Source organism: Phaethon aethereus, assembly GCF_964289735.1.
Source record: "Phaethon aethereus genome assembly, chromosome: W".
NCBI classification, from domain to species: Eukaryota; Metazoa; Chordata; class Aves; order Phaethontiformes; family Phaethontidae; genus Phaethon; species Phaethon aethereus.
In genome coordinates, this window is record NC_138581.1 from 831559 (window position 1) to 958656 (window position 127098).

A 127098-nucleotide genomic window follows, 5' to 3' on the forward strand; every position below is an offset into this window, starting at 1 on the left:
CCAGTACAGTGGGGTACCAGAAGCTAGAAGGCATTTTAAAAAAAAAAAAAAAAAAAAAAAACAAAATCAAAATCTTCTAAGTGCATAGTTTGAGAAACCTGAATCGGCCCAGGGTGCAGATATGTTTAACTTGAGCTGAAGCTCATGATTCCAATTTCCCCTTCTTTTTTGTTAAGGAAACTATTTTATTACATTTTTAATACAATCTGGGGGTTTTTAAGCTGGGAGAAGTAGAAGACTATAGCAATTACATATACACAGACATATAGTTTTGTGGACAACAGTTTATTACACAGTAAGAAACAGAATAACCTTTTATACAAATTAGAAAACTGTGACAAAGTATCAGCTAAATATTACAGTACTAGACCATATAATAAGCTATAATTTTTTATTTAAGTCAATTACACGGGATAATTAATGCACAGGTACATCTCGTTCATCAATAAATATTTCACTATTTAAAACCCTCCAAAGGAGAAAGTCAGAAACTCAAGCTCATTTGCAGATTACTTCAAGCATAACTGTGATTTTGGAAATAACTACATTAAAATCCATGTACAGATATCCACCTTTCAGCATAGATGAATTTGAAGATGAACAGACGTAGTTAATGATGCATTAACATTCCCATCTGAAACTGGTTATGACCACATACGCACGACGGATAAGCAGCGTGGAAGGTCCCCTATTCAAGGGTGATACTCTGGTCTAGTCTGAACACACCACAGCTACTGTTGTTCAGAGAATCTGAGGTTCTCAGAAAGAAGGAATTCCAGTTCAACGGTATCATCAGTGGTCTCTACTGGTACGTTACTCTTTTCCACCGTGGGCAAGTAATTCTGTACTTCATGTCTTGAAGCTAGTATCCTTGAAGTCCCATTGCATGAACATGTCTCTGCTTGTCTGATGCTGTCTGAGCAAATATGGTTTGGATGGCAGATTCCTGAACAGGAATTTGGTTGGCAGTGACTAGGGACATAGTATTTAGTTGCCACTGGACTTGATTCTATTTGATTATGAAAAAGATTATTAGCTGCACAACAGGTCTGGAGACAGTTACTATTTTTGAATCCATGATGAAGGCCTAATTTAGCAATAAGGGGCTTCCCAACATTAACTTCCTTCCTTTCATCCATTGTGTCTTCTATTCCTGGATACTCATAGTGCAAGCAAACAGTGAAGATCAAGTGTTCCTGCAAAAGAGGAAATGGAGGAGGGGGAAAAAAGAAACAAACAAAAAGTTATACTTCCTCCCCAAGTAGACAACATAGGAAACACTTAATGAGGCAGAGCCTACCACAGAAGGAGAGCTAAAGACATATTTTAGCTTTTGAGGAGCTGAAGACATATATTAGGCAAGACTTGTTTACTGAGGACCTCTTTTGGTTAATACTTGCTCACCTGGTAGTCTTTATTTCTAAAGTAACTTAGATTACACCAGCTGCCAAAGCATTGAAAAAGAGTTACCAAGTGATGTCCAGCACAGATGTTCATGACACAGAGATAACTTAACAGTGCCACAGTATGGTGAAGTGAGAACCTTTTGAAAACTGCATGCCCAAGAGCACAGGTTGGAACAGAAGGAGATGATATGTAACATTTTTATCTCCTACTAATGACTTTGTAAGATGCAGCTCTGCTTCAGATCACATTCTTATTGTACTACAGGGCATAGGAACATCCTCACAGTGTGCAACAGATGATCTTCACAAAAATAATCAACTTGTCCAAGTTCAGTACGGGCCTAGAAAACACAAGGTGCCTTGCACAACTGTATCAGGATTGCATATATGTTGATTCCATGGCTTTTATTTTTCAGCTAAGAAACTGAAGTCACTAACTTGTGATATTAGCCATTTTTTCCCTCCAAAGAACATGTTACTTAATATACAGACAATACACAGCTACCTCAATAGAACTGCAAAGCAACATGATTAATCTCAATTATCTGAACAAACTTGTGAGGAATAATATGTATTAACCCTTAGTTTTTGCAGTGAACTTAGCCTGGTGTAGAGGCAGTGTTTGGGAAGGTCCCTTGATACTAAATAGCTCCCAGTTTCCTCAGGAGTTCCTTTATTGGCCTCTTTAGGATCCACATCCAGGTCCTGTTTCAAGAAAGAAATGAGAGCTTAGTTGAAGGTACAGAATTTGTAGATCATAAAATAGTTATCAGTCTTTCTTTTAATCAAGTCAGCATTTTCTTCTTCTTAAAAGAAAAGAAAACACCAGTCGGACTGCTTGCAAAAGCTGCTGAAACCACTGTTAGCGACGGGCAGAAGGGGTTACATTTGAGTAGGTTACCCTCTTTTGCTGATGGTTCCTGTCAAACTTGCTGTGCTTGTTTCAGGGTTGCTCTTTTTTACCTAATGTGAAGTACGGTACTACAACACTAATTCTGTGGGCTAAAAATACATGTATTTATTATGCACATAACCACAAATATTTTATTCATAAAGCATCAGAAGTGTCCTGTTTGTTCCATCTAAAAAGGTTTTCTGCACCGTATCCTCTTTCATAGACATCAAAAAAGGTGTTCTGCCCCGAGGAGCTTTCCGTTTTACTCCTATCCGTCATTTTACTGTGATCAGCTGAGTAACATCAATGGAACTGGACAGGATCACCCAGGTGCAAAGAACTGTAAAATTAAAGCCTAAGAAACCTTGTTCTGCAAGGTGGGTGTGTCCTCAGCTCAGGTAGGAGCTACTGACATTTAACTTCATCAAATTAAATATAACAAATACTTGATACTAGATAATGAAAAACAAAGGAGACTTTGAAAAAGATGACCCTAGATTCATTTTAATGTTTTTTTATAAATACTAAAAATATGCATTAAAAAAAGAGTAAATGTGTCTGTACAGACACACACACGTAAACACTTGATTTCAACAGTTTAGAACCATTTTATTACAAAAGATGCAGTTTGACACGGAGAGACCAGACAGTTTTCAACTTCAGTGGAGGGAGATCACCGAGACGCTAACAGGAAGCACTTACGAGTGCGAAGTCTGTAACATAGGCTCTGCAAACTACTATTTCAGGTGGCTTCTTTACTATTCGTGTGTAGATTATCATGACATTGGAAAACTCTGCTGCAAACCCCAACTGAATCCGAACACCACATTTGAATTCAAGATACATACTTTCTGGAAGCTCTGCAAGTAAGCAACACATCATTACAGTCTAAATAAAACTTAGCATATGTATTTTCTATTTTTTTTTAATTCTGTTTTTAAATTCAAAAGTTTTGAAAAGGTATAAACCTCTTCCTCCTGCCCTCCCTCTACCTATCACTTAAATATTTACACTGAAGCAAACCAGGTTAGAAGCCAACAAGGCAGCAACACCGTTTGCTAGTATCACACAGCCACTGCCAGAGGGAGCTGGCTCAACTTCTGCTTCGCAGGTTTCTTTCCAATCTCTGTGCAACTAGCAAGGCAGGATTTACTGTAACTAGGGTATAGCTTACTGACCCAAGAATTTGTTTATGTATCTGTAATCAAACCACTAAGGTTAATATGGTATATATGCAAAATATAGGAGACACAGCTACAGCATTATAAGAACCTTTGAATTTGACAGCAGAACAAGTTGCAGGTTCATTTTTTCTCCTTTCACAGCCCATGCACACATTCACAAAGCCTAGCCTGCAGCATTTTTCTTCTTTATATTTTGGATCTTTCTCAATCTGTAGGAATATATCTGAAAGTGCTCAATGACATCATTCTGTGTCTGTATGCTTTGTACTGATTTTTCTACTCCCACTGGAAGTAGATTATTTAACATTATCGCAGACATACCTTTATACAAATATAAAGGTTATTCTCTTCTCAAATTCCAAACACATTCTCTTCTATGCATGGCTTAAAACAAATAAACCATAAGATAACATTATGTCTTTATAAATTTTATTTTGCATTTCATCATTTAACAAACAAGAATAAAGGGCTTGATTCCACAAATAAAAACCTATATCTGCAAAAGAGTCTGCCTACATGACTAGTTGTCTTAAAAATGCCACCACTAACCCTCTGCCCAATCTGTCAAAGAAATTTTAAAATGTACTCCCAACATAGTTAGATGAAAAAGATAAAAAGCTCTTAAACCCCACTGGCCTTAGAAGAAGTCTAGAAAGCCTGGAATTGATCTCACCCTTATTTTAGTTTTCTTAGTTGTATACATTGAAAACTCCTTTTCATCATGCACTTTTACTATAGAGTTCACCTGGCTATTTTAGGTGAGGACTTTAGAATGAGATTAATGATGCCTTAAGTGTCACTGTTAGTCATAAACAGACTACTGGGAGATTATCCCAGGAGGTAGACATCATATAAGTGTCCCCTACAGTGTTTGAGTGGTCTTAAATATACTTACTCAGGATGAATTCTGCATGTCATCTTGTTCATTATAATCTCATGTGGAGGTAAACCCCAACACAAAAACTTCCAAGATCTGAACATACTAATGAAATTTCAGATATGAACTTGAATTTCTTCTACTGCCATTCAATATCACAACCCATAGACTAGAGATTATTGAGGCATTACATCCTCTTATTTTTACCATCATGCCAGCAGGATCATCTAAAAGTAGACTGTACTATACCATGAGCTTTGGCCCACTGTAGGTTCCGTGCCAGAGACTCTGCAGAAGATACGGTTTGTTGAATGGGATCAGTTAATGCCCTTTTCTCAGACAAACTGCTGCGGATCTCCAAAGCTTGTTTGCCTTTGGTAAGGTGACACTTGCCCATATCTAGAAAATAAGATGCATATCATTTCTCTCAGAATCAATGCTGCTGAAATTCTAAGTACATCACTGCAATGCTGTCTGGTTGCTATGGTTATACCAGCATCAGCACTTCCATAAAAACTTGTAGTTTCAGAAGTATTCACTGCTTAGCTATTTACTCATTTAAGGCTAAAACAGCATGTCAGATGCCTGTAGAGAATCCTGGGGATTTTGCACGTGTCCTAGTCAACGTGCTCACCTGTTTTTCAAAACCAGTTCAAGCAATATCACAGCTCTGATTCAGTAAATTCCTAAAGTGACTGATTTCAAGAATGTGAATAATACCATTGGAAGAGACTTCTAAAGAATTGGAGGTCAGTGGAGTATTTTAGGGGTCGATAAAGGGGCCAATACTGTTTATTTAAAATCATCACTGATGAGCTGGGTGACAGAACAGAGTACACCTTCAGTAAGTCTGCAGATTAAAAACTGAGAGGAGTAGCTGATTGTGCTGGTTTCAGCCAGGATAGAATTAATTTTCTTCACAGAAGCCAGTGTGAGGCTGTGTTTTGGATTGGGGATGAGAAAATGTTGATAGCAACAGCTCAAAACATCGGTATGTTAAGTAGTCAAGGACAGTCCAGCTCCATGTGCTGGCCGGCCAGCGAGGAGGCTGGGGGTGTACGGGAAGCTGGAGGGGACACAGCCAGGACAGCTGACCCAGGCTGGCCAGAGGGATATTCCATACCATAGGGCGTCATGCTCAGTATACAAAGCTGGGGGGAATAAGGAGGAAGGGGTGGGGGGACGTTCAGAGTTATAGTGTCTGTCCTCCCAAGTCACCGTCACGCGTGATGGAGCCCTGCTTCCCTGGGGATGGCTGAACCCCTGCCTGCCCATGGGAAGTGGTGAATGAATTCCTGGTGTTGCTTTGCTTGTGCGTGCGGCTTTTGCTTTGCCTGTTACACTGTCTTTATCTCAACCCGTGAGGTTTCTCACTTTTATTCTTCCGATTCTCTCCCCTGTCCTGCTGTGGGGGAGTGAGCGAGTGGCTGCCTGGGGCTTAGTTTAGGGCTGGGGTTAAACCACAACACTGATACACCAGAGGGTCGTGATGCAATTCAGAGGGACCTGGACAGGCTATAGAATTGGGTAGAGAGGAATCTCATAATGTTCAACAATAGGAAACACCGAGTCCTGCACTTGGGCAGGAATAATCCCATGCAGCAATATAGAAAGGGGACCGACTCACTGGAAAGCAGCTTTGCAGAGAAAGAGGTTGGGGACCTGGTGGACACAGAATTACAGAATCATTAAGGTTGGAAAAGACCTTTAAGATCATCAAGTCCAACCATCAACCCAACACCACCATGCCCACTAAACCATATCCTGAAGTGCCACATCTACACGTTTTTTGAACACCTCCAGTGATGGTGACTCCACCACCTCCCTGGGCAGCCTGTTCCAATGCCTGACCACTCTCTCTGTGAAGAAATTTTTCCTAATATCCAATCTAAACCTCTCCTGGTGCAACTTGAGGCCATTTCCTCTCGTCCTATCGCTGGTTACTTGGGAGAAGAGACCAACCTCCACCTCACCACGACCACCTTTCAGGTAGTTGGGGAGAGCAATGAGGGCTCCCCTCAGCCTCCTCTTCTCCAGACTGAACACCCCCAGTTCCCTCAGCCACTCATCAGACTTGTGCTCCAGCCCCCTCACCAGCTCTGTTGCCCTTCTCTGGACACGCTCCAGCACCTCAACGTCCTTCTTAGAGTGAGGGGCCCAACACTGAACACAGGACTCAAGGTGCAGCCTCACCAGTGCCGAGTCCAGGGGAACGATCCCTGCCCTACTCCTGCTGGCCACACCATTGCTGATACAGGCCAGGATGCTGTTGGCCTCCTTGGCCACCTGGGCACACTGATGGCTCATGTTCAGCCGGCTGCCAACCAGCACCCCCAGGTCCCTTTCCGCCGGGCAGCTCTCCAGCCACTCCTGCCCAAGCCTGTAGCGTTGCCTGGGGTTGCTGTGACCCAAGTGCAGGACTTACTAAACCTCATACAGTTGACCTCAGCCCATGGATCCAGCCTGTCCAGATCCCTCTACAGAGCCCTCCTAAACACCAAGCTGACCATGAGCCAGCAATGCATTCTTGTGACAGAGGCAGCCAACAGGAACAGCACTGCCAGCAGATCAAGGGCGGTGATCTGACCGCTCTCGTCAGCACTGGTGAGGCCGCATCTGGAGTGTTGGGTCCAGTGCTGGGCTCACCAGTACAAGGATAACACATACATACTGGAGAGAGTGCAGCGAAGGGTCACAGAGATGAGGGGCCTGGAACACCTCTCACATGAGAGAAGTATAAGGGAACTGGAGCATCTGTTCTATAAGAAGTTGCTGAAAGAGCTGAGACTGTTTACACTGGAGAGAAGGTGGCCCAGGGGACTTCTTATCAACATATAAATAATTGATGAGGGAAAGTAAAATAAAAGTAAGAAACAACAAAAAAAAAAAGTAAGTTTTTACATTCTTTTTTGCAAGAAAGTAAAAAAAGAGCCTGACTCTTCTCAGTCAAGACCAGTGACAGTACAAGAAGAAGCAGATACAAACAGAAATAGAGAAAATTCCACTTAACCATAAGAAAACTTTTTACTCTAAGGGTGAGCAAACACTGGGACAGGTTGTGCAGGGAGACTGTGGAGTCTCCCATCCTTGGAGACATTCAAAACCCCCATGGACAAGGTCCTGAGCAACCAGCTTTAGTTTACTCTGCTTTGGGCAACAGGGTTGGACTTGACAATCTCCAGAGGTCCTTTCCAACTTCAACTATTCTGTGATTCAAACTTACTCCAATTTATTACGGTCTCCCTATATTTAGTTCAATCACATTTAAAGGTCACATAGTTTTATTGCATGCAGATAGTCAAAACCTATGGCCTGCAAAGAGAAAAAAATCCTGGAAAATTTCCATTTATGAGTTCATAAAAAACCACAACAATGAAAGCTATTTACATGGAACACTTCTAACATGAACACTCCTTTGGAACATTTTCAAGTGCACCAGTGTACTCACTAACACCCAATACCTAGTAATACTGACAACAACAGTTGTCACATTGCCTGACAAATCAATCTTTCTCTCCACTCTGAGTTCAAGAATGAGATAAGTAATAGGTCACACATCAGAACATCTACAGCATGTGACATTAACCTGCAGTACAGATGAAGCAATAAGTCAGTCGTATCTTATGGGACATTTAGGGAAGTGTAGTGAAAATGGCTGCTGGCAAAATTGTGACATGTTCTTATGGGGAAGCCACAAAGGTGGGGGGGAAGAGGAGAGAGAAATCTCAGAGAATTCTAATCCACTTAAGAACACCCAAAAGCAATGACAAAGGATGAGGGCAGGAAGAGGGTGAGAATATTTTCGGATATTTGTTCATTATAAAATTTGTAAAGTTCTTATGCAAGTTGGAAGACTGGTCTGTAACCATTACAAAATGCAAGTGGATATCTACTCCTACTAGTAGACACCAGCAGAACCTAATAGTTTCTACTCCTACTGTTGCTTTGAATAGGCTGACAATGGGAGAATGTGGGATAAAAACTGAAGACGTAGTATATAAATACATTACAGACACAGTATTGATGCTAGGATGAGTGGATTACAGGGTTCTCTTTTCACAAAACAGTTTCAGAATGTCCCAGAAAGCAAGAAAGGTGAAGAAAAGGGAAAATATTGGGGCTTGCTTCAAAACAAAGAGTTTCAGGAACAATGGCTTAATGAATTTGGACCTAAATACAGCAGCTGGTGAGCATGCAGCAGGAAGAGCATTATTAAGGCTTCTGCCAGGCTTTGAAGAAACACGGCTATAGCCAGCTCTAGTTTCTACCACTGAGAGGACAGCAAGTCCTCAAATTCTTCCTTTGTATTTAGGTAACGGCAAAATTCAGTAGTGCTGTAAGCAAATAAAAAGTACAAATCTTAACGCAAGGAGCACTCTGCTTGACTGCACCTGGCAAAAGAAAAAAAAAACCAAACACATTGCCCCATGGGGGGTGTGTGTGTGTGGGGGAAATCAACTTCAGCCCTAGGCCTTGGAATAATCATTTTAGTTTTACCATTTACATTTTAGTTTTACCATTTACAGATCCTATTTCTTCAGGATAATTCTGAGATCTTCTGAAATTTTATTTAACTTTTCACATAAACTTCATGAAAAGTTTAATGGATACGACTGAAAATACAGAATGATAAGTTTGTTTTATGGCATCTAGTCAAGCAGCACACCACCTATAAGCAAAAAGACCAGGAATACATACCAAACAAGCAAATGGTAACCAAGAACCACCACATTTCAATTTATATTCTGGGGCTATGCTGTATTCCTTTTGCCATCAATTTGACATAAATTCCATGCTTACATTTCAGCTAGTCAGCCCACGGTATCTTCCCTGTCCTCAGTATGAGCACTGACAGAAGCTTTGTCACTTTAATCTTTGCATCTCATTTCCACCAGTCTGACTCATTGACAGCAAAACTTTACTGTGCATTTAGGATCCTCTTGGATTTTTTCTGCTTTTTGGATCCCTGTCGAAAGACAGACTGGGCAAAATTTTGAGATCTGCAGTTGCACCAAGTACACACCAAGAAACCACAGCAGAACCTGGCTGATTACGTACATTACCTACAAATAACAGAATCTTACACAGACAGCTCTTTGTTAATGGCTGTATCTATTCTTTTATCTTTTGAGCAAATGGTTGCACAGAAACAATACATTTTCCCTCAACAGTTTTCACTTTAGCACTTCTCCCATCAATTATAACAGACAATTACTGAACCAGGCATATTAGAACAGTGGATTGCCCTTTATAGTGCACTTACACCCTTTGATAGAGAGCAAGTAATTAATCACCACTACAGCACTCTGAGATAGGTAGGACTCAGGTCACCTGTTTAAATGAACGTGGAAATGACTGGACTACCACTAGCAGCTGACACCACAAGACAGAAGAGTAATTTTTGTGGATGGACAATTCAAAGCTCCATGCAGAAAGACACTCAAAACACATAAAGTTCACTAAAAAGGAGAATATAAATTGATCACTATTAAAGAAGCTCAAATCCCTTTATAATATCATGATCTTTGTCAATGTGCTGCCCAGTAGCACCTGCTTCTTTGATAAAAGCTGCTATTTTAACAAAATGCACCACGAAAGCCTAGTGTAACGCATTCGCCATGAGAAGAATTACATTTCAGCAAAGAAGCTTTTAGTAATGCAGGCTGAGAAGACTGTTAGTGCAGTAAGCTGGAGTTTACCTTCTGCAACCTCATCAAGCAGTACAGTAATCTTCTTGTCTTCTAACAAACGGTCCTTCAAAAACTTCATGAAGATTCCATTGGCTAACCCCAACTGCTGAATTTCAAAAGCTTCTGCTCCTTGGCACCTATGAGATCATCAGCATCAGACAAGGAAAAAACACTGAAACATCTGCATGATTAAGATCAACATGAGGACAAAAGGAGTAAAGTTATGTTGGGAATGGAGGAAAGAAACCCAAAAATTTGAAAACTAGGTTGTGTCTAAGGCCAACCTGCTCATCATGTTCGTTTGCAAGCAACTCATCCTGGAAAGACTTCACTCACAATCAAGCCACAGACCAGAGCTGATGTCAAACTGTTTATGAGAGGAGCTTAAATTTCTCATAGAAGACTTTATTAAAGCTCTTGACTACTTCTATTCAACAGCTTTTGCACTTGACTTGAAAACTTATAGAAAGAGGTTATTCAGCTTTCCGCATAAGTAACTTTTTCAAATAGATCAACTGCAGTTGTAATTTTATTCTTTACATCTAGAATAAGAAACACAGAGGCCAATCTATATGCCACTCCTCCAATAATTCATTAATTTATGCTTCTAACATTTTCTTCTAGAAATTTAACTTGCATTAACAGAGGAGACACATGACTGAAGAGCGTACAGCATGTAGGTTATAATTCATCAACTGCTCCACAGTACTTAACCTTCTGTACAAGCTCACAGTGCAGCAAGTACCATTAGAACACACAGGACACAACAGCCCCTTCCCCATCAGCACAAAGAAACAGAACATTGTGTCTGAGGGTAAAATTTGCTCTTCTCTGTGGTTTTTTCACCTCTAATAGATAATACTTAGATGAGTAGAGCACACCTACAAGCAACCATTAAAAAGAGATCAGGAACACTGTCCAGCAGTCTCTGGTTTGCTGAATGCAGTTCTCCCACTGGAGTTACCCTATATCTGAATGGGAGCGTTACATACTGGGAATCATTACAAATGCATTTCCACAGTCAGTTAAGACTGTGGAATGATTCAAAGTAAAACAGATAGTATGAGGACACAGATATGGATATAAATTACTAGTCCTTTAACACCACAGTTACTATTTTTTTGTAAAAGATTAGCTATACAATCTCAGTGGTCACTTTTGGCTTCAAGACTTCTGTGGCATAGCAGGAGAAAAATTTCCTTACGTTGCGTATCCAAAAACAATGTTGGCGGTAACCTTCAGAGCATCTAAGATAAGAACTGTGTCATCATATTCATTTCTGCAATAAATGGAAACACAAAAAAGTAAAAATAGTAATTTGAGAAGTAATAATGGTTACAAACTCTACAGTTGTTCAAAATACCAAACAAGCACAGTTCAGATTTTTTTCTCTCCTACAGTTCTGGAATGAATCCTGACTGCTGACAGACAAAAATCAGCATCATCAACACTCTTCACGAAGACAATGTAAAGATGCGGTCAGGTATCATACATTACTCAGATGAGGGCATGCTATATTAACCAATGCAGTGTTTGGCTACAATCTCTTCAGAAATGATTGCTGATAACTAGCCATTTTAGGTTATAACAAAAACTGTAAGATTCACCCCCCCTCCCCAAACATGGTGTCTGCATAGTTGACATGAGGCTTACATAGCAGTATTTTCTATTTGGACAGCAGATTGTGAAGCTGAATTGGGTCACTGGCATTTCGTTAGCAGTGAAGTTTAGAGGCTCTACAAACACTAAAGCACTAGTAATTTTCTGTTATGAAACATTCCTTAGAGACCAATTTTCAGAAGTGCTGACTGAAGAGCTGATTTCAAGTGCAAGTTTAATCGGGCATAGTAGTCTCTTAGCATGGACAGAAAATAGCACTTTGTTTAGAAAAATCCAATTACTAGTTGATTTTTAAGCTCTAAGTAAAGATATAACATCCCCCACATAAAAGCAGTCCACAAAATCCATGCCTCCTAAGAGTTGTAAAATAAGCACTTCACTTGAGCCCTTCTGTCAAATTAACATGCCTTCGATCTTATGAATTCTCCTTCGTCTCTTTAACGAAGGAGATGGTTAATGATGCAAGGGGAAAGGGTCATTTTTCTTCTTTAAAATGCCCAATTTCACTTCTATCCAGTAAGACTGATGCTTTATAACTTTTAAACAACAATAAAAAAAGAAGAACTAAATGTCATTCAAATCAAGAGGCAAGTCTCCACCCATGGAAACAGAAAGTCTAATCACCAGCTTCACATTTCCATCCAAGGCCAAAGGCAAAACAAGTCTGTGAATGAATCCTATTTTTTAAAAGCACTCAAGTGCAGGCTGTGAATTGTCAGAACCATGAACTTTCAAGTACAGTGAATTTTCAGCGTAGACTAAAGATTTCTCCTCAGGCTGAAGTCCAGCTTTCTCTCAAGATCCCTCGCTATTCTCTGGGTGTCTGTTTGGTTTTATTTGTTCATTTCTAAAATAGGCTCAGTTTTAATCTGTTGCTGCAGTGAATAAACTGAACTTCACAATTGGTTCCCAAAACTACAGTCATTATACTCTCTCCCTCTATCGTGAGGCAAAAACATCCCTCAAACATTTAATGCCAGTTCTCTCTATTAATGAATTATGAGACTATACCTTTTCCGACACATATCCAGTAGGAATACATTAAGTCCCGTCTCTTTTTCCTGCATTAGTTTGAGGATGTTCTGCACACACAGACAGTTTGCAGATCGGTAGGGATTTGGAGCATCAATAGGAACCATGAAACTGTTGCCATAGTTTTCGTAGCCGTGGCCAGCATAGTATAACAAACCTGAGATTTCAAAATATATGTGACTGAAAACACAGTTCAAGAGTACATCAGAACGTTTCTGTAAATGTTAGCATGGTCAAAAACCTCATGCACTATGTCCACCCTATGTGTCTGTGGGAGATTAAGATCATTCAAGCTACTACAAGCAGGTTTTTTTAACATCGATATGCCTTTGTTAGTACAGGAAGGAAGGGGAGGCGGGGTGGGGGAACCATGTTAACATCAACTTCTCAGTACACAGGCACAACAAATTAAAAAAAAAATTTTAAATCACTCATGGAATAGAATCAATTAGATATCTGCATCAAACATACAAAGTTAAATACTCTTAAAATGCTTTAAGTAGAGCTATGACCTCTAACAGAACTAATGTGTTATGTATGATATATAACTCCCAGATATGAATAAGGAAATATGCCACCTGTAAAACATCTTCTCCACATGTGCATTTACAAAGCTTTGTGTAGCAGCGACTCAGTGCAGATTTTATAGATGGAAAAAAAATACACTGAACAGTTTGGATGGATTTTTTTCTTTTGTTTTTAAATGAAAGATGCTGTCATCTTAAAAAAAAATTCTTTTTTTTCCTACTTACCATTAATCATTGGCAATTCTTAAAAGTACTTTTACTAGAAAAAAAATCAGAGAAAAACCTTGCTTGCCCTATGAGAGCATTTTGCAAGTATTTAGTTTTACTGTTCCCTTCGTACAGTCAGTTTCTCCATTTGTTTTTGTCTTTTTTATAGGAAGGAATAAGAAATATTTTTACATTTAGAAGTGGGAAAAAAAAAAAATTTAATCCATGATCATGTTTGGTAGGACTCCAGAGCACATTCCCACTACCAACAACTCATTTATAGTTGATTGCATCTACATCTAGAGTCAGAGATTCATGGCTCTTGTGGGTCTACTAAACAAACAAATTATTTGCGTGCCTACCTAGACACAGAAGATTATCCTACAATCATCTCCCTCGTGCCAATACACAACAGTCTACAATATTTTAAGATATAAAATCTTCAATAAAACATGCAATAGTTTTGTATAAAGAAAACATACCATGGAATTAAAAAAGCTTTTCTTAACCCTGAAAAAGGGAACTGCAACCTAGGGCTTACCTTCTACTTATATGAATAAAAATGTCAAATATTGAAGTCATATAAATTTGCAGTAAAATTAGATGATCTTAGCAATAATAACATCCACTGCCGTAAAATGCAGTTACCAGAAACTTGTTCAATTAAATGGGGTTTTCCAGTACTGTTTTCAGGGATCTAGGGCAAATTCCATCTTCTAAAAATAATTTTTATTTATCTATACAAAACAGTCTATGGGTCAGATCTTCAGTGAGTATATAGGGCTGCAGCTGAATAAAAGCCAGAGATATGACAATTTATGCCAACTGGAGATACGGCCTTCTTATGTCATTATTCTTACTAAAAATAGCTGTGAAATTTATGTCACTACACAACTCGAATATTCAGAAAAAACAAAATAAGCCTTACCCTAACATTTAAGTCAGCTTGTATAGGTTGGTGTGCTAGACGTTTTTACCTTGTCATTACAGATAGCTAATGAAATGAAAATACTTCTCTCACACAGCCCTGTGCTTTTTGTAAAGGAATACCAAGATACAACTATAGCCCTTCAAAGCAAGCCTTCGGTTCTCTTGTGGGCTCCCAGAAGTCATTAACAACTATGCCAAGACCTTGCAAACTGCTCCATTCAATCAACAGCGCTGAATTGCTTTTTATGGGAAACAGCGTAGTCCAGATTAGCAGCCGGGAGCGCATACAAAGTAAACTCCAGGATGCAAGGTTTCATTAAACAAGGAGCCTAGTGGTTGTGCATCTGCCAGTCTTGGAAAACTGGCAACAGCTTTATTCAATTAAAAGTTACGATTTCTAAAGGGCATAGAATTTAAAGCGTATGACTAAAAACCTACAGAAATAAAAGTACTGTTGGGCTATTGGAAGATTCCAATGGTTACGTGAGACCAGGTAGTTTCAAGAGAATGCATGACTCCATGTCAGGTCCTACGTTAAAGGAAAGTCTTAAATTTGATTTCCACGAGTCTGGCTCTGAACCTAAATCAAGGTTGTATTTGAGATTATATGTATCTGAGTGTATGTTAGAGAAGTAATTGGACTGAAGGAAACCAGTTTCTTTAATGTAAAACATGATTTATCAGAGTATTTCCTCAATGAATATAAGTATTTCAAAAATAAGCTACATTTTTTTTTTAGATCCTTGAGCAGATGACTGTGCTATGCTTATCTGATGAGTATCTGCAACAGTTAATATGTTGAGCTCAAGATCAGAAATAAACCTCTGCATACCCGAAGCAGAGTTAAGTATGTTTGGAGGACCTCATTAGACACTTTGACACAACAATTTTAAGTAGGCTCAAGTTCCTCATAGACGTCAGCATTTAAGTGATATCTGCATCTCTCTATTTCTCTCACTCTCTCTCTCTTTTTTTTTTTTTAAGAAAGCAGCCTAACTATTTTTAGCTTTTAAAACATATTGGTCTATGCTTTTACCCTTTGTGGAATACAATATTAATTGCACCCTACATTTAGAACAACCTATAGTAAGACATTAGAGGAGGCAATCGTCATCACTTTGTTTACTCCTCCGCCTCGTAAGGAACAGTATCTGAAATGCCACTTTCCTGGCAGTAAGCAAGAATTACACAGTGTCGTATTATGCATCATGAATACATGTAACAAGGACTAAACAGAAGTAGCCACTATGCCTCTTCTATTTGGAGCAACATCCACTAAAAATGCAATAAATCATTATTTATTTGTGCACTGACACCATCTTTTGTATGCTTTAAGCCATTAATAGCCACTATCCAGAAAGAAAAAAGTAACCATTTAAATTGAAGCAGTTATTGCCAAACACTTGTGAAAGAAAGCTCTGCTTGCCTTTCAGAAATATCAGCTTACTGGAAAAACACAACTGCAAAAATATGTCTTATAAGAGCCTTCATATGGTGCTGGTGAGAAACTTATTAAAGCCTTTCAGTACTTTATTACCTAAACTCATGTCAACAATATAGAAAAAAATTGAGAAGGCACAAGAATCTAAAAGCTCACTTAAATGTATAAGCACATGTATTTCCCAGGGAACAAAAAAAGAAAACTGCTATCAGAAAGTCTACTGAACTTTACTGCCATGATTGGTCTTCATGTCATGCAAGTTTTGGCTCTGACAAATGCCCAAATGTCAGATCAGCCAGTTCTGCACAGACAGAGCATCAGGTAACACATCATTAAGAAAAGTCATACTAAGAAATAATCTGACCTTGTGTTCCAAAAAAAAAAATCAAATAATGTTTTCTCGGGTGGGCGTTACTATAGGGATTCTGCAATTTAAATAGGACAACAGGCAGAACTTTTTGGTATCTGTTCTAAATAATTTCTGGAGTCGTCTATGGTATCTTAGCTTTTAGAAAAATGACAAAAACAGTGGCAGCCAGCAGCAAACTCCTCAAAGCCCACAGAAGAACTTTTGTTACACTCCATTCTAGGCCTCCTTCCACACAAGACATGAAGGTTTTTGGTCTGTGCTTCAATTCCACCATGCCCTGCCCCAGCTAGCACAGCCACCAGTTCTGTCTTGTGCTTCGTCCCTCAAAATCAAGTTCATGCAAGACAAGGAATCCCAATATGAGTAATCAGCTAAGAATCAATGCGTACCAGCAGTAGCAATGCCTAGCAGACCCGACTGGTTAGTCATTATCCCAGCAGAAGGCACCTCCTCCGCAGTACATGGAGGAGAGCTTAAAATTACTGTTAATATCCTATTCCAGGTATCTTAAAAACGGATGTGTGACTCAAATAGCAAAAACTTAGAGGAAATAAAAGAGATGTGTTAAACACACATCTTTTAGTATGCAGACTTTGCTTAATTTGTCCTCCTGTAACTTAAACCAATACTGATGAGATGCTGCAGTACAGTCATTAAAGTGATGCAGCAATTTAGAGGCGAGCACCTTGGATTTTTCTGCAGTGTTACTTTGAAGTCTTTGAAGAGTTTAAGAATAAGGAAAAAAAGTGGGCTGCTCTCTGCTTAAGCAGCATAACCAACTATTACACTTCCCATCTAATATGCAAAGACACACAGAAAGAATAAATTTTATACTCTATATTCAGACCTTCCATAGAGCTGTGAAACGACAGCTGTACTTGAGTTCTGCCCAAACAGGAATCTTAGTGCTCAACTCAGTGAAAAGTTCTTTTCTATTGACAACTGCAGAAAGGCAGAACCTGAAGTCCATAGCTCACCAATTTCTCTGTTAATGCCTTTCCTTATGCAAGGTACATTCTGCAATGGATAATGTGAATTCTTCTCTGTTTTATTTTACTTCTTTAAAGTGCATAGACATAAGAGAACTACATTTTCATTTCAGATAAACAAACTTCTTTTCAATTTGCTTTTTGAAGGAGAAATCCAGATTTGCTGGATTTCTCTTACTCCCTGTCAAGGATGTTATGAAAAACTGAGTTTTTCATAACATAAACTTGCCAGGCCAGTATCACAATAACCAAAAGAAACCGGCAATTCAAAATAAGGATTTCTACTTAACCTGGAAACTTGGCAAAAAAGATTGCATCCTATCTGTCGAGTGCTATGCCCTAACTCTAAAGTACAATGCTTTTCTCTTATTTCTGTACTGCGTATTTTAGCGTGTAGTGTCTTTATGAGAGATATGCCTTGCCAGTGTGTCCCACGCTCCCCGCCGCTGCCCAACACACCTGGTATCAGCGTGCAGCTCACTGCCAAGGCAGAGAGAAGCACCTCTCTTCCTCTGTTCGTTACAGAGCTGGCGGGCGAGGACCAGGAGAGCAGAGCAGCCCTCCCAAAGAGCGCCAGAAGGACGAAGTCCCGAAGGAAAGAGCATTCTGCAGACATCCAGTAGCAAGACGGGGGATGAACGGCAGGGTCCCACCGGCAAGCCCAGAACACGTTCAACGCTGCACTGAGGGCTGTTCCCCACCTCCCCAGCAGAAACGCAACCCAGCAGGCCAGGCATGCCAAGGACTGGCCAGCCCTAAGCAGATCGTTAACCTGCAGGCACGGGGAAGGAAAGAGGACAACGGAATAGAAGTTTCTGAAGAAGGTGTTTAAGAGGGCTCCTAAAAGCAGGAAGGACTGCTGCCCAAGGCTACAGGTAGTCTTGTATGCTGCACTTACGCAGTTTCCAACTCCTCTGCTACTTCCTCGTTTCCATAATACACTAATACAGGCGACACATCAGACTACTATTGCTCTTGCTTAAAAATACTACTACAAACTAGGACTAATGGCTTCTTAGTACAAATGTACATCTTCTGCAGAGCATGTTGTCAAATATGCTATACAGGTGCAGCAGCTTTTGGCAGACAAACACATCAGTACTATCAAACAAAAAAGTGCACTGCCATTTTAGGCGTGGTTAAAGACAAAAATTCAAACATTTTATCTGTTCGAAGAGTAAAGAAACAGTAACATTTTAACCAAAGTCAAAGGGTATGCTGGTGGGCGTTTTTAACTTACTTTTCCCATTCTACATACATACTATTTATGATGAAGTTTGTTTTGCTATCACATACAGTGAGCTGGTAGAGGTAAATACCAGCTGTTTGTGTACTTGATACATCACAAAACTGACCTACTTCAAAAGGCTATCGCATGTTCTTACCATATACTCCTTTGTCCAGGAGAAGTAAAAATTCATCCACTGCATTTCGCATCTCAGACTCGGTAAGATCCAGCAAAGAAACAACTTTAAAATCTAGCTGTCTTAGCAAATTAGTCAATTCATAGACATCTACCATCGGAGCCTTGAGTTGGGGGTGATTCCAGTAACTCATATTTCCTATTAAGAGAGCCACCTTGTCTGTTGCTGCAAAGACAAGGGAAAAACAAAACCACAGCACATTTACATATTCCATGTGTTCAATACCTTTAAATTTAGCTTCTTCTAAAGTGAAAACACTATCCAATCTCACATCAGGCACAATATTTTATATGATTTTAAAAGTCATCCTACATCAACAATACAGCTCAACTCTCTTCTCATCCAAAAAAAAACAAAACAAAAAAAAGCGTTTCGGCATGATCTGACAGTCAACGTATCTGAATTGTGATGCATTTCAGACTGGATAATCTGTCAAGAAGTCACGAAGTTTATCTCCCATTTCTTTCATGTTTCTGAAAGCACAGACAATTACTGAATTCCCCCATGCAAGAAGAAATTTAACAAACGTGAAAATTCTTATGGCAAGTTGCCAAAGCTATGGCCAGTATACTTCCCCCCAAAACTCACATTTTCTTATGCTTAAAAATCAAACAACCAACCAGCACACACAAAAGACCACTTTCACATCTCCATCTCCCATGTCCTGTCTCTCCAAACCATGGTGCATTTAGGTGGAAACTTCTAAAGGTCAGAAGTAAAAAGTCTTTTCTTCTGTTTGTTAAGCTTTCTTTTTACTGTTGCTCTGGTTAAAAACAATTATACCGAGATGCAAGAAATTTACAAAATTCGGAGGGAAGTCCACTCATACAGCGTGAGATGCAGTCACTTGGATTTTAATAAAGTCAAAAGTAATTCTGTCATAAGTAAACAAAGCCGCAACAAAAGGGGAAAAAAGAAGTCACATTGACAGAAATGCTTTAGAGACCACTAGCCTGATTTTTATCCAAAAATTGCACACCAAGTTACAGAAAGGCACTTATTCAAAGCAAGGCATTTCATCCCTGGTTTGTTATGTCTCCTCTCCAATAGGAATTATTGTCCCACAGCTCTGGTGGCAAATGAGATCACATGAATGCCTCAAATCTGCTTCAGAGTCAGTACCCCCACACAGCTAGATCCAGAAGAGGATCTCTGTCCATAGCCTCAATGTCTAACATTTCGCTTCCTTCAAACAAGATGTTTTCAACATTTTTGCACCTGGAAAACCTCCAGGGTCCTGAACAGTGTAAACTATTTTAAACAGCAGAGACTGCTGTAAAGGTGGTGCTTCGGGACATGGTTTAGTGGGAATGGTGGTGTTGGGTTGATGGTTGGGCTTCATGATCTTAAAGGTCTTTTCCAACCTTAATGATTCTGTGATTCTATGACTGAGCAACAGTGGTATACTGTCACTGAAAAACACTTTTTTCCCCCTTTCACACTGGTGAGCCTGAAAGACTGGTAAAATTCTGACAGAGGCCAGCAGCCTTTCCACCTGGTGTGGCATCGACAAGATAACATGCCTGACCGCCATCAAGTCTACCATGCAAATCTAAGAATGTGATTAAAAATCCCCAGCAACTTACACGCTATCCATCTGCCTTCACGAGCTTTAGCTCAGGATCAAAGCATCCACACACTGTGCACAGGAAGAGCTGAGCTCGTAGAGACAGCATGCCCTTAGCAGACATCATCCTAATACCCCTATCTCCAACTGTCGAAGTACTCAAAGTAATAGAGTAACACACTGGTTAAAGTCGTGGCCAAAGGAATTTGAAACAGTAAACTGAAACAGATGAGAAAATGCAGACGCTCCACCAAGACACTAAAAATAGCGGTGTGCCCTCACCACAGTTTACTACTGAAAGGGCAGGCAAGCATTATAAAGGACTACAAAAATACGCAGAAGTGTCCCTCCCTGCAGCTATTTACATGCAGTTACTTCACTAGCAGTGGCAGAAGCAGCAACATTTACAAGAAGCAAAATCTATTTCCTAGATATGAAATACATATGTTCATTACAGCTCCAAAACTACTTACCAACAGGCCTGTGATTTGATTGTTCTTGTAGGTCTGCTTGAAATAGATTAAAAGAGTGGATCATCAGTAACTACAGTCATAGTTGCCAATGTCAGAAAATGAACCACGTGTTCCATACAGCCATAGTTTATTGGTACTGCTTTGCCTAATATGTTACTGGTTTAAGACAAAAAAGTGCTCTTTTTTTGTTTTGGTGGGGTTTTGGGGTCTTGTTTTGTTCTTGTTTATCCGATTTCCTTCACCCTCTTCCAGCAAACATGGCCTAATAGACATGAATAGCTAGTTCTAGAAATTAAGAAATAACAGATGCTTACAGCATACTTTTGAATCTCTCAAACTGCACATCAGCTTTTTCAGTAACATCCGAAACAGTTCATCCTCTCCAAATGAAATGCAGACATGCAAGATGGGGGACGCTTAGTGGGGATGACCATCTGTACGTGAAAATTATTTGATTTTGTACTTCAGAGAAGGGTGGTAGAGCCAGCGCTCTGCTAAGAGGAACAGGTAAGCGATATGCCAAAGTGGTACACTTCGGAGAACGTGTTATGCACCATGACACTACCACTTCAGTGACTAAAACTAAGTCTTGGCAAAAGTAAACACATCTTTGATGTCTAACCCAGGAGATTGTATGACCTTTGTGATTTGAGATTTTGGGAACACTGTATCAAGGATATGGAGCACTCTTCCAGATCTCTGTTTCTACAATAAACATCAAACAGGCTTCAAATCGCATTAGCTCACTCCAACATGAAGTTAAGAAATACACTAATTCAACGTATCATGGGTGACACCCAGACACCTTACATCTTTCGCACCTTAATCATCTGAAAAAGCAGCAACATGCTAAAACTTAAGAGTCCAAAGTCACAGACAAGAAAGCAGACGATAATTCCTTCTGTATTTGTAGAAATATACATGCAGTATAAGAGAGACACTTTTATATACAGTGATTTGTGTGATTTTACAAAGATAATAGCAACCCTACAATTTACTATGTTCAAGTTAATTTATTGGAAGCAGAAAACTGTGCTGCTCTTAACATGATATCTGCCCCTATTAAATCCCCAGTTATAAATACATCCAAATAATGTAAACTATATATTGTAACCCAGGTAGGCTTCAGTGATTTGTAACATAAAATGAAGATGCGAAATTGTAAGTTCTCAAAACTCATCACTTACCTGGTTTTTGAAGATCACTTAGATCTTCTGTGAAGAAATACACCAATAAAATCATAGTTTAAACAAGAAGCAAAAGATACATTTTTATTAATAAAAATATAATTAAGTGTCATGCCATTATTAATAGAAGCTGAATGTTAGAAAACAAACGACCTTTCTAAAATACTTTTGTTTTTGCATTTCTGTAAATCTAACCTTTCGTATGTTTACTGCACACGCAGAGAAGAAAAAATCCTACATCAATATACTAAGCTACGCTAGACAGCATTATAATATAGTAGGTCTCAAAACAAAGGAAGACAGACATACTACGTCTCAAGCCCACAGACATGCAAGCAGCTCGAATGACTAAGTAACAGGATGTCAGAATCACCCATTTGAAAAGCAAATCTTTGAAGGACTGATGAGAAAGCAACATCCTGAGCAAGAAATCTCACTTCGTAAAACCATGTGTATTCAGAAAGACTTCAGATACAGTTTTCAAACATTCTAAGCTACCATAGATTTCACCTAATTATTCCAAGAACACTGGAAACTATGGAAAAGTCATTTATCTGAAGCACCAGAGGTCTCTTGGATCAGGCCTGCTCCATGCAGGGGAGCTCCTCTTGAGCCACAGAAGCAGGCTCACATATCCATGTGGGAGGTGGTAGTGACCTGAGGTGAAACTACTGTAGCTGTTACTGTAGATTAGTAGCAGAACAGTGTTGCACCCAAGCAAACTGTAGTTTGAGTGTAGAGCCCCACAAATAATAGAATCATAGACCAGAATCATAATACAGTGGCTAACTTCTGCTTCAAAGGGTAGCTGAATTACAGGTAACTAGGAGGCTTCTGCATAGCACTCCATCAGGTAATGCAGACACCTCCAAGACAGAAAAGACATGAAGGCTCGAAGAGATAGTCAGTCTCAGCAGCAGTGCAATGGAGTGGCTGACACCAAAACGGGTGTCACTTGTATGTTCCAGTGAGTGATGGTACACAATCCGCTCACAACATTAAACCTTTAATAAAAGGGCTAAGGGGAACATCAGCGCTGGTGTTCTTTGAACTTTGAACAAGAAATGCTGCAGAACAGTTTAATTCCAAGAAAATTCTATGATTCTGTGAAAAAACAGGGTAGAGAGCCATTTACTGTACTTTGCAAATCCATTTGGTTTTTTCATTGCTGGTAGGTAAGCTGGGGCAGGGGGCTGCTGTAAGCAGCCTTACATCTTTATATATGATCCCCTATGATGTAAATATTACAGACTTTGAGATGCTCAATAATCAAGGGATGGCATCAACATTAAAGGTCACAATACACTTCTTCCTCCCCATTGCAGCAACGCAAAGGACAACAGAAATCACCCTAATAAGGTTGCTGGAAACACCTCTTGCAGGCACAGAACGGGCAGTGGAACTAGCTCTATCCAGCTCTCTAAGGTCACCTAGGTTCCTAAACATCTTCAGCTTTTCTTGCAAGGATGTTGCCTCCTGAGCCCAGCCAAAGCAATTTCAAGATCTTTACATTTCACTAGAAACTGTAAGCACAGGACACAAACACAGTGCAAAAATCAAACAACTTTGGATAGTACAAAAGAAGAAAGTAGCTTGGTTTTTCTCCCGTGTGCTCTAGATCATGGTATCAAGGCAAAGAAGAAAGAATCACATGCAGAAGGAACTTTTCATCACATATCAGCGTGTTAAAATAGACTGAAGCTCTTAACCCACACATGCTTTCCAGCACCACACTCAACAATCCATCACCCCCGTCATTAATTTTTAAAAATTGATTCACAACTAAGGACTTGCTTTACCTTCTGTGCACTCCACTGCCATAGCTTTCCTTCCTTGCGTTTAAAAGTGGGGGGGGAAATTGGAAGACAATTGCTCTCAGTTATGAGAGTTAGCACACAAAGCAGAAGACAAAGGTCACTTCCAAGCTTCTCTGCAATCTGGTTCATTTTATAGCAGTATAAATGAGCACTGACTACAACACTGCATAGTAATTATTACTAAAACTAGTACTAAAGTACTAAACTAGAGTACTAAACTAGAATATCTGTTAGGATAGGAAAGGACTGTTCATATGAATTATGCAATGGTATTCCCAGACAGATCTAGAAGCTATACGAACAGATCTCTTTAGTTTACTGCAAGTACGTGCACACACACACTAAACCATGTTACATTCAGTTATTCTGCTTGCTATGAATAATCTCACCTGTCCAGACTGCTGAAGGACTCAGTGTAACACAGGCCCTAACACCAACAAGGGTTAAACTGTTTTCTAGTTGTCAAAAAACAGGAAGAAACCAGCTTGCAATCTGCTGACAAGCCACATGCTAACGTGACAAGTACATGCTAGCAATGCCAAAAAGCAGTAGCATTTCTATGCTGGTTACCATAAAACCCCAAAGTACTTCATAACTGATAAAGCTCTAAAATTCCATTTGCTGCAAGAAAGCACAGCTATTTTAACAAATGGATATATTAAAAATACCGAAGGCGTATGTTTGGCTTAATAATGAAAGCTTCAAAAATAAATTCCAATGATAGGGAAGAAATTGATAAATCAGCTGACCTACATCAAATAGAAAAACTCCTTACTTATAACGACTTCTATCTTCTTGCTGTCTTGATCTTCCCAGTCATTGAATACGTGACACCAATACGTCCCTTGGTGTTCTGCATCCACATAAGTTACCTATAGAAGCATCATCACAGTCATCCCACCAGACCCCAAGATACCACCTCTATCAGTTTCCTATAAGCCCACATGCAACAGTTAGTAAAAACTAAAAGCAAAGCCTAAACAAATCCAAAAGCTGCTGATATCCTCATTCTTCAGTAAGCTGGAGAGCATGTGTTCTAGAAATGTTTTCAAGAATTGAAGAAAGAATGCAAAACCCCCTCAGGCTTGAGATGCATTAAGCACTGAATGCAACAGCTCGTACAAACCAGAGTGCTTTACAGCGCAGGATGGAAAGAGAAGCTTTCACTTTTACTGATACTTAATCTTTGTTATTTTGATATGTCACACTAATCCAAAACGCACTGCATCCTTACATCCCATGATTACCACATGAAACATGTTCAGGATTAAAATTATGCACCCAAGAGCCTCAGAATAGTATGGGCAAGCGAGTGTCCTGGTTTCAGCTGGGACAGAGTTAATTTTCTTCACAGAAGCCAGTGTGAGGCTGTGTTTTAGACTGGGGATGAGAAAATGTTGCTAACATACCAATGTTTTGAGTTGTTGCTAAGCAGTCAAGGACTGTCCAGCTTCTCGTGCTGGCCGGTCAGCGAGGAGGCTGGGGGTGCACGGGAAGCTGGAGGGGACACAGCCAGGACAGCTGACCCAGGCTGGCCAGAGGGATATTCCATACCATACGACATCATGCTCACTATATAAAGCTGGGGGGAAGAAGAAGGAAGGGGTGGGGGGACGTTCGGAGTTACAGCGTTCGTCCTCCCAAGTCACCATCATGTGTGATGGAGCCCTGCTTCCCTGGGGTGGCTGAACACCCGCCTGCCCACGGGGAGTGGTGAATGAATTCCTGGTTTTGTTCTGCTTGCATGCGCGGCTTTTGCTTTGCCTGTTAAACCGTCTTTATCTCAACCCACAAGTTTTCTCACTTTTACCCTTCTGATTCTCTCCCCCGTCCCATGGTGGGGGAGTGAGCGAGCGGCTGCCTGGGGCTTAGATGCCGGCTGGGGTTAAACCACGACAGTGAGGAACAGAACAGGAGCACAACTCACAGCATGCACTCCCGTAAGAAGTTATCAAGGATATGAAGAAGTTACTTTCTTCAAGGAAGCTTTATGTTACAAGTTAAAGGTGCTCACACACTAGTCCCCCAAGGCTGTCACTTTGCAGTAACTTACCGTGTAGACATTTTTGCTCCCATTTGCCAAGGGAAATCCATTTCTGAACCACTGGTAACGAGGAATTGGGTTTCCAACAGCTCCACATTCTAGCACCAAAGCATCCCCCACTGTCAGGCTTTGTGGCTGAGGCTGAATACAAATGCACAACTTGTTTTCAGGCAAACCAATTAAGCTCCCTTTAAAACAAAAAGGGAAGAAAAAAGACAAGAAACGGTGAGACCATCTAACTGCATATAGACTAATAAGAATTGATGACACGTTGTCATATCTTCCTGTAACTACCACAGACTTTTAATAGCAAAGAAATTAAGTTACTTGTCCTTTAAGAGTATGCTAAAAATGAGTAGCAATGGCTTTCCAGTTCTTCGGTTGAAAAGTAAAAAGGTATGCACATTAAATATACCCCAGAAAGTTGGGGGGGGAGGGGGAAGCAGCCCTCTGCATTATTTATTCCTGCAGGATTACAAAGGCTCCAGGGAAAGAAGAGTGGCTACTGAAGGATGGACTAAGGATTCAACGTGTGTGCAAGTGGGTACACAGGAATAAGAATTTCAAACTTTAAATCAGTTAGTTTTAGCATATCCCTGTTCTTCTCATTCTAAACTGAGCACCAAACCTTACGGTAAATATACTAAAAAAATCCCAAAGCTAAAAACGCTTAACAAAGATCAGCCACTGACATGTCCCCATACAGAAATGTCTTTGGGAAAGAAACCTATTCAGAAAACGCTAAATGCATTACAGACTTCTCCACTTTCTATATATAATAGAATTTATTGAAACTAAGTGTTCATTTAACATCCACTACACACACACGAATGCTCTACTGAAAAGGTTTCTGATCTCTGCAAACTGAACAGTTCGATTAACTGACACATACTACAGCAAGCCTAGACCTACTCGTACAGGACACACCAGCGATCTTTTGTCTTGGCTGCAAGGTCCCTCATCTTTTAGACTATGTATGTATACCTATGTTTTGTCATCAGAACTATTCATGACTGACAGTTAGGGGGTGATGAAATTTTCCTTTCCGTAGTAAAACAAAGGGAGATGCTGATACGAGTATCTCTGTTCCACAAGTGTTTGAGCTTCTTGGCGCATTATAAACTTGTATTTCGGGTATTTTACAAATAGATGTTTCACATTTATGATCAATGTTGACCAGCATTTTTAAAAAAAAGCTGTATTTCCTAATGCAGACTTGATGCTGGTAAAAAGACTGACAGACACCTGCGCAAATATTCTGTTCTATGACCACTGCTGTACGGCATTTCAAATACAGAGACGCTGGCTTACCATGTTCTCTATCAACTTCTACAATGGGGGGTGTGTGTGTGGGGGGGAGGTCCTTACAAAGAGCTTTGTTTTCTGTAACTGTTATCATAGAAAGGATTTTTATGTGTCAAAATAAACTTTACTCCCTTTCACTCAGCTGTTTAGAGAACCTTCTCTCCCTCTCAATGCCCCAGTTTGATATCAGGATCTTTCAACAAAAGGTAAGGAATTTATTTCCCTTTAGGGCAGAAAGACAGAAGGAAGATAAGAGAGAAAAGAACTGCTGTTGTATTCAAATTAAACAGCATTAGTCTTTAAGACAAGGAACACAAAAGTTAGAGTAGTGAAAGAGAACAGGAGATTGAAAGATAGATGGTTTCTGCTGCCAGTGGGACCCCTTACCTGCCATCTCATTTACAGGCTGTCTTTGGTACAGCCTGTTGTTGTATTGCTCACAAAATACACTAATAAGCTTGTACCAGTATCTTTCAGAATTGTGACCAGCTGCCTTACTGGTCACAACCTCACAAGACAGCTTTTACAGAATGGCGAACAGCTGAGCTCTCCTCAGACAGAAAGCAATGAAAACAGAGGAGGAAAAAAAAATCTGGAAAAAAAAAAAGCAACCAAGGGAGCAGAAAAAGACAGCAGCTGAAATAGAAGATTTCATACCTGGTCAACATCTGCAGAAATGGTACTGTCACTGTCACCTAGTTCAGCTGAAACACCAGTAATCCCAGGCCAAATGATACAGGAGACAGAGAGCATTCACTCAGTGCATGCACTACATACCCCTTTCAGGTTTCTTTGTAAGGACCCTGAGGGGAAATGTTATGGGAAGGAGCAATCCATCCTGCCCCTCACCCTTTTACCCATCACCAAGACCTAAACATGCTAAAATTCACTTCTGCTATGGTTCTTGGTTGGCCAAGAGTCACAGAACATAAAGCAAGGCACTAGTCTGTGGATACCTGCTGCCCTTCAGCCACCAAAAATTTGCCACAGGTGTGAAACAATATACTGCTGTTCTTCAAATTTTTTAAAGTAGTCATTACAAGCTGACTCATCTCAGCTTCCTGAGGTAATCAGCAGGATCTAAGACTGCAGGTTTCTAACTGAATAGAACCTGGGGCAGGAGCAAAGAAAAAGCAGAAGAAATCACTGCTTAGATAATCTTGAACATGTTCTTGGAACCTTAAGATGTAAAAAGTTCACCTCAAATGACACTGCAATAGTTTTTGATCTTTTACTGGAAGATCGGTTCTCTCTCTCTCTTTTCCTTGCATGAATAATTATTATATGTGGGATGCAAGTGGAAAACACCTTTGACTCATGATATAAGGCAAAACAAGTACACTTCACAGTCTGAGGACTGTGCAGTTGACTTCTCTCTCACTCATCTTGAGGCCAATAGCAAGCAACTCCAGACTATTTAATTAGAAATTTTATAAAGAGTAGGCTTAGTGCACGAGTCAATGTCTATTTAATGCAACTGACTATTCTGTAAAAAACAAAAACAAACCAAAACCAATCAACTAACCCAAAAAACCTGCACACACCAGAAAACAAAAAGATGCCACTCCAGCTACCTCAGAAACTGGAAGTAAATGCACAGTATTAATATACTAGATCCAGAAAGTAAATTTCCAAGATTTTTTTTTACATCCTCCTAACAAATTCCAGTACTAGCTGGATACCGTTGAGTAAACAGCTATTTAATCTCATTTGCTTTCTGCTACTATTCCATTCCCTTCGCACTTCTTCCACTTCCATACTTCCATCACTTATGCTGCAGATGGAGATCAGTGAAGCAAAGGTACTGCCAAGCCAGTGCCATAAGTTCGTATGGACTTAGACTGGTACAAATTACTATGGCTTTTCTTATGCAGGTAACATACACTTGACTATGAGCTGACCATTTATAAAACCCACGAAGATGCAATTCACACCAAAAAACCTTCAGTTTAACTTATGTGTTTCTTCCTCTCACATGTTTATTTCAGTAAATTGTTGGCATGTCTTCACTATTATCTGGGTTGGTTACGTGAAGCTGAAAAGATTGCGTTAGCAAATATATATTCTGCAATAGACATATCCACGAATCCCCAGCCTCTCTTTTCGCCAGCTGTTCTGGCAAAGAAAAAAACGAGCTGGGGTTTTATCAATTTACCTTTCCTGATTGGTACATGTCTAAAATTGTGATAGCCTATTCTGATCTGAAAAAGTGACTGGAAGGGAATCTATCACTTTGCTACCTGCCAAACCTCATTCCAGACATCAGTCCTGTTTCCTCAGAGTGCAGTTGACACTCTTTCCATTCCACAGTATCTAGGTTTTCTAAAGCTTCTAGACCTCCAGCATGCATGTGCTCTTCAGTAGTTTACTGCTCTGACCTTCTAGGTAAGGCAGGACCTCTTTCTAGGAAGGCAGAGAACCTCATCAGATTCTCCTTTACCCAAATACACCTGTCTTCTCAGACTGGCAGCACACAGATGAAGGGGAAACAAGGAGTCCTGCCTACTAGGCCAGAGCCCATGGGGTGGACGTTCAGGACAGATTCAGTGTGTCCAATCACTAGCAAGTTGCAACAAGAGGTAAACAGGTAAACAACAAGAGAGTTAAAGAACTTCTTTTCTGGTCCAAGAATCCCCTAAGAATTAAAAGGATCTGAGACTCTGTATGTTTTCCATCTATCTATTCTTATCCACCACTGTGGAACTTCATTTCCCTTCTGCGTTTGTGACCAGCACAGGAGTCCAATAATTGGATACTGCATTTTTGATCAGCCTTCTTTCACAGCTGTGCAAGACAACAACGGGACCCAAGTTCCTCTAACGAGTGGGAAGAGACTTTCTGAAGACAATGTTTTTGCCACTCACCGTGAGATGTACCCTGGAGATCACAAACTTCAAGTCGTGCCCACCGACTGAATGCAAAGGAAGATTCACTGTTCACTCGACAGATGTAAAAGCCAGAATCGTTTACATTCACCGGATTCAAAACCAGCTCTGGAGAATTACCATGGGGAACCTGAATTACAGGTGAACAAGAAATATTTAAATTTAGATTGATTTAATCTAAACCAGGATCAAACATTAGAATATTTATTTCAATGTCAATAACACCAGCCTCAACTCCTTCATTTACTTTAGACTTCTGGATGAGAAAGTCTTGTTCTATGTATTTAGCAGATGAGAGACAGGCTTTCTTCCAAGAATAATTCCTATACCTCTTATTTAAGACAATTCTGAGCTTTCAAGCCACTTGAAAAGCTCTTCCTGGAATTAGTAATTTTCACCTTTCTTCACAAACAACTTGGAATAATTTCTTAAGCACTACTCCAACCAGCATGTATGTTACCTTTAGCTCTAGTCTTAAGATATATTCAACTATGACCGGGAGACTAACATTCTTTCACAGAAAAATAATTTTTTTATTACATCTGTATTTTAACTGTAATGAGCAGTAAATGACTGTAATCATATTTAAGGCATATTTTGGATGATCTAAATAAGCTGTTAGAAAGGTACAGAAAATGAGTTAAAAATTTCTGTCCTAACAGCAACTTAAAAGAACATAAACTTACCGCATTTTTAAAAACAGTACTTACAATACAATAACATTATGAAAAAAAGTGCATTCATATCATAGAAAGATAACCAGGACCAGAAACATGGGCATAAGCGCTGCCATTCCAATTCCAGAGATACCAGCTCACACGCATTCCAGTATTTTACTGAAAAAGTCTGTGGCACCACCAAGTTCAGCCCTTGAACTGTTCATTCTTAGAAAGCCAGTTTCCATCTGTCCAAGACCAACAGCGACTGGCACTTGTTCCAGTGGGGCAGTTTCTCATTAGCCTGTGTTAAACTTCTTGGTAGGTTGAGAGACAACTAAACTCAGAGTTTCCTTACTGTCAACATTCCTATGAAGTGGTCTGAATATAAGGAACCACCTTACCGTTTTGGCACATTGATAGGGTTGTTACACAGCACTTCTTAAAATTCTTTTTTTATTAGTATATATAGCCATCTTCTCTCCTTGTAAATAAGAATAACAGTCATAAAAAAATTTATCACCCAAAAAAATTTCCTATTATTTTCACAACTTAAAACCCCCTATATTCTGTATCAACTATTACCTCTTTTTCCTGTTTGAACCACTGGTAATGCACAAATGGGTGTCCTGTTGCCCAGCAACACAGCTTGACGACCTGACCAGAGAGCACTGCTTGAGAGTCTGGCTGTACCACAATCTTTATACCTTTAAAAAAGAATTTACACACAGGAAAGTTACTAAGTAGTACAACTCCACAATTTAAATTTGCCCTTAAATTGTCCTTTGAGCAAAGAAAATTTCTGTCATTGAATATGCTTGAAAAGAATTTGTACTGTGTATACGTGCAGTTCCAATTAGTTATATGACTTTCAGACATCCAAAATTGTCTTCCATTACACAATATTCATGCTTAAAGCAATATTCTACAGCATTTATCAAAGATTTAAAGTAGGTCATTCAGACATTTTAATTTTAGGATACTTCAGTACCTTTTGTTCTCTACTCACTAAAGCAAATAATACTTCTAATGGCATGACAGATCCTTTCTGGGAAAGGTACTCCCAGTTTTAAGAGTTTGCTCGCTCCCAACAACTTCTTTGAGTTGTTAATCTTCAGATTAAGATTAAGCACAGCCTGAGGGGTGGATCAAAACAATAAGGGTTAGTTTAACTACAACATAGTGCATTTTTCTACTATTCTTCACGCAACCTTATCAGCTGAAACATTGGTTTCAGCTTTATGCCTTTGACTCCTGTAGAGCACAGGGCTGGGGTTTTCTTTTGACAGCAAGGTAAAATTTTCCACTTCAAATTTTAACTGCCAGGAAATAGCATGAGTGAAATTTTGACACCGGTCTGGTATGATCCAGTTGTTTTCTTAACCTAGACCATTCCAGAGATTTAGTTACAGCATGACCCCAAACACGGACCCATTGGTATAACCAAGGTCATCAGAAGAGGAGGCGTGGCGGGGGGAAATCAGCTGCAGAACAGAAAGGTTAACCTCATATTGCTGTCAAAAAATACACGGACCTGTGAGCAAGGTGTTCACATACTAGGCTGATAAGCCATCAAAAGTCATTAGTTGAAAGTGTTATTTGCTATGGATGGTAAAAGGCATTTAACAACCCCAGCGGGCCCACAAGCAGTCCTACATACTAATGACTAGTTGCTACAACTAGTATTGTGGGTTAACCCAAATGGGCAGATAAACACCACACAGTCCCCCACCCCCCATGGGATGGGGGAAGAGGGAAGAATAAAACCAAGAAAACTCAGAGGTCGAAATAAAAACATTAAACAATTATTATTGTTTAAGTAAAGGATGAGTGGAAGAATAGGGAAGAAAACAAAACAAAACAAGTGATGCAAAGGCACCCACTCACTACTTCCCATGGATAGACCGATGCCCAGCCAGTTCCCAAGCAAAACATGGCTAGGCCCTCCAAAACTCCCTCTTTTCCTTTACTGCTGAGCATGATGTCATATGGTACAGAGTAGTAGCTCTTTGGTTAGTTCGGGTCATCTGCCCGATTGTGTCCCCTCCCAGCCTGCTGCACACCCCCAGTCTCTTCACTTGGGGCCCAGAGTGAGAAACAGAGAAGGCTTTGATGCTGTGCAAACACTGTTCAGCAAAAGCCAGAACACTGGGGTGTTATCAGTATTGATTCGGTCAAAAATCTAACACACAGCACCATATGAGCTGCTATGAAGAAAATTAGTTCTATCCTAGCCAGGCCCATTACAACTACCTACAGAAAAGGCACAGAAATAGTGAATCGTACAGAGGTACTTCATCACCATTTCATAGCTCTCAGAAATGAACAACCAGATACAAAATAGGTACACATACTACATTTTTAAATTTTTTATTATTTTTAGAGTCAGTCTAAATTCCCTGTTTTGAGAGAAAGTAGTTCCTTCTTTATAGGTTTAATGAAAACACATTTCAGAAGCTGAAAGCGTAGTCTGGTACAGAAGCTGTACTCCAGATTGCTGGGGGAATAATCTTACAGGATAGTATAGAGTAAACCAGAAGCTGTGTAAAAAAAAAAGAAATAGCTGCAAAGAGATCACAAATATCCCGGTACAAGACTCAAGATTATTATTTGCTCCAAGCCTTCTTAATGCACTCTGTCAGGACTTTTTTTTGTTTGCTCCCCCCCCGTCATGTGTTTAACGGATTAGTCACATATCAGAACTTTTTCCTAATAGAGAATGTTTGAGGAAAAAAAACATAAAAATTTGATCAGCAGGCTGAAACCCGAGCAGAAAACCATGTGGTCAGACTGAAACAGAGATAACATGACATTTGGAAATCACATAATATTTGTCTAACAGGGAAGCGGGCTATATTAACTTCCTCCACACGCAATCTTATTCTGAAATAGTTGGTCACACAGGCAGCTACTCCAAAGTAGCTATAGGACTTGAAAATTCCCTGCCTTTTTTCTCTAAAATAACTTCCCTCTATACCCTAGTCCTGAAGATCGCTACCTCAGTTCCTCATTTAACACTTACTCTGCTTTTTTCATAGTTAAAGTGAGTGTGCTAAGTACAGGTTTTGAGCATCACAATCACCTAACATTAACCACAAACAGGAATTATGTTCTTTCAATTTAAAAGACAGAAAAATTAAGATGACTTGCTCTTCCCAAAGACTTCCACTTTTTTTTTTTAAATCTCTGCTGATTTGCATCTAACTAACATCTCTTACGAAAGTAGTTGAGAAAAACAAATTCTCTGAAAGATTAGTGTTTTGTACTCTGTGAAAGTATTACAAACAAGTTCTAAGAAATCTGATTCATATTTTCTTCACGGTTTCATTTATTTTCCTGCAATTCATTCAGCACTATACAGCTACTTCCTGCAAGCATCACAGAATTTAATGATTCAAAAAGAAAACCTTGCGGCTCAATTTTCTGAATGATTACAAAGATACATAAATACTTCTTCGATTTTCCTTGGAAAATGCAAAGCTCGAGTTTTACCATCGAGGATGCCAAACTGACATTTATGGTTACCAGACTTTGAAACATGCAGTGCAAATTAAGTACTCATAATCTTAACTATAATCCAACTGTTACGTTCTTAGCTTACACACTGGTAAACATTTTCAGTCATTTCTGTAAACTCAGCCTCAATTACTCACATTCAGATTGAAGTGCCTAAACTGCAGCAGTAGAAGACCTGTCTGCAGAGGAAAAACACCTCTTTGCTCTTGTTTCAATCACCACAACTCAGTGAGGTTGCACAAGCACTAGACTGGAATACCACAAATTGCATAGTAAGGCTTTTTTCTTTCTTAGCCTGGGAGAAAGCTCTTTGCATGTCATTCATTTCCAGCAAGTTCATAACATAAGATAAGAAAAAGCGAAGAATAGGGACAGAGAGGCAACCCAAGGAACAAGATGCCAAGGCTTTCTCACTACCAAAAAGAAGTTTTAAAGTTATTATTACTACTATTTTGTGTCTTTATAGGAAGATCTTCTATGGAGTTAATGCAATGTGACAGGCAAGTCTCAGAGACAAAAAAGTTCTGGAACTTGGTTCTGAGAGTCTATGTTTCTCCGAGAGGTCCTTTGTATTGGCTGCAAACAAAGTGATGTCTTGGCTTGTAACAACACATCTCTGCCAAAAAAGGTTCTGAGGTAGTATCATGGGCAAAACAAACCACCAAGCAGCATCAAAACTGTACACTCGTTAACCAGTACACTCATAGGCTCACAAAGGTTTGTGTCTTTTTAACCGCATCATCTAAGCTGGTACAAAACAGTCTAACAAACCAGTATAACAGCTACAGAGGTCTTACATTAAACAATCCCATTCCTAAAGGAACTCGAGCAACACTCAATCTCTTTTTGGTGTATTAGAACAAATGGGCAGTTACGAATTTGTACTTTGACTTCAAGCATCAACCACCCCTGAACACGTAAATAAACTCATCACAAATACCAAGGCCTATTTTTAAATAGCCGATTCTTTTTTTGAACTTTCTTAAAATACCCTTTTTGCTTTGGTTTCTCTTGGTTCCAGTTTCTCAGTCTCTATGAAGCTACTCAGTCCTCCTTAGAGGAGGCTGAATCCATTCTGTCACAGATCATACTATTCTGCAAGAGATTCATTTGTAACAAGACCATCTCTGCAGTTCCAAGGGGTCTTGACAAAAAGTCTACTTACTGGCTTGTTCTCAATACAAGGGTATCTTAGCCATCTATCCAGCTCCCTAATTCATACCATTATCTCACAATTCTGCTATGTAGCAAGTTCCTGTTTTACTCAGGACTTAGCCTTCATCACATATTTCAAAACGTAACTTGACTGACAGCCACATAAAAATCCTCAACTCAACTGTGGTGATACTCGAGATGATCCCAGTTCAAGCAAGCACAACATTTTGGCTCAGTGCAGGCACTCTGCAGTACAAGTGTCAACCAGGACCATTCTTGTCCTCAGTACTCCCTCAGTAACCACCATACGGAGAACAAGAAAAACGCACAAGCATTCATAGTGCAGGACAGCATACTACTGCCTACGTCTCCACCTCAACTCTAGCCCCTGTGAGCGCAATCCACTCACATTGCTATAACACCACCCTCTTCCCACCAAGCCTCCAATGGTATACATCAGCTAGACTACGCTACCACGTAACTCAGTCACACCATGGTCCTCCTAGTACAGCAAGACACAGCAACCTTAACTAGATGAAATGGCTGCAAAGCATTACTACAATTTACCTGAAAAATTCCAAGGTTGTCTTAACAATGGTTCTCAGCCCATGGCTTCTTTTCTCACACTGTCCAAAGAACAGGACAGCTATCAGTATGGCAAGGAGCTTCCTAGTCTCTTTTCCACTCCCCACTCTGAAGGGAAGCTTTTGTAACTTCCTAGGAGGCTGAATTTCACCACATCCTCAAGGAGGAGGACATAAAAAAGGGCCCTGGTTTTGTACTATAGCAAGAAGCACTTGGTCTACATGGTTTTACCTTGCATTTCCTTGCATTGCCCCGTTTCCTAGACTTTTTGTGAAGAAGCAATCTGAATGTGTTAGCAGAAAACAATCTCATTCTATTCTAAGTTAGTCTGTTTTTATGTCCAATTAGCAAGTTGGACTGGATCCAATATGTACCAGAACTGGCACTAACTGGACCCTTCCCCTTCAATTAGGGTAAGCTAATTCACAGCTAACAAAACCTGCAGCCCGAACAGATGGCTGGCAACAGTACTTGTCTTTCTAACTCAACCATTTCAGTTCCATAAGCATCTCTCAAAGGCATAGTTTGATACAGAACCCAAGTCAGCAGAGGGAATGACAGCACCTGTCATACCCATGCAGCCAAGTCTAAGTCTACAACAATACCGCATTAAGCCTGCCTATCCACTTGGCTTACTTTTAATCACAGAATCATATGAGCCAATTACTATGGTAATCATATGAATACCAATTACGAGAATTCAAACACTAAAGATGTTTTTACTCACTGTAGAAAACAAATACTTCACTGTTTCCAGTGTAAAACACACTACTGTAGTGAAAGCACAAACCAGAACTGACCTGAATGGCTGAGACACTGGAGAGCCTCTGTATGCTCCAGGGCCTGCAAGAACTCCACAAGCTCCACCACAGTGCAACCCCGATCTCCCAGTAGCTTCAGGAGACTCCAGCTGGGACTTCCTTCTGGCTCCAGCACCTTGAGGGAACACTGTTCTAAATCCAGAGGGCTACAAAACAATATGATAAAGTCATGGCATAGACCTTCTTACTGCTTTTTCCTCAGAAAGGAACAGAGTTAAAAATCCCTTGTAGACAAATAAAAAGACTTAAAAAACCCACTGAGATGGTAAATTGCTAGCTGATTTGGACATGTTTGCAGTATTTCCTTCAAGTTTCAGGGGTTCAGAGGTTATACAGCCAACACTGCCATGCACAGAAAGTGGCATTAGCAAGCTGCATGCTACAAAACAAGAGATGTCTGTACCTAACAATTCTGACCAAATGTATTAAGAAATCTTCTAATTTTCACTTCTTAAAGTGTCATCAGAAAAACAAGTACAGCACCTTTCATTTTCCTGTGCCTAATTCAGAAGTAATAAAGAACGAGTCAGAACTTAACTTGAAAGCCCAGGAAGACTTTGATTTTCAGAGTAGTTGTTAAAAGAAGTGACTGCTGCAGCTTAACTGATACACACATCTACTGCTACAGTACAGTTAGGTGCTCCAATAAATTAATTTCCAGGTATAAACATTAATAGTTTTAAATTTTTGTGTTAAGTCTTCATGCGCTTTCAATCACAGCAGATTAAAATAACACAGATAATAAGGAAATGAACGCAGCTACGGAAAGGGAATGCAAGTTTATGAATTCCCACTAGAAAGATTCTTCAATGTTTCTCTCGTTAAATTGCAGTGCCAGGCAAACCTGGAGGAGAGATATTTTGCTTATCGAGTAGCCCTTCCTAGTATTTTACTGGATTAATACAGAGAAACAAACATAGCCGCAGGCCCTACAGAGGGGTCACATTGTAGTCCTCAGGTTCTATTTCCCTATATTAATATATACAGTCATAACAGAGAAAGGACCCATCTTCATAATGTACATTCAGTGCTGCCCTTGAAATGCCTCATTTTTTTGAGATACCACCCTCTAAAGAAAGTCTTGAAAAGCCAAAGGAAATAAAACGATCAGGAAGCAATCTACAGACCGTGACCCAGGCAGAAGGAGGTGAAGAAAATGAACGCGTTCACCCTTCTATAGACAAGAGGGGCTGCAAGGAACAGAGAAGAAACGTTTTCCGTCTCTCCTGCCTCGGGCAAGCAGCTGCCTGCGTTCGCGCTGAGCCAAGCCAGGCGACGTACGCGGGGATGTTTTCCAGCTACAAAGGTGGCAAAGCAAAATCCACGCTACGTGCACCCCGTTACTTCTTCGCTGGAAGCCCTCACGTGGGACTAAGCAAACACCCGCTCGAGATGGGCTCCGTGTCCTCGGTCCCACCTGCCCCAGCACCGGGCCGCCGGTGCGGGATGCTCCCTCCCTCGGTACCCATGAGGTGCGGGCTGGCGGGCGGGGGCGTTGGCCAACGCAGGCTGGGCAGCTCTGCATTCGGGTAGAAGCGGAAACAAAACAACTGCAGCATTCGGCATACTCGCGCGAGTACCGCCTTAGAAAGGAGCTGGCAAGCAAAGACGAACCCGCACCTGCCGCGCCCTCGCTGCCCCGCCACCGACCGGGGCCGAGACCACCGGTCCCCTGCGACTTCCGCAAGGGATGCGCTAGAGCGCGGTCGCAGGGAAGGCTTCGGGAGGGACTCCGGGACCGCCGCGCCCCCAGCCCTCCGCCCCGCGGGGCCACCGCGGCCTCAGCCTTCGCTCTGCCACCGCGCCCGACCCCTCCGCCCGGCCCGCGCCCCCTGCGGCCTCCCCGCCCGCGCTCAGGCCCGTCCCGCCCCCCGCGGCAGCCCAGCAGGGCGCGGGTCAGCCCCCAGCCCCAGCCTCCGCCGCCGGCTTGCCGCGCTCCCCGCCCTCTGCCGCAGGCCGCCCTCACCTCAGCCGGACCCTGCCGCGGCTCCCCGCTCGCTGCGCCAGATCCCGCCAGCCCTTGCCGGGCGCCGCCCGGTCCAGCAGCTCGCTGAGCCTCCGGAGCAGCGGCTCCGCCAGGCGGCTGAGAGGCAGGGACCCCGCCACGCTCCGCACCGGCTCCGACATCGCCCCGCTCCTGCCTCCCCAGCGGGCCACGGCCCGCCCAGGGCGGCGCTCCTGCCCGGAAGGACGCGCCGAGCGCAGCCGCACGGTGCCGCGCGCCTGAGGCGCGGCGCGGCTTCCCGCCTTCCCCTGAGGGGTCGCTCGCCATGTCTGTGCCTGGGGGCACCGTGATCCTTGGGAAGGGGGAGGGCTGCCCTCGGCCCGGGAGTGCGCGCTCCGGCGCCGCTGGCAGCGTGGGGAAGCGGTCAGGGCTCTGTTCTACCCGCTTTGAAACGGGAAAGTTGAGTGTTGGACTTTGAGGCCGAGACCTGCTGCCAGCACGGGAGGTGGCACTGAGAAGGCCAGACATGGCCGGATTGCTGGGAGCAGCTCTTCTGTGAGAGGGAGAGGAGTCTGGCAGGGGGATAAACCAGGCAAAAATCATACAACATTGGGGGCAGGGGTCTCGTTTTGAGGAGAAACAGCTTTTTCTAGCTGCAACCAACACAGACATGGACTCTTCTCTGTGACATACTCCCCTTCCAGTCTGCTGTCAGCTCCCAGGCAAGCAAGTGCCCAGTTTAAGGGGTCAGGCACCTTACGTGCCTTTTAGCAAGGGAGAGGAGGCACTGCTTGGGACGAGTCTCCCGAGGAGAGACATTTCCATGGCTGCTCTCCATCACCTGCTAATGGACAGATGGGTGTGGCCATGATCTAAGGGGAATTCTCATCTCTCTGGAATTATAACTTGCTCAAAGTGGACTGAAAGTGCCTTAGACAGTAACTTTACTAACATTTTTAATCAGTGATCAAGCATTCAAATGTGTCTGTCTGTATTTCTGAAGCATTTTTTCATGTGACTGCAAGCTTGCCCTGCCTTCCCAGTGAGCAAGCTGGCAGTCAGGTGGCTGCAGTAGCACAGCACTGAGACTAAACTAATCGGCTCTGCTGTTCGGTCAAGTCTGTGGTCTCGGGTTGTATCACAGCAGTCAAAATGGGCTTTACACATCTACCTGCTGAACAGATGACAGACTAGCATCTCCCAAGTTCTGTGCAGTCTGGAATCTCTGAAAAACAAGCCTTAGTTAGATTTAACTTGGAGAACTTGTATTGAGTGGCTTTTTCCTGCATCGTTAACCAATAGTTTATTTCCCCTAATTTGGGTGTAAAACCAATCTGCATGGCAAAATGGATACAGGTAAGACAGTGCATTTGACCTCCTGCTGATATGTAGTTGTCCGCAGCTGTGTGTGACATAGCTTCTAGAAAATCAGGCAGGTGCCTTTCACCCACCTCAGCCTATGGTTTGTGCTTGTTGGGTGTCTTCCTACAATGTCAAGCAGTTAAATTACCTCAGGTTGAATATGGTTTTAAATCCTGTTGTCTCATTTCCTTGGGGATTATTTTGACTATTAGGCTATTATATAGAACATAGATATCCCTGCTGCTATTCCTGAATGAGGGTGGTTGTAGGTGCTATATTTATTGCTGAACACACTAGTTTCCTATCTGGGTCTAGATAACACTGGGAGCAAGATGTATTTAGCACTGTAGTATCTCATAACACTTTTTGGCTGTGCTTTCAGCAAAATGCTCAAGAAAAAATTTGGCACAAAACTTGCTTTGCAGCCTTTTCTGGATCCCTTGAGCTCAGAGCAGTTTGTGCAATTCATTCAAGTTCCTCCTGTTTGAGATTTGGCTTCTTGGGTACAAGAGTGGGAATACTTTCTTTCTTCAGGACTCATTTACCTTCGAGGAATGTGAATTGTTAGGTGAATTTTTATGTAGTGATTATTAAAAGTTCACTATCCGCCTTTGGTTCCCTCAACCTACTTGTTAGGGCTTGCAGATTTTCTCATGTTTAGTAGAACTTCTGTGTGCTTAGCTTCAAGCAAAGAAGACATTTCCAACTTGCCTAGCAAAGCAGTTAAGCACACTTAAGCATGTGCTTTAAAAAACAACCCAGTACTTTATTATGAAAAGCTAAGGCCAACACTTCCTCTCTCTCAAGGCCATGAGGAAATTCCTGTGGACTTCTATGGGAGTAGGATGTACCCTCTCATCACTGCCAACTCTCTCGCTCTGCCTGGCTGAGGTTTTCCCAGGAAGAGCCATCTGCTGCATGTAATGAAATAGTCTCTCTTAAAAGTCAAACTGTTCTGTGATCAGACTTGCTATACTAAGGTCACACTAGCAAAACAGCGCTGAAGCTTTCAGCTAGCTTCTCAGCTCTGAAACAACATGCATAATTTAAATATCTTTTGTCTTGTAACACAGAGTCAAACCACAGGCCTGGCCCACTTCTAGAGCTTAAAGAAAGAGCACTCAAGGGTAAGTGCACATTTATGGTTTGAGAGGTCAAATTGTTTGTACTTCTAAAAATTACTTGTCTACTTTTTTCTCCTCTGTGCAAACAGAATGCGTATCATTTATAAATAAATGAAGAAGAGCAAGTTACTTTATTCTTAATGCACTACATGAATATAGTGGTTTATACTGTTATTGAACAGGAAATGTGATTTGTTATTTGATTCTGCTAAAGTATTTAGCTTATCTTGATTGATTTTTTTTTTAAACATGTTGCATTTAGAATTCTGCTAAATGTTTCTGAAATTACACTCTGGTACTATTTCCACTGAGTTTTAGCAAGGCAAACAAAATTGTCAAAATCCCATGAAAGCAAGGTTCCTTCTCTAAAGAATGTGTAAGTGACACTAGGTATCCTGAAATATGCATTTTATTCTTTCTAAATACATGTTGCATGGCCTGATACTCATTAGCTAATAATTTTCTTCATTCCTGAGAAAAAATCTGATCACTTGGTAGCATGTAGATGATTATCAGGCTAGATGCATGAATTGCTCATGCTGACAGTGTCAGATGCTTGACAAATGTTAAAAATAGATTAAGACAGATCAGTGTTGAGAATTTTGCTGTGATTGCTTGTTTTAATTACTGTATGTTAAGGTCTTTGTTAGATATATGTAGAGCGAGTCATTTATCCTTCTTGCATTTAGCCAACAAACTCTAGCTATGGTGTTTTCTTTATACCGTGGTGCTGTTCACAATGGGTAGTACACTAATACAAAAGTTTTCAAAAGCCTTGGACGTCAGAAGTTGAAGAAATGCAATATATTGCAGTATATTTGGCAACGGTGTATTTTCCAGACATTTGCTTTTTTAATAACCAAAACTTCACTGATCTCTTTCTTATACAAACCTTGTTAATACAATAGGTATATGATAACTGGTTTAGATAATACAGTATTTTGCTGGTTTGATTTCAGATATTACACGCTCTTTGACAAGTATGCTGCTGTAAATATTTGGTTTGTTTGCAGTGTCTTGTATGGAAGAATAATATGGTTATAGTTATTGTTTGCATTCCAGCATTAGGGATTCCAGAGCGAACTTGAGTCAGGCAGAATTACTGTGAGAGAGAGAAACAAATAGAAAACACAGTCCTTGTAAATCCTTGCATGAATGGGTTCTCAGTACTCTTACCCCATCTAATGTTGGGATATGTTGAGAGATGCCCAGGATGACAAAGTGAAAAAATGTCTCTATTTCCAAACACAAAACAGGTGGCAGGCTGGGAATGCGGAGTGGATGGAATGATGGCTATTGATTTCTTAGAGGAACATTGCAGTTGTATGCGAACTCTTTGAAAAAAAGTTAAGGTGCATTTCCAGGGAGAATGGAAAGGGAATTAGTGTCATAATGGAACATAACTGCATTTAAGCAGGACACTAAGATTTCACACAACTGGATGACCTGATGTGTATTGTACATACAGTGCCATAGTTGGTCATTCTGGAAAGGATCTGTAACATTATTTGCGTGATTAGGCCTATGACATCTTTGTATCTCTGCAAACCAAGAGTCAGAGTCATAAAAAAGGAAGCAACCCAAGAATCAGGGTCATAAAAGCACAAACTTTGTTAGCAGTAATATTTCATTTTAAGCTACATTTGCTACTGTGAGTTATTTGCTGTGTGAGCTGTTGCAGTAAATGTTACTCTTTCAGCTCTTATATACATATGCTAGGAATCGCGATGACTTTCTGTCTGTAGTATGTGGCTTTTCATGCCTAATCTTAAACAGCAGAGTCATATTTATTGACAAAATGCATATAAAGTCCTGTTTCCCTGGGCACTGTAGAAATCAGTAACTACATAGACAAGCCTTCTTGTGGCCAGCACTTCATCCCAAACTTTCCTGTTTATGTCTAGACTAAAGCACCTTTGTGTTCCTCAGTACTGCCTACAGTACTTGGTCATGGAGACTGAGAACCTGGCTAGGCTGCGGCAGGACTCCGTTATATCCCTTGTGCTTGTGCTTTCTGTCTGTGCCAAATGCAGGGTAAGGCAGGAATAGTGTGTATGCAGCACTAGCTCCAACACGATGCCAGCGTGAGGCAGGGGCATGGCTACAGACCCAGGCAGTGGGATGTTCCACCTAGTCCCACCTTTTAGACACTGCCCCTTTTAGATTTTTCTTGGGATTGTGTGGTTACTGGAAATTGATTTCTGCTTTTTTTGTTGTTTCTGTTCTTCTTTTGCTGCTTTCTCTCCCTTTGATCAATATTTATAACATTCTGCTGTCCATACCAGCTACCTTTCTGGTTGGATCTGCATAGTATATGGCCGTTTCTGCTCATCATAAAGTAAGGTTTGTGGTTATTAGTGTTTCAGTTTGGAGACTTTTCACATTTATCTTAAATGAAGTCTAATTATATCCACCAGCTTTCTTTGTGGTTAAGCTACCTGCCAAGGTAACATCTCTACAAAGGCATATATGAAAATGTATATAGTATGCCCAGGCACGTGCTGAAGGAGCTATTGATAGATCTAAAGTTTAGTAGGGTAGTCTAGGGGATAACAATTGTTTTTCAAAAGGGCAAATGCAGATCTGATAGTTTGGCCTGTGGGGTGGAGGTGATAGTAGGAAACTGCTGGCATTTAGGGAGTTTGTCATCTCAGACCAAGTATCTCAGAATAAATGAAGCATATAAGCAAATACTCCACTGACTTTCTAAACAAGATCAGTCTGATGGAGAAATGTTAAAACAATAGGTGAGTGAGCAGACTATATTATGCATGCATCCTTATCCTTCTCATATACACATATGTACAAAGAAGGATTGTGCTTTTTGTATGTGGGTTTGTGTGTAGAAGTTCAGTGCAAGTTAATCCTTGACCAGTGAGCAAAAGGGATCTGCCAGATTTTGTGTGGCCCTGCGAGTGCGGACAATGGCAGGTAAGTTACTGAAGACATGGTCTGTGTGATCCAAGGCTGTTACAGACGCACAGTATTTATGCAGCTATCCGTTTTTCTTGTGTTTTCAGGTATCCCAGACCCAGTGTCAACTTGGTATAAAGAGACCAAAATATGAGTTGGTCGGTTTCATTCCTCCTGTGTGTTTAGCTGAGATAACCCCTTGTGTGGGCTAACGCAGGTTCTCCTTTCCCACTCTTGCACTGATGTGGGTGTAAAGCAGGTCATTTGCAGAATGCGTACAGCCATATGGGGGTATTTATGCACTGATGTGGAGTTTTTAACGTACCTAGACAATGCTTTGGTTGTCAAAGCGTGGTTGCATACATGAATTGTACTGCAGTACTATAAAAGGTTTAGGCATAGATCGGGTGGCCATTGGGCCAGGCAGTGTGTGAATACACAGAATCGTCCCTGACCCAAAGGGCTGGCATGGTAATGATAAGGAGAGAGACAATACATAGGTATAGACTGACAGGTGCTGTGAAAGAGGGAGAGGAGCAAGTGCAGCTGAAAGATAGGAATAAATCCTCTTGAATAGGGTGTGGGCTGAGTAGGACTGTACAGGGAACAGAGGTTGCATGATGAATAGCTAGTAAATAAGAGAAAAAAACTTTGGAGAGGTAGTAAAGGGAATTTTTTCCACTGACTCTAGAGGACACGAACCGCACAGAAAGACACAAATTCCCTCCTGGACTTGTAAAATGCATAAGCTTTCTGTAGAAGTAACTCCTGTGAATGCAAAATTGCTGACAAAAGAAAATTTCCGTTTTGGTTATAACTAAATAAAGTAAAAAAAAATGTGATGCAAGAGTGGAAAATTAATGGCCACTTTTAATGTTTAGTCAAATTTATATTTTTTTATTATTTAAAAAAATTTTTGCAGACATTAGGATTAAGTTCACAGTTCCTTCTGAAAAAATTAGAATGGGCTTTGGGTCCAAAACCACCTGCAAAATCGCTATCGCTATAAAATAAACTCACTTAAACATTGTTTCTTCCATGTTAAACTGTAATTTTTCAAAAATATTTTGGTCTCTGTTGGAATAAATCATCAAATATTGAACATTTTTTATTTAAAAAATAAGTTTCAAATTGGGAAAAATGTTGGCATTTTAATGAAAATAAGTTTGAACAATCAAAGTTTTTAATTAGAATTTGGAATTTTAGACAATATTTTCACTATGAATAAGTTTTTCAAAACCAGTATGGAATTATGACAAAGTATGAATTTTAAATAAAAAAGCATTTTTTTCTGAAAATTTACTTGACTTTGTTTTATTATATGTTTTTCTTCGAGAAATGTTGAGTGATTGTTTTAGCCATTTTGATGCTTTTTCCAGCCGTTCTTTTGCGCAATATTATTTGAAACTGATTTGTTTTTACAAACATTGATTATTTCCTGCCATAAAAGGATTTTGGTGACGCAGCTACAAATGTCTTTACTGCCTGTTGCTTCCTTGTTAATCTGACCATTCCAGGTTTCCATCAATTCTAGATTTCTCCTAAATCACATCCAACCACCGTTCTCAGGTTACTGTTGTTGTGCTGCTACCAGCTTGGCGGCCCCTCGTCCTTAGTTCCTAGGGCATTGAGCTTAGGCAACATCAGACCCTGCTGATAGGCATGCAGTTTTCTTCGTGCGAGTGGAGACAGACCTGAGAGATGGGTGGAGGAAGGGGGAAGGGGAAGCCAACATGTCCAGGGATAGTGGAGCGGAAATTGAAATTGTAGCTGCTTAGCAGTGGTAATTTGTGACCGAGGAATGATCTGTCATGCAGGGCAAGACGACCCAACTGCAGAAGGGGTTAAGCTGGCTGGAAGCAGGGATGCCAGAGACAGAACTAGTCCCTGTAAGGGAGTGAAGTTTCCCTTGGTGGTGAGGTAAGAAACAGCCACAGTATTGCCTTGTAGCCATCCTGCAATGTGAGCGCTCAGGGGCCACCTTGGGCAGCAGAGCTGGGCTGGGGGATGCACCCACGGCCGGCTGAGGCACCCGTGCAGCCGCCCACAGGATTGGTGCTGGTGCCAGGGTATGTCAGGAATGGGCTCGTAAGGATCTTTGCAGACTCCCTGTAGAACCGCTTATGGCAGTAGGACTGTGACCAATGCATTATTCATTAATTGGTGGGTTTTGTTGTTATTTAAGCACAAACATATGTTTAATTCGCCTCAAGAGGTACCACAAAGATTCCCCAACGATCGCCACAGTTCTGGTCAGTAAGAGGTGGAAAAGTATGTTTACAGATCATTAGAGAACCAAAACAGGCATCTTTCTTACCGTTACCTGCCGAGAGCCGGTGGTGGTAGTTTCACCTACATGGCTGTGCTTCACTGCCCTCCTGTCATTAGCCAGTACCTGATTCATCAAGTGGCATCACTGGTTGCCAGAGCAAGACTTGAGACAAGCAGGCAGAATGCCCTTACACAATTTAAATGTTCTCTTGTCGTCTTTTCGCCAAATGTTCAAAACCCAGTTTATTAGGAATTGAACTTATTTTCAGGTTACTAGTCAATAGCTGATGGTAAATTACCAAGATCTCCCATTCATCTTTCCTCAGTAAATTTCATTATGCATCTTCCATCACAAGTTTTTTTGAGGAGCTGAGAGGGTATTACACTAGCAGTTCTCTTTCCAATTTCTGTCTAAATTCAATAATTGAAATTATGGTTTTATCTAATATCTTCTATTTTCTCACCAGATTTTTTAAAAATAATGTCTCTCTTTTGGGTGGAAACCCAGCATTTATTGCATTTATTATTTACTTTGCTTTAATTTCCATTGTTGGATATGACAAAGTGCACAGCCATCTAATCTAATTTTCATATCAAGAAATCGGACAGCTCTTTTCCCCTTGGTGTCAAAATGCAGCTGAACTAAGATAATGATAACTGTATAGTACAGTTGCTTTAGTAAGGAGTATTCATGAGTCAATCTGCATTAAAAAATGTTGCCAAGGCTCTTTTCAGCTGGGAAAGATACCATGCTTTTAAAATAACTTACAAAAAATAGGAGAGGGGCATCTGGTCTTCTGAAAAGTAAAGATGGAAGCAGATTTGAAAGAATGCAACCGGGAACATTAGGCAAATACATATTTAAGAGGAGATGGGTGAATGCTGGGGGCATAATTCCATGGCAATGTAGTAAAATGGATAAGGAAAAGATTAATCTCTACTGCTCCATTGTTTGGGGTTTTTTCTGTTAAATATTTATATTTCTTAGAGTTGAAATGGAAGGCAAAACATGATCAGAGATCTGAAAGGCTGAAGATAACGGATGCCTTTTTTCTTACTCTCGTTGCACACGTGCTCTAGGTTGTAGTTAAAGGCCTGGACGAAGCAAGTGTGGAGTATTGGCCCAGGGCCAGGCGACAGGTGTCCGTGTTACTTAAAGCCACTACAGTATGCACTAGTTGTCCTCTTTGTGTCATCTTCAGCAAGGAAGCCCATATTATGAGGGGTTTTGAACTAGACTGCTTCTCAGGCTCAGAGGTGGTAGTCTGAGGAAGCCTGCACGCCAGCTTCCTGCCCTCGAGCTCCTGTGTGGCTAACCTGAAACCTGTCTGTCAGCAGCGCTATACACAGCAGTGCTTGCTTCCCTCTCTTGGCTTCGTGCTGCAAAGCCTCTCTAGCCAAGCCGCTGTGACCAGGCTGGCTTGCACTACAGTAAAGCTGTTTTGTCATCTTCTGTGTCTTCTGGCAACTTCCTGGCTATACGGCTGGGCTGACAATATACCTTTGCGGCACATCAGGCTTTCTCTTCAAACCATCCTTTCCTGTTGGCCTCCACTTCCTTGGATGCTGGGCCTTTGCCAATTTATTCCAAGACTAAATTGACGAAACATGTTGTCTTTCTACTGCCTTTTCACTACCTTCTCCCACTCCCCCTTCTTACTTCTCATATAAAAAATACTGAACTCCCGCTCCCCTCTCCCCTCTCTCCTCTGATCCCTTCATGCACCCCAGAAGCCCTCTGCTGACCCAGGTTGCCTGTTGGGAGGTGCTGAAGCCAGCAGCCTTATGACAAGGCTGCCACAGCTTCATGCCCACAAGTCCAACCAGTGAGGCGGAGCACGTGTACTCAGTAGGCACGTAAACGCACGTATACAACACATATGTGTTCTATGCTGGGAGAGGGTGCTAGTCTGGTTCCCCTATCTGCTGTTGTTCCTCTGCACTCCTTTGTGTGCATGGAGTCAAACTGTTGGTCACACAGCCTAGCATTGTCCCTTCTAGTATCCTTCCCGTTAACCACCTTCTCTTCTTCTTTTTCTCCTCGCAGGTAACTCAGTGGAAAAGGTGTCTGTGGCAGGTTTTGCCTGTCGGAGATGAAAATATATGTAGCTGCTTTGTGCTCGTTACGTGAGGCAGATTTCAAGCAAGCCATGCAAGCCGCTTGCTATTTAGCCATGAAGTTCTAATCTAGCTCCCGCATATTTTTGTACGAACTGACTGATCGTTGTCTGCAGTGGACCATGACACACAGCTGGGTGCTGACAGGTCCAATGACTGCTCTGCTTGTGGCCCTGCAGAGAGCAGATAGAGCGCCGCAGGGTGCTTGGAAGGGCGTTGGGAAAGGTCGCTGTGCCAGGGAGCTGGTGGCTGGCGATCTTGCAGCCAGGAGAGAGACGTTAGCTGAAAACGGTCACAATGGGAGAAGCAGAGAGAAGGAAAAGAAGAATGAATAGAGGTGTCCTTAAATTGTTTCATGAGATTAGCAGGGTGGCAGGAAAGTTTTTCCTGCTGTTCTTCATGTCGTACCAGTTTGGTGAACTGGTTACTATTTCTCAGAGCTTTTAGTCTGGCATCCTTCGTGAGATCAAATTTACTTGAAATGCAGTTCTGCTACACTACCTTCCCTGATGAGTGGATCCCTGGGTGGTGGAAGAGTCTTCTTGTGATTAGTGTGGGTAGCCTGTGGTGAAGAATGACCCGGAGTGCCTCTAATAGCATACAAAAGCATCTGAAGTATCTAAAATCCTAAGATTTGGGAATGCTTAGGAAACAAGGTTTTTTTACAAGTAGAGAGAGGTGATTCTATATTTCTTTGGATTCAGCTAATGGAAGCCTTTTGGTGAATTTCACTTTGTTTTTATGTAAATTCTGCATTGCCACACCATTTTGGTGCTGCACAGCTGTTTGAAAGTGAGACTCAGTATGAGCAGGAAATTGAAAATAACCAGCCTCATTTCATTGTTCTCTCACCACAGAAATTACACACATCAAGCCAAAGTACAACAGAATTGCTTTAAACAGAAATAGCCCTATAAAATCTGAACAGACTGATTGTTCCAGGTATTTCTACAAACAGATTTTGGGATTTATGTCCCTGTGATGCCAATTCAAGGAATAGCCTACCACTGTGACAATGTGATTACTAAAATAGCAGGTACTTGGTACCTGTGAAGTCATGCATATGTGAAAATTTGCATTGTCTGCAGATAACTGTTTGCATTTAGAAATGTCTAAATGACATGTGCTAAAGCCTATTTTGTGCTGCTACATGTATGTGCAGGCGTGCTTAAGAATTTGTTTTCCTAGCACAAATTACTCTGGACAGTTACAATGTGTTACCAGTAAACGTCATTGCATAGATAGCAGGGTTATAGTGACTGCTGTTAATGTTCAATCTCGATTTTTTTAATAATGATTTCTCTTTTTTGAAAATGCTTGTAACTATGTGTCAGTTGACCACCTTTTAGAAAATACATATACCCATTTTAGAAGTAATTTTAAACGTCAGGTTTCTTTTATTTGCAGGTGCACAGAGCAAGATCTGCACTTTATTGAACAGTACCTGGAAAGAGTTTGACAGCTAGAATGACCTGCTGTTCAACTTTATTGAACTGGAATCAAATACAAAATATAAAACTTCCCCAGAATTTGTTGTTGACCTAAATGACAGTGTGGAAGACTTCAGGGTAAAATGCGCAGAATGAGAAACATTTTGCACAACACAAGAGTTACCCCTGTGAGGGTGACCCCATGGTGATTTCATCAGATTCTGACTCTTCAAAAATCAGTGGTTTACTGCTTGAGAAGCTCAGAAAAGCAGTATTGTCCCCATTTGAGAAATGTCACAGGCACTTGCCTAACACAGAAGACAACATGGATGTAAAACATGCGTTTAAAACCCAGGAAAATATTTCCTGCCTAAGGAATTTGTCAGAGAATGGTGATGACCTAATTCATTTTAACAATACTGTCAGTATCAGTGCTGGAGAAGCAAAGAAATACTGCAGCAGGCAGGTGCCTTCCCACCCTACAAATGTAGTCACTTGTCACGCAGACAACTGTTGCCTTAACACAGAAGGCTCTGTATCTAGTCAGTCTCTGGCAGATGTCCAGGCATGTAAAAAGACTGAGCTCGGTAGACCTCTAACCATGAATACCCTGTTCAGTGAGCAGGTAAATACTCCCATAGTAAATCACAATTATTTTGTAAAAGATAATTCTGAAAATTCTGCCGTTTTTCTGGAGACTTATGCAGAGAAAATTGCAAGTGTAAGTGATGACTTTTCTGATGATGACCTAGAGTATTTTGAATGTTCAGATGTGCTGACAGTGCACGAAAATGAAATCTGGAAAAAGAAATTACAATTTTTATTAGAAAGTGATGATGAAGATGATTTAAAACTGGGTAAGGATTGTGATGGGTGTGCTTACTTCCTCAGTGAAATGCCTTGTCTGTTCCAAGTGTCAGATAACACTACGCCTATGGATACCACCATTGGCTTCTGTGGTCATCACTCAAAATTCAAAGGAGTAAATGTAAGGAGAGACCCCTCTATGTACAGCCAGGCAACTTTGCAGACAGAGATGACTCTCACTATTGGACACCACCGAGATAAAAGTACCAATTTGAAAGACAACGAAAAGTATAACGTTCCTGTTGCATCTGCAGCCATTGAAAATGACCATCCCAGAACTGAAGAAGAAAATAATGGAAGCGGCCACTCAGCTGCAGGTTTCTCAACTGACAAATCAAAGAACAAGGATAATATACGTGCTAAGGTGGACTCCTCTACTAGTGGCATTGGTGCTGCTTTGACAAATCAGGCTTCAGAGATGATGACAGAAAACAGTACGGGCAAGGACTTGCTGGATGAAAGCTCATTGCTGCTAGAGGAGGTGGGAAGAAGTTTGCCGGAGGAGAATGCAAGGCATGCTGTCTGTACCTTAACAGAAAGCCTAAGAAGAAACATTTTTAAGTTGTTAAACCCTAAAGAGCTTTGCAGATATGTAAGTAATATAGGACAATCTTTTCAGACTGTGGCAGAGGTTAGGGAATCCACTGCTCTGTTTCCCAGTCAGGAAGGTGTCATTTCAACACAAGTTCCTGAGGAGAAAGGAAGCTTGCAAATGCAGGCTGGTTTGTGTCATACAGAAGAGGCAGATAAAGACTCTCGTTGGGAAAGGAAAAGGACTTGGGGCCTCTTTGAGCAAAATCAGATGCCAAATGAAAGTGTCTCACCCAGGGTAAGTAAAATGTTTATCATTTAATAGACAGAGCTGCTCTACTGATTTGAATGCATTTTATTCTTGTCACAAAATAATGTAAAATTTAAATTACTTTGAAAGATACTATTCATGTACTTCTGAATGACAGCTACGACTGGGAAGGAAATCTGGTTTTGAAAAAGGCCCAAATCAGCCATAAGCTGTTCTAATTATAGAGTGAGACTGATAATAGTAAGAGGCACTAATGGGACTCTGGACAGCTGGATAGGGAAATCCGATATGTAGGCTATCGCACAGGTCTTACCAAAGTAATGTTTCTTTCAACCAAGAAAGTTTCTTAAATACCTACTGTGTTCAGAGAATGTTTTGATTTACTTTCTTTTCAGTTGATACTCAACAAACAAAATTGTCATCCACTTATGGTGCTGGAAATCTAAAACAAATCAGCAGGGGTTTGCTCTGAATTTATAACAAGGAGGGGAATTTAATCCAGAGAGTTCATGTTACAGAAGTGAATGGAGCTTTGCTTTTTAAAAATAAAACAATGAAAGAGTCAGATATTCCAGCTGAAATGTAAAAACCAGTTAAAAACCCTAAACAGGTACTCTCCATGTACTTGCATACTTCATGCTGTTGGTGGGAAATCAACTAGGGAAATCAGTGTAGTTGTACAGACTGATACGATGTTCCACCAGTTTTCATAAGTGGGGGAATTGGATCATACTTTTTATTTCACATAGTAAAGACTCAATGTATATAAATATATATCTGAGTATTAAATAATGAATAATCTTATTATCACTGACTTTACTGATTTGAAGCTGAATAGCTAATTGCACAGAAAAAAACATTTATGACAAAAAACCACAAGCTTTTTCCAGTTCCACATGCTTTTCTTCATCTATATTATTTAAACAAAAATGCCTCCCAGTTCTGGGTAGTAGACTGACCTAGATGTAACCACTGGGGTGTCTTAAGCAGTCAGAAATCACTGAATTATTCTGCCTGAAAAACATCTGTAGACTTCTCTGGTTTTATAGTACATAAAATTCCCATCACATTTTAGCAGCGCACTCTTCACTGGGTAAAAAACTGGCTGGATGGCTGGACTGAAAGAGTTGCTGTGAATGGAGTTCAATCCAGTTGGCAGCCAGTCACAAGTGGTGTTCTCCAGAGCTCAGTACTGGGGCCAGTTGTGTTTAATATCTTTATCAATGATCTGGACGAGGGGATTGAGTGCACCCTCAGTAAGCTTGCAGACGACACCACGTTGGATCTGGGCAGGCTGGATTGATGGGCAAAGGTTTGATGGATATGAGGTTCAACAAGGCTAAGTACCAGGTCCTGCATTTGGGTCGCAACAACCCCACACAACGCTACAGGCTTGGGCAGGAGTGGCTGGAAGCTGCCTGACAGAAAAGGACCTGGGGTTGCTGGTCAGCAGCTGGCTGGACATGAGCCATCAGTGTGCCCAGGTGGCCAAGAAGGCCAATAGCACCCTGGCTTGTGTCAGAAATAGTGTGGCCAGCAGGAGTAGGGAAGTGATCGCCCCCCTGTACCTGGCACTGGTGAGGCCACACCTTGAATCCTGTGTTCAGCTTTGGGCCTCTCACTACAAGAAGGAAGTTGAGATGCTGGAGCATGTCCAGAGAAGGGCAACGAAGCTGGTGAGGGGTCTGGAGCACAAGTCTGATGAGGAGCGGCTGAGGGAACAGGGGGTGTTTAGTCTGGAGAAGAGGAGGCTGAGGGGAGACGTTATCGCTCTTTACAACTACCTGAAAGGAGGTTGTAGCGAGGTGGGTGCCTGTCTCTTCTTGTAAGTTACAAGTGATAGGACAAGAAGAAACAGCCTCAAGTTGTGCCAGGGGAGGTTGAGGTTGGACATTAGGAAAAATCTTCACCAAAAGGGTTGTCAAGCATTGGATCAGGCTGCCTAGGGAAGTTGTTGAGTGACCATCCCTGGAGGTGTTTAAGACATGCTTAGATGTTGTGCTTAGGGACATGGTTTAGTGGTGGACTTAGTAGTGTTAGGTTAATGGTTGGACTTGATGATCTTAAAGGTCTTTTCCAACCTAAACGATTCCATGATTCTATGTTCTTATGATGGAGAATACGGCCCTATTGAAATTAACCTACTGAGAATTTCTTGACAGTACAGTATGTATTACTGTGGTTTGCAAGAGGCATTGGTTAATTTTCACACTGTTTTCCAAGTGAATACAATAATTTAAATCCCAGAACCCTTTTACCAAAGAGCAGCTGTTACATTACTCTAAGTGCCGTGGCCAAATTTCAGGTTGGGTAGTTAGACTCTTGTTACCTGCAGTCAGTATGTATTTCTTCTGTTTGTGGGTCCATGACCAAAACTTTGTATTAGATAAAAATTAAGTAGGAAAGAAGTATTGGTGTACACAAAAGGGCTTAGAGATGAGCACAAATAAAACCTCTGGTTTTAAACACATATGAATGAAGATGAAGTTTAGGTGCAGGTTCAAAATTATGTGGTCTTGAAAATGAGCCAAACAAAAGCATCCCATCTGGACACTACTCTTTAGAGCACAAGGAAAATGTGGACAGCTTCTCACAGATCCCTTATAGTAAGCCAGAAACTCCTCTGCAATCTGCTTGTGTAACCTAAGAAAGGCAAGAAAGAATCAACCTCCTATTGCTGCACACAGGTTTATGTAAAAGTGCACTGTCGTATTAGCTGGAACCCAGCTTTTGAGACAGCTTTGCCAGGAGCAAGGTGAGGGGCTTGTACCAGAAAACTCAGCTGACTGCTTTTGAAGAGCATTGTATTTTCTGTCTCCATGTGGTAATGAGGTCTACTGAGAGGTACATAGCAGCCACAGAACTGCAGGACTAATTACCCAAGGATTGACGCTCCCTGTTAATGCCAACTTGCCTCTAACTGGAACAACTTTTGCAGTCTATCTTGTGCAGCAGCTGCTGTTCTGGGTGACTTCTCCTTCCATTAGTTGGTCAAGGTGGGAGGCTCCTGACTCCTCTCATGACCTCATGGTCTAGTCTCGGGTGAAATTCTTTATTTATCTAATGCTTCAAAGCAGCTTCATTAATAATAGGTCCTAAAAGCCAACTGTGCCAGCTGTATGATATTACATACTGTACAGAGAGCCAGGAGGCTTCAAGTTTGCAGTGTGTCATTCAACAGCCGGTCTGTTTCGTGTTCAGCCAGCACCCTCAGCACAAGGTACCGATGTCACTCCTGAATTACGGAGCCCATGTCTATATGGCCTGCCGAATGCCAACGATGTTGGTAAAGTCCTGCTGAAGCTGGTGGTTCAGAGGGGTTCCAAGGCATAGGCAAAATACTTAACGTTTTCACTGGTACCGTGGGAGGAATGGTGTGTGGTCTTCGTATATTTCTAGAGCATTTTTTCCTCCTGCTGATTAGATCTACTGTTCATTCTGCCATTATTTTGTTTTTGCTCATGTCAGAACAGCCTGTTCTCATAAAATTGGGGATATACTTGGCTTGATGTTCCTGAGGTTAATTTATGTCACTTCTAGATAATTTTAAATTTTATTGTACGAAAAGGAGAGAAGCAGAACTGACACAGAACTTCCAAGTAATAGGGTAATGTGGTTGTGCACAAAAAGTATTTTGTCTAGCACGTCATACCTCTGCTTTGTTAGATTCCAGGGTAGCCAAAATTGCAAGGACTGCATAGGCCAGTGAAGCTGTTCATCTGTTGGGCTGCTGGCCCTGTTTGATATGTTAAGATGGTAGCTCTCTGCTGTTGTGTGTGGTGTCCTAGAAGTTGCCATGTGTAATGGAGCGCTGTGATTTAGAGTGTTTCGTTGCTGTGACACTCTTAAGTTTAGAGTTCCTGCTCTGCGGTTAGGATAGAAGTGCAGGTGCTGCTTGTGTGCTCTGCACTCCAACGCTGTCACGAAGGAGAGGGTGTTTGCTGGGAGTGACATGCACAAAGATGTGGCAAAAGGGTGGAAACGTAAGAGGGGAGAAAGGAGTTGGGTTACACAAAAAAGGAAGAGCAAATCAAAACTGATTGAAAGGGTGTCAGAACAGTTATGATGGGTTAACTCTGCCCATGAGGAGTTAAACTGAAACCCAGCAAATGGTTTCACATAGGCCAGTAAGCAGCTGTTGGATGGGAACTGGTTTAATGGCTGACTTTGAATACAAAATGGGTGAGGACTTCTGTTCCAAAACAGTAATGAGTAAGAATTACTGTGCATGCCCAACACATGATTTTCAATCAGCTTATAGTTGTTTCATTTTTCATTCAAATGTTTTTAAAGTGCGTCTCTGTCTCTTGTTTCATTTGAGTGAATAACTGCTCGAAAAAATGAAGGTTTCCTGGTTATCTGAGCCTAAAACCTAGTCAGTCATAATTCTTTTATGAGACATGTGTTCTTACTCCCTCTTGGTGCAAGTTGCGACCACTCACAGTTTTTTTGCTGGCGTTTTGAAAAACCAGTTTGCCTAAATCTGATTCTAATGACAGAGGAATCTGGGATCCAAATCTCCTGCAGCTTTGAATCTTAGCAGAAATTAGGCCTCTCAGTTCTCAAAGTTTTTCACTTGATTGGAAAGTTTTGCACTCTATAACAGTAGTCCTTGGATGCAGAATGATTCTCCGTCAAGTGGTTAGCATGCTTTGTTTCTGAGTATTATATTCATACCATGTGCCACAGATCCAACAGGAGAGTTTGAGAGGCTGCACCTCATCCTTTCTAATAGGCATTCACTTGAAAAGGTGGTCTTGTGTCAGACTTTTGCTCTGAGTCTGGCTGAGACGAAAGCTGAACATTGCCAGGGAACGGTACGAGCCTGAGCAGCGCGCTAAGGGGCAGGAGCTCTGCATGTGCTGGTGTCAGCTGGGATAGAGTTAATTTTCTTCACAGAAGCCAGTGTGAGGCTGTATTTTGGATTGGGGATGAGAAAATGTTGATAACATACCGATGTTTTGGGTTATTGCTAAGCAGTCGAGGACTGTCCAGCTTCTCGTGCTGGCCGGTCATCGAGGAGGCTGGGGGTGCACGGGAAGCTGGAGGGGACACAGCTGGGACAGCTGACCCAGGCTGGCCAGAGGGATATTCCACACCATAGGGCATCATGCTCGGTATGTAAAACTGGGACGAAGAAGGAGGAAGGGGAGGGATGTTTGGAGTTATGACGTTTGTTTTCCCAAGTCCCCGTCACGCGTGGTGCAGCCCTGCTTCCCTGGGGATGGCTGAACCCCTGCCTGCCCATGGGAAGCGGTCAATGAATTCCTTTTTGCTTTGCTTGTGTGTGCGGCTTTTGCTTTGCCTGTTAAACTGTCTTTATCTCAACCCATGAGTTTTCTCACTTTTACTCTTCTGATTCTCTCCCCTGTCCCACCGTGGGGGAGTGAGCGAGCGGCTGCCTGGGGCTTAGTTGCTGGCTGGGGTTAAACCGTGATACTGCATCACAGCAAACAGAGGAGTCCTAGTCTGCGTAACTAGAGCTCATGCAGGCTGTGGTACCACCTCTGCTTGTTCAACAGGATCCACCCTAGGACTGGCAGATAACATCCCATTTTCTCACCTGTGTTATAGTTGGCTCCAGTCTTCCTGGGAGACACACAAAAAACCATCTGTTGGAAAATCCTTACCACTTCAGAGCATGGACCGATGACAGCTGTGCACGGTCAGCTTATTGCTCTGTGTTGTTGTCAAAGGCAGAGAACTCGCTTTCTGTCCTTTCAAATAGTGTAGTTCTTCTTTAACTTCCTCTTTCTCTGCCGCTTCAGCAGGAGTAGCAGGATGCCAGCAGGATGTGCCTGTCAGTAAGCATCTGCTGGATGAAATATAGCTCATGTCTTTTGTTTCACCTGTCTAAATCAGTGGAAATAACTACAGGTATTGAATTATTTTAGCTAATCCAAGGCAGGTGTACCATTTAAAGCAGAGTGTTATTTTAGGAAGGAGGAATTTGAGTGGCGCTGCATAAAACAGAGAAATGGAGAGAGCCACTAAGCTACTGCTGTAGAACAGTGTAAACCAAAAGCAGTTCCAAACATGGTGGATTTGAGGGAGCTCTGATCCCGAGGCCGTGATATACTTATTCTCTGTATTCTACGGATGGTTTGTTACAGTCCATTTGTACAAACAGAGGGATATAAATGTAATATGGAGACTTCATTTACAGTGGAGAATTACCTTGCTAAACTATTTCCTCTTAAAAAATAGTGAGAAACCATGAGGTAAAATTAATTATCTCATTTCAGAGATGAACTTCTTGCTTTCATTAACAGAAATGGTTCAGCTGATCAGGTGAAAGCATGATGTATAAATTATCTCTACATTTTACAGAGGAAAGAGAACCGGAATAGCCTTAACTGATGCCTGCTGAGTTTATTTTCATGTGAATGTGACAGTTTGTCACTCAGTCCAGAAACAAATTTTGTCACATTGGGGGAAGATGGCCCATTTCTTAGATGTGACAAAGGGAGCAGAGAACAGCAGGTAACTCAGATTATACTGTGAAGATTCTTGTGGTGCTCTGAGGTGCCTTTAAAAAAATCACGTGGAAAAGGGCCATTTTAACTCCAACTTTACTCATACCTTTTTATCACAGAGCAGTAAGGTGATGTAGCTGCCTTTCCATTCTTTGCTTTATCACAACCTAATGTATTTGGCTTTCTTTAGTGTATTGCCGTATTCTGAAGATCCCAGATTTATATATTTGTTTACAAGATAATTATGATGTGCCTGTTAGTTTTGATGTCAAGAAATATTGGTAATTAAAGATAGTGCCAATATCACTATTGACTCTAGCTAACAGCAGAGTGGTAGTGTATTTTTTTAATTTTGCCTTAATTCCAAATCCAAGCACTTGTCCTGGTGTTTCTGTTTCCGCATCATTCTATCAAAATATTTTGGCTGGAATTACCTCATTTATTCTTTTAATAAGCCTCTGAACATTATTTGTTGTGACATGTGAGACATCAAGAGAGGTAATTGTAGCTCTGCTCCTGTATCATACCACAACCTCCATTGACCTTATTATTACTTGCCATATTTAATTTTTTCCCCTCTGTTATCTATATGTCTTGGTCAGCAGTGTAGTTTACCCCTGATATATTTCCCCTTGGCATTTATGTATTGTATTCCCAAGTGCATTACTTTGCTTTTTTCCAAATCTAATTTTGTTTTATTTCCTGCTCAGATTGATAATTTTTTTTTATTTGTATATGGGGTATGTGTGGATCACCTGTTGAGATGCAGTGGCTCCTCTGGCTTCTTTCTTTGAATGCAAACCAGGGTGAAAAAGGGACCAGCAAGAGCCCAGATGTTGTGTTGAAATGGGACCAGCATGTGGCTGCTGGGCACGCTGAGTCCCAGGAACTGGGAGCCCTCCCGGGCCACCTGTGTAGTCTTCAAGTTCCTTTTTGCTGTTCCAGAAGCTAGCACTTGCTGTTTTCACAAGTGTGCTGACTCTTGCTTCTGCCAGATCAGTAACAAAATTAAGTAACAAAACAGCTTGCACAGGTGCTATATTCCCATTGAAAGGTCTCCTTAAGAATCAAGTATTTATTTAATGAAACCCTCCCAGGTATGGTGCTAACTGTATTTTCTTCAGGTTCTTGAACTGCCCCAGTCTCCTTAGTATCAGATATGGTTTGGCCTCTCTGCAGATGGTTTTGCTAGATGGCCTGAACAATGCCTGATGGAGGTGATTACCTAAACTTCCCTCTGAACACCAACGATAATCCTGCCCAGCCAGGCTTCCTGTGCTGTTTTTCCTGTTTTGTAAATGTGGATCTCAGAGTATCAATTCATCACCTTATACAGGCTGAATTTTCTCTTAAAAATTATAAAACAAGCTAAAAATTAAAAACAACCACACTATGGGCTTCACCAGATTGAAGTTTACTTTTATGTAACAGGTAACTGCTGTCTTTGACTTTGGGTCAGGGCACAAGTCTGGAACCAGAGTACCTGTAGGCTTGCATCCTCTTGATGCAATTACATATGTTGAAGCACAGCCAATCTATACATTTCTTAGAATGCCTCCAAGTATTTGCTGTTGCTTGTTGATTCAGTGTTACTTAAAGCCCATCACTGAACAGCACAGCCTGCCAAGCTTAAGAGCCAGCCAGATTCAGAAAGGATCTCTTTTAACTTCAGAGAAGCTGAAGTTATTTCCACCAAAGTGGGATCCACTGCAACTGATAAAAGGAAGAGTGGACATGGGATACTGAGTGCAAATACCAAAACGAGAGGTAGGATGCAAGGCAACTAGACAACGTAAGTGGATCTCTCTCAGTTGCCACAAGAGAGTCAATGGCTTTCAGAGCCAGAGCTTTGTTTTCAGAAAACTATATTTTTGATCTAGTCCTGATTTAAACTTATGCATAGCTTGCATGTTACTCAGCACTCTACAAGCACGGTTTGGTAGTAAAACTGTTAAAAGGAACAGTAAAAAATGTAATGTGTTGGCCACTAAGTTGGATGATATCGTGGATAGAAGATCTCCAGATCTGAAAATGAACCAGCTGAGCTTGCGCTGAAGGGATGGATCAGTTTTACCGTAACATCTGAGACCACAGATGAGGTGCTGTCACCTCGGTTCCTGGTGACTTGAAGAAGTGAATTGAAACATTCAAGAGGTGTTTCAAGAGGTGACTTGAAACATTCTGGGAGAAGCTCACTTCACATGTAAAAAGTTCTGCAGGTTCGTGGGTCACCAGTCTGGTCATCTGGTGACTTTTAGATCTCCACAGAGACTGTCAGATGAAAATGTTCCTGAAATCAGATTGCCATGAAGTAGTAGAATCCTTTTAAATTTCTTCCTCTTTTTTGCATGTTCTCCCCTATCTCCTTCTGTCCTGGTTTCAGCTGGGATAGCGTTAATTTTCTTCCTAGTAGCTGGTATAGTGCTGTGTTTTGGATTTAGGATGCTTGGGAACTGGCTAGGAATCAGTTGGCAGGTGGTGAGCAATTGCGCTAGGCATTGCTTATTTTGTATATTCTTTTATCATTATTGTTATTTTACCTTCCCTTTCTCTCCTATTAAACTGTCTTTATCTCATGAATTTTACCTTTTTTTCCCTGATTCTTTCTCCCATCCCACACTGGGGGCAGAGGAGTGAGCGAGCGGCGGTGTGGTGTTCATCTGCCTGCCGGGTTAAACCACACCACCTTCCGTAACTCAGAGGTGACGAGAGTGCTCGCTTACTCTCTACGGTCCTTCTTTGCTTTTCATGTGATCCTGTCAGGCTTCGGAACACAATGGGTCTTGTTAGCAGAGCAAAAAAAACAAGGAAGGGTCCTCCATACATGATGATTTTACACTAGATGAAAAAGCAAGCTCTGGTTTTGAAGTGGCTGTTTCCTTTTACATAGCTATTATGTAACTAACTTACCTGTTTGTCCTTCCTTTATTCACAGTAGCCATGGCTTTGTAATGAAGGTACATGGACTGTGTATCTCATGGATGAGTTAAATACAGAACTGTGATTTCATCTTTCTGTCGTCATGCACCAGTTTTACACGTGCACAAATTGCTTGTTTTACTGCAATCACATGATTAAATTCTCTAGCTTGTTACCACTCTTTTTGTCACCCCTGGAGTCAAGCAGACTGTCTAATAACGGAAGAAATTGTTCAAATGTATGGCGTTAAACCCTAGAAATCTTCTGTGAGAACAGGAACAAAAAAACAAATCAAGATGAATAGTTCTACGACTGTGTTAGTTGAAATTAATCTAATCTAAGAAAATGCCAAAGTTAAAACCAGCAAGGTTTCTTAAAACATGTTTAAAGGGTTTGAATATATGTACTTTCAAGCAACAATAACATGGAGCTGATTACCACACACCCAAGGAACACATATCCCTGTTAAATATAAATTAAAAAAATTAATAAATGTGCCACTATGAGGCTTCAAACGGCATTCTGCTTTCAGACGTACTTTTGTCAAATGCAAGGAAAGGCACTCCATTACAAGTCCTCTTTTGTCATCGTATTGATTTTCCAGACATGAAAACGTGTCTAGACTCCCCAGTGCTGCCTTGTCTATAAATGCTTGAGACAGACAGATGCCAGCATGGACAGACACACAGATTAGATAGATAAAAGGGTTCTTGAAATATTCAGCCCACTTTCAAGTGGACATGAGAGAGCTGTCTATTTTCAGTTTCATACCAACAGCAGGTAGGAACTGACTGATCATATGTCTAACTTAGCAAGAATTCCACAGGTTTTAGTAAAAGCTGTGATTGAGGCTGCAGTGATTTCAACGAATAGAAAAATTAACTGCTTTCCAGAGGTTTGAAGGGGAAGTGGAAGTGGCAGGAGGAGCACTAGGCTCAGACCAAATGCTCAGAACTGATGGAGAAGAGAAGTGGAACTGACTGTAGAGACATGTTCCAGCCCACATCCCCCTTGACTTGAGAGAGAGTGTGTGTCTGTCGTGGTTTAACCCCAGCCAGCAACTAAGCCCCACGCAGCCACTTGCTCACTCCCCCCTGGAGGGATGGGGGAGAGAATTGGAAGGATAAAAGTGAGAAAACTCTTGGTTTGAGATAAAGACAGTTTAATAGGTCAAGCAAAAGCTGTGCACGCAAGTAGAGCAACATCAGGAATTCATTGACCTCTTCCCATGGGCAGGCAGGGGTTCAGCCATCCCCAGGGAAGCAGGGCTCCATCACGTGTGACGGTGACTTGGGAAAACAAATGCCATAACTCCAAATGTGTCCCCCCATCCCTTCCTTCTTGTTCCCCCCAGCTTTATATACTGAGCATGATGTCGTATGGTATGGAATATCCCTCTGGCTAGCCTGGGTCAACTGTCCTGGCTGTGTCCCCTCCAGCTTCCCGTGCACCCCCAGCCTCCTCGCTGGCCGGCCAGAGCATGGAAAGCCAGACAGTCCTTGACTGCTTAGCAACAACTGAAAACATCAGCACGCTGTCAACATTATTTTTCATCCCCAATCCAAAATACAGCCTCACACTGGCTTCTGTGAAGAAAATTAACTCTATCCCAGCTGGAACCAGGACAGTCTCTAAACTTAAAGACCTAGAGAATGGCATCTTCTGCAGAGCAGACCTGAGCAGGAGACCAAGGCATTGGGAATCAGAGGAGACTGCAGTTGTGGAGCTGAAGTTCCCAGGCTCAGGGTTTCTAGGTAAGTATGCACTGGCCAAGGAGTTTTGAAGACAGTGTGCTGTCAACTGCATGGTGCTTGGGGTGGGAACAGCAGTTAAAGTCATTGACAAAAGTTTTCTATATCTTTTCCTTCCCCATTGTCCACAGCATGTAGTCAGCTCCACATCCTACTCAAGCTGAATGGAGAAACAGAAAGGATGAAAGGAATTGCAGCTGAAGTGGGTGGCTTTTGCAGCAAAGGAAAGCAATATTTACTACAGCCGGTAATCCTTTTGCCATGAACTTATGGAAACTAAAGAACCTAGTGTCTAAGCAGCCCCTGCCTCTACCTGAGCACACAGCAACTCATGGGAAATCCTTCATTACATATCCTTCACTAAATAACACCACTTCCTTCTCTTCAGAAGTGCTTCTCTGAGTTACGTGTCTGCCAGCACTCACTACACTTTTATAGCTCTGCTGTGACCCAGAAGACTCACCTGTTATGTATCACAGTTACTCATTTCAGCCATCCAGCACATCATTACAAGTTAACAAATAACTATGGATTGAACTGGGACTCATAAGGAAAAAAAAAAACACAAAACAGTTGTGAAGTTGAGTTTGTGGCTGGTTAAAAGCTAGAAAATGTAAAATGTGTACAAATATTGCTGTTTTTTAAACTCGGTCTGACTTTTTTAGCATTTCTTTGTTTCTGCTGGTATTATGTGCAAAGCTTCAGACAACCACTACAAGGATACATGATCAAATGCACAATTCATGAGGTCCTTGTTGTTATATCCTGTTAATGGCTATTTGAAAGGTGTTTTTTCAAAGGTTGACTGCTAAATAGTTCTCTACTTTTACAGATTGTTCTGGCAAATGAATGGTAACTGAAAGCATGAACAATAATTCATTTAGGAAACAATGCATTTTTGTCTAGTAAAAAATTGTAGGCCTCTCCATCTGTGATTTACTATGGGTGAAACATGCTCCCCACCTCCATGGAATTTGATTCCCTTCCCTTCCCTTCCCTTCCCTTCCCTTCCCTTCCCTTCCCTTCCCTTCCCTTCCCTTTGTTTTTAACTAGCTGGATTATATCGGTCATTGATCTTCATCTTGATTAAATTCTGTATTTCTCAGCATTTGGATCCAGAACTGAAACGTACCAGGGTAAAAGGCTGTTACAACCCAGGAGTTTGATTTCTATGCAGTAGGTTGATAGCTACAAGTCAGAAATATTTAAAAAAAAAACCCTAGGTACATTTAAAGCCAGGACTTTAGTTCAGGCCTGTATCAAGCAGCAATTCTAATTTTTAATAACATTTCTCTTTTTTCTTCTTTGTAGAATCAAGGTGCTAATCTTAAAATCTTTACCCAGAATTGTGAGAGACTATATATGGAGCCTGAAATAGAAAAGGAAGGTGTCTTCATGACTTGTGAGACTGCAGGAACCATCCATCCATCTTCAGAAATGCTCTGTACTGAAAAGACATTACAAGCAAAAAATGCAAATTTGCAGACCTATTCTCAAGTCCATGCTCCTTGTGATAAGAGAGAAAGTTGTCTCCATCAAGTCTTCTGTGAACAAGGAATTAATATTATTAGTAATGGCAACAAATCGAGGAATGATGTTTCACCTTTTCCTTTACAGGATACAGACTCTGTTCCTGACAAACAAGAATGTTTATGTGCTGTTCTCTCTTCTGCAAAGCTATGTGATGAGCCAAGGGAGGGAGAGCAAAGGTATAGTTTTGACTCACATGATAGTAATGACAGAGATACTCTCTGCAGTTTATCATGTGATGAATCTCTGTTTGAAGCTAATCCTAAGTCAGTCCTGGAATCTGGAGAACCTGAGTGCAAAGGAGATGCTGATATATCTGCCATGGATGACAAGCTGTGGAAACTTCTTCATGAAGATGACTCAGAATATCAAATCCCATTTGAAAACCGGGGGATCACAAGTTTAGAAGTTAGGCCGACAGATATCAAAGTCACAGGACTGAATTTTGTACAGGAGACCTGTTCTGATAATCCTTTACCAGTAGATTTTATAGAAGAGCAGGAACCTGTTACACAGCCAGCTAGTAGACAAAGAATAGAGAAAGAAGACTGCAATGTTTCTAATATCCTACTTAAAACAGATGAAGCATGTAACAGTACATCCATAGGAAACATTTGTCATGCACAAGTGGTAGAAACAGATGGTATATGTCTAGATTCTAGCACTGGAAATAAAACGGAAGCACCATCCATTTGTGTTTCAGCAAATAGTATCATCTTAAATACAGGGGAGTGCTTGGAGCAGAAGCCAAATCAAATGTTAACTGACAGTAATGCATCCATTCAAATGACTGTTGCTTGGGAAGGAAAGCGTACCATTAATAACACTTCCCAAACATGTGATGCAGATTCTCCTCTAAGATTAAAAAATGCTCAGAGTAGTAATTTAGCAAGTGACAAAGAAAACCCAGCTTACATGTCAGATACGCCACTTGGGACTTTTGGACAATTATTTCGTACTGAGCACAACATATCCTTGAGAAATGAGTCTGTAACTGGTAAAGGGTGTCATTTTAGAGACTGTTATCCAGCAACAAAAGAACTGTCTTATTACCCTGAAGAGAAAGACATTTCCTGTAGTGAAAATACCAGTCAGTTTACACATGAAGAACACTCTTCTGTTAACAACATACACAGAAGTTATGAGGGGAATTTGCAAGACAAAGGAAATCGCTTAGACTTGAATGCACAAAATGACACAAATTCTGACAGTTACCATCTTTCAAAAAATAATGCCTGTCAAGATTTTCAGATTGTTTCTAATGCACAGAAATATGGTTACCTAATGCAATTGCCTAATTTAATTAAGACACCTGAAACCATAACACCTAAGAATCTACCCCAAAATGCAGACCAACTGACAGAAGTAGTACAACAAGAAGTGGCATTCACTCCCTCTTCTGAGGATCCATTTTTAAGAGATTTTTATGTAGAAGAGCCCAGATATGAACCATGTCAAACAGGAGATGACAAGAGGGAGATTTGCATAGGTGATGAACAAAGGGCTGAAACTTCGTGTGACTTGGGAGTTAGTCATGATTCAGAGAGTCAGACTGCAGTTTACCGTCATAATACACTGGAACAACGTGTATTTTTTGTTGACAGCATGTTCAAGTCTGATGAAGAGTTAAAAACAGATTCTTCAAAAAATCACACATATGCATCTGGAAGTGTAACATCAGTTAGTTCCCCACTGCCTAGAAAGGCTCAACAGGAGTACCACAGCACAGCAAATGAGGATTACAGAGATACCAGTAATCAGTTAGATATCCAACAACTGGCTGTAAAAGAAACATTACCATTCTTCACACCTGTCAGCCAGTCAGAGAGCCTTCTTACCAGCATATCAGCAGTGGGGTGTCCTGGCACAGGAAGTCTTGTAAAAACTGAATCCACACAAACTGCAGTCAAAGTAGATGAAAATTTGAGTACGCTGGAAACTTTCTGCAAAGCATTGCAGGATCAGGTCCATAGGGTACCTGAAGAAAACAAGGAGGAAGCGGTCTTGTGTGAAAATAAACAAGAAATTCAAAGAGCTATTGAATATAACCCAGATGAAGCTGAAATGAAGTCTCCTTTGCAGAATGTAATTAGCTCCAAGGCTCAGAGACAGATTGTGACTAACCAGTCCTGTCCTGACCTGATCTCTTCCAGCAAGCTTACTGAGGTTGGTAATTCAATTAAGTCTACTGAGTACGATAAAGATGAAGAAGTCATGACATCAGAGAGCGTAGTAAGTGGTTTAGTTAATTTTCCACCAGTTGATTCAGGGAACAACCAGTATTTTCAAAAGCAACCACTCTACAGCAGAACTCGGCCATTCTCCTTAGTGTTGACCACATATGAGCCATGCCCAGTCAATGCAGAAAGGCTAAGAAATCAAGAAGGGTCAAAATCCTTCCAGACATCACCAACTGTTGCTGAGCCTGAGCCCATCAACTGTAAACAAGACACAGCAAAGTGTGGTCATGTAGCTACTGGAGCTGAGAAGAAACTACCACCAGCAACACTGTCAAAAAAACCCCGACTGGAGGAGAGAGGAAGTGTCAGCCAGGATCCTAGCTGTGTTAAAAGGCCTGTGAAGAGTGAGGCAGGCGTGATTCATAAAGAAGATAGTAAAGAGCAAAGGAAACTAATTTTGAAAAAGGATAGCAAAGGTAAGAGAAAACCAATTTTCACTTCTGTCATTTCCCATCATTCTGGCTACAGTATGAAATTCAAGTTCATTGAACTAAACACACTTGAAGCCTCCCTTTAGTCTAAGTCGTATCAGCTAAATGTATCCTGCCCTCACTGACTTTAATTTCCAGTTCTGTGAACTTAGTAACTAGTGCTGTCCCCGTGCCACAGAGCTGAACCCTCTCTAACATCCTTTTCCTAGCTGGAAAATTTATGAACTTTTAAACCTGTTTGAAATAGTTACTTCTTCATTTGTCTTGTCAAGTAACTTTTCAGGTGTGTATAGCATCATGGTGCCACATAACTGCACGCAATAAAGCAACTGCATGCCCAGTACTTGCGTATCATTATGTTCCCGCAGGGCTGTTCCCGATTGTGCTCCTGCCCTGTGGCTCCCAAATGCAATTTGGTTACCAAATGGTTTTATTACTAGCAAAGTATTACTGTTATTAGTAGGGTGCCACTGATAAAGATAATGTTTTGCAGCCCTGTCTGAGGACTGACGGCTGGCTCTGCATTCCTTTTCACTACTGTTAGTCCTAAATGGCACTGATGAAATCAGCAAGATTAAACTGACACAGGAAACGTATGATTGACATGAGATTCGGGTTGCTTGTCAAAGTCTCTAGGAGGTTGCTAACAGGTAAAGCAAAACGCAGACAGGAGTAGCAATAGTGTAACAGCTAGACAGATGGAGTATTTGTGGTTTCTATGGATACTTTGCAAGGACCAAGGTCTTATTTTTACCTTTTGACATTACATTTCATGTTCACAGCATAAAATAATTTAGTAGATCAGAGCAAGACTGAACAGTCACTAAAGGTAAGCTACACAACTGTGAAGCTCTTCAGAGATTCTCATTACAGTGCGGTCTGGTGAGAGTTCTACTTTTCCAATCACATTTTTAAAAAAACTAAACTTTTCTCTGTTCAAAGATGTGTCCTTTGCCAGAGAACCAAATGTGTGGGAGGAGACACACATTCCTTCAAAGCAGAGCAAGCAAACTGCAGTTACTGAGAAATGCCTGATCTTTTTCCGTGTACCTGAGGCTATGTTTGAAAAATGTTTTAAACATTCAGGCTTGCATCAGATAAGACTGGGTTTTCTTAACCTTCTGATCTGCTTCAGCCTAGACTGAAATGGATGTATGTTTGTACTTTTGAGAATCATGTGGACCTTTGCCCAGCATTATGGGAGGGTTGGTATGGTTAGTCTGGTATATACTCAGTGTTCTCTTTTGTATTTTCAGCTGTAGGAGGGACGACTTTGTGGTTAGGGCAGGGATTCTGGAGCTGTTAGTTCCATTTATAGTCCTGTCACATACTGTCTGCGTCATTTTAGCCCTGATTCAGCAAGATTCTTAGGCCTAAGGACTTAAGTGACTACAAGTTAAACATAGCAGTGAATTCCAGGTGCCTGACCCTTCAAGTTGGATCCGTCATTCCTTCAGCATTAGATGGGGAAAGTTAGACTGCTGGAATGGGATCCCTGAGGGAGATGTGTCGTGCCAGTTCATTCAGAGTGTAGCGGCTCAGAATTAACACAGTAGGAGACATAACGTCTTGCATTTTACATTCCTTACATCTAGCAGATGTCTCACTTGAGCGCAGGGATGTGACATGATCCCAAAACCTTTCCTTAAGTTTATGTTGATTCCCTTTCTTTCCAAGTAACCCTCATCCTCCTGCTCATGCTATGCCCACATGCGGAAGACACTGGGGTGTTCTGTGAGCCGGAAGACAAGTCTTAGCAGAAAACCAGGTTGTCAGGACCTTCTGCAGACTGGACAGAGTGTTTTTTCTGTAACCTGAGTGATTCTTGGATGTGTTCTGTGTGATGGTCAATGTTTAGCAAAAGAACCGTGCCCTATGTCTGGAAAGGTAGGGACTTTCTTTAGAGGCTGGAAATTAATCCTTTGAAACTGAAGAGGGAAGCAAAGGCCACGGACATTACCAAATGCAAATACTTAACCACTAAATGTGGGTTCCTCCCTCCAGCTGTGTTTTAACAGAAACGGTGCCATCACTGCATCTTGCAAAGAGTCTCATCCTGGCAGTGTGTGTTAGATATGTTCCAGGAACACCTTGGAGACAACATCTCCTGGGACTTAAAATCTTTTCTCGCATACTCTATGATCAGTTAAAAAAATCTACTAGTTACAAGTGTTCAGTTAATATGATTTCTCATTATGTAACCATATGGTGTGCTGTGCCTTTGTGGTGTCTATTTTTACCAGCTGGTCCTTTAGTCAGAGAGAATGTGTTTTGATTAAGAAATTATTTTGTGTCAATGCCTTTTGGGGCTGGAACTTCCCTTGGATCCTATTCAATAAATCCAAAATGTCTTTGCATTGAAAACATTTCCTTTGACAGTATGGGGCACTGAATCACTCCTGTGAAACCTCCATCTTTTAAAGCCTTGGTTTCAGCATCAGAAGAAATCATAGTTATTTACCATTGTTGTCAGATTCATATTCTTAACATCTGCAAATCATTCTGGGATTCCTTTAAAATGCCCAGACAACATCATTATCTTCTAATTCTAAACTGTGTCTCTTCTGTTTCAAGCTCCCAAGCTGATGAAGAAAATCCAAGCAGAGTTGTTCCCTGACTGCTCTGGAAATATTAATCTATGCTGTCAATTTGGTGACATTCATGGTGACTCCACCATTACATGGACTAAAGATTCCAAGTTACTAGCTCGACTGCAGAGAAGGTGAGTGAATGTTGCTGAAGGACTGATAGTTTCTGAATAGCTTTTCAGAAAAATATGCCAACGATTCACTCTTGTACCTCTTAAGAGGGTTAGTATGATAGGTGCAAAAAATAAATTTAAACAGGGTAATTAAGAAGCACATCTTCACACTGTGCATTAATATTAGTCGTAGTTTGCATTCCATCACCAGTAATTCCTCTCAGCCTCTTCATAGTCTTGTCCAACTTTCAAGTACTGTAAAAGATCAAATGAAGTTTGAACCTTAGCACCCAGCCAAACAACATAAACACACTTGGTTAATATGTGGGAGGCTGGCTGTCCTTGTGTGGTGGAAGTGAATTGCAACTAACGTGCAATGTAGAGCTTGATGTGGTTATTCTGCAGTAACAATACAGGCTGGGGATGAATGGATTGAGAGCAGCCCTGCAAGAGAAGGCCTTGGGATACTGGTGGACAAGAAATTGGATGTGAGCTGGCAATGTGCATGTGCAGCCCTGAAAGCCAGTCATATCCTGGGCTGCATCAGAAGAAGTGTGGCCAGCAGGTCAAGGGAAAGGATTCTTCTCCTCTGCTCTGCTCTCTTGAGACCCCTCCTGGGGCACTGCATCCAGTTCTGGGGTCCTCTGTACAAGAAAGACATGGACCTGTTGGAGTGGGTCCAGAGGAGGCCACGAGAATGATGTGAGGACTGGAACAGCTCTGCTGTGCAGACAGGCTGAGAGAGTTGGGGTTGTTCAGCCTGGAGAAGAGAAGGCTCTTCTCTTCTTGCTGCCTTTCAGTATTTAAAGGGAGCTTATAAGAAAGACGGAGGGAGACTTTTTACCAGGGTCTGTAGTGACAGGACAAGGGACAATGGTTTTAAACTGAAAGAGGGCAGGTTTAGATTGGACGTAAGGAAGAAATGTGTAGTGAGGGTGGTGAGGCACTGGAACAGGTTGTCCAGAGAAGTTGTGGATGCCCTATCATTGGAAGTGCTCAAGGTCACGTTGGACGGCGCTTTGAGCAACCTAATCTGCTGAAAGATGTCCCTGCCCACAGCAGAGGGCTTGGACTAAGATGATCTTTGAATGTCCTTTCCGACCCAAACCACTCTGTGAGTCTATGGTTCTACTTTGAACTCATATTCAGCACTGAATCAAACTTGAAGCTGATGGGATTAAATGATGGGAGGTCTATTTAAGAAAGACTGATCTCTCCCCTCAACCCAGCCAGTTAACCTTACTCGGAGTGACTAGAGGCAGTGCAATGAGAAGGGTGGAAATAACAGCTTCCTAAGGCCTTTATCAGGATCTTTTCTAGCTTTTCTTAAAACTCCATTTTTCTGAAATGAGTAACTTCTGTAGCAGTAATGACATATCATATAGTTATCACATAGCTCTTCAAATCTGTTTATAATGTTTCAAAGATACAAAATTAACATTACCCAAAGAAAAAAAAAGAAAAGATGTTTCCATCAGAATGCACAATTCTGCAAAAATGAAAAAGTTTTTAGGAAGGCATCTTGTAAGATATTCTTTTAAGGGGAGAGAAAAAGTTGCATGAATTGGTTGAACTTCCCATGTCATTCTGATTCTTGTTTTAACCACACTGATTTTGATTATTTTATTACGATATCCATTGTAATATTAGTACATGTCATTATCCGCTAAATAATTTTGCAGTGTTTTAACAAATAAACAGTGCAGAGATAATCAAATTTGTCAGGTTTTGCAGTGATAACAAGTAAAATCTGTGGTAACATAAAATACTTGCATTTTAACTTTATAGGATGAATGTATTTCAAAATATTGGAATGAAAGTGAAATGTATAACAGATTTAGAGAGTTTTGAAATTACAATTTTTACTTCAAAAATATTCAGTCAAGTTCAGTGGAAATCTCCCTTCCATCACAATTAAAATCTAACTAATTGGTTTGTGTGTACCCAAATATTTCTTTTGGAAATATACATCAATCTACAGAAATACATAACCTGGACTGTTTGGTGCACCTTAGCTTTTGCTTTCAATAGGGGCCATTTTCAGGACATCTTTAGATTTTTATTACCTGTCAACAGATGGAAACGTGTATTGATACATACACATTGCTAGTAATATGAATATATGCTAAGTAATTTAATTTAAAAACTATTATTGGATAAATATGTTCTCTAGTGTGCCAAAATACCATGAAACTCCATGCAGCCAACAAAACTGCACACCTTCATTAATTCACTTCACAAAAGCTTTAAAGCATGATAGCCAGGTCTCCATAATCCTTGCATAGGTTATCTGGTTTGCTGATAAATACTTCCATGGACATCCACTGTAGTACATGTGAAAACCTCCATGGTCTAAGAGGACTTTTCATTCAGACATAGCACTGTTTTGGTGTAGTTTTATTGCTGCCAGAGCCAACTTGGGTGCGCAAGTACTGTAACTGCATTCACATGTCATTGGACCCCTGCTAATAACATCTGCCTTTGATCCATTTGTGAAATGGCATAGACAGACATCACAGAGCAAATACCTAGCTTGAAAAAAACAAAGGAACAGAGAAAGCCCAGTGAGGAGTCAATATCGAGGAACAGCATACAACATTTTAGGCTTTTGTGTGTTCGTACTTTATATGTTTGGCCATGATTTTGATAGTAATATTAGAATGCCTTTGGGTGTGATTTAACTATTTTTTTATTTGATTGGGGTACTTTTCTCTCAGAATGTAGTAGGATCATCTATTTTGAAACACATCGTAGGCTGAATGCTTCTAAGTAGGGTGAAATAAAATATTTTGTCTACTTGCATCATATTTGAATCAGTCTTTGCAGTGAGGGACAGAAATTCCAGGGACAGGAGGAGAGATATATGGAATAATCAGAAAATATCTTTTAAAAGTGTTAATGTGGAAAACTAACATATTCTGTTCCAGTGCCCAGGATGACTCTCCCGTCTCTTTGGCAATAGCTAAAGCCAGTAACAAAGACCAGGGAATGTATTATTGCTGCTTGAATAATATGTATGGAAAGGTGACTGCTGAGTTTAATCTGACTTCTGAAGGTAAATCCCAGTTTATAATTTTAATTAATAATAATGACAATGGCATTTTCCATTCTTTTTTTTTTTTTTTTACTACAAAATCTGTTTCTTTGTTTCCTTGTAGTATTGGAACATCTCTCAAGTTTTCAGAATTGTGAAGGTAAGTACACACATGTGCTTGAATGTGTGCTCAAATCTTTGTTCCTTCTGATTTCCAAATCGAACAAAAGATGGAAAAATACAACCAGACTGAGACATTTTGACAATTATCCCATGGGAAACTATGGGAATCCCTTGAAGCCACTGGATCAGTATTGTGTTTTTGCTAGCTGTCTTTCCCTTTTTACACTCGGCTTTGCTGTACCATCAAAGATAGAATTCTCTTAATTCATGGGAGTTTTGTAGGTGAAATACCCTCATGTAGGATAGAATGATTTGTGCAGGGTGATGGAGTACCCACTGTGACAAACTATTGATTTGAACTTGACTGTGTAACTTCCTGTTAGCTTGATGCACTAGCACTTCACACACAGTAGAGAGTGAAATAGCATTGCATTGCATCTTACAGAGAGACACACACACACACAGAGTACTGAAAGCTCCTTTGGCAGAAAAGCTTGCCAGTGGTGTTTGCACACATGGTCTTTGCAAGTCACCTGCTCTGTAACTTTACTCCAAGAGAAAGACGGCCATGAAGATTTGGAATGCTTTCCCCATATGTTAACTTGCGTTTAATCACACTTGGCATATGTCTTGCTGTGCTGCAGCTAAAGATAGACAGTGCATTGCAAATTGGCTTATAATTTCTGAACATACTACTAATCAAGTACTTCATTTGGACAATTGATTTTTCTTTCTTTTTCTAGAAGAATAAAATTAAACATTTAGTTCCTTGTTAAAATGAAGACAGGACTTTTCATGTAACAGCACTGTATAACTAACTTTTGATCAACAGAGGATTTTAGGTGGACTTAAGGAGCCTTCTAATTCTAGCTCTATATGTGCACTGTTTCCTCTGTGCTTCAAAGAGAGGCAATAGTGTACAGAGCCTAAAGCAGAGACAACTACAAAGGGGAGCTGGAAGGACTTCGTTGCTGTGTAGTATACACCTTTTTTTCTCCTATTTATCTTTTCCACTAATGTTGCTTGAAATGTTGTGATTAGACAGAATTGAAGTGCAGTTAAAATTTTTTAGTTTCTCTCAGTGCTTAACCTTAACCACTTCTTTTTCCCCCTGTATTTTTTTTCCATCTGTATTCCAGTGATCATTTAAAAAGGTGAAATCCATAATCCTGCTTGATTTCAGCTGTAACAAACTTAAGGCACACATTCTTATGCTACTGGTACTTGCAAAATCCACAGGTGGGGGGATAAGAGAAATGTTATTGTACCAATTTCTCCTCAGTATAAAGGTCGATAAAATGGATGTATTTGCCTTGTGATTGAAACTGATGTGGTCACTCACAGAAATGTGGTTCTTCTTCAAAATCACTTCTGAAATAAGACTCTTGTTATTTTCTTCTAAATTTGCTAATGAACCTGTTTTTGAGCTGGAAAGAAACACTTTAATATGCCAATCTGCAGCACCAGGGCTGATATAGTAGATGTGGTTGGTACTAGGAAAGGCATGTTTCCATCATGGTCATATTGGTTAAGGTCTGAGACTTCTTTCAGCTGAGTGCCTATATGAACATGTTGGCAGAATCTTTGCCTGAAAAGATTCCAAGCTGAAAACTAAAACAAGCTCTGGTTGTTTCAGCAACTTCTGTCTTTTCTGAAAGACTAGCCTCAGAAGACCATGCATTGAGCACATTGGGCACAGAACTGTGTTCTACTTTTAAATTCATATCTACATACACTGCTGCAAATTAGCTTTATTACTATCTTCCCAAAAAAGCAGAGTTGGCAGGATCTCTGTATTCCCTCAACATCTCTTTAGTTCTCAGTCAGCTTGACTTCACAATCTTGTCAAGCTCCAGTTTACAACTCCACTAATAGTTTTAAAAGCAGCTTTTGTGATCTTTACCTCTATTTTTTGTTTGCTGCACTCTGTGTTCTCTCCTTATGAACCTGAACTGCCGCCTTTCCCCATGCTGGCTTTAGTTGGTACAGGCAACAGGCAGGGTCCCAACCCCATATTAATAGAAGTGAGGCCATGTATTCTGTTTCCATTGAGCATTTAATACTCTATGGAGAGATGCGTTCATTCTCCCATGTCCACCCTTTTCCATGTGACTGCAGAAAGATGTGCAGAACAACGTGGCATTGTCTTTTAGGTGTGGAAGAAATTGAATTCATGCAGCTCATGTTCAGAGAAGATTTCATCAGTGACAGCTATTTTGGTGGGAACCTGCATGGAATAATAGCTACAGAAGAGCTTCACTTTGGTGAAGGCATGCACCGGAAGGCCTTCCGAAGTAAAGTGATGCAAGGCCTCGTGCCAGTGTTCAGTCCTGGCCACCCCTGTGTTCTCAAAGTGCACAATGCTATCACATATGGGACCAAGAGTAAGGATGATCTAGTGCAAAAGAACTACAAACTAGCACTGCAGGTAAGCTTCCCCTGTCCTTTGTCAGCAAGAATTTTGGAGAAGAGCTGTCTTGCAAATATTCAAACAGATGACGTGTTAAACATTTTGAGTAATATTCCACAGATATATCTGTTTGTAATATAGGAATGCTATGTCCAAAATACTGCAAGAGAGTATGCGAAGATATATGCAGCTGAAGCTGAAACCTTGGAAGGCTTTGGGGAAGTACCAGAGTGAGTATATATATTTTTTTATATCAATATACACATATGCATATATGTATTGTCTTGTGCCACAGCTGCCCACTGACTGCTAGGAGTAATTACTAAAGAAGAAGAAAGAGGAATCCTGAGAACAATGTTACAGATGGAGTCATGACCTAAATAATACTGAGCATGAAGGTGGTGAGAGAGATTCCATTCCCATTAGAGAAGGAAAAGAAGGAGTAAATAGCAGGCAAAAGGCATGATTTTGATATAAATTTAGAGGAAATTATTCATGTTAGTGAAGTGACACCAGTAGGTGATACTACAGTATCATCTAGTAACAGCAGTAGGGGATAAGTCAGACCTTCCAACTTTCCATTAAAAATCAAATCTTGAGAGAAATCATGATCATTCTGAAGCTAAGGCAAGTTTTCTACGTAGAGAGGCTTAAGCCAGAAAGCTCAACTCTGGTTCTATGTTTTCCCAGAGACTGGTTTATTTCATACCAGAAGTTTTCCATTATGTGTACATCAGTCCAATAGCTCAATACAGGTTCATCTCTGCCTCTAAGGCTGGGAAGTGGCACCTTGAGCATTTGGTAATAGATCTTTTTCAAAGGATTTGCTGTTCCAGTGTCAGGCTACTGTGTAGAGTTGAATTTGCAATGGATGGTTGAAATTCCATCTGCATTGCTTCAAGGATAAGACCTACATGCTTGACAGCAGGCTAGATCTCCATCTCTGTTTAGATGACACAAGATCTGCTCAGCTGCACTGATTCCCTGAAAAAAATGGCCACTTAAAACACAGCCTCTGGAGTGATTGTTTAAAGCAATCTTTTCAGGATTAGAAATGGTGGAGACGGCAGTGAGATCTTTTAGGAAACATATTTGTGCAAGTTAGCTTCTTTTCTGGAAATATATTGCTCTTGGTAAAATTCGTGTTTGAGAGATTTCTCTAGGTACAGGATATAACATCTAGTTTTGGTACGAGAGAGCAAACGTACGCTACGAGAACTAGAAGGCTGGTGCAAATAACAGGCACACAGAAGGTTCAGATCTGGTGCTTTATTCTAAACAATTGCCTGGAAGACAGCAGCGAGGAGCAAAAAAAGATGATGTGCATAAGCTTTTGGTTTGCTTTTTAATTTCAAGATTTTAAGGCTAGGTTCCTTTCTTTTATCCAGCCCTTGCCAGACCAAACTTGTATTTAAAAGAGGGTATATTCCTTGCAACATTTTATAAGGGAAACAGAGCAAGAGAAAAGTCGTCCACATTCTCCAGAGTTAGCTTTAAAGCTACAGCCTTAGCCTATCTGTGCACATTTGACTGTAAGAGAAAGCTGGGGAAAGGATAGAGGAAAAGCACTCCCCTGTAACAGTCAGTGGCCTGGCAGCTAGATATTTATAAAAGGGCAGGAATGGTGGGGAGAGAGATTCTGTGGTCTTGAGGTTACTTACGATACTTCCACAGTGGAGTAGTACTAACATCTCTATTAACCAGTGACCCATTTGTTTTCCTTTCAGTGTGCAGGAATATGAAACTATACAGAGCCTTACATACTAATAAAAGCTGTTCACTTTAATGGTACTGGTAGAGTTAAGCTGATATCATACCTTGAATGAGTAGGTTAGAACTAGACAAGTGCAGCAATTGTTTCTTAGAGAGAGAGTAACTACTGGGATAAAGGCCATTTGTACCAGTTTAACTGCATGTGCTATAACAGTAAGGGTAAAATATCACAACAACAAATAAATTAATGGTGTCAATAAAGCTTGATTGTGGACTAGGAGTGGAAGACTTGTGGTTCTCTATCCATGACTAATTCTTCTAGACCTCCTTTCAGTGTATATAGAGCACATAAGTACATTCATGATTCTGCCATTTCCAGAATCCAGTGCAAGTACATCTGGAAGCAACTATACCACCCCTTTGGCAGTGTTGCTCTAAGAGATAAGACTGTTTGTAAGAAAGCAAGTAACTAGAAACCTGTTTTGTGGTGACAGTCATTCCCTCCATTCGTTCTGAGATACTGCTAGGAGCTCTTGTGAGCTAGCTGATAAAATACGGTTATGTTCTGCTACCAGCTCCAGCTGAATGGCTTTCCAAAATGACCTTATCTCAGAGCATTGTTAAATTCTGCTCTAATATACACTGATGTCACTTTTTTGCTTACTCTAAGGTTTTAATTTGAGAGATTTGTACTGTAGTATCAGAGTGCTGCCTAACAAGAATGCTGAGTTTTCCCAGTGTAAGTACAAACAGAAGACCACTATCTGTGAGGTAGCACACTGCTTTCCAGACCGCAGGAACTTCGATAACAAAGAAGTTCATGTTGCCAGTGAGACAGATGATTCCTTCCAAACTGTTGTCATTATCACTTCACAGTTAGTCTTTCTCTCTGGGAAGACCATGATACCCTAAGCAAAATTTTATTCGCTATTGGATGTGATTTTTTGGCATGGTACATCTTTAGACATAAATGGACCTAGCCTGTATTCCTACAAAACTTTGTAAGTCTTTCTGTTTAAACTAGTTCAATTTCTAAATAAATAAAATGAGACATTTTATCAGGTTTTCATTTTCCTGAAAACTTCATACAGAACTAACTGAAGTTTTCAGATCTGGATCCAAACTTTGCCAAAGCCGAAGATTCTTCACATTCTAGATTTTCACTTGGACCAACTTGTCTTGAGAATCTGAGGAACTTTACAGAGACTTTCTTTTTTCCTCTTACCTTTTGGTAAAGTAGTTGCTTTGTATTTTCATTATCAAAAGTGTTTGCTAATTTTGGATGTGTCAAGTTTTAGGAGTGTAGTCTGAGAAATCCTCCACTTACACTGGTCTTGGGCAAAGCTCTTTCTGGAGTGGATCAGATTTGCAGGTGCTTAACACCTCAGGAAGACTGAATCATTTATCAGTCAGACTGATACTCCAGTGATACTCCAAAATAAGCAAGCACCGTTTATAGTGCAGAGTTTAGGTTTTGAGATGTAGTAGGACAACGTTAGAAAGTATGCTCTTAAAAAGTTTACCGCTGAGTAAATAGTACAAAGAAATAAGCACATAGAGGATAATGTGATTCTGTTCTACAGCTACCTAGAAGATCTGAATCTTATCCAGATGTCCCCTAGCTTGGTTTAGACTTGATAGCTGTTCATTCACTCCCTGAGATCACTGGCCACTTTGTCTGTTTCTTACTCCTTCATTGACAGAACTCTCTGGATTTTATTAGTTTTTTATCCCTCGATTTCAGGATCATTCCTGTTTTTCTTGTTCATCGCCCTGCTAATAACATCCCCTATGCAACAGTGGAAGAGGAGCTGGTTGGGGAATTTGTGAAATACTCTGTCAGAGATGGCAAGGAAGTAAATTTCCTGAGAAGAGACTCAGAGGCTGGCCAGAAGTGTTGTACCTTCCAGCACTGGGTGTATGAGAAGACCAATGGGAGCTTGCTTGTCACTGACCTGCAAGGTGAGTTGTCTGAGCGGGGGCAATAAAATGGCTTTCCCATGATACAGGGTGGTGACCACTCACAGCCAATCCCTGTAACTGCAGAACTTCTAGAGACTTATTTCTGATCAATGTTATTCTTGGCTTTCTGTGCCCTGTTGGCAGTGCTGAATGTGCTCCTTGCATAACCTTCTAATGGGCAGAGTCTCCTCCAGATGAGGACAGTGCCCTGGCCCTGTGCCTGTTTCATACAGCATCTCCTGCAGATCAGAATAAAAGATAGGAAAGAGAGTTAGGATGTTTTATTTTCTAGCCTGTTTTAAGTGCACTGTGTTTATTTATGTGTGTGTTACCCTAGGGAACAGAAAGACATTAATTAATTGCCTGCTGTGGCAGCAGGGGCAAACATTTATTAACCTGTGCAGTACTATGATGTTTATCTAATCAGCAGAGAAAGGGAATTTTTACCTAACTTATGTTCTTGGAAGAAGACTGTTTGGAAAAGGAAAAACAGATCTTATACTCTCAACTGGAGAGTTTTCTTCCACATGTCCCCTTAGTAAATCAGGACACTCAATACAAGTCAAGTCTGGCTTATTGTCTCACCTCCCAGAGGTTAATGAAACGTCTTGTGAATTAAAGACTTCAATTGTTAATAACATCTTAGCCCTTCACTTTTTCTTGTATTTAATCTCTGAAGAGTGGAATGCACCACATTCAGGTCCTGCCTAGGTTTGAAGAAATGTTCCTTCAAAAAAAGAAGAATCATGAAGAAATGTCCTCTTTGCATTTACTAAATGCTGTTCTTATGCTCCTGTGAGTGTGACTCCTTGTAACTGCTGAAATGCTGGGCTTGTACCCAACACAGTATGCACAGATATATTTGAAGCAGAGACAGAAAACCAAAGGAATGTGGAATCTTAGAAAATATCCCATATTCTTCAACAAGAGAAGGCAGGAAAATTAGCAACAAGACATCTACACAAGACCCCTGAAGTAATTTAAAGGGAGAAGAAAGAACAAAATCCTAGCCTGAGGGAAGCGCAACAGCAGGAATGGTATCTAAGCTTCTATAATGATCGCTGCCACAAAGGACAGCATACTTGCTGCTGTTAAAGAGAAAAATCATTCCTCTCTGATCATCTTCTCATTTGAGTATCTAGGCTGCATTTTTCAGGCATACTGGTTGAGATTTCTGAGGGTATCCTCCAAGGAAAATGGTCTTGAGACCATCGTTTTCCTGCAGAGAAAAAACTGCACACTACAGGACTGGATTTTGCCTAAAATAAGTCAACAAAGGGACAGTTAAAAACCCCAAGTTTTTGGAAATACTGAGTGGGAAAGGGATTTTGGATCTCTCACCCAAAAAATAAAAATAAGGTTGGCTGACTTATTGCTATTTGATTAGCAAAGCAAATAATTTCTACTGATAAACCTTGTAGTCCAAGTCTGCAAAGCATCAAAACCACAAAACCCATAAATAAATATACACATCTCAGGGCAAGTGCATAAGCAATGATTTTGTGTTTGTTAAAATGCAGTCATCAAAGTGTAACCCCTTCTTCCCGCCCTGACTATCCATCACAGGAAACAAGTTACGCTCTGTTTATCACCTTGCTATCTGTAAGCTACTGGTATGAGACTGACTTCTGGAAATTGCTAGTGATACAGAGCACAAACATCCTATTTTTATTGAGGTACTTTAAAATGTTTTGCAATAATGGTGACAAGTAATTAAAATTAAAAACATGAGTCATTAAACAATATTTAATGCCTTTATATGTGGTACTCTTGAATCTGAAGATATTCCTAGAAATTCTAGTGTAACATAAGCTCTCTGTTTCCTTGATGCCTTGTAGGTGTAGGAATGAAGTTAACTGACGTTGGCATAGCAACACTGGCCAAAGGGTGAGTGAAAAATTATTTCTCAACAAACAGCATGGTTTTGCTTTAGACATCAATCTCTTCACAGTGTAAGTATGTTGGGGGAGGGCGCACTGGAAATTTATTTTTGCTTTAACTTTGGAAGAAAACAATCCTCATATGACTCTTTTAACATCTTTTTATTAGTATTTATGGGAACCTGCCTGTAAGGAAAACACATATTTTTTGTTCTGAAAGGATGGGGCTACGCTGTAGGTTGGTCTTTGCTTTTCCTTCATGCCTCCCTTAAAATAGCCTTATTCAAAGGGCATTTCAAGAGTGAAATCAAGGTCTCTGGTGGCTTACAAGCAAGTCACTTTACTTGGTGGTACATCAGTCGGAGGAAGGTAGGGCTGAAAACGCAGGGCCAAAAACGCAGGGCTAACACTGGCTCCAGCCTGAGTTACAAAGAAAAACCTGGTGTTTGTGCTGTCCAGAGCTTCTGACCATGGAGGAAATATTTCAAAACCAGCATGCTGTTGGAGCCAGAGCTCTGGCTGGGCTTGCACTCACTAGCACCTGCCCCAGTAAATGCAAATACAAGTGCTTATACCTGCCTAGCCCTACTACTAGATCCTGCTGCCAGTAGCTGAGGTGACCCTTTCTCCCCTCCTACTCTTTTCCTGGAAGAAGAGAGGATGTCTACCACAGTACTGTGGGAACTAGAGAGGGAGATGCCCTGAAAGGGGCCAAAGTTTGTATTGCCCTTTTTGCAAGGAATTTAAGGGGGTGGTGCAGGGACTGCATGAGGGAACAGAGCTGAAGTCCCTCTTGCAGCCAGCAAAAGTGCCAAAGCTTTAGAGTATGTATTTATGACACAAGCTTTTGTAAAGACTGTTTTCTCAGTTTAGAGCTCTATGAGTTAGTTTTTCCTCCTATAGCGGTCAGTGATCGTAAGCTTTCCTTGAGCCTGTGTTCTTGTCAGCTGCATGGGTGAAGGGAAGATGTCTGTTTAGCTTTGTATAGGCTGCTTATCTGATAAAAAAGGAAATGTGTTAAGGGACTTGATGGTATCTCTTTCCCTTCTCTCTCAAGAGCAGTGATTCTGAGCTATAACAAAAGATCGGTTAATATTTAGAGAGGCCTGTTTCCTAGTAGTTTTGCAATTACTTCAGGTCTTTTGGGGAGACCTAAGCATGTGTGTAAAGACATAAGTCTTTAATGTTCTAACTTTCTTCCACGTCTTTTAAGTTTCTGTTAATTAAAGCTTCTAGTTACACCACAGGCCAAAAGAGCCATTGCTAGAAATAGGCAGTGTAGGCAGTCATTCAAGTCAGCTGGCTGCCGCAAAAGCAAAGGGGATGAGGGTAAATGCCTGTGAATGCTTTAAATTCATGTTCTCCTATGAGAAACTGATAGAAACAAGCAGATCCGATCACATATATTCAGTTTTTATACTAAACTGGAGCTTGTCTGTATACCTGTGGTACAGGACAAAAACCCTCACAATGTGTTTTAAATTATTAAAAATTTGACACCAGAATATTCTGGGAAAATCCTGAACATTTGCAGGCTGGCATCCATTCAGAATTTACACTGATTTACTCTTTTAGCTGTGGATCCAAACTGAAATCAGTTGAAATGAAGTTGCATCATCCTTTTATAAAACAAAGAAACCATAAAAATTTTGTTTAGGCAACGCTGTTCTCTGGAATCAGAAGATTTACAGAAAAGCTTTAATAGATGTTGTTATCCAGCTCGCTATGGGAAATTACTCCTATAAAAACACATGTTGGACTAGGGAAGAGGAAGGTTAAGTGAGGAAATGCATATACAATGCAAACTGTAGTAAGGATCACCTCAGTCATGAATAAGGGACTATAATTTCCCTTCTTGAACAACCTCTTAAAAATGTTGTGTATAATTTTGTTTGTCATTTAGCTAATGATACTACTACATGACAACAGATTTTTCCTGATCCTGTCTTTTTCTTTCGTGCTCCTTTCCCAGAAAGGACACCTCTGCATTAATATCTGCAGTTGGATTTTTAATTCCATGAGCCTGGGTAGGGAAAACAAACAAATACACAGAAATCTATATTACTGGCTATTGCTGCTTTTGGTAGTGTGCAGCCATGCCAATGAGAGATTGTCTGTCATCTCATACATAGAACATACATAGTCCTACTTAACTAGAAAATATAGTATGATACTGTTATGATTTTAACTGTATTAGAGAAGATACAAAGCTGATTTTTTTGTGTAATTGCCTATAGAAATTCCCATAGTTTTCTCAACCAGTCTTTGCAGAGATAATGACCTCACTGATCACAGACAAGTCCTCTGCCTCCAATAACATCAAGGCAAAGCAAAAATATCCTTGGGAAATGCTTCTGCGGTCCTTGATGAAAGGAAAAACATTCATATTGTTCCTGGTTGGAATGTAAATTAAATACAATTCTCACTCTAAGATTAAAGTTGTGATGAGGGGAAAAAAAAACCGTGAAAAAAATCCATCTCTCCCACACCTGCCATGCTCATAATATAATCAGGCTTTCAAATAATTTAGTGCCACAGTACAAACCGTTATTGATGAATTTGCAAAAGCCAATATGCCAACTGTCATGAATTGTTCATGGCCATTATTTATACCCCAGTGTTTCTTGTAAACCAAGCACAACAAACAGATACATTTAAATTTTGTCGCTATATTCAGCATTGCTCATTGCTATTAATGGTTTTTTTGGGGGTCCAGACTCATATTCCAACTCTAAACAAACATTTCTGGATGAGTATTTATGTATCCTTTGCCTTTACCTTTCCTCTCCTTCCTGTAGAGACTGTGCGGAGATTGATGTTTTCAACAATCAACACTCTGCAAAGTAATTCTGATCTTTTATCCTTCCTGTGTCTGTTTTACCACTGAATTGGAAACCGAACGAACCCAAAGCAAAGGGTCCTTTATTCAATGTGCTGAAGGCGCTGCAATACGGTTTCTGTCAGTAGAGGGCGAAGCCTATCTAGAAACCGAAAAGCCTGGAAAGTATTTTTACTGTGGCCACTGGGGCGCACCAGAGTCAGGCAGCCTATCAATCCTTTAAATAAGCTATTTATTCCATTCTTTGGCGAACGTAAACAAAAATAACACAACACAGTGACTGGCTTCTACGTGCAAACAGAGAGCCAGTTTAGAAGCTGTGCACAAGTGCCCAGGTATTTACCCAAGAGTGGCAAACGGAAAGATAAAAGAACACAGTGACCCACGGTCGTGATGATTAACAGGAGTGCAGTTTGCCAAATGTGGATCTGAAAGTCTATCTGGTTTCAGGGCGTTGACAAATTTAGTTTTACTCAACATGGCAACAAGAGGCATTGGGGAGTTTAAGCCTAGAGACAAATCCAACATTCCCCCATCAGATTTAAGGAAGGTTTGGTCTGGGCCAACCCCCAGCTGTCAAGTTTGGGAGATGGAATTCTGTCCAGGTTTTATTTATCAGTCATCTAGATAGTGAATTAATAGCGCCTGCTGTTTTCCAGGGATTGGAATCGTCAATAGTTTGGTGTTACTGACACAATACATATGAGAGCAATACCAATACTGGTCCTGTATTGGGACCAGTACTCTTTAAGATCTTCGTCAGTGACACAGACAGTGGGTTCGAGGGCACCCTCAGCAAGCTTGCAGATGACACCCAGCTGAGTGGTGCAGTTGACATGCCTGAGGGACAGGATGCTATCCAGAGGAACCTGGACAAGCTCAAGGAATGGGCCCAGGTGAACCTCATGAGGTTCCACAAGGTCAAGCGCAGGGTCCTACTCCTGGGTCAGGGCAACCCCCTGTATCCATATAGGCTGGGGATGAAGGGATGGAGAGCAGCCCTGCCAAGAAGGACCTGGGGGTACTGGTGGATGAAAAGCTGGACATGAGCCAGCAATGTGCGCTTGCCGCCCAGAAGCCAACCGTGTCCTGGGCTGCCCCCAAAACCGCGTGGCCAGCAGGGCGAGGGAGGGGATTCTGCTCCTCTGCCCTGGTCTGGGGAGACCCCCCTGCAGTGCTGCATCCAACTCTGGAGCCCTCGGCACGGGAGAGACATGGACCTGCTGGAGCGGGGCCAGAGGAGGCCCCAGCAACGCTCCGAGGGCTGGAACAGCTCTGCTGGGAGGACAGGCTGGGAGAGCTGGGGGGGTTCAGCCTGGAACAGAGAAGGCTCCGGGGAGACCTTACTGCAGCTGCCAGGGCTTGGAGGGGGCTATAAGAAAGATGGGGACAGACTTTTTAGCAGGGCCTGTTGCGATAGGACAAGGGGTAACAGTTTTAAACTGAGAGAGAGTAGAGTTCGACTAGATCTAAGGAAGAAATTTTTCTCACTGAGGGTGGTGAAACCCTGGCCCAGGTTGCCCAGAGAGGTGGTCGATGCTCCATCCCTGGAAACATCCTGGGTCAGGCTGGACGGGGCTCTGAGCAACCTGATCCAGTAGAAGATGTCCCTGCTCACTGCAGGGGGTTGGGACTAGATGGCCTTGAAAGGTCCCTTCTGACCCAAACCACTCTGTGATTCTATGATTCCGTGAATACAGACTGCACCGTTTAGAGCCATTCACTAATGGAGACCTTCCTCCATTACACATACCACAAGCTGTAACAGCACAGAGCGGTTTGAATTAAGCTCACAAGTCCTGTCAAATTAGGACGGAGCTATGGTCATTAGGTCTGCCCTGAACAAATGATGCAGTCTGGACGCACACACGGCGGGGCTCTCTGGAAGGGGCGACGAACAAACAGCAAACAGCTGGGAGAACTCGGGTGCAAAACTTCAGTCTCACATCTGCAGGTTAGTTTTTCTGCCGCCCGCTACAAGACCTGGGGCTGTCTGCACACTGCACACAGGCTCATTCATGCCTCTCGACTTCCAAAAGGGACAAGAAGTGTTACCTAGGCCACTTCTGTAGCCACAAGATCAAATGCAAACCTGTTATTTTAAGAGAAGGGAAATGAGGATGGCTCGATTTAGGAACAGAGATAGTAAAATAAAAATAATCACCTGCTTTTAATATAAATGCTCTGTCTCTTGTTCGCAAGATATTTACACTCTTTTACTGCAATTATTTCTGGCATTTGTTGAATTCTAAAGCTAAAGTTAGTTAGCAGAACGTTCAATTGTTCATTTAAAGTGTCTCTTATTCATAGTATTGTTTGAGCAAATGCTGCTGTTTCTGCTCTTTGTTTAGGTGTTCCTTCAAAGACATACAGGAAGTGACAAATACCGATAGGAGAGCCATTTAGACAGGCTTCTGTTTACTTCATGAGAAAAGTGGATTTTTTTCAGCTCAACTTTTTCTTTCCGCTTTCCACAAAGAACTGAGTATTTTCAGAATTTTATAGCATGAGAAAAACACAGGAAATTTTCTTTAGCTGCAACAAAATGGCTACCTAGGAAAAAAAGAGAGTGAGAGCAAGAGAAAGAGTGTGTGATCTTTTTGCAGCCACAAATTAAAACAACCAGCATTCAGTGCAGTGAAACTTCTCACCTGATTGATAGCCCTGGAGGTTCCTTATCATTAGTATTTTTGCCAGAACACACCTACACAAAGTGCAGGAGAAATGAAGCTTCTCCATCAGTCTTGCAGCAGAAATGGGAATTTCAGATACCGGAGTAAGGAGATGCTACCCCACGCTGTCTGCACGGAGCCTCCTGGTCTCCTCAGGCATTGGCAGCTGCCCCTGTGTTACACACGCTGCTGCAGTGTCCACCAGTGACACACCGTGACAGTGGAAGGTGCTGTAACGACAGCTGCTGTTGCCACTGGCACTCACTGCAAAGACCCAGTGGTTAACTGAATATTCATTATAAATTAATCAAAATATTTTGGTCTAAGTTATTGCTCTTTGCTGGCAGTGCATTGCTCTGCTGAAGTAGTTTCTGGAGTCAGTATCAATGCTTGATATAAAGAGATTTTCTTGCTGAGCACAGGCATGTTTGCCTGTGGAGCTTACATTCTGCTGATGTGTCTGGAGCACACACCTGATGACTCTAGTAAAGGAGCTCAGGTATGAAGTCTCAAGTCTATTATTTCTCCAAAGGAGCGAGAGAACGACTCATTATCTTGCTGAGATCCAGGGTATAGTCCTGAAGTAACGGTGGCACTCCTCTTAAATTTCCTTTGGGTAAACAAGCGCATAACTTACTTGTAGAGGAGAGGAAAAATAATTCTTAAGCCTTTGAGGTTCATCTGGCTGTTTATAGCAAGCTAGCTGAGTGGTTTCTCTAGAGCAGGCTAGGCATACTACCTGTTTAACTTAGAGGGTAACCTTGTCTGGTATGAACAGCTTCACGTGACAAATAATAGTAAAATACATTTGGAGCTTTCTTTCACTGGAATACATACTTAACATTCAAAAACTCTTGACTTCAAAGAAGAATCTAAAAATAAAATATTGGTATGACAATCATAGAATCATAGAATTGTTTAGGTAGGAAAAGGTCTTTAAGATCATCAAGTCCAACCGTTAACCTAGCACCGCCAAGTCCGTCACTAAACCACATCCCTCAGCACCACATCTACATGTCTAGAAGACAAAAATTACTCCTAAATAGTTACGATGAGAGAGTTGAACTCCAAAATAGTTTTTCTTATTGAAGTTAACCACCAGCGATAATTTAATTCTTTAGAAGATTAAGGTCTGCTGTTCACCTTACAATTATCTGCAGTCTTGCTGCAGTAGCCTATCTGAAATCATTTGGTATCCATCCTCTATGGGTAGACAATTGTGACAGCGTTCAAAAGCAGCAGCAAAATGTATAGATTACTTTTTTTGGCTGTGAGGGGGACTGCCAATATACATTACCATTTTAGTATGTGCCCGAATAAGCAATAAATATTACCTTTTAGATATACTAGAGAAACTTTCAGATTTGCATTAACCACCAAAGAGATTTCTTTCCTCCTAGCGTGGAATTAGTGATGCTAGGAAAGCAGTCAGCCTGAGGTTTCAACTTTTCTATTTCTTCTCTGTAGAGGAACACCAGAGATGCAAAATAGGACAGTTAGGTATAAATGGAGGCAGATATCGTCCCCTTTTGTTGCAAGGTATTTTATTATATTTTCACCACTGGCACCATTCTTTTGTAGAAGAAAATTTGGTGAGCTATGTTGCAATAAAGATACTTATCTGTCAGAAAGGGTTTGACCTTCTCGGAGGAACAGTGTTTTCTTTACCACTATGCAATCTGCATGAGGAAAGAAGTTCTCTGGAGTGCTGTGCAATGAGCATGTTGTGCTAATTTCAGTGCTAAATCTTGTTCGCTTGTTTTTCATGCAGTGATAACTGACAGTTCACATCTGGGGACACTGTGTGTCCAGTGAACCAAGAGAATAGGGTAGAACATGCACTTATTAAGGTTACCAAAAAAGGAGAGGAGCACCCTGGCCTTTCTTCTCCCTTCTCCATCCTGGTAATTTGACCAAAAATTACTCCTTTAAAAAGCAGGTGCAGCTTTTCAAAAAAGTTGGTGCAGCTTTTCAAAAAAGTTGTTGCAGCTTAAAAAGCAGGCACCAGAAGGAATGTCAGCAACCAGTGGCAGGGTGAGAAGAGGGATGTACATGCTCTGCCTACTCCCTGGCTTTGCTAGCCCACTGAAGAAGGGAGAGGTAGCAGTGGGAGATACGGTGAAGGCTGGATGAGACCGCCTTCCTCAGGAATGCTTCTTACATCCTTCTTCCCCAAGAGGCTTGGCTCCTTGAGATCTTGAAGTCAAGCCTGGGTGAGGGAGGAGCGTAGCACAGAAGTTATGTACGTGTTTGGATGAAAACAGCTTCTGGTTCTGACAACACCTCATGTGGCAACCTTGTCTCTTCATGGTAGTCAAAAGAACTGTTTATAGAGAATGATGTAGAATGGATTTCCTTTATGTATGATACATATATATAATACATATATATATTCCTTATATATTGCTGGAAAAAGTTAGCCAGCAGACAACTATATCCCCAACTAAATGAAATAAAAAATACTAGCTAGGACACAGAGCACAGAACTATGCCTTTTTAACCCTTCACCCTCTCTGTCACTACTTATTACCTGGTTTCCTTCACCTCTCAATGGCTCAGTTTGATTTTCTGTGACCGAGTTAGTGCTTCTCAAAACAGCATGGGTGGAAGAGATTTTCTTAATGTTTTCAAGTTGTTTATGAGTCAACAGTCATACTCTGCTTCCCTGTGCTGAAAATGAATCTTGCAATCCCATTTGGCTTTTTTTTTTCTTTGTTGCTACAGATACAAAGGTTTTAAAGGCAACTGCTCGATTTCCTTCATTGAGCAGTTCAGAGCCCTCCACCAGTGCAATAAGTACTGTGAGATGCTGGGGCTGAAATCTCTCCAAGCCACTCATCAAAAACAGAGGAAAGCAACATCCATGAAAAGCAAAAATCTACCAAACTCATCGGCTATAAAGAAAACAGTGCCCAAGAAAGCAAGAGAACCTAGAGACTTCATTTCTTCAGAGCACTGAGTTGCACTGTCCCATCTTGTGAAAACTCCTCTTGAGGACATGCAGTAGTGATAGGCACCGTTGACCTGGTGGGGGGGATAACTTTAGTCTTTTGCCTTATGACATTATTTTGAAGTCATCCTGATGCTGATGCCAGCAACAAAGGAAGGAGCTGATTCTATGGTCTCGGTACCTGAGATTTAACACCGCAGCAACGTGTTGAAGACAAACTAAGCCATCTGCCTGGATTATCTCACAACCCTTCCGTGTATTGGTATCTGCACATTTTGAGCCTTGGACATTGAGTGCACCACAGGTCACTGGGGAACATCTTCCCTTCAATGTGTCTGTGCCTGTGACCCTGTGGTTTCAGCTGCTACGTAAACATCAATATATTTAAGATGCCATTTAGTAAGAGTTTTGCACAGTATTGTTGCTCAGGCTGCTATAGAAAAATTGTTTTCTTTCCCAGATTTTTGCATATTGTAATTCTACTATAATCCTATTCTTGTCATTTTTTCTCCCACTTACAAATCTTTTAATATAAGACAAAGCTGTTCATGATTGGACATATCTGTCTTCTGCCCCCCGCCCCCCGAATTAGCTAGCATCTTTAAGATCCTCACAAAGTGATGTCATCAGCTTAAAGATGGGCAACTCCTGTGATTCTCCACAGAATTCCTTGCTTTCCTTGCAAACTTCTTTGAATCTACAGTTAACCCTATGGCACAGTACTGTTGTGCTTGCACCGATCGCATTGTAGGATAGAGCTTTGGAGTCTGCATGTTGCCAAACAGCTACCGTCTGAACAAACCATTGCGTATGGAGGGTGTTTCAGGTATTTCAGTACTTTGCAGCATTTTCAACTAGAATAAGTCCCATGACTTCTCGGTGTAGCATAGAGGTGTTTTTTGAAGGAACATGACAGGTACCCTCGGCTAATACCTGTCTGCTAAAGAGTCATGATTTATCCAAAATGCCTAGGCAGGGCCAGAACTGAAAAAAGATACAGTGCTCCATTAAACTGAAGTGCAGCTTATGTGGAGATTTGCAGCCACTGGAGACAACTATGCAGGTCAGAGGACCGCAACAAGTTTACTGAAGCAGCGGTTGAAAACCCAACCTGCAGTGCCTAACAGAAGGCAAACACTGAACATTGTCTGAATTCATATCCCTGTGTGATTACTAAATAACGGGTGGTGCCAGAAACCAATACCTGTGTGTAAAAGTCCCATTGGTGCTGAGGAAGATAAAAGTGGTTTCAGACTATGTTCTGCTTTGTATCGATAAGCGGTGGGTGCCAAATAAGAGATAAACTGTTGTGGACTAGCTGACACTGGGGTCAGAAACTCATCTGACTGCAATGTAGATGTAACATCTAGGCTTGGCATCCTGGGCTCCCTTTACGGTTCATGGAGGTCTTCTCAATGGGATTTAGAGCAAAGTGGAGGTCATCTGAAAAATAAACATTTGAAATAGGTTAGATTAACTGTGCCAAAAAAGTGCCTGTGTCTCTCCATTGAGGGAGAAGGAAGCAAAGTGTCGGACAGACATCAGCATTATTAAATCCCTACTGTTACATGGATTAAGTTCTCCAGAGTTGTTCTGAAGCATTTGAGTTTTTAATAGCTTTCTGCTAGCTTAGGTGGAGGAGACCAACTACAAAATGGTATTACAGAAATTAGGATGATATTGTAGTCCACGTAAAATGAAGTATATGAAAGACTATTTGACAGATGAGTTTTTAAATAAAAAATGCCAAAGAAAGGTGAAAACTTTGAATGTGGCTGGAATCTGGGTCAAAACATTGAGAAGGAAACCTTGACAAAACGATTACAATGTACTGAGGATGGGAAGCCATTAATTTCAAAATAAAGACGAGTGACAATGCGGTGCTACTGCAGAGAATCTGAAGTCTCACAAGAGAAGGGAGGTGGAAAAGTATACAGAGCGGAAGTTTTGAAGGAGTTATCAAGCACAGCAGGCAGAGGGAGATGTGGCGCGGGTGAGGCAGAGGGTCTTACTGATACCGGCTGTGCTGTAGGGAAGAGGTTTTCCCCGGGGAAGTCCCGCCGCTCTGGCGTCTCAGTGGTTCAAACCAGGAACAGTCTGAGTTCACCCGCATCTCTCTGCCGAAAGGAAGTCGGTGCATACGAGAGAAGGAGGCAGCCGGGCAGCGCACCGCGCGATGGGGCTGGCAGCCGGGCCTTCCCCCTGCCACCCGGCAGCCATCCCTGAATCATCTATTCGAGCCTGGAATTCCGTATTCTGTTGACGCTTACTGCTGCTTGCTGTTCTGGCTAGCTTTGGTGGGGAAGGGAGGATGTTGGGAATGGGGCCTGTCAGGCGCTCTGTCAGCTTGCAGCTGGAAGCCTTGGGTCCGTCAGGAGCATGAATGTCAGTGCCAGGCAGTTAGCATGACGCGGGCCGCCCAGGCGGGGGGACCATGCTGTTAGACCAGCACTGTGTGTCAGTGGGACGAGCTCAGCAGCCCTTTCCTCTTCTGTGGTGATGGGAGAGGGTCTCAGTGACACCTCTGCTCCTGACAGCTTTCCATCAGCGGGGAGTGCCAATATGGAAGGAGAGTTTACCACAGGTCTTTCCAGTTCTTCTGTAGCCGTGCGTCAGTAGAGTCTTGGACGATGTAGCACACCCCAGTTAGGAGGCTGCTTGCTCATCAAAGCCCAGGGACAATTTAAGAAGTCTGCATTAAAAAAATGAGGCCTGGTATAGCCATTGAACTTGAATTCCCTCATGTGCTTCTGTAAATAGAGGAGGCTCACTTGGGGGTTATTGCCTGATCCAGATGCTGCATGTATGCATGTTTGCAGCCTGTACGTATGTATGTTTGCAGCATGTACGTATGTTTGCAGCATGTACGTATGTTTGCAGCCTGTACGTATATATGTTTGCAGCATGTACGTATGTTTGCAGCATGTACGTATGTTTGCAGGCCACCCTTACTTTACCTAAGGTACTCCTGCCTATCTGTCGTGTAGGAGCTGAAAAGTGGCTCCCTAGCTTTCTAAAGTAGACCGTTCCTGGTCATTCAAGAAACACCAGAAGTATGGTTGTGGCATGTAGCATCTTTGGGAAGGAAACTTGCTCTCGTTTCCCGTCTTAAGTGTTCTGCTTCCTGATATTTCTGATCTCTTAAGAGACAGGCTATTGGGAAACCAGCGCTCCCCTACCCCCACAGCTCCAGAGGGTTAGTTTCATTGATATTTCACGCCTGTGTAAAAACATCACCTTCCTGCATTTCCCTGGTGCGTTCGATACTGATGACAGCACAGAGACAATGACTGTTAATTATCCTTTCCTGGAGAGGTGGAGGACTCAATCCTGCAAGTGACTAAGCTCAGATGGATTCTTGGAGCACCCATGTATGACCGTAGTTCCATCCCTGCAATTGTTTGCAGGTCTAAGTCATAACTTTCTTCCTTATTCGTTAATCAAAAACTTGGAGAAAATGTTCTTTACACCTATTGGCCAAAATAAGCACAGCAGAAGCCATAGATCTGAATGAGGGTGTTTTTGCTCCACATGTCCGTGGAACACAATACAATGAAAGGCTCTGTGCTTGTGTGCCTTCTAAAGAAAACATTATGATGTTCTTGTCCCCTGGCAGTGAGCATAAGTGAATCTTTTAGAATGTTTTTCTCTGTGGAGAACTGTCCTTAGAGCCCACAGATGGCTCTGAGTTAATTAAGAACTCAGGCCACATTCTGGTTATATTTCTGTTTCGATGGATTTTTGATTGATTTTTCATTCATCTTTCAACTAGACATCTGTACCCAAAAGCTAATTTTCATTTTCTTATTATTGATCTTGCAGAGTAAATGTGTACATGGAGCATTATATAATAACAAGCCATCATATTTGGATTAAATAGACATGTGCCAAGCTAAAATGGATGCTTTTCCACTGCTCAGGAATTTATTGAATGTATTTTGTTTGTTAATATACATATTACATTGCTGATGTATTACACTGTGTGAGTCACAATCCCTGAATTTCTGTCAGTGGAAAGTCTAACTGATAATAGGAAAAGTTGGCAATACACTGGTTTAAAGTGGTCATTTTTCTGTAGTAGAACAAAAGCTTCAATTATAATAATGTCACATGATCCTGTGAAAATTCAGCGATTGCCCTGGAGCTCAGCTACACGTGCAATTACATTGAAATAATTATATGTTAATAGCTACCAAAAGTAGAAAATGCTTGACTGACTACCTCAGGTTAAAGCCATCTTGACAAGTTTTTAAACCTTGTTCTTTTGTGGCATTCAGATGATTGCTCTTTGGTGTAGCTAAGGGAAGTAGAGAATTGAGTCTTTGCCTTTTCTGAGTCCCATCCTCTTTCACACTTGCTGAGCTGTCTGTTCTGCCCTCCTGCCCGTCTTGTTTGACAGGTGGGAACTCTGGCAGAAATACCTTGTCTATGCAGGCCCCTCTCAAAAATACCCTCAGTTCCTTACTGACGTTTCTGGGTCACCTTAGGAGGAGTTTAAAATTTAGATAATCTGACAGCGACACAGAAGAAGCTCCAGTGTGCGTGACAAAAACTGATGGGAAATGATGATTAACAGACTGTTTGTCTGCCCGTGTCTAAATTTGCATGTCAGATTTTTTCAAAAATACTTTGCTAATAATTGCTGTTCTTTGTAGACTGATGACTAGCCACTCTACCCACCTTAGTCTTGCTGCTACAGAAAATACATATATACCCTATATCAGGAAGTATTTCCTGGCTATCTGAAAAAGAATGCAAACTGAACGCATCTAAACTCAGCCTCATACAAAGGTCTAGAGCAAGAAGTCATTCTGGGAAAAAAAAGTTTGGTCCTATTTCTGTCAATTGACTTCAATGGCAGAAGAAAGATTCACCTAGAGGAACTATGGTTTTACCTTGGTGTACCTGTGTACCGATATGTATCAGCTGGATGTCTGCAAAATCATAAGCAGTGAAATCATAATTGCCAGCAGGGTAAACAGTATTCTCATTGGGCTCTAGATTTAATGGCACATTGAGATGAATGGGAGAAACACCTACCTGTTCTACAGTGTTTTAATCTGAGCCAAAGTCTGCTGTTTGCCTTTTACATAAGGGAACCAAAGCATGGTTTCTGTGAGCAAGTCAAATAAATATGTATTCTAATCTCAGCAGAGGCATCAGCAAAGCAGAAACTGGAACCCATTTTTTAAAGGAGCACTTAGAGGTTAATTCTTGCTGCTAGCAGTTGCGTTATTATATTAATAAATATTCTTAAGCACACACAGAATGAATGAATTGCAGTGTATCCTGAGAGCAATTTTAAAATGTTATGCTTTTCATAAGGCACCACTATAGTTTAGGCTGAAGCACTAATGCTTTGTGATTTAAATTCTATTACACAGGCTAACAACGATAAAACACTCAAGAATGGAGTCAATAAAGCTTTTACAGGTTGTTTCTTCTTGTTAAAAAGTAATGAATCACATGAATGGCCTATAGGTATTGGGTTTTTAGATACCTATACATATCCCTATAGATAAACTGATAATTTTGCCTATTCTTTTCCAGTTTTTAAGTGCTTTAAAAAACAGCTGACCTCCAATGATAATGTTTTTCAAAAGCACCTGAGGCATTTCAGTGTATATGTCCATATCCACAAAATATCAGGCACATAACTCTTAAGTTGACCTTTTTTCCAAAAAAGTGTCTGTAACCCTCACAACTTTCTTGCTCAGTGGAAACTGGCCTCCTCAGTCCCCTTTGAAATAGAACCTTGAGTACATTTGAAAATGTCACCTGAGTGTTCAGAAGGGTTCGGTGCTAGCAGTGAATGAATCGGAGTACGTCAGTCCTCCACAGATTCAAGAAGACAGCTTGCACTTTTGAAAACCAGTGCACGCTTGCTGGGAATCAGCTGTAGACTCTGCTTCCAAGTTTAGATCTTAAAATAACAATCCCACCCACAAGGAGAAAGCCAGTGAGTATAGAAACAGTCAGCCTGGTCCTGAAATATGGAGAGATATTTCTGGAATGCAGAAAAATTTTCTCTAAAACTAGAAAATTGAGAAACTTTTAATCAAAATGTCTTCAGCATTTTTTGACCCGTGCAGGAAGAGATATCCTTGCCATAGTAGTCAGATTATTCTTCATTTCAAGTTTCTAACTGCAAAAAGCCAGACTGCTAAGTTTCAGGGTTTGGATCTGTGACTGACTAGACTTGGATGAGTAGATCATTGCAGTGATCTGTGATACATATTCACAGTCCTCATGCACACACCTGCTTTACAGGTTGCTTGTATGCTGTGTCTTGAACGTTTATCCACTTCAAGGAGATGTGGGATGGGGGGCCCCATTAGAAAATGGGCAGTATGTTTCCCAATCCATTCCTTGTACCAAATAGCAAGAGAAGATTGCATGTAATTCTTATTGGAGGAACTTTTTAGTATAACTCCTGCAGCATAACCTCCCGTAACCTAACAGTGAACTGCGGGGATGCAGAGCCATTGTGCCTTAATTTTTTTTCTCTTCAAGAAACTTCAGTGTATTGTGTGGGTGTTGTAAAGATCGTGTTGCTCTACAATAAAAGCCTCGGTAAATAACTTTTCATTTTTGAGTTTTAAGAGCACAGTAGTAAGAAAGTAATAGGGAGGGAGAATTAACCTACCCTGGTATCCTGCCACAGAGCACCAGGGGAAGGTTAGGAACTGTTTGCCCACACGGGTATTTGAATATGATAAATGGCTTTCCTTTAATAACATTACAAGTAGAAGCTGGGCAGCCTGTACTGCCATTCAGCAGTGGCGATTCATGTTTTGCATCTCTAAAAGAATGAATGATGTGGAATAAGCTGTGATGACATTGCAAATTGTAGAGCTAGTCCAAAATGACAGACCTAATCTCCAGCTCTTTCTGTTGAGATGGATATTGTGCTCAGGCAAGCAGCACATGAGGCTTACCGAGTGGGAGGAGAGAAACAGCGTAAGATGTTCTTCAAATAAGAAAAATAGCAGTGCCAGTAATCAGGAGAAGGGCAAGCAAGACTGGTACAGGCTCCCTAGGAAGCACTGCAGGCATGGCGAGGGAGGGGGGGGACTTTCTTAATTTCTCTCTCAGTCAAAGGTTGAGAAGAAAAGTAGCTGTGAAAATATTACAGAGAGGGCCTTGCAGACAGGGTCACTTTTGCTTTCCTCCTGCAAAGCCAGAGAGAAGAGAAAGGAATTCCAGATCTCTTGCCCACCCCCACTCCCCAACTCACCTGCACAAAGATTCCCTCAGCTAGAAGCTCATTCTCAGCAAAGACCTTTTGAAAAATAAGCCATAATTATCTGCAGCTCTGCTGACTTCACTGTGAGTCTGCCATAAAATACTGTGGGTGTGAAATTACTGTGACTTACTGAGTCTTGGACAGCAGGAGAATGCTGGCTTTGGGAGCCTTTCTGTCGATGCTGGATTCTGGCTGTGGTTATGGATAACTGAGGTGGTTTGTTTTGCAGCCGTGGCAGAACAATGATGTCCTCGTTAGCGTTAATGCTTAGTGGTCTTACAGATGCCCAGTCTGTGCCAGATGTTTTGGATCTGGCCCACTACATCAGTCTTTCCAATTCATTATCTGCTCCTTTCAGCCGAAAGATAGGACCCAGCCTTATGCTATGGGGCAGCCCAGCTCACCTTTTCCTTTCTACCCTTTGTAAAGAACCTACAGCCTTTTTCTTTTTATACAACTAAAAACTCACCTGTGACACGAACCATGTTTGTGTTCCCCTGAACGCACAGTAGAAATACATTTGGTCTTGTGATAGGCGTGCACAGGGGAGCGGGTGATGAGAGCTGCTTGTTTGCTGCGGCTGGGCTTCTGCCACGTACATGGCAGCACGGTCTGTCACAGCTGCAGTTCAGTGATGTGGCAGGTCCATATCAAGTGACATAATAGGGAGGGACTTGTCATCAGGACCCAGGAGAAAGCACACACCGAAAGGCTGCTGCTGCTACAGAAATGTGTTTGAATGAGCTTCCTGTGCAATGTAGGAAACATCAGAAGGGAGGAATAACATCAGGATATTTCTGTCCATCCATTCATGCTGTATCTGGGAGTCAAGATTAAGATTTATTGTTCCTGAAAGCAAAACTGGGCGAGGGAAGAGGAGGCCAACGGGTGCAATATATACTGGAAGGATGATGTTGGGGAAGTGGGACAGCAGTGGATAGGCGTCTGGCACAAGTCTCAAAAGAGTCTTCATGTCCCTCAGAACTATGTTAAAGGGGTCGGGAGCACAGGTGGTCTTCTCCTCCCAGTTGGAGAAGGGGGTTTGAGAAGAAGGAGGTGAATTGAACAGGTGAATGACTGGCTGCATAGCTGATACCATGTTCAAGGTCTCGGCTTCCCATGCCATTTGCTTTGTCCCTGTGCTCACATGTCCACTGTCACACTCACCTCTCCTCCACCTCCCCTACCACTTCCCCTGCTCCATCCCCTTCCCTGTCACTGTCCCTGATGTTTATTTGGGACAGCTGGGTTGGAAAAGGAAAAAAAAGCACCAAAAAGTCTGTCTTCTTCCTATAGGTACTAACTTCTTCCTTTTGCAAGAGCTGTTCTGCACTAATTTATCAGGAAGCTACTGGATTACTCTCCATTCAGTTGCCTTTTATTTCTGTATCAGATACCCACTCAGAGGGGCAGTGCAGGTTTTCAGAACAGATGGTCACAGAAGCAAACTGTGAATGCAAAGAGTGATTAGGATGCATACAAGGTTTAGGAAACCTGTTCTGAGTTCCTCTTTGAAGACCTGATGTGTTATTATGAAGTGCTGAGAATTCTTTTTAAAATGTCAAGACTGGAACTCTATTTTAATATACACCATTGTAGTTCTTCCATTAATTTTCAGCAGTATGCATTGCTAATCCCTGTTCCGTGGCAATAACTCATGGAAGAAAACAAGGTTTAGGGAATAAAATTAAGTATCTCATTGAAGATATTCTGTTGGGAAACACTGTGTAATAAAATTAGTTGCAAATGGCAACACAGTATAATCTATAAATGATAAATTTCACATATTCCATCTATGCTTTCTTCCAGCAGCACTCTACACATCACAGCCCTAGGAAGCTCCCTATTCATTATGCATGCCTGGCTACCTAGCGCTAGAAATCAGAGGAAAGGTGGAGTTTGGAACATGCCGATGTATTTTAAGGTTACTACTCTCATTGCAAATTAGAGTGCAACATTCTGTGAGCCTAAAGCTTGGATTATTCAATGGGATTTAGGCTTCTCAGTGGTTGTAAACCAACAAAGTAGTTGGTGCCTGGCTTTCATTAAGCCCTTTGGAAGTTCTTACAGATGATTCCTATTCTTTAAAATAGTTTTCGGAAGAATTTCTGTAAGGAAATTGTGCCTCTTCCCAAAAGAGTAGGTTTAGAATACAAGACAATGGACTTGTGCCTGGTGCTCAAATCATAAATACAGTTGTGACATGGAAGGGACCAAAGCTGAAAGCACCTGAATAAATCATGTTTCAAGTTAGAGGTAATAGCTTTTTATCAGAATTTTGGAAAGTGTTCTGTTTGAAAAATGTCATAAGCATCTCAGTCTATTAATGTTCCAAACTTATGTTTTAATTTGGTGCCAAAATAAGAGCCAGAGCTTGAATACATCAGCTAATTGGCTTCAGTATTCTATTGTCATGGTCAGTCCAACAGGAAAAGGAAAATCCCAAGCTGGCCTTGTTTTTCAGAGGTAATCACAACCCCATTGATTCCAATGAAATCCATGTTCCTAATGATGACATTGTAATGATGTTACCTTAAGATGACTTGTGTGCTTTACAGTGGGAATCTGGAAGTGCATGTAGCAGAGTATGTACTTCCCACATGCTATGGTGGGATTGCTTATAAAAGAAAGAGCAGAGTCATCCTGACATACATGTAAAAAGGTTATTTATTCCTCAGCACGTTGCGAAAACGTATTGCTGCAGTTCACATACTTTTCTGAACTGATGTCTTGTCTACCAGTAGCTATTTAGTGTGATAATGGCGTTTGATAGACTGGACACAAACACCATTGTCACACTCCACAGCTCTGGTAGTAGTAGAACATTAGTCCGTTGAAGAAGTAATATGCACACATTGCAGGCTTCAGCATGGGGGCTTCAAAGATCTGCAAAACACAGAGAAAAGACCATGTTTATGCATATTTATACATGGTACATCAGGATTCTCACCAAGCAAGTGCGAGGCAGGATTCAGAATTTCTTTGAGGTGAACATTTTTTCTCAGCTAGCTGTAGTCCTCTAAAAGCTAAGTAGCTTTATGCGTGCCTTTACAGGGAAAGGAGATGGACAGGCTCCTTGAGAAAGTAGTCGGTCCTGTCCTAAGAGACAAATTTGTGAGAAGGGATGAATCATTCTCTGCAAGGACCTGTGTCTTTCTCTTAGTGATGGAGACAGCTCAGTGTAAGCACCTGACTTTTATAAGAGCTATGTGAGATCTCAGGACTCATGATGCTAAGGACTATATTTGTTTTCTATATACTTGCTTTTACCAGCATTTAAGAGCTAGACCACTTACAAGACAGCAAGTTGGTCTGTACTCGTAGTCTCGCTTCACCTGTTTCATTTAATGCAAGTTCTTCTATGACATGTCAACACCTATGCAACAGTGAATTAAGCAGTGTAGCTAACATACACAACTGTGGTGGTTCATTTCTTCCCAGGACAGTTTTTTCAGTTTAATAGGACAGTGTGTTTCTGTGTTTGTTTAGCCTGCAAATCTAATAACATTTCTGCACATCCTCAGTGAGTATAAAAAAATCCCATAAAAGATCCTGTCTGTCAGGAGTGGACTAAGAGCACACAAACAGTAACTGAGGTCCCATGATTCACAGTGATTTGTAAAGCCACGGGAATTCAGTTGTGTGTCATCATCACGTCTGAATACTGCAGAGAAAACAGAGAAAGAGGAGCACAGGGAAGGGAAGTGATTAGAAACCAGAGCTTGGGTGAATAGTAGTAGCCTTTGTATCTTATTCTTCCATGTATCCGCTTTTTCCTCCGTCTATAAAGACTCTCAACTAGTGTGATCATTTGTGCAAGATCATATTGGCTATTAACTGGAAGAAAAACTGACCTGTGCAGATAGAGTGTAGCTTTGTGAAAGTGCGAGCCAGCTAGTGAATGTTCATTAATAGGAATAACAAAATAATATTACTAACTAATCGGTAACTGTAATAAAGTCTGCTACCTTAGAGAAAGGAAAGAATAAGAAAAAAAAGAAACAGACCACAGAGTAGAATTCCTTTATTGCTGTGGAACTGGTAAAAATCTTTCAAAGAGAGCAAAGTACATTAAACATTAATGTTCCATTTTGTGTGAATTTGGGTAGATTTTGTATGTGCTGAGTACAGAAATGTTTTTTGTAGCTACTGAAAATATGAACTTTCTGACTCAAAAAAGAATGCTGTACAGACTGGTTAGAGGCACCGTGGGAGGGGATGGGGTTGTCTTTTGGGGCCAAGACATGAGGACGGAACATCTTGCTATAATGCTTTTAAACTATCTGTCTCTTTTTTTTTTTTTAAAGCTCAGTAAATACATTGCCATTTTTACATATTCGGGAGCATTTGCGACCTATATGTAATGAAGCTAGACTCTCCAACAGTCTTATGGATCTGGCTGCATTTTAGCAAAAGACTATTGAGCAAGTTAAAGCATTCAAAAGGCAAACTCTCAGATCCTCAGGGAACTCCTCCTATATGGGCTTAGCCTTTCTCTCAATCTCATTTTTTATCTTCCCTAATTCACTGCCCTGGTGATGTGTGGCTCCCACACATTAATAGCCTTAATGCTTCTGCTTTATTCTCAGTCTGCTGTCAGCACTCCTGTCGTGCATTCCAGCTGAGAAACAAGAGAGAGGCACAAATCTCTGTCATCAACTGTAAAATCTAAATGTTTGAGATATGTATGGGGAATGTGGTACAGCTATGGAGGAAAATCACATTTCTGTACTTGTTGAGACCAAGTAGTACCATTTTAAATACCAGCTGTTGTAAGCAGGAAAGGCAGTCCCTAGGTTGAATCAGGGCATGCTGCAGGGCATGCTGCAATTTGTGAGGTGAGCTCTGTGTGCCCCAAAATAAGAGATTGTGTGTGGGCAACTACCACTAGGTCAGCTGAAGCACTGAGCTTGCGGGGAGTAGAACATGGCTCTCTGAAGGAAATGATCCAGAAAAGAATCTGCTCTCCAGATGAGATGCAGGTTGAGGGCTACTGCAGAAACAGGAGCCCTGGTCTGAGACAGTGGAAGGAGCTGTAACAGGAAGTGGTTAAGGATAAGGGCATAGGGCTCCCACATACGGATGTTTATATGCAGACCATCAGGTAGGGAAATTCAGCTCACTATTCTACAGCATCAAAAGTTGAAGTGCCAGCAGGGAAGAGACACTAATGCACAGAAACTAGCTGGCTGCCTACATGTACTGAATACACCTGAACCACCAGCATACTCTGTGCAATGTAAAAAGTATTTTCTCTGCAGTCCTTACCTTTTGATCCAACTTTGTGTCCAAATGTAATCTAGTTCAACCAGTGTTGATCAGTCAATGCAGACTCATTAGGGCTCTGGACCAGTTTAACTACTGATGTGCAAGTGCATATAATCAAACCTCAGTGAAAGCATGAACTGGCAGCATGAGCTGAGATCTGAGTGGCCCTTGGCTGGTAAATAGCAGAGAAATGAACCTTCACTGGCTGGTTACCAGGTCAGATGGTTTTGTTTTTCAAATGTGGTTATTACAACTGCTCTGTCATTCCCATCCTTGTCAAGGAAGCAAGCCTATAAATGCTTGGGCAGGGCTGAAACTTTTCCAAGTGCTATTCATCTTTTGCTGATTTTGTCTGTGTTTTGAGTCTGTACGTGCTGTGGGGGGAAAGAGTTGTGCATTTGAACGCATACACAGAACTGTCAGGCAGATTTGCAGATCCACAGGTCAGGCCACCATGCAATCACAGCTATGAAGCAGGTATCTCTAAAAGAAGGTAAGGAGCTGCAGCACACCTTGTGCATCAAAATGGCACTGAGTTTTTTGAATTAATGATGGCAAATACAGAGTCACACCCAGAACACATTCTGTCTAGTCAGGATGCAGATTGCAGTTGTAGACCTGAGGTCCATGAGGCTATTTTTAATAAATGTGCCTATGCTGTAGCTGGTGATAATGAGAAACGAATGCCAAAGGAATATAAGTAACGTACATTACTTTCTAGTCATGGCAATATTCATGTTTTTCCCCTTACCTTTCCCAAAACACATTTCGCTCAGCTTTCTCTCTGCAGCAGCGAAGAAAGGTCAGGCGAGATCCTACTCTCATTAAGCTCTCTGAGGAAAGGTCTGACAATCACTGGCAGATGCAGTGCAAAGAGCAGTCGAGCCCTGTCAGAAGTGCCTCTAGACTTTACTGTGAAATGTGTATGACAGTAGATAGCCAGGCAAATGATGCAGCTGCAAGCAGGCAGTTTTATAGCTCCACAGCCTCATGGAAGCTTCCAGCAATTCAACAGGAATATCTCCAAGACAAAAGGTAACAAAAGAAAGAGAAATGGCCACTAGTTTTTAGTACTGCAATGGAGCAAAAAACACTGCAACAACAGGAAAGTTACTGGACAGTACAGGGAGAAAGCAAAGTGTAAACATCGGAGAAAAAGAAATCCACATTTTGCTTTTCTTCTGCTAGACATTTGTATAAAGAATATTATTAGAATGTTCCAGTTGAGAAGATCATAGTGAAGAACAAGAGGGTTTTTCCCAAATCTTGTCCTTTTTGTGTATCTGGACTTGGAAGCATTCCTGTAACCCTGGTGAAGTCTAACCATGCTTACTGTCATCTTCCCTGCCACCCCTTTTTTTTTAAACGTTTAGGGTGGCTTGCCCAAAAAGCCTAATCTCTTTAAAAGTGCAGGCAGAGATCACTGTGTAGAAGACATCAAATCCTGTCAAATTACACAGAGAGGCCACAGGCATTTGTGGGTATTTTGGTATGCTGAAATGCTTAGTATTCAAAATTCACTTGCACTATTTTATTTTTGTTAGTACATTTTAGCATTTCCTTTTCCTCACATGAATCAAGCAGAGGAAGGCACTTACCATCTGACACAACTTCCAAATGATCCTCTGGTGTGTCTTTAGGGCTTGTCAGAACTGAGATTCTCTTGCATGACATTTTGCTGAATATCACTGTATTTGGATCTTTGGAGGTCTTGGTTTTCTTTTATGAGTTCCCAGCAGTGGTCAGCTGTTGCAAGCGTCTGTTTCCAGTGGACACTTTTCTCTCGCCCTTTATGGGATCCTGAGGTTTTAAAGTAAACAATTCATTCTCTTTCTGATAAGTCATATTAAAATATTGATCTGGGGGAGGGAGATGGCCCTCATTGCACAGAGCCAGAGTCACCTTTAATCAAACAGACTGAGGAATGGAAAAATAGCTCTGAAATCTCAAATTTCTCTGTCCCTTTCAGAGAGAGCATATGTAGGTAGGGATAAATGCAAAATACAGGTTTTTTTTCAGCTGCATGTTTTGCTTAATCCTGAGATGAAGAGTGTTTACTCTGTCTTCATATTAATTGCTTACTTCATCCAGTGAGACTGATTTCATCAATTACTGAGATCACAGTGCTAATCTTACTGTTTACTGCTGGGTCTTACTAACCTTTTTTTCAGTTTTTATTTTGATTTGCTGTCTTTTCTGCACAGGAATTTTCATAACTCTTAAAGAGCTTGTCACATTTTTAATAGGTTTTGCTTTCCAGAACACTTATGAGACAAGGGAAAAAGTCTGACTTCAGTTGAGCCTATCTGAACGCCAATGGCAAAACCAGGAATTACACACACATTTCAGGACCTCATCCAGATAATCAACAACTAGACCATTGCATAAACCCCCAAATTTAGGGCATGATAAATACCACATTTTTTGTGAAGGCTAATATGGGATTTGAACCTGAGATTTCTCTAAACATAAATTTAAGTCACACCTTCAGTACGATAACCTTCCCAATAGTTAACTAATGAGTATTTAATTGCTTACTTCCATTACCATGCTTCTATTCCATTAGAACATAAATATTTTGTAACAGTCTTAAGTAAAAGTAATGTGTTTTTTTAAAAAGCAGAGTTTTCAATATAATACATCACAAAAGTGAGGAACCAGGTCACTTTAGTGGTTTTGACTGGATGTGTCCATCTGGCAGCAGCAAACCACTGCGAAATCAAATTTGGAAAAAATTCTGTCTTGCACTTTCCTTGCTTCCCAGCTTTAGTGTAACTAGACCTTTGATAAAACATAAATGCAACTTCTGCTGCTAACATACCCTCCCTCACCGCGGCCAGGGGGAGATGAAACAGGCCAGTATCTATGAGCTCTAAGAATCAGAGCTCTCCTTTTGTGGGACGGGTCCTGCACTTTAAATAGTTTCAAACACATAATACAGTGGAAAACAACCTGAACTACAAAGCCACTAGAACACCCTCATCTTTACCAGTTTATGGCATGTCTTTTCTCCTTTAGGTTGTCATGTATTTGGACTGCAAATTTGTCATGTCAAGAACTATCTCCTACTGTTTCCTAAAATGCGGTTTCCTAATCGCAGTGTAGCTCCAGTCGCAGGTACACCACTAATACAAATAATGTCAGCAGTCATGAATAAAGGAAGGCACTGAACTGTGCTTTCTATGCAATAATGAAGCTGTGTTTATAGGTTCTCATCAGTCTTATCACTGCATATACGGTTCAAGAATAGTTTTTTCCCTTTATGAAAAACTCCAAATTTTATAATTCTCAGGGATTTAATGACATATTTTTATAACCTTAGTTATAAAAGGAATGTTAGTTGCCTAAGGTAGATGATCTGACTGCTTCACTGTACCCTTTTCAGTTTTGTTAAAGAAAAATATTTTAATTAGTACAAAGCAGAAATTAATAATGCTAACAGGTGACATTTAGTAGGGAAGCAGAGATTTAAATGAGACAGGAAAAGAAAAAGAGCACATGCCTGAGTTTTAGCTTTCATATTCTGTGCTGTATGACAGGATATTGAAAAAACAGGGTGAAAATAAGAGTTTTGTAACAAGACAATCCCAGTCACTTGCTTTTAGGTTGCAAGTGCCAGTAACCTGTGCTACGTAACTTCAGGTGCTGTACAAGAAGGGAGATGATAGCTGCGTGTCAATCGCAGCTAGCTATGCAGCCACTTGGATGCACTGATACAGTCTCATTTTTTGTCCTCATAAAGACATTAACGGGAAGATGGCTGGGGAAATTCTGGAGTGAATCACTATCTGGCTGATCGCTAAATATCAGACAAAACCAGAATCTATTGTAGTCAAAAGAAACATTTCCACTAACTTCTGAAAGATCAGGATAGCATCTACAGCAGTAGATGTCTGTATATTCTTTGTGTATGCAGACATCGTGTGCAGAGGGGCTGACTGTGCCATAATTGTTACTACCAATAGACTTCCTGTAGTATTAGGAAAAACATACAGTTACAGCTGTGTTCTTTGTTTGGAGTCCCAGTGGCTAGGGCATTTCGATGGTGCTCTCAACCTTCGTGTTACCTTCTGCTCTTGGTCTATTTAGAAGACCCTCGTGAAGCAGGGACTGCGTTTCATTTGGTGTTGATACTACTTGTTTTTTGGTGAAAAGTCTCTCATTTGGGACTTGTATGTGCACACAGTCGAAAGATGACAGAATTACTAGTAGTAGTAGTAGTACTAGTTCATAGTCTGCCCATAATAGTAGAACAAGGTTAGGCGAAAATATTTATTCAAAAGTTACCTGTACAATTATACCAGAATCCTGTGTGCAAACTCCATTTGACATTCTGGAAATATGGATGTGCATTTTAAGTCTACAGAAGGTATCTGACAATTTGCTTAATCATAAAAAGAGGGCAAAAGACCTCAAATAAAAAGAAAACCAAACCTAAATGCCACGTTACCCAAAACCAGCAGAGAAAGACTAAAATGTTCTACTTTTAATCACAGAGGAAACACCATTTACTTGGTGTTTCTGGGGTTGTGTTTCTGGAAAAAAAGCTCTTTTCCTCAAAATGGCAATCTGCAATTGTAAGTGAAGTACTGCCCACTACACATGGAGCAACTGGTGAGAGCCTGAAACAGGATTGCAACATTCATTACTGTTGCAGATTGGTTTGGGTCCAATTCTTTGAAATTAAATGCCAAATTATTTAGAAATTCCTGAAAAAAAAAAAAGGAGCTAGCTTGTTTAAATGTTAGTAAAGGTGACACAAGGACAAATAATGCAATACACATTGCACATTCATCCGAGGGCCAGATTTTTCTCTTGAAAATATGTAGATTTGACCCCAAGCAAAATTAGCTAACTTTGAAGTTCAGTCTAACTTTGAAGTTGGCAGAGGACTGAGCCCTGTGACCTCCAAAGGTCCCTTCCAACCTGAAGTATTCTGTGATTCTGTGAACCTGTTTTATGTGTGTGGCTCCTGTTGACTAAGGTGTCACCATACAAAGGATGAAATGTGATCAATACAAGAGTTTTTTGCTATTATTTTTCTTATGTAAAATGTGGAGGATACGAAAAGTGAAATAGAAATCTGAGGAATGGAGTCTTTCATATGTGGAAAGAGTGAAAGAACTACTCCAAAACCAAAGGAATAATAACTGACTGCAGGGGCAAAAATAGGGCTATGTTAGGAAGTTTTTCACACTGGGAAGATATAACAGTCAGAAGCTATGGTTTAGCTCTGCAATACCTTAATTATTAAATTCTTCAATTAAAAATGACAATTTTGGAAAAAAAGGGGTTAAATATTCTGTACATTAAGATCTCACTAATATATTAAGAGAATTTTGTAATTGTTTCAAATTGATATGGGCCTAGAAGGGTTTGGGAGTGGTATAAATCCCTTTGGAATAATAATCCTTCTTTGCAGCTGTCTAGTTTTGATCATAAATACATTAAATGTTAACAAAGCTTATTTAAGAAAGCCAGTTTGAAAGGGCCTAAAAACCACCATTACTTTGTTTATTTAGAGTAGATTTCAAAAGCCAGTTTCACCGTTCAGATCAAACTGAAGACTTTCAAATCAGTGTTCATTTACATGACATGAAGGAGGCTCACTTGAATCAGATATCACTCTTTTTTTTTTTTCCTCTACACTTAGAATAGTATGAACTTTACATGAAAAGAAAAATAATACAGAGGATGATCATGATGCACATGTAGACTAAGTGGGGAGAAGCGAGTGGATTGGGAAGAGCTTTCTGTTCCTCATTTGGATGGCCTAAGACCTCATGTTATCCAGCTGATTTCTCACAAACCTCAGGTTAAAGTCAGTTGCAGTTTTGAGGGGGATGGAAAACTAGACCCTCAGTTGAGGAGGAAGTTAGAGCAAAAGATTCTGATCTGAAAAATCTGATGTTACAAGGTACAGATGTTTAAGAAGGAACTACTGAGGCACCAGTCAAAGGAGACCCCAATTCTGCAATCTTCTGGAACCCTGCGATTTAATGATTTGCCTTCCCTAGATTCCTGCATGAGAACTGTTGCACTAACGGCCATTTGTGTATGAGAATTTGAGTTGTATCTTTATGGCTGTACTCCAGCTCTATCTTTAATGAGGATATAATCAATACTTTTAAACTGGTTTGGGGTTGGCTATTTCATCTATGGAAAAATCCTGTTACAATCCGCCAGCTGTGGGCATGGCTTACTTGGTTTAAAACTTTCAGACAAATCTGGGTCACAGATTTAGGCTGGATCCTTTTATGGAGAAAACTGACACATATCCAGTAATGTAACCAAATTTATACCTTTGCTATGTATGACCTATTAATTTCAGTGAATCTATTCTGACTTACATCAGTTTAGGATATGACCATGTCATGTCTGAGAGGAAATTGCTCCAGGAATTCTTGGGCTCCAAGTGAGCAAAGCTGGTATTTATCTGTCTATCCCAGATTACTACAGTATTCAAGAGGCATCAACCTTCACAAACACTGAAGCACATTTACCAGCGTTATTACCACACTATAATAGAGAAAGGTGAGGCATATGTAGTGCTAGGACAACTTGGATCACAAAAGGCAAAATGTTGTGACCGTTGTAAGTCAATGACTAGAGGTTAAAGATTACCTGTTCTGGTCATTCTGACTACTAGATAGAGAAAGATTAACTTAGAGCAGTATAAAGTAGAGCAAAGGTACTTAACCTGGAAACCATGATCTCTCCTGATTTCTACTGAGACTCAGTAAACGAAATTGATTTGAGTTTCCCAATCATCAAACTCATTATATCAGTTCTAGATCATCTTGGCATTCCCCATAACGATTCACCATCCGACACATCCAACACAAAGAATTCAGGTTGAGGACTATCTTCGGATTAAGGGTGTAAAGTCTGACTAACAATGTACCGTCCATGAGATTTGTTTCCCCAGCAAAATAGTTGTGGATAGGATTTAAGCAATTTTGATGTAAGCAAATGGCTAACAGATAAAACTTTTATTTACCTGTCCCTAGGGGGGGAACTCCCCACCCCCCAAGAAAACTCTTCCCTCTGAAAACACTGTTATTTGGCTCCTTAGCTCTAAGTCTTTTGCCCAGGTCAGCTATACTGCTTCCATTAGCCTGAGAAATTAATTGTCCATCAGCAGTTATCAAAGGCACAGAACTTCCTTTTTCCTGTCAACCACTTCTGCAGCCTGCATATTTCAGGCAAATCATTAATCCTATAAATCACAAACCACAGCAAAATAAACTGCTTAGTAATGGACATTTACAAAGAACGTAAGATTTTTGTAACTTCCCTTCCTTCCTACGTTTTACCAGGAGGTCGACAGGCCTCCCTCTCTGCATACAGCCGGCTGTGAGCACCGAGTGGCATGGCCATAAACCTGCCCTACCCCACATTATGTACAGTATTTTTCTGAATCTGGGTCAGTATCAGTTCACCATGCTGCTGTATGGTGATTTCTTCTTGTCTGGCAGCCATTAAATGCATGGAATGTAGTCCATATGCCATAAGTGCTTCTCTGATCACAGAAACGTGTATCCCAGCCTCTCTCTTGTCCATGACTTCAGTCTCTCCATACCACATTAGGCACTGACGTGCTACGCACACAGGATACAGAAAGTTTAATCTTAGAACAGTAAATAAAGGCTAGTCATTTCAAGACTATTGCCCTAAATAATTTTGGGGTCCAAATCCCAGTAGGACTATTATCTTCAGGAATCACCATAGTAAATCAGACCTTTCCTCAGTGGTGGCCTGTGCTGTCTACCTCAGAAAAGACAAAAAACCCCCACTCAGCATTTCCTACCCGCTCTGTTCTACAGATTAATTTACTTCAGTATCTTACCAACTTCTGCACATATGTATTCAAGTATCATGTACCTGCATGGTAGCACAGAAGGTGCCCAGAGCTTTACCTGCAGGATTTACCACACGCAGCAGCCGTGAAGTAATTGATACACTGCAGTGGGGTTGAGGTGAGCATCCACTGCCTTTTCTTTAATGCCACGTGAGCTGCACATAAAACAAAGTAGACAAAGCACGGCGTGGAGGTCTTTGATGCAGATGAGGATAAGCAACTTTTAAAATTTTTCGTATCTGCAATTAAAAAAACCTGTTTAAACCCTCTTCTCAGAACTTGAAGGGACTTTAGTGGCCTGAAATTTGTTAATCACCAATCTAATCACCCCAAAAAAGACACACGCTCACAGAGCCGAGGCCCCACAGCTCACTCCCTGGCGGGCAGCCAAGACCCCCATCCCGCCTCTGAAGGACAGTGGCTCCTGAGTGGGGCAGGGCGGGGCAGGCTGGGGCGGGACCTTCCAGAAGGGGGCGGGGCCCAGGCAGAGGCAGCAGAACCTTCTAGAAGGGGTGGGTCTCCGCTGAGGAGATGGCTGCCCTCTCTTTGCGCGTTGGCTGCTCCCTTGGGTGCTGTCGTGCCGCGCCTGCTCGGAGGACGTGGCGTCCCTGCCAGCCCGGCCGAGCACCGGGAACCACGATGTCCCTTTCTGGAGGGAGAGGCCAGACTGCCTGTGGGGTGCAACGCTGCACGGGGGAATTCCACTCCAGCTGCCGGCACTGAAGCCGTTTGTGGAAAGACTATGGTAGAGAGCATTAGAAGTAGGGCGGAAAGGGTGCTCAGTACCTTTTGCTTGCTGTAGCCGACTATAATTAATGTTTATTTATTTTAACTTCTCAGTCATTGGCGAAGTCCCTTCTAGATGTGAGGAGTCACAATGTGCTCTTTCCCTGCCTGCCCTTGTGCTTGAGGTGAAACCTCTCAGCCTACGCAATTAAAAAGGATTCAGTATAGACTTATACACACTCTTTATTATTTTTGCTCTTTTGATACAAATTGCAGACTTAAAAATTGGTTTGGCCTCTTGAAAAGATGTGAAGACAATGTTTTCATAGCTCCATGTTGAAACTTTAACCTATTCTTCCTTAGTTTGACCTGGCTTTGGCCGAATGGTGACTGGAAAAATAACTCCCTACAGCTGGCCTATACACTAAAAGTGCAGAAAATAAAAGCCAAGAAGCATCCAAGATAAGGCTACTTAAATACAGTTTGGTATGGGGTTTTTTTCCCTTTCCTTTTCTATATTCCTCTACACCTATTCCCCCAGTTAAAAAGAAAAGTCAGGTGACTATAATATCAATATTTTGGAGACAAAGAGTGCTGACAAAATAAAAACAAAGTAGTCATCAAGTGTTTTATGTGACATTGCAGACACTTTCCTTGCTAAATATAAACTTTAAACAGATATAGTTAGTCTAATGAGATAGTTTACTAACTCATTTACTATCCTATGCAACATGAAATTTAATTTCACGTGGTTATTCCAGTTCTGGATACCACAGGCTCTGCTGAACTGAAGGTTTTTTTCACAAAATCCTGATTTAAAGATCTCACAGAAAATGAATCTGCTGTTTCTTTTTCTAGTCTGTCTCTAAGGGCAGTCACTGTGTCTCTAGGGCCAGGTGTAGGCTTCTTGGGTGCAGCTGGTCTTTATTTGCTTAGGTTAATGCAGGTGCCAAGCGTCAGGCATCGTAAGTTCTCTTTATGTTTTAAAAGAGATTTTTACAGTGGAAAGGGGACTAAAGCAGGGAGAAAAGGAAGACAGCTGGTCCTGTAAAAATGTTGAAGAGCTCTCTCCCTCTTTCAACAGGAGAAGTTTATTTGTTACATTGGTAACTGGAGAATGCTAGGGAGAGGATTTTCTTTCAGTAAGCAGAAGCTAATTTTCAGTTGGAAGCCTGAATGGCTATAGCACACTTTAACTGGCCGGTGATAACTATGTGCAGTTTACATGCTGCAGATAACTTGCACATAGAAACAACAGGAGAGTGAAATGTGGATCTTGAGCTCAAGATAAAATGAAGAAGTAGCAATTGCTGGCCTAGCACTGAAAATTACAAAATTATTTAACAAAAATATTGAAAGAGGAATTATTAATCCACTTTACAGGCTGTAGAAACAGTGTTGAGAGTTACACAGGTGTTTAGACAAACAGGAAATCAGTAAGTCTTTATTAAGACCAGGTGTGAGGGTGGCTCAGGGACCTCTTGAGAGACTTCTCAGTCCACAAAGTGGTGCTTGGTGTGGCTAGGTCTTCAGAATAAGTCTCTGTTAAACTGGTAAAGCTTACTTATTGCATTGGGTATTAAATTTACTGGATGGCAACAGCTCTGGAGTTCTTGAGACTGCTCTTCTGGACTGATTTGGCTGGAGTGAATAAGCTTACAACTGACAAGTAAGTAGACTTCTACTCTTTGGTTCTAGTGGGATGACTCTGAAGTTCCAATAGTCAGCAACTAAAATAGAAAGTGTTGGTCCCTTGGTGTGTATTAGATTTGACGCCCTTTATGGAATGGACATCTATTGGAAATGAGCTGGATCAGAAATAAATCACCAGAAACATTTCCTCTTCCTGCCTCCCTATTTTTATGCTGTCTCTGAGGGTAGAATTAAAAAAAATGTGGAATCAGAGATGGCCTTGTGTTTTGGCCTCTGGATGGGCCTGATAGTGTCTGGGTCCCTGCCCCTTCTGTGGGTTTTGTGTTCTGAATGGGAGGGAGCCTTTCTGGGTGAGGATGTTCAGGACAGAATAACAGGGCCTTTTCAAAATCAGCTCTTAGAAATTGGTGAGCTCGCAGTCTACTAAATAAGTAGTGTGGCACAGAGTTCCCAACCTTTTTTGCTGTGATGTAATCCCGAAGACAGTGTTGATGGTCTAGGCTAAGGCATTCATATTCCAGCAATTTAGAAGTTCTAGGTGGCCTTACTAAACATTTGATGTTTACAGTAGCATCTGCAGTATATACATTGATAAAAGACTTTAACTGTATGTGAAACAGGAATATTGACACTGGAGAGCCAGTAGCTGAGACAAGAGGTCATCTTCTCCCTTGTTTGTGAGTCCTCACTGAAAGGTTGGAGGATAGCTACAGAATGCCAGACCTCACATAGGTGTCAAGGGATCATCAGTCAAAATGTGGTCTGGTATGTTGTGAAGCTAAGGAAGAGGTTTAGATGAGTTTTGTTGAGGAGCTACTACAGCCCACACGGGGTTTTGAAGACCAGTATTTAGGGGTGCACCAGGGGGCTGAGTGTCACTTTTGCTGAGGCAGAGCAGATTCATAACAAATGGCAGGGCCCACGTGGAGTCCTGAGGTATGCCATGCTGTGCGGTGGATCGAGAGACTTGTCTCGCAGGGCAGTGTCAATGGTGTAACGGTTAACCTCATGGGCTTGTTACCCTGTCCAGGAGGCAATGGGTGGTAGCATAAGTAACTGCTTTGTTGGTGTAGTGCCCTATAACTCTGGAATTTTTTAATTTTTAAGTGAGTATTGTCAACAAAGCTTCAGGGCTTGCTCTTGCTGGTGTTTGAGAATGAAGAACATCCTATCCTCTACCTCAGCATGAAAGATCTGCCATGAAAACAAAAATTTGATTGATTGATATGTGACTCTGTGCAAATGTGGGCATGTTGTCAAAAGGAGCTTGAGTTCAGTGTAGAAAGGAAGTTTCCTGTTGTCTCTTTGGGTGGGGAGGGGAGAGAAGTGATCGAATGCACGAGCTCTTTAAGAAGAACACCTAGCTGCTTTTAAGCTATTGAGAATTGGATGCAATTAGCAGGAATTCACTGTGTATGTAATCACATACCAATTCAGATCACCAGAGCTTTAAATCTATTGCTGTGACCTCACTAGTTTTCCAGGTTATACAATGTTTTTCTCAGAATACAGTTAAAAGAAAAATTAATTTGAGACTTTTTTCTGTGCTTTGCTTCTTAATATCTCATTGTGCTGGCATTAGTGATTGAAAGAGGAACTAGTTTGCTGGTCAAACTAATTTCCTTTTTGGTTTGCAACAAATGCCTAATTTAAATATCTATGTCCTGAAAACATTTTTATTTGGAGATACTGCTGAGATGTTTCAGTAATTTTTCTGGACAGAGGTATCTGTTGTATTAGTCTATAATAGCCTCTATAGGGAATATATTTCATATCCACTGTATAGCCCCCATCATGCAATATGACACCCCTCTTTTGCTGAATCATTGATAGCATCTTGCTGTTGTCGCTCAGAACACAAAGCAGATACCTAAGCTACAATTTTCTGTTACGTGAACTTTTAAAAATATATGCTTAGTCTCAGAGGGGTCTTCAGCTGAAGAAGCCTGAATCTTCTTATTTTGTGTCTTTTTTATTGGTTTTTTAATTCATAAAAGCTAAAACTTTCTACTGGCACTAAAATAAAACAACAGTTGCCAACCTCTTGTTATTTTTCTGTTGTATTGGAAATCAATTCAACACATGCAATTCTTGTTTTAGTAATCTCAGTGAATTAGTTTTTATTTTTATTAAATAGAAGATAGGCTTGAGTTCATATAAAGATCAAGTAAAAATTATTTGCTTTCATGTCCAAGTGAAGACTCTTAAAATATGCAATTTGCTGTCACTTCAACATTTATTTTCAAGGCTTATTCAGGGATTTGGAGATTATTCTTTTTGCTTACCAATTACAAAAAAATTAGTTTTATGCTTGGAGGATAAATTCTGTATGAAATGAAATTTAGAACTCACCTGCTGTTCCTAGAATACTCCTGAAAACTTGTTTTTCTTCTGAGGAAGTTTATTATGACTGGAAAAAACAAAATGCCACATATACAAATCTTTATCTTTATCCCCAGTGGAAAGCGGGTTATTTCCTCCAGATATTAGCTGGTGTTTTTCCAACTTACATTTGAACGTTATCCTACTGTCTATGTTATGCAGCTGCCTTTAGCATTGAGGGGCAGGAATGGCACCGTACAAAGGTGGCATTTGTATCTGCTGTGCCAAAGCCGCAGACTGCATGTGCTGCTCTGGGGTCAGAATGGACCCTTTCCGTGGAGTCTGGCTTTGTTAAAGATTACTCGGTCTGAAACGTATCAAGCGCAACCCTTCTCTTAGATTTGATTGTTACTGTGTGTATTATTTCTCTAGGACTTGTCAGCTCTGGACTGCAGTTTGCCCTTGTGATAGGGCTTCATTTCTCAGGGTGGCATCTGGCAAAGTCTGTTCCCTGGAAAAGCCCATTGCCATTTCAACACCTGTCAGTGGGTGCAGTCACTAGGAGCCTGTTCTGGTACAGCTGTTGGAAGCTGTTAGGTTTTATGAGCACAGTGCTGTTCTTTGGTGCCTCTGGGATAAAAGAGTTTGAAACTGTGATACTCGGTCTCTTTCAGCAGACTGTCAATGTGCTAAACTGAGGTATGCTCTAACAGTGTGGTCACTGGTGTGGAGAGGAACATACATGTTACTGTTGTGAAATAGGCCTTCTGGTGGGGAAAATGCCCGTGTGATTCCCATGTGACTGGTGAATTAAGGTATGATATTCTTATGGATAGTTTGAGAGCTATTTCACATACGTGAACTTGAGAATGTTAAATATTAATCATTCTTATCAGCGCTCCGTAAGCAGGAAGCCAGTGCTGTGTTTTAACTTCAGGTAAATGAACAAACACTCCGGGGTGATTCATGAAACTAAATGGTTTGTGTGGCAAGATTCAGTTTGTTTCACAATTCTTAAATGCTAGTGGAACGTAAACTTGCATTTTAATTTATGATTGGTGGGTAACTCAACCAGACACAAGTACCATACTGCTGTGGCAAGCAAGTCTGTGGAATTCCTTGAGTTTGTTGAAGATAACTTCTGTCACAAGTACTCTGAGCACCAACTAGGAAAGATGCCCTCCTAGACTTGTTTGAGTAGAGAAGGACTCGTTAGAGGTGTGGATGGTAGGTGTTTGTCTTGGCTGCAGTGATCAGAAAATGGTAGATTTTTTGGTGTGATGAGAAAAAAGGTCAGCAGAGTTGTTATGCTGGCTTTCAAGAGAGCAAACTTTAAGCTACCCAGGGAGCTAGTTAGCTAGTTAGTCCCCTGAGAAACTGCTTTGGAGGGCTTAGGAGTCCTTGAGTGCTGGTCAGTTTATAAGAACCACTTTTTTTTTTTTTTTTCTTAAGAACCTTGCACAGGAGCAAGCAATCCCATTGTGTCAAAAGTCAGGCAAACAGGGCAGATGACCAGCTTGGCCGAACAGGAACTCCTCTTGGATGATCCTTGAAGCTAGGTCAGGCTTTGCATGAGCTGTGGTTTGCCAGCAGTGCTCCTCAGGGCTCGATCCTGGGGTCAGTGCTGTTCAGCGTTTTTATCAATGATCCGGATGCAGGAGTTGAATGCACCATTAGCAAATTTGCTGATGATACTGAACTGGGAGGTGCTGTTGACTCTCTCAAGGGCCAGGAGGCCTTGCAGAGGCACCTAGATAGATTGGAGCATTGAGCAATCATCAACAGCATGAAATCAAACAAGTCCAAGTGCTGGATTCTGCACCTGGGACGGAGTAACGCTGGGCACAAATATGAACTGGGAGAGGCATGGCTGGGGACCAGCCCTGCAGAAAGGGACCCTGGGGTGCTGGCCGACAGCAGGCTCAATAGGAATCAGCAGTGAGCCCTCGCAGCAAGAGGGCAAACTGCACCCTGGGGTGCATCAAAGACAGCAAAACCAGCAGGTCAAAAAGAGGTGATTATCCTGCTGTATTCAGTGTTGGTGCAGCCTTACCTTGAGTACTCTGTGCTGTTCTGGGCCCCATGATTTTAAAAAAGATGTTGAGGTACTTGAATGCAGAGAACGGTAACCAAGCTGGTGACAGGGCTGGAAGGCATGTCCTGTGAGGAGTGGCAGAGGTCTCTGGGTTTGTCTTGTCTTGAGAAAAGGAGGCTGAGGGGCAACCTCATGATTCTCTGCAGCTTCTTGAGGACATGTGGGAATGGCTCAAAGTTGTGTCAGGGGAGGTTCAGACTGGACGTAAGGAAGCATTTCTTTACCAAGAGGGTGGTCAAGCCTGGAACAGGCTTCCTAGAGAGATGGTTGATGCCCCAAGCCTGTCAGTGTTTAAGAAGCATTTGGACAATGCTTTTTATAACATGCTTTAACTTTGGGTCAGGCAATTGGACTAGATGATCATTGTAGGTCCCTCCAGCTGATATATTATTCTCTAAAAGGTGTGTGCACAAGGTACCTTGGTTCTATATAGTAATATGCATTATGTGACACTAAGAAAAAATGGGATGGTCTATGTTGAATTTGTGTGACAATGTTATGAGAAAACAAGCTATGCCCAGGATGGCACTGCAAAATCCAAGCATGGTTAGTTATCTCTCTTCTAACCATGTCTGATTTCTTCCTGTTAAAGTGATGAGAAAATAGCATCACTCCATCAGCTGGTAGGACTACTGAGTGTTAGCTGTACAATAAGATTCATATGATCTTAGGATAATTCAGGTTGGAAGGGATGTCAGGAAGTCTGTAGTCCAACCTCCTGCTCATAACAGAGTTAGCTGTAATGTCAGACTAAGCTGGTCAGGGCTTTATCCAGTTGGATCTTGAAATCCATCTCGGATGGAGACCTTACAGCCTTTCTGAGCTATGTGTTCCCGGCTTGACGAGATGTGATCCTATAGATCAGCTGTGTAACTACCAGATACCGAACAAAATAACATCAGATAAAACAATGGCTCTTGGACCTGAAATACTGCCTAGGAAATTGGTGATGTGGTTGCCTGTTTTTGGGCCTGCACACAGAAAATCAGTTCTTCCTTTCAACTTTCATGTGTCAAACCATTTCAGGTGAGCTGCATTGTCGAAGAGCAACCTACTCAATCAAGGTATGCTTTCTACAGAAAGCAGCAGGTGCAGAGACCTCTGTTCTGGAAGTTTGCAAGAAGAAACAGACAGTGGCTAAAAGGCCTGGGTGACCAGGACTGCATGCTCTGTTCCAGAAGATTATTGGTTTTGTGGGCATGTGGCACTGGCCACAATGCAGAGGATTTTGAAGGCTGCTAATACTTGATTTTTGAGAGTACCGATGTATCTGTTCTATCAGGTGTGAAAGAATGAAAGCATTTAATTAAAGATTGAACTAGCAGGTGATGGTTCCCTTTCTAAATGGAAGGCAGAGCTGATATTTCCATGTTGAAGGAGAGTGGATAGCTAGTGTGAGGCTAGGCCACAGACACTGAGAGGAAGAGTTTATACTTGGGCTTGAGAAGGTTTACAAAGGGCAAGATGATGTCATCAAAGCAGCAGCAGGTGAGAAATAGTTGAAACAACATTCAACATCGTATTTTCCTTGTCTTAACTCAAGCCTGCTGTTTAGGAGGTTCCTTGGCACTGCCGAAATATGAGTAGTGATGCTGCTTTCTAGGGGCCATGGAAAAGGAAATGCCAAATGGCATAATTTTTAGTAAAAATGGATTAAAAGGAAGATCAGAAGTAGTAAAGGATATCACACACTCAATATTCTGGAGTTACTTTGAGGCTTATTTCAAAATCTGAAGAGTATTGACTGAAAAGCAAGTTATTTGTATTTTCACAGTTAGTGTCTTAAAAGACATTGAGAGGGGGAAGAACACTACACTCATAATTTTTCTCAGATCTGTCTTGGACTATGTTACGTGCCCACAATAGCAAAATAGTCTGGAGGACAGCATTTCCCATTTCCAGGACAGACTGAAAGGATTTTCAAACTTGCATGATTTGTTATTTGCAAAATTCCAAGGCTGGGGGGGGAATGTCTTGGGCTGTCCAGGCCTTTTTCTCAAACCCGTCTGCATTGCTGTAGTGTACAGGGATATGGGGGGAGTAACAGATTTAACAGTACCAGGTACTGCAAGAGGTGCTCAGGAGGTGTAACGGGAAAGCTCCAGAGACAGAGGGACCAACCAGAAGCTCCTGGTCAGGACTGGGCTGTGCTACAGCAGAGCATGTGGAGTGTGAAGAGAATTGTAACCAACTGTTGTGACCTTGGCTGTGATAGAAATTGGTGAATATTCTGGGGAAAACCCCCTGGCAGCACCATCCTGATGATTTCCATAAGGCCTGGATTTCATCCAGTATATACTATCGCAACAGACAGTTATTGTATGAATGAAAAAATTTTGCTGAAAAGCGTAAAGATGAATGATTTTGCTAGAAGGAGCACGGGATACAGTTATTTCTAAGTGAGGCAGTGTCAACCACAGGTTTGCAAGAACTGGCTGAATTGCCTTTGCCCCAAAGAGTGAGGTTTTCTACAAATACAATTTTCCTGAAACGCATCATTTGACCAAATACTTCAACTCATATGGAAATTTCAAACCTAAAAAAGTTTCTATTTGATTTTTAACTGCATTTTTATTCAATTCTTGAAAGCTGGCATGAATATTGCAGTTTGAATTAAAATAAAAACTATTGCTTTTTAAGTGTTACTTAAAGCTATTGTAGTTTTAATTTTATTTGCATGAAGTTTTGGGGGTTTTAGTTGGGTGTTTTTATAATCCAGCTTTCAGGTACTATGGTTGGGAGCATGAGGAAAACAGGAGGAAATTGAGCACAGACCAGCAAAGGGTGCTATGTATTGCTTATTAGAGTTCTCTGATCCAGCACCTATTGAAATGATGCAAATTGGAAGTGATCTGTATTGGATTAAGTCCTTAACTTTTAACAAAAATCAAGATTATCTTTGTTCCTTTAATTCAGCTGTTTTAGGGACAAACTTTTCAATCCAGAGGGCCTTGTGTTCCATGCATGATCATTTTAACAAGTTCAGTTGATTGGCCTATTAAAACTGGTGGTGTTACAGTTTAGACTTAAAGAGTTTTTTCATCTTGTTAGCTATACTTCAGGAATGAATGTATGTACCTAGCTTATGTCATGTCTGACAGACTATAATAAAGTGTAAAAGTTAGTGCAAAAAAAAAGTATGATACTGGAAAAGTGGTGGAATGCTTTTGTATGGAAAAAATCATGTATCCCAAATCTGAAGGATGCCATGGCATTCAGAGAAGGGAAATCCGCTTGATATGGGGCTTTTTGCATTTGCAAGAAATTTAACAAATTCTTAAAGAACTGAAGCTGATAGGGGGTGAAAGGGGAAGTCGCCATGTAACCAAATATGAAGCTATAGGAGAGAAAAAAAAAAGGGGGGGGCAGTAGTTGTCAGTTTTGTCGCTAGGAGTTTCTCAGTGATCTATAGTGGGCTTTTCAATGTATTTTAGGATATAATTCATATTTCACAATGTGAAAGGTTTTGCTGAATCCCTGGCTTGAGTGTTTTTGGGTGGTGTTACCCTGTTGCCCCCCTTTTGATCTGCCAGTAGAACCTGATAGATAGGCAAGAACAAACAAGCTACTTGGTAGATGACCAGATGAACTGACTGACTGGTCGTTGGACTCCTGTCCTTCAGGATATGGACAGATGTGCTCAAACAAAGCTATTTAAACAGATGCCAGTGGCACAAAAAAAGGTGTGATGGATATATATGTGTATATATACATCGGCCTTAGAGGCAAAAAAGAAAAAAGGCAAGAAAAGAGGTGATAACTGTCCAACAGGAAAACCTGATGCAATTCTTTCTGTTGATTAACTTGAAGTTGCTGTGACAGTCAAAGGAGTCTCAGTTATCTCTGTTAAATGCCACTCATGCTGGTATTCTGTTGTTGGATATTGTTAAGTTTTAAAATGTTCTGAACTTTCTCAGGTAACCCTTATTTGTGCATGCAGTAGGTGTAGAAAGACCTTGGACTCCCCTGAAGATTGTGCGTTTCCCTCATAAGTTGTTTCCCTGGCAGCTTGATGTGGACTGCTACCTATACTAGCAGTCTGACTAGGTCTTCCTTCATTCCCCACACGCCAGTGCTGTCTTATGTTGCCTGGTTTCTTTTGATGGGCAAGAGATGCATGGGTCCATACCAGAAATATTTCCACAGAAGTTGATGTAGATGGAACTGTAATTCAATACAAAATGTAAGAAACTGTCACTTCCTAAACTGTGTTAAATATATTGTAAATGGCCTCTGGAGTGCTTTGAATTGCTTCTGTCCATTCTTTTTTTTCTGTGAGTTTATATATTGGTGATAGGCTTGGTTTTGATTGTTATGTGTCCTGTGAACAAAGGACCAAGAGTAAGGGATGCAATATGTTCAGACTTTGTGAACAAGAGCTAAAAGAGTGGATGTAGCATGGCTTCTTCATCCCTTTCTTTTCTTGTAGAGCCAAGTGAAAGCTGTTTAAGGTAATATTAAGAAAATGGATCTTTGGAATGAAGCTGTTAGGAGATTGTTTACCATGCAACAAATAACAACTTTGCAGTAAGAATAAGCAGAAATTGAGTTGATGAAGGTATACTTCACAAATCCATCATTGTTTATGGTAAAATTATCAGTATATATTGGGTATGTATCACCAAACCATATTTTGGGGATTTGATGTGCTCTATAAATGCATCAGAGGCCAGAGGTATGGGAACTGGATCCGATCTGAGTTTTCTGGCTCCTGCACTCAAGACCTGAGAAAGGCTAGACACACAAGCAACTTAAAAATTCCAAGGAGAAGGGGTCTCCTTGGGAGTCAGGGGTATTTTTCATTTGTTTTTCATCTGAATTAGAGATGAAGCAAAACCTTCCTTCCAGGAATCCCCACTGGGGGAGATTCAAATTCTGGTCCAAACTTCAGTTATCAATTCTTCTAAACCAGACTTTCTTTAGTGTTTGTCTCTACATTTAAGTCCTGATTAGTTTCTCTGTGTTCTAAAAGCCACTGAAAGAAGCACAATGTTGGTGACAGTTCACCGTAAAAGGTTTCTTAGCAAACTGTACGTCAGCTTCTCCATTATTCTGAGAATTCGGAGTCCAAAAAATCTAAAGATAGTTGCATTTTTTTATGTTACTAGAGTTCTTACCACTTCTTCTCTACGCCAGTATGCTGCCAAACGGTAGTTATTAACAGCAGATAAGCCAAGAGCCTTTGCACTTCCATCTAAACTGTTCTGGTTCATATGCTTCTGGTACAGTGCCAACTGCCCACACGTAGGCCAAGAAAGCATTTGTCAAATCTGGGTTTCTGACGAACACTTTGCTTTGTCTTGGGCTGCTTCCTTGTAACGTAATGTGACCTGCCTTCCTGTCTTGGGGATTAATTCTCCCTGAATGACAATCTGCAAACTCTAGTGTTAGGGTCAGCACTGTTGTTACAAATAAAAGGCAGAAAGCAATGACAGGGACAGGTTTCCTGCCTCGCTGTCAAATAACAAAGTCTCCCTTTTATAAAAGGGGGGAAAAAAGAATTAATGATTTGGACTGTATGCTCCCTTTTTATTATTATTTTTTAAACCTAGGGCACAATTGGGAAATACTGAGTCCAAGATGTGCATGTTGTAAGAAGCCTTTGAGATAACAACATGTAATCACAATTTCTATTTACATTATTATTAAATAATCAGAGACAGTGAACCATCTGCATACTTGATTAGGAAGTAGGACTGCTTAAAACTTAACAATTTTTTTAAAAGCTGTTGTTCACAGAAGTAAAGCATTGGAGCAAAGGAAATTACTGGGATGGTAGGGAAAATGTCAGTTGTGGGAATGAGTAGCTCTCAATTCCATAAAATCTAGATGGACTGCAGAGGAAGGAAATTCCTAGACTTTCACAAAATATTAACCTCTAGCTGCTTCAAAGCGTTTTTTGGGTTTTGTTCTGTGTAAAGAAACCCTTAAAACTAAAGGTATGTTCTGCATCAGCATACTGAAATATTTAGAAATATACTAAAAAAATACTGAAATATTTATCCACTGCATGCAACTAATATTTGCCAAGTATTGATCTAGTGTCCATCTCTGTTATTCTTTAACTTTAGTCCAAGGTTCAAAGTTTACATTTTGTTTAAAAACTGATTTCACAGGGAGGTCGTGTCCTCTAGCTAATCCAGTAGCGATAGAGGTCTGTAGAGTGAAAATTAAGTTTACCACAACGTGGAGGTAAGCTCGGAAGCACATACAGAAAACCTCTGTGGCATAGAGATGTGTACATATCCACAAACACAGCAGTGTGTAGTGAGCCTGAAAAAGTGACAAAATGGAGCAAGTAATTAGTCCATATTGGCAGAACAAGCAGAAGCCCCAGGTTTGTCCCACCTTTTTCTGTGCATAGGCAGCAAAAATGAAGTTGGGGTTATAACTTGTGCAATTGGGTCTGTGCTAGCTTAAGCTGGCAAGACTAGGGATCCTGGAATGCTGGAAACTAGAGTACAAATGTTATGTTCATAGCTTTGCACATCTTACTGTGACTTTTCTACCTGAGTTACTTCCACTAGTTTGAGGCAGTGGTTATTGCTCACTTTGGTGTGTAAATGTGTGTTACAGCTAAATTTTTTTTTTGTTGCTGAGAGTGACTGCATTCAGCACTCCACAAGATCAAGCTCTGTATTCAAGTTATAGAGCCATAGACTCACAGAATGGTTTGGGTTGGAAGGGACCTTCAAATATCATCTAGTTTTCCATTAGATCACGTTGCTCAGAGCTCCATCCAACCGGACCCTGTGAACACTTCCAAGGATGGGTCATCCACAGCTTCTCTGGACAACCTGTTCCAGTGCCTCACCACCCTCATTGTAAAACATTTCCTCCTTATGTCCAATCTAAACCTGCCCTCCTTCAGTTTAAAACCGTTGCCCCTTGTCCTGTGGGGGGGCCTTGGTAAAAAGGTTCCTTCTTTCTGTCTTGTAAGCTCCCTGTATGTATGGAAAGGTCACAAGAAAAGAAGAGCCTTCTCTCTTCTCCATCCTGAACAACCCCAACTCTTTCAGCCTTTCTTCATAGAGGACGTGTTCCAGCCGTTGGATCATTTCTGTGGCCTCCTGGACCTGCTCTGATAGGTCTGGGTCTGTCTTGGGCTGGGGACCCCAGAGCTGGATGTGGTGCCCCAGGTGGGGTCTCACAAGAGCAGAGTAGAGGGACAGAATTGCCTCCTGTGACCGAAAGATAATTCCAGTTTTATCAGGTCTGAGCATCTAAAAACTAGGCAAAGATTAAATTTAAACTTGTATGGTTAACCTGATTGTTCACCCTGTGAATGTATATAATTCCCTATTTTATATTCCCAGAGCCTTATTTCTGGGACCTAACTCGGAAACCAGGCTTCCTGGGCTTCAACAAAGTCAATAGCAATTGACTGAACAGCCTCCACATGTCATCCAAGAATTTCTTTGCAAAGTCATCACCTTCCTGAATGTTCAGACCTGCAACCCCACCATGTGCTACTGCCCTCCTCTTTGCTGTCATAGTATAGCTTGCTGGAAATGGTGGATGTTTCAACCAGCTTCTAGGTTATCAGAAACATTGTGGCAGGTTATTAGAGCACTTAAATTCAAAATTTTGAAAAAATAAGCTACATACATAAAATTTTAAAGTAGTTGTATTGTTATACACTACTGATAGAGTTATCAAAGAGGAAAATGCACTGAAATTTAAAGGCAAAAACTTATATTAATAAGGTTGAGATATGACAGTTAAATAATAGGTTTAGAACAGTGTATATTTGTAATGAACATATCTTAAGTTTATATTGTATTGCACTTTAAGATTCTAATCTGTCAAGCTAATGAAACACCCACAGCAAATGGCAGAAAATAAATTGGGTGAAAATAGCAGATGCATTTGAGCAAGAATAAATTGAATTTGAACAAAGGCTTTCAATCAAAAGCTCGGGAAAATAATGGTAATCATCAAGAGATTACTTATCTTTGTGGTCCTTGTATTGGAGATGTTTGACACAGGAGCATGTCCTGTGGGGTTGCCATAGCAAACCCTGGGTGCCTTTCGCATGATGGTATTATGTACGAATGTAGATGATAGTGGGTTTGATGTAGAGTCAACCTTGGGATGAAAGAAAACCATGAAATTCAGCTTGTCATTCAGGTAGATTTAAAATACTGGGGATTGCTGAAGCAGAGAAGAGGCTATGGGCCAGATTTTCTTTTTTTAGAGGCATTTCAGCCTTTTGTGATCGCCAGCAGGTTTTTCAATGACCAAATACTCATCAAATATTGCTGATGACTCAGTTATAACTGTAATTGACATGCACCGTTGCTCTGCTGTATTCTCCCTAACGAATTAATGTCCTAATATACATGATGAATCTCTGGGCATTAGCATATACTAGTTGCAAGGTCTACCTGCCCTGCCATTCTGCAGAGCGAATGAAGTCTGACGAAGCCCAAGGCACAAAGCGTTAATGGTGTAGTGGCCGTGGGTGCCTGATGCTGTCTTTGGCTCTCCTGTGTCCCTTTTTCCCTAGCTACACCCTGGAAGTTGTTTTGCACCAGAAGTATAGTAGGCAATTCTAAATGTTACCAGAAGGTCTTTGCCACCGTGCAGAGTTGATGGATTTGCTGTTCAGGTCGTCACCAGGGACAGAGTTACGACTGTACTTCTTGTTGGTTTTATCTCCCCTTGGTTGGGTCCTGAACCGCTGCTAGGACTGGTTTCCATGTGAGGGAACCAGGTCCAGAGGTGGGCCTCCATGGGCCTAGAGTCAACCCTCACTTGAGAGACAGCGTGCGAGGCGCAGGTGAGCGCAGGAGCCTGTGGTGACATCCAGATGAGTTTGTAGGACGTGTTGCTCTGACAGGCTGCCAGACTGGAAGCCGTGGCAGGCGAAGGAAGCCAGACACCTCTGGACTGTATACACAGAAGTAGCAAGCAAGGCAGAGGTGTCTAAGGAACACAAGGGTGAATGTGTGTTAGATAAGAGGCATCAGGTTTGAAACAAAGGGAGCTACTCTTTCACACTGAAAATGACCACAGATGCGTTGTTCAAGCAGCTGTAAATACTAGAATTTCCTTGACACTGGAAACTATTTTAAAAAATATATACATTTTATGGCTATTTATGTGCAAAGAAAAAGAAGCCGTCGCCACTGTAGTAGGTCCTTGAGCTGCATGCCACTCGTGTTGGAAAGTGCATTTGCTGGAGGCACTACTATTTGCCCTTCTCTTAAGCTGTTTTAGCAGAATCTGCAAGTCAGATGCTTGTCCAGCTGGACCTTTAATTCCTTTTCTTTTTTAAACTTGCTGCCATTAATAAAAACAACCAGAGCAAATTAATTTGGATAGTATAGTATTTTTCACTTGTCAGGAGTAGGAAACATCAGGGTAGGAAGCAACCAAGTTTCAGGGCTGGAAATATGAATGTGTTCACTGCCAATGCAGTGACTGTAGCGTCTCCTGCGGGTGGCTACAGAGTGTTGTTGATATATGGGTATTGATTTGGGATTTGAATGTAGTGACATGGAGGTGGCTTTGTTTGCTTGTTTCTCAAGGGTAACAAAACCTTACTAACCATGTACAAATGGCATGTAGGAAGGATTTGCGCAGGCATTCTCTAATCACTTAGAACACTACCTTGCTACAACTTACGTATTTAATTTCCAGTTAGAAACACAAATGGAATTGCTGGTTGTTTTTTTTTTTTGGAAACCTACTGGGCGTAACTATGCCAAAACATTAATACACACGTAGGTATGACAGGAAGAGATGCACGTGTTGAGGTGTGTTTTGTTTGTTTTTAAACTTTAGTTGTAAAGAGTGCTGGTTAACCCTATGTTTCAGCATTACCCAGTTTGTCACTTTACGCTACAAAGATGTTTGCTTACAGTACAAAGATGTTGGTAAAGGAGTCCATTAACAACACAGCTGAGTTAGTTCCAGCCCAAGGGAGGCTGCAATATTAGTGGATAGAATTCACTTTGAAGCATGTCACCTGGCTGCAGATGCTTAGGAAGAGGTGGAGGCTTGAAAGAAAGAGGGGAGATGGGCAGCCCTTTCAGAAATCAGTGCCTGAGGGAGGAAAATACAGATAGGCAGAAATAAAAATTTAGATTGCTTCTCTGTAGTGGTGATACAGCTGAACAGTAAAGACTGGTGCATTAATTAATAAAGCAGAGTTAAGTCATGCTGCAATTGCAAGTTGAGATGATGTTCCACAGCATCACGCACAGGCACAAAAATAACTTGGTTGCAGAGCTCAATAGGCTGAGTCATCTTGGGGTTTGGTGTCTTGAAGCAGCCATATGGCAGTGCTCGGGAGCTCCTCATTAGCCTGATTCGTAACAGGTATTCCTGCCTACTGACAAGTTGGACAGGGTTCCTGATGGCAGGTGGTGGTTCTGGTGCTGTGCGAAGAGATTTCGGTTTTGCCTAGTCACCTTGGCCACCCTCGTTCCTCTTCCAGCTTGACACTTGCTTGCGGGGATGGTGTAGGGTGGTGGTGGTGTGCCTTGCCTCCCTCCCCCTCGTTTTTTTTCCTCCTTCAGCAAACGGCAGCTGAGGGGAGCCGCAAGCCTATGCGTCATGACCCTTGGTGTGTACTAGTGCGAGTCAGGGCAATGCTGTGTGTAGGCTCAAAAGCCAGGAGACAGTTTGTTACATACTGCTTCTACATTTGAGACAGATAATTTAGTCCACCTGCAACTCTTAAGCACTGATATACAGTACATTCCTCCTCAGCTAACTCCTAGAGTGAGCTGTTAAGTCAGAAATATGACTTGTGGGGTGGGTTTTTGTTTTTTGTGTGTATGGGTTTTTGTTATTGTTGGTTGTGCTTTTAAGTTAGGCATTCACACTGATTAACAGGAAAGGCAACATTAAT

The 127098-nt window shown here is 41.2% G+C and overlaps 2 protein-coding genes across 2 annotated transcripts; one reads left to right on the plus strand and one right to left on the minus strand.

Annotated features, from left to right (window-relative positions):
- Positions 1-731: 731 nt before the first annotated feature.
- LOC309415046 (mucosa-associated lymphoid tissue lymphoma translocation protein 1-like) lies at positions 732-38868 on the minus strand (the record flags this gene model as incomplete). The annotated part of the gene is made up of 17 exons (XM_082012437.1): positions 38570-38868; positions 36583-36749; positions 31112-31233; positions 29850-30000; positions 25690-25868; positions 24412-24508; positions 23619-23651; positions 21820-21846; positions 20633-20665; positions 18554-18757; positions 12684-12861; positions 11257-11331; positions 10062-10189; positions 4612-4761; positions 3004-3161; positions 1986-2111; positions 732-1196 (listed from the first exon to the last, which is right to left on the minus strand). The coding sequence occupies exons 1-17, from the start codon at positions 38728-38730 to the stop codon at positions 732-734; spliced, it is 2454 nt and encodes an 817-aa protein (XP_081868563.1). The 5' UTR covers positions 38731-38868.
- An 11100-nt stretch (positions 38869-49968) lies between these two features.
- On the plus strand, positions 49969-89075 carry LOC309415070 (alpha-protein kinase 2-like; the record flags this gene model as incomplete). Its single annotated transcript, XM_082012472.1, has 10 exons — positions 49969-51462; positions 63893-66767; positions 69357-69504; positions 72411-72538; positions 72642-72677; positions 74794-75068; positions 75192-75280; positions 78508-78725; positions 80564-80612; positions 88841-89075. 10 exons carry the CDS (start codon positions 49969-49971, stop codon positions 89073-89075), a joined length of 5547 nt encoding a protein of 1848 aa, XP_081868598.1.
- Positions 89076-127098: the final 38023 nt, after the last annotated feature.